The 118,523-nt window shown below is 33.5% G+C and overlaps 8 protein-coding genes and 1 long non-coding RNA gene across 14 annotated transcripts in view; 4 read left to right on the top strand and 5 right to left on the bottom strand.

Annotated features, from left to right (window-relative positions):
* Window positions 1-14,102: 14,102 nt before the first annotated feature.
* On the bottom strand, window positions 14,103-17,275 carry LOC100260649 (caffeic acid 3-O-methyltransferase). Its single transcript, XM_019216266.2, has 4 exons — window positions 16,252-17,275; window positions 15,793-16,103; window positions 14,650-14,714; window positions 14,103-14,543 (listed from the first exon to the last, which is right to left on the bottom strand). The coding sequence occupies exons 1-4, from the start codon at window positions 16,665-16,667 to the stop codon at window positions 14,244-14,246; spliced, it is 1,092 nt and encodes a 363-aa protein (XP_019071811.1). The 5' UTR covers window positions 16,668-17,275; the 3' UTR covers window positions 14,103-14,243.
* A 563-nt stretch (window positions 17,276-17,838) lies between these two features.
* On the bottom strand, window positions 17,839-18,724 carry LOC132253142 (caffeic acid 3-O-methyltransferase-like). Its single transcript, XM_059734550.1, has 2 exons — window positions 18,309-18,724; window positions 17,839-18,160 (listed from the first exon to the last, which is right to left on the bottom strand). Exons 1-2 carry the CDS (start codon window positions 18,722-18,724, stop codon window positions 17,839-17,841), a joined length of 738 nt encoding a protein of 245 aa, XP_059590533.1.
* Window positions 18,725-31,264: 12,540 nt separating this feature from the next.
* Window positions 31,265-63,620, top strand: LOC100250377 (uncharacterized). Its single transcript, XM_002267200.5, has 6 exons — window positions 31,265-31,694; window positions 42,921-43,088; window positions 44,012-44,246; window positions 52,679-52,901; window positions 53,025-53,180; window positions 62,981-63,620. The coding sequence occupies exons 1-5, from the start codon at window positions 31,323-31,325 to the stop codon at window positions 53,167-53,169; spliced, it is 1,143 nt and encodes a 380-aa protein (XP_002267236.2). The 5' UTR covers window positions 31,265-31,322; the 3' UTR covers window positions 53,170-53,180; window positions 62,981-63,620.
* Window positions 38,230-41,107, bottom strand: LOC132253083 (uncharacterized). The gene is made up of 2 exons (XM_059734366.1): window positions 41,005-41,107; window positions 38,230-40,956 (listed from the first exon to the last, which is right to left on the bottom strand). Exon 2 carries the CDS (start codon window positions 40,533-40,535, stop codon window positions 39,258-39,260), a length of 1,278 nt encoding a protein of 425 aa, XP_059590349.1. The 5' UTR covers window positions 40,536-40,956; window positions 41,005-41,107; the 3' UTR covers window positions 38,230-39,257.
* Window positions 63,621-63,998: 378 nt separating the features above from the next.
* On the bottom strand, window positions 63,999-66,256 carry LOC100255560 (LRR receptor-like serine/threonine-protein kinase GSO2). Its single transcript, XM_002267147.4, has one exon. The coding sequence runs from the start codon at window positions 66,241-66,243 to the stop codon at window positions 64,288-64,290; it is 1,956 nt and encodes a 651-aa protein (XP_002267183.1). The 5' UTR covers window positions 66,244-66,256; the 3' UTR covers window positions 63,999-64,287.
* A 2,460-nt stretch (window positions 66,257-68,716) lies between these two features.
* Window positions 68,717-75,319, bottom strand: LOC100265860 (exosome complex component RRP45A). 4 transcript variants are annotated; one of them, XM_002270428.4, is made up of 10 exons: window positions 75,184-75,319; window positions 74,886-75,030; window positions 74,571-74,780; window positions 73,487-73,582; window positions 73,274-73,388; window positions 72,957-73,037; window positions 72,661-72,849; window positions 70,309-70,604; window positions 69,687-69,745; window positions 68,717-69,204 (listed from the first exon to the last, which is right to left on the bottom strand). In XM_002270428.4, the coding sequence occupies exons 2-10, from the start codon at window positions 75,020-75,022 to the stop codon at window positions 68,984-68,986; spliced, it is 1,404 nt and encodes a 467-aa protein (XP_002270464.1). In that variant the 5' UTR covers window positions 75,023-75,030; window positions 75,184-75,319; the 3' UTR covers window positions 68,717-68,983. The 4 variants fall into 4 exon arrangements, with proteins under 4 accessions (XP_002270464.1, XP_010665118.1, XP_010665119.1 ...); XM_010666816.2 differs by having other exon boundaries at window positions 74,886-75,051; window positions 75,184-75,314; XM_010666817.3 differs by lacking the exon at window positions 69,687-69,745.
* Window positions 75,320-94,603: 19,284 nt separating this feature from the next.
* LOC100243534 (tetratricopeptide repeat domain-containing protein PYG7, chloroplastic) lies at window positions 94,604-105,161 on the top strand. Of its 2 annotated transcripts, XM_002270311.4 has the most exons (6): window positions 94,604-94,862; window positions 98,261-98,347; window positions 99,005-99,056; window positions 101,288-101,580; window positions 103,392-103,538; window positions 104,685-105,161. In XM_002270311.4, exons 1-6 carry the CDS (start codon window positions 94,701-94,703, stop codon window positions 104,967-104,969), a joined length of 1,026 nt encoding a protein of 341 aa, XP_002270347.1. In that variant the 5' UTR covers window positions 94,604-94,700; the 3' UTR covers window positions 104,970-105,161. The 2 variants fall into 2 exon arrangements, with proteins under 2 accessions (XP_002270347.1, XP_010665120.1); XM_010666818.3 differs by lacking the exon at window positions 94,604-94,862 and having other exon boundaries at window positions 99,001-99,056.
* On the top strand, window positions 99,068-100,922 carry LOC132253207 (uncharacterized). Its single transcript, XR_009465001.1, has 2 exons — window positions 99,068-100,661; window positions 100,710-100,922. It is a non-coding gene; the product is annotated as an uncharacterized LOC132253207 (long non-coding RNA).
* A 13,348-nt stretch (window positions 105,162-118,509) lies between the features above and the next one.
* LOC100248677 (protein SENSITIVE TO PROTON RHIZOTOXICITY 1-like) overlaps window positions 118,510-118,523 on the top strand; it is a 2,962-nt gene continuing 2,948 nt past the window's right edge. The window contains exon 1 of one of the 2 annotated variants that reach the window (XM_019216722.2): window positions 118,510-118,523. This exon is cut by the window's right edge and continues 404 nt beyond it. The gene's annotated coding sequence lies outside the window, so the exon portion shown is untranslated. The other variant, XM_059734462.1, reaches the window with a different exon arrangement.

The following is a 118,523-nucleotide window of genomic DNA, read 5'->3' as shown; positions in this document are numbered from 1 at the left end:
TTTGGTGACTGGAGGATGAGCCCTTTTCGCCCATCCTTTGTTTCTTTGATGAGGGCCCGACTTCAATGACCTCGTTTAACCATTTCTGTTGCTGCTTGCGGAATCCGACTTTCAGATTGGCAGCCATCTCTTTTTCTTCAACTTTTTCAATTATAGGTGGCATGACCTACTTGATGGTCTCGCACCATTTAGCCATATTTGCTCCGAATGTCTTGTCTGACTTGGTCATAGTCTCTTGAGCTTAAGGCTGGACGATAGTCTTCTTCTTTGTTGGTCGAGCGGCAGGGTTTGAAGTTACCTGGGAAGTTGAACCAGGGCTTGGTGCAGAGTCCTCTCTTGGCATTTTTTCTCCCGAGCGTCTAGACGAGCCTATCTTGCCTCCGTGTCAGCGAGACAAGCAACCTCATAGAAGGGCAAGTCCTTTAGCATTGCCCGACATAAGAGTCGGTGGTGCTATCCTTGGAAGAAAAGGGATTACAAATGGCTTGGCTTGAGCAAGAACAACCCTCAAATTCTTCTTGGTGAGCAACACACTATGACTCCTCTTAGACTAGTCAGTCTCAAACAATTTGTTGAGACGGACAAATGACGACTTTTTTACCCACTCAACCAAGTGACACCGTCTATATTTGCTTGCGCGGACAAAACACATATTAGTGGAAGTCACAAGAAGATGAGAGTAAGAAATATACAAGTCATAAAATCATTCAATACTTGGTATCTTCAAAGATTGTGTGGGTTTTAAAAACTTGTCTGGACCCTCAGTTGATTCACTCCACAGACTGGACATTAATACATGTCCTTTGGCCCAACCCTTATTGGAGTTTGATAGTTCGATTACGAACTGTAAGGAAGAAATGTGAGCTGACAGACTGAAGCGTTCCTTAGGGCTCATCTTTATGGTGTAGACGAATAACACCTCTAACAAAGATAAATCCAATTGGTAGAGGGTGTTTAACACACTGCATCCCATCAAAATCTGGATGACATTGGGATGAATGAAGGCAGGAGGGATTTGAGAAAAATGCAAGAATTGCTTCACTAGGAGGGAATGGGCAGATGGAGTCTTGCTGCAAACTGTTCTTTGGTGAAGTAGATCTTGTTGTTAGGAAACCCCTCTGTAGATGAAACCTCTCTGTCTGATAGCTAGATAGAAATAGAGTCCGGGATGTAGAAGCGAGCACGGAACTCCTTCTCAGACAACTCATCAATTGGACGCCTTATTAGGGAACGACTAGATCGGGATGACTTAGCCATGCCGCGCTGAGTTCTACCGTTTGTAGATGTGACCCCACTTTTGTCCATATTTGCAAATGGAAAAAAGGGCCAAATGAACACTTGTATGGTAGAAACACTAACTAGTCAGCACAGGGATGCCCTACAAAGACACCTAACTAGACGTTACGTTCATCACATAGATCCTACCCTAAACAACTTGACACAAAGCTTGCTAAGCAAGTCATGTCCAAACAGCGTCAATGGCCTTAGACCATGGTCTAAGCTGAGCTAAAAAATGCTACATAACTCTCCAGAATGCTAGAAAGAAGTAAAAACAGACTCTAACATCACAACCACATTGACACAAGAACAAATTTTGCTAAAGATTCATGGAAAACACAAGCAAAAATAGTAGGGAAAGTGTATTCACCAATGAAGAAAAAGCCATGAAAATAGAGATCGAAGAGAAACTCAATACTTGGTGAACTACATTGTCGTTGAATCGAAGTTGCCTTATTGAGAATGGACCGTTGATGATGGAGACTTTGAAGGCCTGAAGCGTCGTCGGTGGAGGAAAAAAAAAAAAACTACCAAAAACAATAGTAGAGAATAAATTAACGATTTGTCTAAAAGCAGCCAACCTATATAAGGTATGGTTGTAGAAATAAAGGCATTCGAATAGGTGTGCTGCCTGACACAATGCCTCAATTGATGTGATCCCTCGATGAGTGAGCATGCGACACGTGGATTTTGGCACCTTGATTTCAAAATCTCTAAAAGTCACAACTCTTGCATTTGGTAGTCTGACGTCTACCTGGGCCCAACTGCAAGACTTATGGGACATTGTGGGACCCTCTATGCAAAGTCATCTTAAAGTCCACCACTCTCTCATGGCCGTTTGGCTAAAGGAGTCATTTGGGAGATCGCCCTCAGCTGAATGACCTAACTACCCTTAGGCCAAGTGATTGACCCGTCTCAAAGTATGTCAGATGGATCAATCCTACATGAATACAACATGACTAAGGCTTGACCATCTATCATGCATTTACACACCCATTAATGCGTAGATTGTGCGCTAGGCATGCTCCATATTAATCACAACTATTATGAAAAATATTCCATTCTCAACACTCATCATGGCAAGGCAACCGTTATGCATTGACAATCAATACCATAATATCGCGCAATCAAGCACAATTAAGGTGCTATTAAGACACTTGGGAAGACGTTACACCCCAAAATGTATAAATAACCATGCGAACTCTACAAATGGTAATAGAACTTTCTTTCTGAAAAATTCCTTTACTTGCTTAAGCTACTTACTAACTTTAGTATCGAAGGGGCGTGCCCGGACAAACCATTTGGACAACCTTTTGTGCAGGGATATAGTCGTTTGCATATTGAGAGACTCAAACGAAAGTGTTGGCTATTGCCTTAATCCGATTTGTGATAGCTAGACGAGACTACTCACTCGAGTCGTGTAACAACATACACTGTTAATCATCAATGAAGTAATGAATAAACCTAAAATGTCTATTGAGGTATCAATTGAGCAATTGGAGAAGTATTATAAAGTCATTAATAAAAGGTAGGAGCGTCTATTGTATAAATACTTGCACATTGCACATAATGAAAGACTCCTTATTTTGTTATCATTATCTTTTTTCTCAAGTACAAAATCCCATAAATTGAGTATTATTTAAATTATTTTGTAAGATATATTTATGACTGTTATACCAATACAAAGTATTTCTTTAAGCATGTAGAGATGATAATAACTTATGACATTTGCATAGTGTATATGTATATTCATTGTATATCCACATAAAATAAACATTAGGAAAAAATGGGTTTTGATTAAAAAAATATAGAAAAAAGAATCTCAACTTTTATAAATCAGTTTTATCTTCACACATTTAAAAATATTTTAAAATAAATGCATTTTTTTTTTCATAATTCAAATAATTATTTCTTAAAATAACTTTTTTACTTGTGTGTTAATAATACCAATTAACAATTTTTTTTACTGTAAGAATTGATTTGAGATTAATAAAATAAAAATTAAAAATAAAAAACTTTAAAGCTAAAATATCAAAATAAAATATTAACTTTCACTTAGTTAAAACCCTTTAGTAGAAAATATAGATATCGAGAAAGAGTTGTGTGGACCCCGCACTTCGGCTCATGCGTTTTTCACTCGATGGCGAGCTTGATTTTTATTTGAAAAATGATTTTATTGATTAAGAAAAATGACTTGGAGTCGCCACTTATTTTTGTTTTATTTTAAAAGGGTAAACAAAATAAGAAAGAAAAACTCTAAGTGTGACTCCTTATTTTGGAAAAGGTGATCTACGAAAAAAAGCCGGATAGGGTTCAGGGGTCCGGTTACTTGTCGGGAAGGTACGACAAAAACTGTAGCATCCCTCTAAGTCCCTAAGTCGAGTCTCTACTAATAAAATTAAAGCAATCATGACAATGGATGAGTAAATCAATGAATACCCAGGATAAATCGTGCACATGTGAGAATCGGGACATGCATAGACAATGATTAGAGGAAAAATGGGTACATACCTGGGCAACGAGCCACCATGCGCTATCAATAGAGAGGGTTAATGCACAATTTAGAAATAATCTCATGCATGTCAGAGAGTAGGATAAATAAATCATGTATGATAATCGAATCAATCAATCAATCAATCAATCATAAAGTCACCCATGTTGGGCCTCTACAGAAAGCTCGTTTATTTTGCATGGCTTAATGTCGTAAATTTCATTATTTTGGAATTACGAAAAATTTATTCATGCTTATTGAAATCAAGAGGAGCAGAAGATCGTTTGAAAACCAGAGCGGAATTAAAATTATTCGAGAGAAAATTGGAATCTTGAAGATTACTGGAAAATTGGAGTTCTAGAGTTTATTTGAAGATTAGACTTTTAGAGGTTGAATGTGAAAATGAGAATTTTAGAAATTGAATTTGAACGAGATCGGAATTTTAAAAACGATTTGAGAGTTCGGGATTTTAAACGAGTGGATAAGTGGATGAGTAAGTAAGCAAATGAATGGAATAACAACGATGGTGAAATAATAAAGATTAGGTAAATAATTGCGAAAGATGGAATTTTAGATATTGAAGATGTGAATTTAGAGGTTGAAAACGTAAGAATTTATTTAGAGATGAGATCTTTGGCATATGAATAACCGAATAAGTAAATGGATGGGATAACATTAATAACAAGAATAATCATTAAATGGCGATATACAAACGGCAGAGCTTTTGAGATTGGAAATTAGATTTGGAAGTCAGGTTCTAAAGAATTAAACTTTAACGATTAGGATAAATAAATAAATATGGAATAATAATGCTATTTGACGGAAACAATATTTTAAACGAATAGAAAATGAGTAGTTGAATTTTTAAGATTGAAAATTAAATTAGGACGTTGAATTTTTGAAGAATTGAACCTTAAATAAATAAATAGATATGTGGTAAGAATTTTAATTAACGAAAATAACATTTAAACGAATTATTGAAAAATTAAATTAAGACATTGGATTTTTGAAGGACTAGACTTTAAATAACTAGATAAACATGAGATAATGATTCTATTTGATGAAAATAAGATTTAAACAAATTATTGAAAAATTAAATTAAGACATTAGATTTTTGAAGGGTCAGACTTTAAATAACTAGATAAATGAGGGATAATGATTCTATTTGATGAAAATAAGATTTAAACGAATTATTGAAAAATTAAATTAATACATTAGATTTTTGGAGGATCAAACTTTAAATAACTAGATAAATAAGGGATAATGATTCTATTTGATGAAAATAAGATTTAAATGAATTACTAAAAAATTAAATTAAGACATGGGATTTTTGAAGGATTGGACTTTAAATAAATAGATAGATATGAGATAATGATTCTAATTGATGAAAATAAGACTTAAACGAATTATTGAAAAATTAAATTAACACATGGGATTTTTGAAGGATTGCTTAAGGACCTAGGTTTTGAAAATGAGATTTTAAAGTTTAGAATGCAATAAATTCATCGAGACCAACATAAGTTAATTATAAAGAATTTTCATATATGGTGATTAGACATAACTAAAGAAAGAGAGATAAGTTACGAATTATTTTAAGTTTTGAAAAAGAAATTCAACCTTAATGATTTGTCTTTTAATTGTCTTTAAGTTGAGCTAACTAAATTGGTGAAGATAAAATAAGATAAAAAATAAAAATAAAAATGCATGAATAAGTTAATAATTTACTAAGATTAGAGATTTAAAACTTGTTTAGAAATGAAGTAGCCAAATGGGCTAACTCAACATGGACTTGGGCCATGAGGGTGACTAGCATAAGGAGCATGAGGCCCTCCACCAACATGCTTGGACCCGGGCTCTTACTCAAGCCCAAAGTCCATACCCTAGGCAAGCCCAAGGCATCCATCTTCATCACCAACTTGGGCCTGGTGTTCCAACTTAAGCCCAAATCCAATAGCATCATGGGCAAGCCCAAAACCCAAACTCCATCACAAACTTGGGCCTGGTGTTCCAACTTAAGCCCAAATCCCTTTCCATCATGGACAAGCCCAAGGCACCCATTCCCCTCACAACCCACTTATTTGAGATGACATGGCTCCATCAACATGCTTGGGCTGGGCTTCCTCTCAAGCCTAATATCCGTCATGATGGGCAAGCCCAAGACTTCATCTCTTTCACAGCTTGCCTCTTCGCCTGGGTATCATCCTCAAAGGAAGCTTCCACCACCGGCAGCACCATGGAGAAAGGAGCAGCGGCGGCAGTCTGACGACATCCAGAAGACGTTGCCACCATGGTGGCTGATGCAAGTGCCCGCATGGCTGAAGTGGGTGATGGTGTTTGGTGAGGTGAGCAGGTGCCTTGTCGACGCGGCGCATGCAGCGAAAAGGTGAGGGGTGGGGTGGCTTGCATGCATGGATCTCGGTGTTAGGGAGATAGTCGACTGGAATGACGCGAAGTGGGGACTTCTGGCGCCGGAACAGTGGCGGAAATTGTAATGACCGGGTATTTTATGCCACGTTAGCAATTTTAGTTTGAAAATTCTTATTTTGTGTGATGGTTGAAAAGTCAAAAAGAAAAGTGTTTGGAGAACACGTGTCAATTTCGGATTGGTGAATTTCGTTTTATTGTGTCGGTCAATTAAACGAGTTGAAATTTTATGTCATGTCAGCCTTAGGGTAGAAAATTTCTTAGGATTTTAGAAATTGAAATTTTCCAGAAAAAAAAAGAATTAATAAAAAAAATAGAATTAATTAAGAAAAATTTAATTAAATTGATGAATAATAATATTGAGAAAATTAGTTTTTAATTGGTGTTAATAAATAAAATTGTGTGTTAAAAAAAAAAAAAGAATTGGAAATCAAATAAAACAATTAGAATAAACAAAAGAAAAGAAAATAAAAGAAATAAAATAAAAATATTCATTGGGCTTTGAATATTGGCCGTTTGTAATGGGTTGTAAAAGAAAAATAATAATAATAATAATGGATTGGGCTTAGATATTGAGTTGGGCTTGGCTTAAGTGGGCTGGTGGCTTTTTTAAAAGCCATGTGAAGTGGGCTGTTAAAAAAAAAGAAAAAAAAAAAAAAAGGGAAAATGAGGAGAATTGCACCAAATTCAGAGGAAGTACTCTATTCGACTAGAGGAACAAGTCTGCGGTGGCTGATTTCGTTTTTAACGACCAAATTTTCAGATATGAGGTAGGGGACCCTAACCCTAAAACTTAAATTTTTATGTTTTTCCCTTGAAAAAAAAATTGTAGATATTGTCATTATGAGTTAATTAGGAATTATGGGTGTTGTATGAATTTTTCTAGAATATTGGGAATTTGTTTGGAATTTTTGGAATTTCGGGAAATTGATTTTGATTGATAATTAATTGTTTTGAATTGTAAAAAAATTATTGGAAGGGTTGAAAAATTCCAAAATTAGGGTTAAATTTCAAATATAGTGATTTGTAAATTTTTGGGCATTAGTTAGAAAATTTTTGGAATTTTTATGATAGAAAGTTGATTTCGAATATTAGAAATTATTATAATGGTTGAAAAATTCCGTAAGTGTGGTAAAATTTCAAGATTTTTGATATGCAAATTTTTGAATATTTATTTGGGATATTATCAGAAATTTTAATGTGTGAAATTATTTTATTGGAATTATTGGGGAATGTTGGAATTGTTGAAATTATTGAGGAATGTTGGAGTTTGTGGCATTCATTTGCATGCATCATGGTTGTATGAAATTTTTTTTTTTGTGAAAAGTGTATGAAATGGAAAAAAATAAAATAGTGATGAAAAGTGAAAGCCTGTGTGAGGCGAATTAAGAAGGGAGAGAGATCCCTAGGGTGAAAGACCCAAAAGTTTACCCTGGAAAGACTCCGAATGGGGAGTGTATTTGGGTGCGGATGCGTATCCTTCGGTGAAAGCCTGAGAACAATAGTACATTGTATGACTGTGTGTCACACGTTCATGTGCATTCATGTAATTGTTGAATATTGTGAAATTGTGTATAAAATTATATATTAAACTATGTGGTTTGATTGACATTGTTGAATTGTTCCTGTGGTGTTGAAGTGTTCTTTTCGTATTCTTTGAAACTTAGTAATCCCTTTAACCCCTTGGGTGTTAGGCACCCTACTGAGCAATGTAGAAATGTTCACCCCTTCCTTGTTACACCTTTTTAAATGCAGATATCTCTCCTGAGGATCCATAGGTGGGGTAGGGAGGACTTCAGAATGCTCCTGGAGCGGCCTAGTGGAGCGTGACATTTTCTGTTATTGTGTTTTTTTTGTTTGGATTTTGGGATTTGTTTTAGTGATTATGACTCATGGATTTGTTATGAAGCTTTATTTTGATTAAGTTGTTAATTGTGAACTTTTATTTTGGGCTATAATGAATATTTATTTAATCTTGTTGATTTGAGTAGTTCTGGGATATTGTGGTTTATGAGAATTCTAGTGGGATGTATAAAAAAAAAAAAAAAAATCTAGAGTGTTTTGGTTGACTGCCAACATGGAATAGGAGGAACCCTTAGGGTCAAACCTTTGACCTGGGGTCACGGGTCAAATTTTGGGTCGCCCGGAATTTGGGTCGTAACAGAAATAGTGGCGTCGACTTTGGCGGAGAGACCACCCCTGCAGCTCATGTCTTTGAGAACGCCCGTCTGTAGAAACTCACCGAGTACGAGGCGGCCAGAGAGGGAGCTCCAAGAGGGAAAGAGAGAAAGAGAGATGGGCTTGAAGATGGCGTGGATATGGGTAAGAGGTGGCCATGCATGGCTATGCTAAGACGAGAAGGCTTGAGGTGCATGTTGTGGTGTAGAGAGAGAAAGGTAGAGGAGGGTGTGCGGGGATGACAATCATGCATGGAACGTGGAATGGTGATGAAATGGAGCTGGGCATATTAGAGCATGATGGATGGGGATGCTAAAACGGAGCTTCATTGCTCTCAAAACAACCCAAAAATATGAAAGAGATAGCAATAATCAACCCCTAACTCAAACGTGAACCATGAAACTAAAACATATGATCAGGTGATCTATTGGAACTATTAAAAAAATGTGAGAAGATTATATACATAGAATGAATCTAGAGGATCATGGTAACCATACCTCTCCTTTCTCCTCCTTCGAGCTTCCCATTTTTCTCTGGATTCACCTCCACTTCTCCCAGACGTCTGCCCCCCCTCCTTGCTTCCCTTTTCCTTTTTTCTCTTTTCCTCTAAATCTCTGTTTCCTTTCCTTCCTTGGTAAGCCACTACTTGCCCTGCTGTTCACCCATCAGCAAGCATGGCCAGCCATCCCCCCTGCTGCTACACGTCCCATGTAGCCGGGATCCATGCCTAGAGAGGGGGTCCCCCCACACTTAAAAAAGAATGCAATGAAAAATGAAAAAAGAAACATCAACTCTCCCCAGGTCCTCACCCCAATAGGGGTCTACAAGTTGGAAATACAATGAGAGTAGATATTTTATTTTTTATTTTTTAAGTTTTTTTTTTGTTTTTAATTATATTTAGTTTTTTTTGTATTTTAGGTTTAATTGTATTTTTAATTTTTAAAATTTCTAATTTTATTGTTGACATCTGATTACTACTCAAAAAGTGCTATTTCATAGCTTGTAATTAATTCTTTTAAACACTTTTGAGTAGTAGTTATTGTCTTTTAACCCAATTAACATATTAAGGACATTTGCAATCAATTCTAATCAAATTGTGTTAAGTTTTGGTGTTTTGATAGCTTTTTGATCACCAAAGCAATCCGAGATTGAGGAGAGTTATGTGGAATCTTTGGCAAAGCAATTTGAAGCTCAGAAACGTGAAGAACTAAAGTTGTGAAGTCCTTTGCTGCCATGAGTAAATTCGGAATGTAAGGAGAAGAAGCAAAGAGAAATCTGTCATGAAGCATATTCTTGATGACAGTCATGTTAACCACTTTTGGAGCACTTCTTGAAGTCCAATTTATGCATGCTATATGTCGTTTCGAAGCTCAGGAAGTCAACAATCCAATGCTTCAAACGGTGTGCAATTTGGAGTTGAAATGAAGGAGTTACAGCCATTGCAAGCTGATCACTCCAAGTTGAAGGAAGAATTTTGCACAGCGCTGCAAAATCACCCTTTTGTTGCAAGATGATTTCGCAGCCTTTTTGTACAGTGTTGTGTTTTCCCCTTGAAGTTTCCCGTCACGATGGACGCCGAATACCACAAGATGAAAAATCACTTCGCAGCGTTGCGAAATTAGCCGGTTGCTGCGAAGTGATTTCGCAGTCCTTCTTGTGCCTCTGCGAAATCTCGCAGACCTCGTTTGCACTTGCGAAATGATCCTTAGTGCGTCCCGATATTTGCTACCGACATTGGGAGATATTTTTTATCAGATTTTTGTTGTCTAAATCCCAAAATTCTCCTTGAAGGCCACCAATTATAAGATTTCTTAGCTTTTAAGTTAGTAAAAAGAGTAAATAGCCATGTAATAATTAGTATTTGTTTTTGTTGATATAAATAGCTCTCGAGAGCCTGTTCTCAGGGAGAGGAATCCTTTTGTAAAAGTTTGAAAGCAAGTAAAATTCAGGACCTTTGTTTTGCCTTATCTTCTCACTTTGTATTTTTCATTTTTTCTAAGTTATGCACTCTCTCAGGAAGTTTCCCCAGAGAATGAGTAACTAAACCTTTAGTTCCTTGGAGCTAAGGTTGCCGGGAAAGGTTCCAAGTGCAAGAATGCAAAGCTTTGTGGTTTCAGCCATGAATGAAGAGGAAGTGAAATCCTTTAGTGATTTCTATGTTTTTAGTTAAATTAAAACACCTTAGAGTCACCTGGGCCAACACTTGGTAAGGCAAGTGATCTCCAACCATAGAGATGCACTAGCTTACCCCTTGTGAGCCTCTGGGAGGTGACTTGAAGGTAGGATTTTCTGGAATTGTCAACACTTGGTAAGCTTTTGGACTCCAAGGAGACATCCATTAGTTATCTCTTGCGAGCTTGAGAAGGGAAGTCCAAGGTTAAAGATCACCTTGAATGGTTAAGGCTTAGTGAGAGGCTCGAACCGTTGCAAGTTGCATCAGTGAGAGAATTAAAGCTGAAATCTAATTAAAGGATGTATCTGTACAACACCGGTTAGAGAATTGACTATATGTTGATTCTCTAACGCGAGGAAATGAACCAACTAACCGGAGCTATGTCTGTTGCATGAGGAACCTCCCCTGTGAACCTAAATCGCCAAGGAATGTTTTTCTTCATAAGTAATTTCCATCACTTGCTTTGTAGTCATTTTAAATCTAAATCTTTACCAATCAAAGTTTTTGTTTTATTTCTTGAGCTAACCTTGAAATGAAAAAGTATCAATTCACTTTGAATTGGTATCATTTGTAATTTGGAAACCCTTCCCAGTGAACGATCCTAGAGCCGCTATACTATAGTAGCTTTTTCTTTGCTACCCTAGTATATGGTGTAATAGGTTATAAATTTTGTTGATTACTCCCTCAATCAAGGAGCACCAGCTGAACACGAATCAGCTGAGACACCAATTGGGCATGAATCAACATCAACTAACAAAATTTTTATTTAATTATTAAAAAAAATGGAGAAGATGAGGGGATTTATATAATAGAGGATATAAAATCATTATTTACTAGAGGATTATAAAGATTTTATTTATCACTTGATGATTTTGGAGAATTTTTTTACAATGATTTGCATCTCATTATATAATAAAAAATTTATAATATATTTTTATAAAACACTTTTATCAAATTAAAATGATATAATAGCTTTAGATAATTTTATTTAATATTATCAAGTAAAAGGATATTTCATGAAATAATTATTTGACTTATAAAAAAATGCATGTATTTTAAAATAGATAAAGATAAAACTAATTTATAAAAGTTAAGATTTTTTTTATTTATTCAAATTAATGAGTAAAAGCCCACTTTCCTTCCCTAAGCATTAAGTATATATATATATGATGGAAATAATATCTCATATAAACTCATGGTATATAACGAAAATAATATCTCAGGGTATTGTATCCAGGGGATATATTATATCATATAAATTCATTTTGGTTTATAAAAAATATGCTATGAGATATGTTATAGGATGCTCATGTTTGATTTCTAGAAAGAATAAAAAATGAAATGAAAAACATATTGTATTTTGATATTTGATATTTTTTAAAATACAAATATATTGCATCTTAGTATTTTATATTAAAAATTATGAAATGTCTTGCATGTTTAACATTATTTGGAAATTATTTTGCAATTTAAAGTTCTATAAGTAATTTTTTGTCTTTATTAAAAATATTAATGATTAAAATATTTGATATTTATAACTAAAAAAATATTAAGTTATGTTGAATATATAAAGGATATATAAAATACTATTATATATTATTATTATTTTAGGTTGTATTATACATTTTTTTTAATTCTCCAATTTTTTGAACTGAAACCCCTTTTTTTGTGCTCAATTTGTTTTGTTTTGTAAAATGAGTGACATGATAAAATTTAAAAATAAATGAAGGAAATGAATAAATTTATATTCGATCGGGATATCATGTATATCTAATGTCTCAACTTAGGACTAAACATGGAATAAAATATTTTATTTTATCTCTTATCATAACTCATATTATATCCAACCAATTGAACATGGTCTAAGGATATAGGTGAAATTATTGGCTAAAAGATACGAAGAGTTGGGAAGCGCACTTACTATATAAGGAGTAAATTAGGGCATGTTTGGTTGCTGTTTCCAAAAACCATTTTTTGTGTTTGAGAATAGAAAACACTCAAAAACATGTTTGACAATTGTTCCCTGTGTTTTCAATTTGTTCTCCATGTTCTCAATTTGGTATTTTTGGAAAACAATCTCAAGTTGTTTTCCCCATTTTCTACACTATGAATTGAACAAAAAAAAAGAAGAAAAAATAGAAAAAAAAAAACCACATGTAGAGAACAAATTACAAACCCTCTAAAAATGCATCATACAACAAATTGAACCAAATCCCAAATCCACACACAAAGAACAAACCTACAAACCCTAAAATTTGTGTTCTCAATTTTTTTTCCCCTAATTTCCTTCTCCAAATGAAAAATCGGTGGCAGTGTTGATGATGATGACAATGCTACAATTTGAACTTTACATTGGGCAATGGAGGTGGATAAATATGCGTGTGTGAGAGAGATATGAGAAGGAGTGGGAAAATGAAGGTGAGGAGATGAATGAGGAAAAAAGGAGCATGGATTCAATGGAAGCACCAGCCATGAGAAGAGAGAGCGGGAGATCATGATAAAGATCTTAGAGGATGAAGAAGAAGGTGGAGAGGAAAAAATAATTTGTGGGTAAGGGGTTGTCATGCAAAAGGTCTAAAAAAATGATTAAAAAATAATTTTTATATTAAAAAATGGATACAATTTATTTAATTTTAAAATTATAAAAATTAATTTAAAAATGGATATATATATTTTTTTATCTAAAATTATTTATATTTAAAATATTAAGTTGATTAAAGAAAATATAATTTTTTTAAAAAAATTATTTTACAAAAAAAAAAAACATGTTGAAAAGGCTTTACATTTATAGATTAATTTAATTGTTAAATTATTTTTATGTTTAAACCATATTTATTATTTTTATTTTAAAATTTAGAATAATTGGAAAGGATGCTAGAGGGATAAGGTTTGGAAGACAATAGGAGAAAAAAGGACAAATAGAGGAGAAAATTTGAAATAAATACAGCTTTATAGATCATAAATTCTTGAATTAATAATATTTTTCACCCATATTTAAAATAATAAAATATGTTTGATTTGACATAACTATCAATATTTTTTTTAAATATTTGCGTGCAATGTTTATACAAATTATTTAGGGTGCTAAAAAAAGGTTTTAAATTTAAATTATAATATTTTATCTTTTTTTTTTCTTTTTTTTTTATTTAAAAATCTAACCATTTATTAAAGGGGATCATCTTATTGTTAATCCTCATTTAGTATGATATTTGACTGTTTATTATTAAAATATTTCATCTTCTTATTAATTATAAATAAAATAAAATAAAAAACAAAATCAAATTTTAAGATAAAATAAAAAACTAAAAATGTAATTTGATTTCCCATCACCTTATTATTATTATCTTTTGTTGAATTTCCTTTTATTTATATATTTTTTCATAAATTGAGAGAAGTTACGAAGTAAACATTAAATAAAAAAATAAAAATAAAAAATAAAAAATAAAATTCAAACTTCCAAACATGTTTTTTTGTTTTACTTATTCTAAAAAAACTTCTTTTTTTTTTTTATTAACTCAAATCAAACATACCTAAAAGAGTTGTCTATTTTGGACCCAATACAAATAAAGGCGCCTCTATCTTTATTTCTTCATAGCATCTTATTCTAATTGATGACCATTCATGTAATCAAGACATCCACTCCACTTAGATGACAGAAGCACAAAACACTCAGAAGCACGCAAATTGAAAGATGGAGGATTATTTCTGAAATTCCATGACCGCAGAAAGGCAACTGTAAACACAACAAGCCACTCGGAAGTCTGAAAACCCAGAACCCTTGCACAAGGCCTCGAACTCTCTGGCAGTCCTCTCTTTGCCTCCGTGTAGCAGTAACATGACATTGTCGAGCCGAGCAACATACTGAGAGCCAATGCTTGGCTCTGGTGCTTCTGGCATTATTATGTCTATCACTATCACCTTCCCATTTTTCGGTAACGATTCATAACAATTGCGTAAAAATTTTAAGCAATGTTCATCACTCCAGTTATGGCATGTATCCTGAAACATCAAATTCTCATCACTTGTCTCCCAATTTCGGTTAAGTATGAGTTTACCACACATAATATGAATTTTCAAGTCCCAATATTAAAGAGTCTGACTTCACCTTAATCATAATTGCGTCTGCTTTTGGAATGCTAACTAGCATGCTTCCTCCTACATGCTCAATACCTGCAGCATAGAATTTGACATTAATTTCATTTTTAACAAGCAAGTTTACATAAGGGAAAATGTGAGAAAGTAGGGGTTGTGAGTGAAGAAAACGATAAAATTTTGACCAAATGTATGTATTTCATAGACGTAGTATCATGCTGGACTATTCTTTGAATGGGAAAAAGAGGTTCAAAAATTGGGACGGAGAAGAAAATTTTTAGATAGGATATATTCTAAGTTGTCGACTAGGCAGGCAGCATCTAGGTCTTCCAACTGTGATCTAATTAGCAATCAATTGCATAATTTGTGAATAATCAACCGAGGACCGACCATTTGAAAAGCCTTGTTAACCAGATGAACAAATGAACCAACCAACTTGTTATTGGGATTGCCTCTAGCTAGAATTGATGGTGTGGAAAATAGCGAGAAGCAAAAGTTTATTTAGGCCTTATTTGGTAACTGTTTTTGTAAACAATTTTGAAAAAAATAGTTTTTAATAACAGTTTTTGAAAACTGTTATTTGATGTTTTGTAGAACAAAAATATGTTTGAGAACCTAAAATTATTTTAAACCTATTTTTAATATTTTTAAATATGTTTTAAAAATAATTTTTATGTTCATAACTTTATTTTTAATCATTATATATGTTTATATAATTATTCTTTAAAAAAACTCTACAAAAAAATAGAAAACGGCTAAAAGAAGCAATCTAAAAAAAATAAAAATAGAAAACAGTTTTTCATTATCAAATATGTTTTTCTGTTTTTTTTATTCTAAAAAGCAAAAAACTGTTATTGAAAACAGTTGTCAAATAAGGCCTTAGAGTTCGTTTGACAGTGATTCTAATAAATCTTTTTAGTTTAAAAAATGTTTTAAAAAAAATATTAGGCATTTAGTAAAATTTGTGAACATTTTTAAAATTTTGAGAAATTAATTATAGTGTTGAAAAATCATGTATAGTGTTTTTTGGAAAAAGACTTGATAAGTGATCCTTATAAAAACATTTAGGAAGAAAACACTTCTATTAAAAATACTATGATTATAAATACTCTCAAACACACTTAGTAAGAGATGGGAAAAAATAATTAATTATTACCCGGATAAGTTGGTGCAGTTTGCACAACATGTGGCAAATCAAAGTTGATGCCTTTGATGGAAGGATACTTGGAAATGATCATGTTAAGGGTTGCACCGGTTCCACCGCCCACGTCCACAAGTGATGCTAATCCCTCAAACCCCTGGTAGGTCTCCACGACTTTCTTCATGATTATGGTGGAGCGACCAACCATTGCCTCATTGAAGGCCTTGTTTAGTGTCGGGTCCTTGTCCATGTACTCAAACATACTCATCCCGTGGACTTTCTGGAATTGATCACCTCCTTCAAGAATGGCGTCCTTCAAGGATGGCCTACACATTACATGATGATAATTAGCATACTGTAGGAGATCATGGAGATATTGTGCAGAACATGCTATTGTAAACTGTAGGAAATATTTTGCAGATCAAATTTGAAAGAAATATGCCTGAAAGATAAAATTAGGGTGAAAGTGCAGACCAAACTTCCCTCAAAGCTCGGTGGGAACCCACGGTTGATAAGGAAGCCAAACAACTCCCATCATCACTCCTAAGAAAGAATTTACAAACGGGAGTGAGACCATAAAGCCTATCAACTCTGCCATCTTCGAGTGTGCGCAGGCTGTAAGATAGAAGCCCGTGACTAGCAAATAGACGCAGCATCCGATCCATAAAACAAGGTGCATTGGGGTTTTGGGTGGGAAGCTGGGATGCGATCTCAGAGGGTGAGACATAAGCACCAGGGCCTGCTCGAGCGATGATCTCAAACAGATTTAGCTCAACCGCAGTGTTCAAGATCGTGGGGAACACATGTGAGCTAGCAAAAAGCATAGCTTGGATACATGATTCATCCTCTTCGCTCATCCAACGATATGCCTCATCTTTTTTGAGACTCATACTTTGTTGCTCTAATATTCCTCTCTCTATTAATTTACTATGTTTTGGCCTCTACATCTTCTATATATAAGCCAAATGACAACTAATATTCAATATTCTTACCTAGAAAAATTGATATCTAACTTATGCAACAAAAAGTCAAATTTCATGATTCATCCTCATCCAATGATTTGCCTCATCTTTTTTAAGACTCTTACTTTATTACTCTCTCTCTCTCTCTATCTATCTATCTATCTTCTATATATAAGCCAAATGACAACTAATATTCAATATTCTTACCTAGAAAAATTGGTATCTAACTTATGCAACAAAAAGTCAAATTTCATGATCATCCAACCATTTGCCTCATTTTTTTTAGACTCATACTTTGTTGCTCTCTCTCTCTCTCTATTAATTTACTATGTTTTGGCCTCTATATCTTTACCTATAAATTTGGTACCTAACTTATACAACTAAAAATCAAATTTCAATCCTTCACATTATGGTATTGATCAATTTTTTTCCAATATGGTTATGTTCTCTTTCTTTGATCATGTTGAGCACCACATCCTCGAAAAAGACCATGAGTGTGTGGTTGAAATTAAGGAGTCTTTATATTGTTATTAAAACAGTAAGCATAATTACTATGGATCTTTTATATTTTTATCACTTATTAAAATTGTTTTAAACATATTTTTAATATTTTTAAATATGTTTTAAAAATAATTTTTATGTTCATAACTTTATTTTTAATCATTATATATGTTTATATAATTATTCTTTAAAACAACTTTAAAAAAAATAGAAAACAGCTAAAAGAAGTAATCTAAAAAAAAAAAAATAGAAAACAGTTTTTAATTGTCAAACGTATTTTTCTGTTTTTTTTATTTTAAAAAGCAAGAAACTGTTATTAAAAACAGTTGTCAAATAGAGCCTTAGAGTTCGTTTGATAGTGATTCTAATAAATCTTTTTAGTCTAAAAAATATTTTTAAAAAAATATTAGGTATTTAGTAAAATTTATGAACATTTTTAAAATTTTGAGAAATTAATTATAGTGTTGAAAAATCATGTATAGTGTTTTTTGGAAAAAGACTTGATAGGTGATCCTTATAAAAACATTTACAAAAAAAAAACATTTCTATTAATTATAAATACTCTCAAACACACTTAGTAAGAGATGAGAAAAAATAATTAATTATTACCCGGATAAGTTGGTGCAGTTTGCACAACATGTGGCAAATCAAAGTTGATGCCTTTGATGGAAGGATACTTGGAAATGATCATGTTAAGGTTTGCACCGGTTCCACCGCCCACGTCCACAAGTGATGCTAATCCCTCAAACCCCTGGTAGGTCTCCACGATTTTCTTCATGATTATGGTGGAGCGACCAACCATTGCCTCATTGAAGGCCTTGTTTAGTGTCGGGTCCTTGTCCATGTACTCAAACATACTCATCCCGTGGACTTTCTGGAATTGATTACCACCTTTAAGAATGGCGTCCTTCAAGTGTGGCCTACACATTACATGATGATGATTAGCATACTGTAGGAGATCATGGAGATATTGTGCAGAACATGCTATTGTAAACTGTAGGAAATATTTTGCAGATCAAATTTGAAAGAAATATGCCTGAAAAACAAAATTAGGGTGAAAGTGCAGACCAAACTTCCCTCATAGCTCGGTGGGAACCCAGGGTCGATAAGGAAGCCAAACAACTCCCATCATCACTCCTAAGAAAGAATTTACAAACGGGAGTGAGACCATAAAGCCTATCAACTCTGCCATCTTCGAGTGTGCGCAGGCTGTAAGATAGAAGCCCGTGACTAGCAAATAGACGCAGCATCCGATCCATAAAACAAGGTGCATTGGGGTTTTGGGTGGGAAGCTGGGATGCGATCTCAGAGGGTGAGACATAAGCACCAGGGCCTGCTCGAGCGATGATCTCAAACAGGTTTAGCTCAACCGCAGTGTTCAAGATCGTGGGGAACACATGTGAGCTAGCAAAAAGCATAGCTTGGATACATGATTCATCCTCTTCGCTCATCCAACGATATGCCTCATCTTTTTTGAGACTCATACTTTATCGCTCTCTCTCTCTATTAATTTACTATGTTTTGGCCTCTACATCTTCTATATATAAGCCAAATGACAACTAATATTCAACATTCTTACCTCGAAAAATTGGTATCTAACTTATGCAACTAAAAATCAAATTTCATGATTCATCCTCTTCACTCATCCAACGATTTGTCTCATCTTTTTTAAGACTCATATTTTATTACTCTCTCTCTCTCTCTCTTAATATTCATTATTCTTACCTAGAAAAATTGGTACCTAACTTATGCAACTAAAAATCAAATTTCATGATTCATCCTATTCGATCATCCAACCATTTGCCTCATTTTTTTTAGACTCATACTTTATTGCTCTCTCTCTCTCTCTCTATTAATTTACTATGTTTTGGCCTCTCTATCTTTTACCTATAAAATTTGGTACCTAACTTATACAACTAAAAATCAAATTTCAATCCTTCACATTATGGTATTGATCAATTTTTTTCCAATATGGTTATGTTCTCTTTCTTTGATCATGTTGAGCACCACATCCTCGAAAAAGACCATGAGTGTGTGGTTGAAATTAAGGAGTCTTTATATTGTTAGGAAAACAGTAAGCATAATTACTATGGATCTTTTATATTTTTATCACTTATTAAAATTAGTTATAAAAATAATTTAAGATTTAATTTATAATAATTGAAAATATTTCTAAACATATAGTAATTTAAAAAACAATATTAAAAAGTTGTTTTCTGAAAAAATAACTTCAATATAAATTTTAAATTAATTTTTTAAAAGTCAATTTTAAATTCAAATATTTAAACTTAATTTATTTCTTTAAAAGATAACTTTTAATTTAATTATTTACAAATATCATCATATATTTAAAAAAATATTACCATATTTTAAAAAATAATAATTTTTTTTTTTAAATCCCCATGATGGCATTTATATTTTTCCACTCTTATAACCCTGTGTCGTTTTCTATTATTTATAGTTAGAGCTTGTTTGATAATGATTTTAAAAGACATTTCTTATCTTTTTAGTGTTTAAAAATATCTTTTTTAACCAAAAAAATTTCATGTATTTTGGATGTTTGCTTTCTAAAATTACTATCAAACCAATTCTTAATAGATGAGAGTTATCACCTTGAAGTCATCCTCTCATGATATCACCTATCAAATATTATTATTTACAAGAATGGTTTGTGTCAACTCTTGGTTTGGGCTACTTTTGTTGGCTAAGGCAAGAAGAGTTAGTGTTGGCTCTTGGTCTAGGCTATTTTGTTAGTTAGGCTGGCACATATCTATCTAAATTGGCACGATGAGTCAAATTTAACTATGTCTGAATTTAACAATCAATTTTTCTTTATCTACAAGCCATTTAGATAAATTTTTATTTTGATCTCTTTAAATCACTTCTATTTTTTTCTTTTAATTTAAATTCATGGACTCCAATAATTACATTGACAATACATCTAATTTTGTAGGATATTTAAATGTTTTAAATACAAAAATTATTAAAAATAAATAAATGAGATGTTAAATATGATTTATAATGATATTAGAAGGATGACACCTAAAATAAAATAGGAGTTTAGTGATAAATGAAAAATAAAAAAGAAGTAAATATATATGAAACATATGTTAAGATGGAATTTAATTTTTCCTTATTTTTAATTATAGATATAGCTACTTAAGAGAGGTTATTTTAAATTATAATAGTAAGATAAAATGATATGAAACTATGAGTGTTTGATAAAACTCGATGTTTATTACTTAATGACTTAAGTTGACTTTAAATTAAATTGTTGACTTAAAACTTATTACTTATTTTTACTTTAACTATTAAAGTTATTTGATAAGGTTAAATTATCATTTTTTTTAAATTATCAAATTGGCATATTTAGCGTTATTAATTCTAACTAACATTTATCCTCATTAATATTAAGTAATAAATTTATTTTTTAAACATCTATTATAAAAGTATTATAAACATATAAAATTCTATACAATAAAAGATGAAATAATACTTTACCACTAAGTAAATATACAACATAATATATCAAAATTAACATTAAAAAAATCAAACAATATGTTTAATTTATCAACCATTGAAATTATAAAATAAAAAAAAAGTGCAAAAAATACATTTATCAATTATTTGATTTTTTATTTTCAAGACATTTATTTTCTTTTACTTTTTTCTCTTTATATCAAAATTTTCAAAAATTAAACATAACTCTAGCATCTAAATAGTGAAATTGAGCTTTATATTTAAAAAACACTTAGAATTATTTTGAAATAGAAATCACAGGCCATCCATCTAACACTTCTATAGCCTAACTCTCACTATCTTTATTCAAATTATTAGTCTTATTTAACATGTTGAAAACTCCACAATAGGACAAATATGTTGGTTGAAGTATCTTACCTCTTTATGTTTCTGTGTCCATTGTTCTCTATAAATACCTTTTACCATTTATATTTTTTAGTTTTCTCTAAGGGAGAATTACCTAATAGGGTGGGCTAAGGGTGAAAATGACCTGAAAAGGGTCACCCCTTTAATATGTTGATTAATGTCATATTTTGTATAAAAATAAGGGCAATAATTACATCTTTAGCTTGATTTTATCATTAAAAACACCCTTCAACTAAGCAATTATATGTCATCTTGTGTATGTTGGGTTTTCTCATATTTTCTTTGAGTTTTTTATATTTACAACCATATCTCTTAAATAATGGGATCTTGATATCCTCATGGGACATCCAGGGTGTGAGAACGGAGGGTGAATTTAGCTAAAAAATCGAAATTGCAAGGAATATTTTGGGTGTTGATCATGACCAACCAGTAAAATATTTTGAGGTGGTTGAAGAGGCTAGACATGTTCAATCGAGGGAAAACAAATTTTTCTGGATTCCTCACTTTTTGAACTTAAATTTGACCAATTTTCATAATTTTTGGAGGTTGTTTGTTTGAGGAATAAATTTGAGAAACACGGGTAATGTTTCAACACATGAAGGCACCACCAAGGGCCTCACCACTTGCAGCCGCCCTTTTGGCCTCTAAAATCACATGATTGCATCACATGAGAGGCCTTTTAATTGTTTTAAAAATGGGGAATGGGTTGGGCCAAAGTGGGGAACCAATTCTAGCCCTTTCTTAAACTCTTGACTTGCATGGGAAATGCTCTCACATGAGAGAACTTTGGGCTTATTTGGGGAATGATATAAAAAGACCATGGACAACCATTGAAAGAAGGAGGTTCATATTTGGTTTAAAGGCTGATTGTAAGGAGAATCGAAGATCCAAAGGAGGAGTTCTTGGAAATCTTGATTCCACTTAGGTTCTTTAATTTTGCTTGTCATTATTTTCATATTGTTTCTCTTATTTTTAGTCTTATCTATCTATCTATCTATCTATCTATATATATATATATATATATATATATATATATATATATATTAAGTTTTGTTATTTGAATGCATTTTTATATTTGATTTAAATATTTAAATGTTCAATTCTTTGTTTTGTTCATCATTATTTCAATTTGATATGATTTCAATGAATTAGGAGTAGTCATCTAGGTTGAGGAAGGAGAACCCTAAGGCTTCCCATTCTTCCATTGGAATGTATCCTTTCATTAATAATTGTATTAAATTTGAAGTAACTTGTAAGAAAATCTCATTCATTCAATATAAATCACTATATTTGATTTACCATCAAGTGCTTGGGATGGCCTTGATTAGCCCTAAATACCCCAATTAGGCAAATAGTTGTGATATTGAGCTCATGAAACCACTAAATTTTTATACCTAATTAGAGATTGAAGTCTAGGGTCCTTAAGGTATTCCAACCACTCAATGGGAAAGGCCATTTTGACTTGGAACCACCCTATGTAAGCTCAAGACAACAATTTTCAAATCATTAATGTTTTAAATATTTGAGACAATTGTGTTTTGGACCTAATTGGGCTCAAAAATTAAGCTTTGGTCCATATAAGTTTACTATTTAAGCCCAAGATCTAGAGGAAGTGTGAAAATTGAGAAGAAATATATGAATTTTTTATCTTTACAAAAATGACTTTTATTGACTATGAAAAAAAAAAAGTAAAAAAACATTAATTTAAATTTTATTCTTTTCGTAAATCTCAATAAAATTTAATTTAATTTAGTGATTTGGAAAAAAAATACACCATTTTCCAAAAAAAAATAAAAATAAATTATTATTATTATTTAAAAATCAAACATATTGGAAAATATATATTTTTAAAATTATGTATGTAAAAAATAACTAAAAATATGTCAAAATTATTTTTTTTAAATGATATATTATTAGAATATATATATATTTCAAATTAGTTTTCTAAAAATAATAAATTTTCAAAATAATTATTAAAAAAAATTAAGATAAAAAAGTTTGTCAAATATTGTGGTAGAAAATACTCAAAATAGTTTTGAAGAGTATATTGGTCTTTTCACCTTTTATATCATTCTCATCAATTATGCAATTTTTATGGACCAAATCTTAATTTTTGGGCCCAACTGGGTCCTAAACACAATTGTCCCTAGATATTTTGGTGAAACTTAGGGTTATATAATGGAATTCAAATGATGAGTAAGTACTTTTGGATGGGATATTAATGACAAGGATCATTTCAAGATGAGGAAGGGACCTAGGGATTCCTCTTTCCTCAATTGTTAGTTACAAGTTAATTAAGGTTTTTAACCAATTATTGTTTTTCCTTTAACAACTTTCCAACCACTTCTTTCCCCAAAGAAAGAATCCCTTCTTTGAGGTTCGATACTCGACTCATCAGGTTTTTAAAGCTACAACTGCAGCTTGCACTTGAAGAACTACCATAGTATATATTTATACAAATTTTAGTGTGGTCATAAGTCCTCTGAAGGATAGGATAAAATTGTGAAAATACCTCCAAAGACCAAATTTTGTAAAAATACCAAAGCTACCCCTAACAACTCCTCCCTTCCCTCCAAAGAACAAAAACAAAAAGAGCAAGACATGTGAGTTGCTACTTGTGTGTACCAAGGAAGGAAGAATAATAATAAAAATAAATTAAAATAAATTAAAATTACTTCAATGCCTCAATTCCGTGAACTAAAACCACCTCTAAAAAGCTTGTTTTTTTTCTGCATAAATCTAACAAGAAATCCATCAAAGGTAAGAAGAAATATTTTTTTTAAAATATCAAAAAACCACAAAAATACCTTAGTCTATGTAGATTTTCTTTTCCTTTTTTTTTTTAAATGTTAAAATTTGTATTAAGAAACAAAATTTTAATGACTAACACTGTAGATCTGAGATATTAGATCTAATAGATTGAAAGAGGTTTTGAGAAAAAAAAAAGTCATTTTTTTGTGTAAAATGTTGTCAAATATTTTTTTCTAATTATTTGATATGATTTTGGTCATTTTGAGTGTAATGGTTGGAGGGATTTTTATTTTTTTTTCTCTTGATTGTTTGATATGATTATTATTGATTCTCATTGAAAAGGTTTCTACTTTGGCTTTGTTGCTAAAGCCAGTTTGAAATGGCACAAAAAAAAAAGCTCATTTGTTTCATGCTTGTTTAGGACAACTTTATTTGTGTATTTATGAACATCTTCAGATTGACATTGAAAAGTGAAATCACTTTGTATGGACTCAACCAATATGAGTGGACCGTATAAGGGCTCCTTATTGTCTATGACAACTTATAATGCTAATGATGGTATGTTCCCAATTGCATTTGGTGTTGTAAGTTTAGAAAACTTTAAGGATTGACTATAGTTTTTACATAAATTAAAGGACTTACTTCAAGATAAGGAGGTAGTCATAATATCTTATAGGCATCAAGCAATCCTTCATAATGTTTCTACAATTTTTGGAGTTGAAAATCATGTATATTGTTAATGCCATGTGAAGGAAAATTTTAGTAGCTATGTGATGAAACATAATATGAAGAGAAAGAAAGGTAAAAGGGATGCATTGTTGCTATTTTATAGTGTTGTCTATGCTAGGTTGGATGATGATTATGTTGTAGTCATAGAAAAAATTGAAGACATATAATAGTGACCTAGCAAAATGGGTTGAGGAGAACAATACACAACATTGGGCAATGTCAAAGTTTGTTAAAAAATGTTGGGATAAGATGACAACTAATTTTGTTGAATCATTCAATGTTTGGCTAAAGGAGGAACATCATTACACAATTTTTCAACTTAGTAATGACACACATGGATAAGTTTGCTCATCTAGTATGTGATCATATGGCTATAACATAAAATTGGAAAGCTCCGATTGGCTCAAAGACTAAGGAAAAGTTATTGGAAAATATTATAAAGAGTGGGTCATTTCTTGTATATCCTTATGTTGGTGATGTGTTTAAGGTATTCAATATAAAGACATATGTAAATGTGAACTTGAGATAATGCACATGTACTTGTAAGACTTGGCAAATGTGGGGAATACCTTGTAAGCATGCATATGCAACAACATGTGAGATGAAGTAGGATTTTATGAATATGTTGACTCATGTTACAAGTTTCTAATGCAAGAATTGATATATTACAAGCACTTCAATTCACTTTCAAATCACAATATCCCTACAATTGATGCTAATGGATGTGTTTGTGATGCTCAATGGTCGCTTATACCCTTCGCTTAAACCTCCATGCTCAAAATGATCACCCAGAAGGCCTTGACACCATTGAATAGAATCTCAATTTTGTTTGAAAAGATTTATCGTCTATTTGTGATGTAAAGTTGTAGACCATAATTGAGCTTCATCCAAAATCCATTACATATTCCCTGATTTTAATGTTATGATTGTATGGTGGCTTGATACTTCTTATCTTATTTTGACTATAATTATATGTGTGGTTTACAAAATTATTATTATTAAGAATTTGTTTTGGAACTAAGTTGTGTACTTGAATGTCATAATGAAGATGTTTTTATTACATTTGCCACTATTTTGGACTTGTAATCTTATCATTATTTATGGTGGTTTATATTCAAGTTTTTAATATATTTTATAGGATCATTGTTAACTTTACATGTTCATTACCTTTGTTTAACTCATATGGTGTTGAAATACAGGTTACATCATGACTATTTTTTCTTAAATGCCAATGACAGTGGACAGAACACTTACCTAAACATATTATAAAATTATAAATATGGACATTTGTAAAAGATAAACAAAACAGTTCACTTAACTAATGGGATTAAAGGTATATTTACCAATTTTTCTATGAAGGCATCCATCTATTTGTTCCTTCCATCCATCATGACTTTAACAACTCGATTCTTTTTTCATGAACATTCAAAATATTCAAATACTAGTGATTTTTTTTTGTATACTGGCATGAACAACTAATAAAAGAAAGGTAACAATCTCATCAAATTAATTGTGTTCAAGTATTTCATGCACAATACTTAACAAACTAGAAATTGTAGAATATTATTATTAAATTAAATAATACTTGTTGATATGTGTAAAACCATGTATTTTTTAAGTATGTCCATAAATTATCGCATATATATTTTGGAGTTAATTTACCCCTTTCATTTTTCACATCAAATTGTAATGAAAAATACAAAACATGAATTAAATTAAAACAATCAACTTAAAATATCAACAAATGTATAATTCTTATAACATATCTTACCACAAAGTTCAGGGATAAGAAATGTTTCATATTTTATTTATTATTGGCATTCAAAATTCAACAAATCATTCTTACAACCTTCATGTAAATAAATGAAAATAAAAAAATAATTATAGAGTAATTTTATCCTATGTAAATTCTAAATATGTATACCTTATTGTCGATTAATATGTCAGGTCTTAAGCATTTTAAGTCAAACCTTATGAAGAAGAAACCATACATGGAGGATAATATTTCACTACATTGAAAAAATTATGATGTTAAAAATTAAAACTAGTTATTTCTATTACCCATTAATTGTACTTGCTTATAATGAATGAAGTTGCACCTTACCTCCCATCACTTGTATCATCTAGTGCATACGTCAAAACTTACTTCACTAAAGATCAAGACACTAAAAGTTTGATTGATGGCCTTACCACATATGGAGATTGTAGGGTGCTAGCATATCAACATAATTGATATGCTCGTAATGGAAGAGGTCCACTTTGGCACGGAATAACAACATTCAATTGAACTTATCCTCAACTATATCTAAGGAAAATTGAAAAAAAAAATCATTAAAGAAAACACACACACATGGAAGGTTGCCCATTATTATGTACTAAAGCATATTTTGATTTTAAAAATGACTATTAAATAAATAAAAATGTAGAAAGTATACTCTTATGTTGTGTTATTGGCTTTGAGGTTGATGAGACTACATTGTCTTCACTATGAGTCGAGTGGTCATTCAATGGTGATCTATAGGCTAATTTCAGAATGCATACAAACAAAAAAATTAACCAAAAAAAAAAGAAGAACATTTGTAATTAAAAGTAATGAAAAATTGCGTCAACTAGTATTATAGAAACATCATTGTCATGTGGTAATGATGGGACAACTTCATTGAGATAAGGTTCAATAGGTTGGTTATGAAATACACTTTGATGAGAGGGTGATGAGGTTGTGTTTTTATTATGCCTCTTTGCTAGTTTATCAATTGTCCATCTCATCGTTCATAGTAATTGGTGAGCTTGTTTCTCGGCTGTATTATACTATGCTACAATTTCTTACAAAATGTTACGAAGTGTGAAAGATGTATATTACTATGCATAACTCATGTTTACTCATTAAATAAAAGAACACATATATAAAATACTCACAATACTAGTCTTTTCTTCAACTTCATAGGCGCATTTTGTCTCCTCTCATCTTTCTTAACCAACGATGATAAAAAGAATATGTAATGTTTTTAAAATAATTTTCCAATTATGAAAATAAAAAAAAATTAGAAAGGAAATTACATCACTTACATCTATTAATCCAAAATCCCCATAATCGTGCAGCTCTATGTGCACCCTTTTTTTCATTAGGTGCCACTCCATGCTACACATATGGGAATGGTAGATGACATCATAACACCTGGGATGTAGAATTTATTTACATAAAAATGTTGAGACACAAATATTCCACACATCAATACATTATTTAGAAAAGACTTGTTAAAACATAGAAAATGAGATAGAAGCATACAACATGTTATAAAAAAAAAAGTATTTACCTACGAAAAAAATAAAATAACCTATAAACCATGACCCATTATCCAATCGAAAGTGTCTAATTCTAGAAACCAATGAGTCAAGTATAAATTAGGCTCAATTAACATTGATGTTAAAATCTCCAACAAGCAAAGTACACTGTAACTTATGGCTACCATCCAACTTTGATGTTGGAGCAAGCAGTGTAGCACATGAGAAAAAAATAATTTTTTTTTGAACAAGTCATGTCTTCTATTGAGATAAGCCTACTTCTAAAGCACTAATAGGTTCTCTATCCTATTATTCCTATTACTAAGTGAAAGTAGTAGCCTCCTACTAACATGTGGAATTCCTAGAATTTCACCTACATCATTGCAAGTTATTAGAAAGTGTCATTCATGTCCTAGATCTAACCTGTAGTTGGCAATATTAAAATGATTTATCACCCATCTACACAGGTTATGCCTCAACTCTTTGCATGAAAGTTGAAGTAATCCACCAAAGCCAATCTCTTCAATAATAATCTTCTTTCAATCACATAAATCATTAGATGTCTAAGTTTTTTATGCAAAGCACCGAGTATTTACCTTCACCTCCTATAGAAGTAAATAAATAAAATTATATAATGAAAATTAATGCAGTAAGATTAAACAATAATGTCAAACATTAATACAATGAAAATAAAATAGTACTAATTAAAAGAATGTTCAAACTTTGTGGTATCACTTTTTTTTTCCTAGTATCCATGTGTCATGCAATAGTTGTATTATAGAATTTAAAACAAATTATCAATGCTCATCATGGGCAAGTTTGTCAAAAATAAATAATTTGTAAAAACTAGGTATGAAATTTAAATTTGGTTGGAACTTGATTTAACCTCATTCAAAAATTTCAAAAGTACAATACATAAAGTATTGTTGTAATTTGTTGTACTTATAGTGTAACTGTATTGTAAATATAGGACATATATGTTGTACTTTTATTTATTTTGTATATCTACTGTTAGTGATCTCTATTGGAATTTCATTCAAGTCACTGTAAACGTATTAAGCTAGTGTACTATTGAAGAACAAGTTTAGGGTGTTTGATGGTAACCTAATGACATACACATTGTTAATGCTTATTATGAGTAACCTTCTCAACCATATATAATTTATAAAAACTAGATATGAAATTTAAATTAAGTGAAAACTTGATTTGACCTTATTCAAAAATTTCAAAAGTACAATACATCAAATATTATTATAACATATTGTATTTCTAATATAACTATATTGTAAATGTATGACATTTGTGTTGTATTCTTATTTATTTCAAAGAAGAATTAAGTAATAAGTTTTAAGTTAACAACTTAGAGAGTGTTTGATAAAATTTAATACTTATTACTTAATGGTTTAAGTTAACTTTAAGTTAAATTATAATTAAGTTATTAACTTAAAACTTATTACTTAATTCTCACTTTAAGTATTAAGATTGTTTGATAAAATTAACTAAAAACATATTTTAAATCATCAAATTGACTAATGTATCTTCATAAATTATAACTAGGGTGAAGGAGATTGAGTAACATTGGAGGTTGTAGAGTAGCAAAAGAGATTATAGAAGTAATTATGGCAAATGGGGGTAAAAAGGTAAAATGAAAATATGGATTTAAGAACAAATTAATTATTTGTACTTATTACTTAAAATTGTTTTTGACTTTATGTTATACGATTAAGTTATTTTACCAAATATACTTAATTTACTTAATAACTTAAATTAAATTATTAAGCCACTTTAAGTCATTAAATTAGTTTATCAAACACCCATTTAAATATAATTTAACTTAAAATCAACTTCAATAATTAAGTAATGAGGAATAAATTTTGTCAAATATCCTCGAAGTCGCAAGAAAGCACGAACTCTAAACAGGCAAGAAGAGAATTTGCTATGATACTAATTTGATGTTGTACTAAAGATAAAATATAGGACATTTGGATGTATAGTAAAATTTATATAATTGGATGAAATGAAATTAAGATATTAAAAAATTGAATAAGAGTTAAATAGAAAATAATTGAAGTATCTACAAAAGAATGAGATTTTTTTTTTTAACACATGGCACATATGGGGCTTGTTAGGGAAAATGCCCATTCTGCACAAATAGCCTGAGCTTTTTTAACTTCTACAGCAACTATAAAAAATAATTCTTAAAAAATGGTAGCTGAAAAAATATTGATAGATTTACATAACTTTTTGCCACGTCAAAGGCGTCTTTTGAATAAACATCTTCTACAATTTTTAAATCTATGATATATGCTTAAAAAATTGAATTTAAACTAAGACACTTTTTTAAATTGGATTTATATTAAATGTGTCTTTTGAAAAGTCACTTTCCACAATTCCATAAAATCCAATATATACTAAAGGTGTCTCTTCAAGTGACATCTTCCATAATTTTTAAATTCATGATATATGCTTAAAAGAATTAAATTTAAACTAAATGTGTCTCTTCAAAAAAACACCTTCTACAATTTCAAAAAATTGGATTTATACTAAAGGTGTATCTTAAAAAGACTTTTTCCTCAATTCCACAAAATCCAATATATATTAAAAGTGTCTCTTGAAGATACACATTCCATAATTTCACAAATTTTAATTTATACTATAAGTATCTCTTGAATTTGATTTTATATTGAAAGTGTCTTTTCAAGAGACACCTTCTACAATTCTAAAAAAATTATACTAAAGGTGTCTCTTCAAGAGACACCTTCCACAATTTCACAAATTTTAATTTATATTATAAGTGTCTCTTGAATTTAATTTTATAAGAGACACTTTCTACACTTCAAAAAAAAATTGAATTTCTTTTGAAGAGACATTTTTCATAATTTCACAAATTTCACTATATAATACTAACGGTGTCTTGAATTTTAATTTCCACCTTTCATAATTTCACATATTTTGATTTATAAAAATTTAATTTTATATAGGTGTCTCTTGAAGGGATATTTCGAGACACCTTTAGTATAAATCCAATTTTTTTAGAATGGTAGAAGGTGTATCTTGAAAAGATATCTTCTATATAAAATCAAATTCAAGAGACACTTGTAATATAAATTAAGATTTGTAAAAGGTATCTGTTCAAGATACATCTTTAGTATAATTTTTTTTTTTTAAATTATAGAATGTGTTTGTTTAAAAGACGTGTTTAATGTAAAATCTAATTTAAGAGATGGGAAATGGGTTTGCATCTTCAAATATAAAACATTTTTTTTCCACGTTTGCATCTTGTGTGTATAATTAGAATTATTTTCCGATGGTATTTTTAAAAAATAATTCTTTAAAAATCCGTACATTTATAAAAAAAACCCCGAAAAGCACTTACGATTAACAGCGGATGAGACCGTGCCAGACGCGCAAAGCCACCGAGTACCAGAGCTTGTGATGTCAAAGTGTGGCTGTGACGCAGTAGGCGGCCATGTTCTCATGACGCCTCGTCTCCACCCCACTCCGAGACCTTCTTCACTTTCTCTTCCATGGAAGAAACTAAGAAGCAAAACAAGACTAAAAATAACTGTAGCAGATGCGACAGGGAATAGCAGAGGTTCTTTTACTTGGGCATTGAATCAAACAGTAGGTGGGTTGTTGTTGCCACGAAGGGAAAGCTGTGAAGAGAAAGTAAGAAGCAAGAAAAGGGTGTTCTTCTTGGATGTTAATCCTCTCTGTTATACTGGAAGCACCCCCAGCTTGCACTCCTTTGGTCATTGGGTTTCTCTCTTTTTCCAACAAGTCAGCCTCAGTGACCCTGTTATTGCTGTAAGCTCTTTCTATCCATCTATGTTTCTCTCTTTTTTTTATTGACTGGAAACATGAGATTGGCAAATCCCTTTAGTTGTTAATAGCCGAAGAAATTTGTGCTCTACCTGGACCTCAAAATTGAAGTCGACTGTAGCAAAATATTTTGGAGAATTGGCAATGGGCATTCCAATAATTTTGTTGAATTTGCAGAAATTTGAATGAGTTGGTTAGAAAATTGGTGAATTTGAATGGTTTATTAAAACAAAAGAAAGAAAGAAGAAAGAAATTCAGTGGTCCGAAGTGGATAGAAAAATTTGGTGGTTCGTGAAATTATGATTCGGGCCATAGTTTGTGACTTAACTGGCATTTCCTAGATGCATACATCCGGTGCTCATAACCACAATTTTGTAAATGAATACAAGTTTCTATCTTAAGAAATTAGGTTGAACTAGAGTGCAGATTACTTCATTTGATTGTTGACCTCTTTTCACTCTACACAAATTTTCTTACACCATTTTGTTCTATATAGGACCATATTCTTTGGGTTAGATCCTGAGGAGCGACCCTTTACACCTTGTTCAATGTGACATTGTGATGTGACCATCATTTCTAAGAAAAAAGGGGAAAAAGAAAACCCTACCACAATTCCCTTTCTAGGTGTCCTATTGCTGCATTAGTTGGCAAGTGCAGAAAAAAATTGTATGCTCCAACTTTTCTAACACTTTTTGTCATGTTTTCCCTTCCTCATCCTTGCATTGCCTGTTGCTGGAATCATGGAATTTTTTTGATGTAGTGAGTAATAGGCTCTAGTTGTTTGCTGTTCAAGAATTCTTGTTTAGGCAGTTTATACCATCCATAGTGTTTTGATCTAAGATTTCAACTCTTCCATGTTTCAGCAGTAGCATATTGTTCCATGGAGCTCAGGTCCAAAATATGGAAGAAACAAGTGTTTTCACAACTCTACCACACAATCAATTATGTTCCACATAATCCCTATTTCATGGCCACATATCTTTCTAGCTAAGGAATGAAAAATCTTTCTCCCGTTACATGAATCCAATTTTCATTTCATCTGGGAAAAACCATCTTTTTATCAACAATGTCTTTGTCATTTGATCCAATAGCCTTGTGTTAGATAGATGTTACTTCATTGGACACAACAAATTTTCCTATTTTGTTATCTATTGGGTGCACACTTTGGTAATGCAAGTGCACTAAATGTCTAATTCTATTATTACTTGTATGTCTATATATCCTTTTCAGCATCCTTACTGATGCAACATGTTGTTTTAATTGCATAACATTTTGCACTACAAGATACAGAAAGTCTTATAGCCAGCTTATAGCAATTTCCTTATACAAGAGACTTCATTTTTATCTTGATGAAAAGAAGTAGTGCTTTTCACTAAGAACTAGCGTCAAGGGTTCAAGAGTTGCTTCTATATAGTACATCCTCTAAATTGGAGTGTAATGGAGTCCAAGTAGGGTTTGAATAAAGTTACTTTAATAGTCATCGCATGTAATTAGTTCTAATGCCTATTGTTGGGTCTCAACCAACTACTTTATCATGATTTAATCTCATTTCTTGTGTTGTTTTAGTTGCTATAATACCTTCTTTTTCTAAAGTAATAGGTTTTTTGTTCTGAAGAAGCGCAAGAACCAGAAACCCCAGGAAAATGGTAACTACAATAAGAATTAACATCTTGTAGACATGACAAGTGTTGAGTACAATGAGAACAACCATCAGGAACTCGTTTTCTGTTGCACTGAGGTTGAAGGTCCATGCTGTGGATACTTTAGTGGGCAGATGTAGTTTGGTGGTTGAGTGAGCTAGCTTTCTAAATAGTAGGAGTACAAGGATGTGTTTCAATCACCATTTAAAGGTTGTTTAATCAGTAGAACTTTACAAGCTACTATTGATCATAGTTGTTAACTTGTAAAACATATCGTCTATTGTTTCCTAATTTTTGTATTATGTATCATAAGTTTATATATATATATATATATATATATATATATAGTGAAAATAAATAGAAAAATATGCAGTGGCTATATATTGGAAGCATGAAGTGTAGAGTAATTTATGATTCTATAACCAATTTTATGAAATATAGTCAGGTTTAAAAAGTTAAACTATATCATACCATATAGAAACATTAAATGGTAGTGTTTTGAAAAGTTCAATTTTAAAAAATATGAGTTTATGTATAGGCTTATCACAAAATCCAAAAAAAAAAAAAAAAAACTTTAGAAAATTTTAGATATGACTTTTAGTCCTAAACTCTAATAAGCATATGTTCTTATATGAGTTGATTTATGTCTTTATGTTTCATTTTTAAAGTTCCAACTTTTCATGGTCATCATCTTTCCTTTCCCATTGAAAAATAAATCCAATGTATATATATATAATTTTTATTCATTATCGCCATCATTTTTAGTGTCAACATTCAAACTATGTAAATGAAAATTCTCCAATATTCATTGTAAAAATAAATTTACTTAACTTTCTGTATGGTCCTTAGTATAACTTTTATATAAGATTATTTTACCTCTCTCTTGCTTACATGATCAATTTTTATTTATTTATTTATTTTTGTACATTTAACCAATTAATACAATAATTCTTTTAACAATAAAAAAAAAAGAATTTTTTTCCTAAAAATTATGAGAAATGGTTATGTATCATTGTTTTTTGTTTTTTTTTTTTTTTTCATAGGTAAGAAAAGATCTATTAAAAAGAGGCATCAAAAGAGCAACTCAAGGTATACAATACCTATATACCCATCGTCAAACCGACCAAAAAAGTACAAATAAACAAGCACCTAGTTGGGCAAAAAAACAACCTTAGCTAGAGGCTAACCAATCAATAAAACTAACTAAAGTTAGAGGGCGATCAGTTATAAACAACTTGGCCTCTGACCAAAGGGAAAAAACAAAAAAGTATTTGAGTCTCTGGATTGACAACACATCATCATTGAAGGCCAATCTATTTCTCACCTTCCAAACCGTCCAAAATATGTAAAGAGGAGCTGCTCTCCATACCTTTTTGCGCCTTTTGCCCACGAATGAACCATGCCAACTAAGGAGAGTATCTCTAACTGAGGAAGGCAGCACCCATGACACCCTAAACAAAGTAAAGAGCAAATCCCATATGACCCTTGTTTTTGTACAATGAAGAAGAAGACGGTCTATAGTCTCTTCCTTCTCATGGCAGAAAAAACATCTATTTGCGAAGGTCCATCCTCTTTTTTGAATTAAATTCAATGTTGAAGAAGGTGTATGTATCATCGTATTGTACACATATCATAATATACATTTAAGATAAGATACAAATTGCGATATGTATTGATTTCCATAAAAAATTATATTGTATTGTTGTACAGTATCGTTTTGTATATCATAAGTTTTTAACAACTATGTGACTAATAATAAGAATCAATAAAGCTTTACTAGAAACTACTAGTGGTAAGAATTTAGTGCTTCTATTCTCCTTTCTGATCCATAGAGTTCTTGATTTCTGCTTCCACAAGATCTCTTCCAAAATGGCCCAATGAGAATACTTTAGTAAACAAGCTGAACCAGAAGCTACCTCCTTTTGAAGAGCCTCCTTTTCTTTGGTATCCTATTGGCAAATATCATCCAATGCACAAGTGATGTAGGACAACCCTAGGATGGTTGTCTACACTCAAGGGTAGGTGGGCTAGGGTTTTATTTTTAGGGTGTAAGGAGAGGAAAAAGGAATAAACTTTATGGTAGAGAAAATTATAAGATAAGAAATAGAGAGAAAGAAGAAACAATGAAGAAAAGATGGAAAACCTTAGAGTCTCACTAAGACCTTCTAGGAGTCTCACCTAGAAGAAAATCAATGGAGTCTCACCATTGAGGGTTGCAACCTTGCAATGAAAGAAAGTATAATATTATTCATCAAAATTCCTTCCTTTGATTTACATTGATTAGCCTATTTATAGACTTCTCTAAGAAATCCAAAGTCTACTAGGACTCTAATAACCTATTCTACTAAGACTCTAATAACCTAGTCTACTAAGACTCTAATAACCTATTCTACTAGGACTTTAATAACCTATCATGACTCAAATTCTAATTATATTAATCCTACTTAAAGTTTACTTAGGTCTTCCCTTTCTTCCTTGAATAAACTTTAAAAGGCTTTTCCCCATCAATTCTCCCCGGCTTGAAAGAACTCGGCTCCGACGAGTTAGATGCTTGATACAATTCATAGAGATCGGGGTTAATCTTCTGAAAATCCGTTGTCGTAATCCATGTATTCTCGGAATGTGGTTTGCCTCGCCATTTCACCAAATATTTTTGGTATCCACCTTGTCGAGTAGACACAAGTTGATCATCAAGAACATACTCGATCTCAGGACGTGGGCTAAGAGTAGGTGGTAATTGAAGATCCAACTCTTCACTTACATCGTTGTGATGGCCATGGTAGATATGTAAATCTTCCACATTAAATATTGGACTAAAATGCAAGTTTGAAGGGAGCTCTAACAAATAAGCATTCTCACCCAACCGCTTTAGTACCCGAAATGGACCCGCTTTCTTAGCTTGAAGCTTTTGATATGTGCTCGGATGAAATCTTTCTGGTCGTAAACGAACCATCACTAAATCACCTTCTTGAAACTGAATATATCTTCGATGTGCATCTGCTGCCTCTTTATAGTTCTCATTGCTGATTTTGATTTTTTCTCGTACCTTTTCATGTATATCTCGTATATGACGTGCAAATGCATCACCATCTTGGCTGGTGCGGACAGAAGTAGGTAATGGTATAAGATCAACAGGTTGCTTAGGTTTTAGCCCATATGCCACTTCAAAAGGTGAGTACCCAGTAGTACGATTAGTGGAGCTATTGAAAGCAAATTCGGCTTGTGGTAAGACATTATCCCACTTTCTCAACTGATCTCTCACAATGCATCTCAACAGATTACCAAGACTGCGATTGACAACTTCTGTTTGTCCATCAGTTTGAGGATGGAAAGAACTTAAAAATTTTAATCGAGTACCTAGCTTGGCCCACAAGGTTTTCCAAAAATAGCTCATAAACTTGACATCGCGATCAGAGACAATGGATTGTGGTAATCCATGCAATCGAACTACTTCTTTAAAGAATAAGGCAGCAACATAAGAAGCATCCGAAGCCTTCTTACATGGGATAAAATGTGCCATTTTGGAAAATCTATCAACCACAACAAATATAGAATCAAAGCCCCGTTGTGTCCTTGGTAATCCAAGTACAAAATCCATGCTCAAGTCTTCCTAAGGTTTGGAAGGAATTGGTAATGGCGTATATAACCCTGTATTTTGCTTTGAACCTTTTCCTACTTGACATGCTCGACATTGTTTGATAACCTTCCAAACATCCTTCTTTAAACTAGGCCAAAAGAAGCGATCTTCCACCAAAGCAATGGTCTTATCTCGTCCAAAATGTCCGCCCATTCCGCCTCCATGAAGTTCCCATATGACATGATCACGTAGAGAAGTCCTTGGTAAGCATAAACGATTTTTATAAAACAAGTACCCTTCTAAAATCTGGAAATCAATACATGTTACTTTTGAACCACTCAAAAGAGAGGAATAAACATCTCCAAAATCAGCATCATTGTCATAGCAATGCTTTAATTCTTCAAATCCATTTGTAGTGGTTGACATGTTTACTAAGAGAAGGGTCTTCCTGCTAAGGGCATCAGCTACTTTATTTTCAATCCCTGCACAATGCCTTAAATTAAAGGTAAATAGTTGAAGAAAACTACTCCATTTTGCATGTCGAGAGTTAAGCTTCTTTTGAGAATTAAGATATCACAAGGCTTCATGATCTGAATACAAAACAAATTCCTTGTAACTGAGATAATGTTGCCAATGCCTAATTGTTTGCACTACTGCATAGAATTCAAGATCATATGTGGAGTATTTTTTCTTTGCCCCATTGAGCTTCTCACTAAAGAAAGCCACAGGATGTCCCTCTTGGCTAAGGACTGCTCCAATTCCCACATGGGAAGCATCACAGGCCACCTCAAATACTTTCTCAAAGTCTGGTAGGCGTAGGATAGGAGGGTTCACCATCTTGGATTTGATTTCTTCAAATGCCTTGTTGGCCGCCTTGGTCCAAATAAATAAACCAGGTTTCATGCATTCAGTAATTGGGGCCATAATAGAGCTGAAATTTCGAATAAATCGTCGATAGAATGTAGCCATTCCATGGAAGCTTCGCACCTCATGGATATTTGTTGGTACTGGCCAATCAACAATAGCTTTGATCTTCTCCGGATCTGTTTCGACACCCTTAGAAGACACAACAAAGCCAAGAAATACAACACTAGGGCTCATGAAAGTACATTTTTTCAAATTAATGTAAAACTTTTCAGCCCTAAGAGTGCGCATTACTTGCTTCAAGTGTTCCTCATGATCTTCACAAGATCGACTATAGATAAGAATATCATCAAAATAGACAACAACAAACCGTCCAATAAAAGGTTTTAATACCTGCGTCATAATCCGCATGAAGGTACTTGGAGCATTGCTTAGTCCAAACGGCATGACTAACCACTCATACAATCCATCCTTAGTTTTGAAAGATGTCTTCCATTCATCCCCTGGTCTAATACGTATTTGATGATATCCACTTCTTAGATCAATCTTTGAGAAGATTACTAATCCAACCATCATATCTAGCATGTCATCAAGTCTTGGAATTGGAAATCGATACTTGATTGTGATTTTGTTGATTGCACGACTATCCACACACATCCGCCATGATCCATCCTTCTTTGGTGTTAGTAGGGCAGGAACTCCACAAGGACTTAGGCTTTCACGAATAAAGCCTTTAGTAAGTAATTCATCAACTTGCCTTTTCAATTCAGCATGCTCTGTTGGATTCATTCTGTAGGCTGGTAAATTTGGTAATGATGCACCGGGAATCAAATCAATGGCATGTTGTATGTCACGCATAGGAGGGAGTTCATTAGGTAACTCTGCAGGCCATAAGTCAGAAAAGTCATCAAGGATTTTACGTGCGTTTGCTGGATATTCCTTATCTTGTTCTTTAAATTCTTCCACTTTCCAAGCCATTAAAGCAAAAATAACTTTAGTTTCCTTGCTCTCATTTTCAAATTGACACATAGTAAGTACCTTTTTTGGTTGTGCATTCTCATCCGACTTCTTAATTGGAGGGACTTCTTTCATTGGACGAAGGATCTTCTTACGTCCGTTGTGTATGAGAGCATATGTATTTTCATAGCCGTCATGTTGAACTTTTCTATCAAAGAGCCAAGGTCTTCCAAGTAAAATATGACTTACTTTAATGGGTAAGACCTCACACCATACAGACTCTTCAAAGTCCTTACCAAAAAGGAATGTTACTAAACAACGAAAACTTACCGGGATAGAGGTGTCATTAACCCATGCTACTCTGAATGGATTTGGATGTCTCTCTGTTTTAAGGTTTAGCTTCTCAACAAGTTCTTGTGAAGCTATGTTCAAACTGCTACCTCCATCAATGATCATGGTGCATAATCTCCCTTGGCAAGAAATACGTGTTTGGAAAATGCTAGTACGTCGTCAATCTTCTTCTCCTTTTACTTTTGGAACGGTTAATAAAGGTCGTACTACAAGACTATATCCTTCCGTCATACCATCATAGTAGTCACATTCTTCACTAACTTCATCTTCATTGTAGGTCTCTTCTTCCTTTGGGTAACTTTCCAATTCAGATTCTGGTTCTTCAACACAAAAGTGTAAACTTTTGGTTGGGCATACAACAGCATAATGACCATGCCCACCACACTTAAAGCATAAAGGAGTCACATCTACTTTTCTATCTCCATTACTCATTGAATTTTTACCCTTATTACCATTCTTATAAGTCACATTCGAAGTTTGTTGAGTGTTGCCCCCACCATTCACATGATTAGGAGTTCTGAAGTTTGACGTGCTTAAAGGTTTGCTTGCTGTCCTGTTGGAGAAAGTGCTCCCAATTTGTGAACTTGGACGCCTGAAAACCCAGAATTTGAGGCCTTCTTCTATTTTGAGGGCTAGTTGATAAACGTCATCTACGGTATAAGTGTGTGCAGCTATCATCTCAAGTTGAATCTCCATTCGAAGTCCAGCTTTGTAGCGGGCTGCAAGTTGAGCATCACTTTCCCGCACTTGATTTCGAATGCTCAATAATTCATGGAATTCTTCTGTATATTCTTCAACGGACTTGGTGCCTTGTTTAAGGGAAAACAATTTTGTATACATAAGTTGTTCATAATCAGTTGGAAGAAAGTGCTCCTTCATCTTCAACTTCATCTCGTCCCATGTGTCAATAGGCGGTTGGCCAGTTCTATGAGCTTGATTCTCGATATTATGCCACCATAGACGTGCTGCTCCTTTCAACTTTGCCTTCACAAAACGAACTTTTCTATTTTCGGGCATTGCATACCAATCAAAGTAATCTTCCATTGACATAATCCAATCAAGAAAAGCTGTTGGATTTAGTTTTCCATAAAATTCAGCAACTTCAAGACGTACCTTTTTTGTCACATCATCATCTAGCTCAAAAAGTTTGGCCCTTCTTTGATTCCCCATCATAAAATTGTCTTGTTCTTCGCGTGATCGATTTGGCGATTGTCTAAATTGATGACTTGCGATCTCCTCTTCAATTGGTCGTTTTTCTTGGCTCTTTTCTAATAACTTCATGATCTCATCAAGTTTGCTATTTAGTTGTACTATAGCATCTTGATGGGATTGTTGTGTGGCTGAAATTTCCTCCAAGCGTATTGTAGCGGCATCTTGATTGCTAGAAGTTTTTTTGGAACTCATACTTGCATAAGTTGCTCCGCTCCTTAATTGCATATGCCTTCAAGCCAAGAATTTTGGCTCTGATGCCAAAATTGATGTAGGACAACCCTAGGATGGTTGTCTACACTCAAGGGTAGGTGGGCTAGGGTTTTATTTTTAGGGTGTAAGGAGAGGAAAAAGGAATAAACTTTATGGTAGAGAAAATTATAAGATAAGAAATAGAGAGAAAGAAGAAACAATGAAGAAAAGATGGAAAACCTTAGAGTCTCACTAAGGCCTTCTAGGAGTCTCACCTAGAAGAAAATCAATGGAGTCTCACCATTGAGGGTTGCAACCTTGCAATGAAAGAAAGTATAATATTATTCATCAAAATTCCTTCCTTTGATTTACATTGATTAGCCTATTTATAGGCTTCTCTAAGAAATCCAAAGTCTACTAGGACTCTAATAACCTATTCTACTAGGACTCTAATAACCTAGTCTACTAAGACTCTAATAACCTATTCTACTAGGACTTTAATAACCTATCATGACTCAAATTCTAATTATATTAATCCTACTTAAAGTTTACTTAGGTCTTCCCTTTCTTCCTTGAATAAACTTTAAAAGGCTTTTCCCCATCAACAAGGCTTGTTGATGACCATATTACCAAACACTTCTCTATTCCACCTTTTTAAATCTTCCTCAGGGGTTGGTCAGGATGAAACTAAAAGAACCCTAAACTAATAGCTAAACATCAACTTTCCAATACTACCTACTTTGAACCACATGTTCTTAACATGAAAAGACAACTAGTACTCATCACCCCCCACAATCAAGAAGGGTAGGGGAATTATCAGAGATAGGCCTAGGACTAGGAACAATATTTTGAGAAACACTAGGGAAATGCTAAATGCTCCTTCCTATCTGGGGAAACTAAGAATGATCTAGATGTGACAATGATTAACTGTCTTGACCACCACACTATGTAAAAGACCTTTCCACCCATGGAAGACCCACCAAACTACCAAAACCCACCCCCTCATTGTTGAAGTCCTGAGGCAAAAACGATGCTCTCAAGGGAAAGGAATCAAATTAAATTCTCTATCAATATGCCATGGGTCTTCCGATGGTCTTCTGACTGCACCCTACTTGTTCTAGAAGTCTCTATGCTTGGGCCTAACCTCTGGACTGTACACCTCAAAAGAATTCATATGAAGGCAATGGGTCATGAAATTCTGTTCTTACATATGATTTCTTAATTTATTAAGAAGTAATTTGTGGGATAATGGACCTTTCTTTTGTTGTTATAAAAGAAACAAATTACAGAAAGTTGGAAAATCCTCACAGTTTATAAACTGACATGACAATTTGAAGGAACCCTCCTCCATTTCTAACTATTCTACAACACAATTGTCCCAAAACATTATCAAGCCACCAGCCCTGTACTGAGCATTAACAGCTTGTTATTCCAGAAACTGACTTACCTCCACAATCCTCACCGCTTTCAGAGACATTGACTCCAGTTTAAATTCTTTGAGGCAAACCAGGTCAGCCTTATGATCCTTTAAAAAGGATTTAACAGTTTTCACATTTTTCCAAGTCATTTAGCCCTCTGACATGTCAGATAATATTTCTGAGCTGCATTAGTCCACTTTAATAAGAGATCAATCCTTCACACTGCTGACTCTTCTACCCTTGTTATCGTAAGTAGCCAAAAACTCCAGCTTGCACAATTGCCATCCAGTGCATGTATTCCCCCTGCTCCTGTTCTTAACCGAACAGCCAGAACCTTGTATCCACCTTGCTTACATTTTCATCTCCAAATCCAGTTATTTCTTCTTCAAAACCATCCATCGCCACACCTGCTCATTTACAGATTCCACAATTGTATTTTGTTTTTTCGCTCCCTTAGAAGACAGACTCTTCCCTTCTAAAGGGAATATTGACTGAGCATGCTCAAGGTTGGCAGGTGTCAACAAATGTCACTGGCTCCAGGACCACAGGAGAATCAAAGACCGAAAGGATCCCAAGCACTCCACAAAGAAGGCCCAGCTGGAGATCTCACTAAATTCAGGGGAACTCAACCAACCTCCCCCCCCTTAAAAATAATGAGCTGGGTGGCCTATTATACAGATAAAAAAATCCATGACATGAGTATAGAATCCTCTGTATCCCACTTAAAATAAGACAGATTTGAAACATACACGCACAAATAACTATGTGTCTGCCTTCTAAACAGTAATGCTTGTATTCATATTTATTCAGTAGGGATAAAACTGTCATGTTGTCATAAGATTCAGATCAAACTATTTATTTCTGAGGTGATTTTTTCTTTTCCAGCTTCTTAATGTGGTTGAAGTTGCTGCATCTGTCTTTTCATGTACTGAATTGGTTCTGTTTTTGATTTCGATGAAGACTTATGCTTTTGTTTATTTTTGGACTGAAATGCTGGGCGCAGGTTATTGATGGAGAAAGATGTAACGAGTATCGCCAAAAGTTATTACCTTCATATAAAGCTCATAGGAGGAAATTCTCAAAGCAATTACCTTCACAAAGATTTTCATCAGTTTCTGCTGGAAGGTCACGTCAAGTTGTCAGAGACGTCCTCAGGAAATGCAATGTGCCAGTGGGTGAACCTGCTTGCTCATTATTCATGTGGTTCTTCCTTTATTTTAATTGATAATAGTCATGTTTTCACTTTTGCACATATATGCTTTTGGATTAAGAAAAAAAATTACCAATAATTAGAATTCACTACAAAAATCATGTACAAGTGAACCAAATCTGTAAATTTTGAGAACCAATTAACAGGAAAAAACAAATATGAATCCACTAGCTGGTGTTTGAAAACATGTCTAGATATAAATATGTATCTTTTAGTACATGCAGTGAACTGACAAAAAGGAATTGATTACTAACAAATTCCAGTAAGCATGGAATCTTAAATATGTTATCATATTCAAATTGAAACTGAATATGCAAAACTAACAAATAAACATGGAAGCTATCATGCAGAAAGAGTCAATAATCTGGATTTGGAATTTATATTTTTTTTTCCTTAAGCCAAGGAACTACATGCTGTTTTTAATACTTACACTGTAAGAGATTACTTATGTCAATAAAAAGATAAAGTCCTCAGTCTATATTACTAATTTTACATTTTAATAATTCTACAACTGAAATTAATTAATGAAATATGAGGGCATTTTCTGTTCCTCTAAATGAAGAAAGATTGTACTTACATCTTCTCTATTAGTCAAATGAGGCATTTTCACCTTGGTGTACTTATATTTTCTGTACTTAGAAAAGAAAATTAGGGAATGAGTTCTAGTGTACGGTTTATGTCCTTCCTGGATAGTGAGTGTTGAGCAACCGTAAGCATAGCAGAAACATTGGGTCACATTTCCTATGTTACCATGGTCAGTCTTTCTGGCACAACATTCTTTATATCCTTTTCTACTGAAAGGGATTATAGATATTGAGTTCTTAATAAGTTCACTTTTTATTGAGTTTCATTGACTTTATGATTGAGAGAAAAAAGTAATGCAGGTTCTAAAAATTGAAGGCTGTGAAGCAGATGATGTTGTCGCTACACTTGTAGGTCAAGTTTTACAAAGAGGATATCGAGTGGTTATCGCTTCTCCTGATAAAGATTTCAAGCAATTGATATCTGAAGAAGTGCAAATTGTTATGCCTATGCCAGAGTTCGGCAGATGGTCTTTTTACACCCTTAAGCACTACATAGCACAATATAATTGTGATCCATGCTCGGATTTGAGTTTGCGTAAGTGACACCTTGCCATGGTTTAAGTTTTATGATCAGTTATATTACAGCTCTAAATTATTATCTGATTTTAATATGTGGCTTTTAGTGATTGTTGTTAGTAGGGTCACATACATATGTTCATTAATATATTAGAACAACTATTGGAATTACTTTATGTATTATTAGAATTGATTGATTTTTACTCCTTTTCTATTGAGTAACTGGATATTGTTATGGAGATAGAAATTAGGAACATGTTAAATTCAGCTGTGGTTGCAGGCTTAAAATTTGGCAAGCAAATTATGATTGAAATTCATTTGCATTTTATATGCATGCGAATTCTAAAAATTTACAGGGAAATAATCAATAGGCGAATTCTGCAGCTTAACTGTGTAACTAACTACCAAGAATCTAGGGACTAACAAGCACAACTCTAGGACCTAACTATTAGAACATCTAGATATCTGAAACTGAACAGTAAACAGATCAGATTTATTGAAAACAAATAACCAAAAAACATAGCAACAAACTCCTAATAATTCCAAACTCCCCCTTAAGTTGGTGCATAGATATTCATCATGCCCAACTTGCTAACAAGAGTTTCGAACCTAGGCCCAGATAGACTCTTGGTTAAGACATTGAGTATCTGTTGTTCTGTCATGATGAACAACATGCAGATAACTTTACTTTCAAGCTTTTCTTTGATAAATGCCTATCAATTTCAATGTGCTTTGTACAATCATGCTGAACAGGATTGTTTGCAATGTTGATTATTACCTAGTTATCACAAAAGAACTTCATAGGAGGTTCTGAACTCAACTTCAGTTCTTCAAGAATTCTCTTTAAGCATAAAATCTCACATACTCCATCAGCCATAGCATTGAACTCCGCCTTTATGCTATTCCAAGCTACAACGCTTTGTTTCTTGCTCTTCCATGTAACAAAATTGCCCTAAAGGAAATTACAATAACCCAATGTGGATCTTATGTTTGTATTTGAACTAGCCCAATCAACATCTGTGTACATCTCCACATTTCTTTGGTTACCTTTTTTGAACAAAAGTCTTCTTCCTGGTGTACTTTTTAGATATCTTAGAATTCGGTATACAACTTCTAGGTGCTTTTCATATGGTGAATGCATAAACTGGCTCACAACACCAACTACAAATTTGATGTCAAGTCTTGTGTGGGAAAGATAAATTAGCTTCCCTACAAGCTGTTAATACCTTCCTACTTCAACTAACACTCCCTTGGTTTGTTCTCCAAGTTTGTGATTTTACTCCATTAGAGTATCACTTGATTTGCACCTACTCATTCCTATTTCTTCAAGTAGATCTAAAACATACTTTCTTTGTGCAATAAAGATCCCATTTTTAGATCTAGCAACTTCCATTCCCAATAAATACTGTAAAGACCCCAAATCGTTAATCTAAACTCTACTGTAAGGTTCCTCTCTGGTCTAGCTATCTCAGCTTTGTCACTTCCAGTAAGAATGATGTCATCCATATAGATGATCAAAATAGCTATCTTGACCATCTCCAGAATACCTTATGAACAAGGTATGATCCATTTGTCCTTAATTGTAGCCTTGATTCTTAACAAACCTTGTAAACCTTTCAAACTGTGCCCTAAGAGACTGCTTCAAACCATATACAGACTTCTTTAATCTGCACACTTTGGTTCCAAAGATGTCCTTAAATCCTGATGGAGCATCCATAAAGACCTCTTCTTGTAATTCGTTAATGAGAAATGCATTCTTGACATCTAATTGATAAAAGGCCCATTTCAAGTTTACAACCATAGAAAGTAACACAAATCATATTTAGCTTTGCAACTAGAGCAACAGTTTCTTGATAATCAATCCCATTAGTCTGTGTAAAGCCTTTCGCTACCATCCTAGATTTATAATGATCCAAGGACTCATCTGATCTGAACTTTACAGTAAACACCCATTTACACCCCCATCAGTGTCTTTCCTCAAGCAAGTTTACCTTTTCCCATGTGTCATTTTTCTCTAGAGCCTTCATCTCCTTGAGGACAGCCTCCCTCCATTCAGGAACGTTTAGAGCTTCCTGTATATCCTTAGTTACATTTACATTAGATAGTTGTGAGATAAAACCAGAGAAACAAGGTGATAATTTTTTATAGGACACATGATTGGAAATTGGATGATTAGTGCATGTTCTAGTGACTTTTCTAGGAGCAATGGGGATATTGACAAAAAAAATCAGTTTTTTATTCAAAAGAAGTGTGGCACGAATTAGGAGAAGTATATGGACTTGAAGTTTCTATAGCATTTGAATCCGGTCTTGGATTGGACTCTTAGCCTTGTAAAGTTGTAATATCATCCTTACCTTAAGTAGACAATTTCGCATCCTCCTTTTTTCTTAGTTGTTGAATCATTTTCTGTTCTAGTGTCAACTCCACTTATGAGCATTGAAGTAGGCTACCTTACTTCTAAATGTAAAGAATCCAAGTCCATTAAAACATTTGGATTCATTAAAACATTATAATTTATCAATTTTGATTTTTTATTCGAAACCATGTCATTCTCCTCCAGTTCAAACAACAAATCTTCATAACCACCCTCCCTATGAAAATGAGTATAAAAAAACTCATGCTTCAAAAAATGTGACATCCACAGTAACAATTTTTATTTTTTCTTTTTGGATCAAAATAGTGGTAACCCTTTTGTGTTGGAGAATATCCAAGAAAGACACATTTCAATGCTCTTGGGTCTAACTTACTACGATGATGCAACTAGATGGATTCATAGCAAATGGCTAAGACAATATGGTATGCAAGTTGCATAAATCCATTTATGGATTAAAACAAGCATCCCACTCATGGAATAAACGTTTCAATCAGACAATCAAGACCTTTGAATTTGATCAAAATGAAGATGAACCTTCTTTGTACAAGAAGGTGTAGAAAAGCATAGTGGTCTTTATGATCTTGTATGTTGATGATATTCTACTTATTGGTAAAGATGTAGGGCTATTGCCATCATTTAAGATTTGATTATCTACTCAATTCCAAATGAAGGATCTAAGAGAAGCATAGTATATTCGTGAGATTAAGGTCTTATGAGACCACAAGAATAAGAAACTGATGTTATTTCAAGCCACCTACATTGACAAGCTTTTAGTCAAGTATGTGATGTAGGATTCCAAAAAAGGTCTGCTACCCTTTAGGTAGGGAATTTCTCTGTCTCGGGATTAGTATCCTAAGACACTTGAGGAGAAAGAGTGCATGCAAACAATACCTTATGCATTCGTAGTGGGTAGCCTTATGCATGCAATGCTATGTACTAGATCGGATATTTGCTTCACAATAGGCATGGTGAGTGGATATCAATCAAATCTAGAACCAGAACACTGAACAACTATCAAACACAAACTCAAATGTTTTAGGAGAACGATGGATTATATGCTTGTATTACAGAGTGACGAGTTAGTACCTAAAGAGTCTACAGGTTTAGACTGTCAATTTAATCATGATTGTCGTTGATTTACCTCGATTTTGTATTTACCTTTGGTGGTGCGGCTGTTATTTGGAGGAGTGTGAATCAATCTTGCATTGTTGACTCCACTATGGAAGTCGAGTATATTGTAGCTTCTTAAGCAACAAAGGAAGTCATTTGGCTTAGGAAGTTCCTCATGGGACTTGGGGCCATACCTTTTGTTGTACAGCCCATGACACTACTCTGTGACAACAATGGGTTAGTGACATAGTCTAAAGAACCAAGAAACCATTGGAAGGGTTAATCCATTAAGAGGAAGTACCACTTGATTCATGAGATAGTCTAGATGGGTGATGTAGTGGTTGAAAAGATACCTTATGCAAAGAACATGGCGGATCCCTTCACCAAGACATTGACAAGGAGAGCCTTTTATGGTTAAAGGGATAGCATTAGTGTTAGATGTGTCTGCTTTGCTTTAGTAGTATGATGTTTTAAGGGCTAATGGAAGATTGATAGAATAGAGCCCTTAAAAATATGACATGATATAATAAATTTGAAATTTATTATTTATTTAATTATATTCCAATTGCACTTTTATCTATCCTTGTTCCATATATTATTCTTTATAAGCATTTTGACCTACATCTCTTGCATTGTACATGACTTGAATGTATTAGGAGTTACACGGAAGATCCAAATCATAGGTTCCATTTGAGACTTTAATGCACTGCCTTCTAATTATTCTTTAATTATAATATTCTTTATAAGCATATTATTCTTTAATACCTTCCTTACGAGTAGTTTTGTTCATAGCCAGTTTGTGGACTTCAACAATCCATTTGAGACTTTAATGCACTACCTTCTGATTAGAGGGATGACTAGTTTGGCTATTAGGATGTGGTTCCCATAGTGAATGCACTAGTGTATATGGTTACGCATTAGATAGGACCTACAGTAAGTCATGACCTAAAGTTATCAATTAGTCTTGCCTTTGCCTAGCTATTATGTTGTATTTGTCTCTTAACCTTAAAAGAATACTGAGTTTATGCCAAAATTAGCAGTGGTTTTGACCTAGGGGTGAGATTTTAAAGTGATCATATATTCCCTATAGATTGAGTCACTATTGATAGACTTTGGTAGCAACATGTATTATCAATAGAGACATCATGATATCTCATGGATTTTGAGACAGTGTGTCCCCTTGGGTGATCCTAAGGACGTGTGTTCAAATAAACTATGATCATAGTTGTTACTTAAGTGAAACTTGACATAAGCTCTTTGTGAGTTAGGACATGTTAGTTGATCACATAATTGGAGGATTTGTAATTTAAGGATGGTAGAGCTTATCTTGAGAAATTAATAACTCTTACCTTGTTAGATTACGTATAGCAGTTTATGGGGAGACTTTATACAACGAATAAGAAGCCACAAACCCAAGCACTTAGTGTACATTGGGTATTGGGGTGCAGTTGGCTATTTGTAGTGGGATGTTGAATCAGCTTCAAAATTAGATTCTAGGGGAGCCAGTACTGTCTTATTGGTTCCACTAGTCCTCGTTCAAGCGCATATGCCTTGATGACACGGTTTATAAGAGTTGGATTGGTTCTTAATTCACTTATGTGCATAAGGGCTTTTTGGTAATTACGTAAGGCCACACAGGAATCAATGGATGACATCTCTAGAATGGACTAATTGATTAATTGAATGCTTAATGGGTTAATTTATCAATTAGGACCCTTTTTACGCTAGATTAAGTGACCTTAACCCAAAGTGGACTTCATTCACATAAGCCCAATAGAATTCCTATAGACACCCCTTATGAGGTTTTTATTTTTCTTCCATTATTCTCCCTATATCCCAAGGAGAAAGCCCTGACCTCCACCTTTTAGACTTCCACCATCTAAGTGCCAAGCTTCAACGAAGAGTCATTGGACAGAAGATAGGGGCTTATGAGATCTCTCACCTTTGACTACCATGTGATCAAATGATGATCTTCACTACAAGGATTTGATTTGGGAACCATCCAAATTTGAGGTAAGCATTCTAAATATGTAATCTAGATCCTATAAAGTTTTGTATATGCTTTGTTTCCGTTGTGCATAGGATCTAGTGGCCCTAGAAATAGTATCATGCATTTAACAAGTTCCAGGGCTTAGGAATGGTGTAATCCAAAGTTCCCATCAATGGGTGTGGTAGTGTCTTATTTCTTTTTTTTTTTTATGATACTTTGATTTTTTATGACTTAAATGAGGAGCATTTGGAGTTCTTAAGTTGGGCTTTCATGTGGCTTGAAGCATTTTTTGGCTTAAAAATCAATTAAATAAAAGTGAGTTGATTCCAATGGGGGAGGTTTTCGATTTTGAGGATTTGGCTAGGATGTTGGGGTGTAAACTAGGCTCTCTCCTTCTTATTTGTGCCTCCCTTTAAAATCCTCTTTTAAATCTTTATGAGTTTAGGATGTGATGGAAAAAAGATTTTCGAAATGGCTCACTTTGTGGAAAAGGTAGTACTTATCAAAAGGAGGGAGACTAACTTTGGTAAAGAGCACTCTTTCTAGCTCACCAATCTATTACATGTCTTTATTTGTAATCCCTCATAAGGCGAGTTTAAGACTAGAAAATATTCAAAGGGACAACTTCCTTTGGGAGGGAGGAAAGCTCCAAAATAGGCCTCATTTGGTTAAATGGTCATTAGTTTGCATGGATGAAAAGGATGCATCATCCGAAAAAAAAAAAAAAAAAAACTTTGTAAGTTTTAGTACAAATAAAGATATGTAATCATTTAAAATGGGGATTCCTAGCTCAAAGATGTTTGTTTGTACACGTATTATATATATATATCATAAGACTTGGGATAAGAGAAAAGAGGAAAAATTCTACATGGATCCCTTTGTGAAAGAGTAGAGTGAATGATAAACATAACGAATTTTGAGCCACTAATGAAAAGAGAGGATAGGATAAATAGTTAGGGAGTAAGAACGCTTTTTTGGGGATAAAGGGACTTTAACCCTCACGATTTTTAGATGAGGGGTTTAGGTATTAGAAATTTGTTTACACTAAATAAAGGACTGCTTGGAAAATTGTGTTGAGGATTCTCTTTTGAGAATAAGTCTCTCTAGAAACAAGTGATTGTAAGGAAGTATGGAGAGGAAGAGGGGGACTGGTGTTTTAGAGCTTTAAGGGAAGGTTATGGAAGGGTCGTTCGAAGGCTATTAGGGGCAAGTAGAAGGAGTTTAACAAAAGGGTTGATTTTAGGGTAGGGAATGGTAAGAGAGTGAGATTTTGGAAGGATAAGTGGTGTGGTGATGATTCCCTAGTCAAGGCTTTCCTAGAGTTCTCAATAGCTTTTGCTAAAGAAGTTTAGGTAGACTAAATGTGAGAGCAGTATGGGGAAGTGGGCTATTGGAATCTAGTGTTCACAAAACAATATAACGATTGGGAAATGAGAGAGGTGAAAGCTTTTTATAGAAGGTTGCAAGGGTAAGTGATTAGAAGGGCCATTGAGGATGCCATGTCTTGGCGGGTGTCAAAGGGAGGTTTCTTTACAGTAAAATCCTTTTACTCCTCCCTAGCAATTTGCAATCTGAGTGTGTTCCCTTCAGATATTGTGTGGAACCCTTGGATCCTGAGGAGGGTTAGCTTTTTTGCTTAGGAAGCTACATGGGAAGAATTTTAACTTTGGATCAGCTGAAAAAGAGGGGCTGGTGTTTATCATGCAAGTGTTACTTGTGCAAAGGAGAGGAGGAATCAACAAATCATATGCTCCTTCACTGTCCTAAGGCAACCATGCTATAATAGCTTATTTTTTGCTCTATTTGGTGTTTAATGGATGATGCCATCTTTAGTGAAGGATGCCCATTCTTAGTTGGCATAGTGCTTTTGTAGGGAAGTAAAGGAAAATGTAGAGAGCAACTTCTTTATGCTTATTTTGGACCTTATAGAAGGAGAGAAATTGGAGATCCATTGATGATTCTGAATTAGTGGACCAAGCTATTTTATGGTCTTTTATATGTACATATTCTTGGATTGGTTTAGGATGCATATAGGTTTTAGCTTCTTGTATTTATTTGATTTCATTGATTGGATGGGTTGCATGTAAGGCAAGGGTGTTGTTTTTTGTGTATCCCTCTTTTTTTTTCTTTTTCTTTTTTTCTTTTTTTTGGCCTTAGGTGCCTTGCATTGTATACTTTTGGGCACCCTTCTATAGGCGCTTCTGACACAACTGCTTTTATCTATCAAAAAAACTAGGGTGCACCATCCCAAAACTAAGCCAAGAGAGCATATGTGCTATATAGAGAAACATGTATGAAAAGGGCCAGGGGTAGGGATTAAAGGGCCCCTACATTGTAAATGTGTTCCCATTCCCTTTTCTGTACGAGAAAGCAAGGCCCTTCTCTTTTGCTAAATGCATTTTCTGTTCCTGTTCACTATCCCGATTCACATACAAAATGGTCAATGTCCTAGGCAATGTTGCTCCTTAGCATCAGCTCACTTTATAATATGTGATGTATGTGTAGACTAGAAATACCCCACACATTTTTTTTTAACTAGAAAATATACACTTTTGGAGTTGCATCTATTAAAATCAATGGTTTCTATCCCAATTTTTAGTAAGTGAGAATTTTGGACATTGAGACTCATATGGCTATTGGATACACCCAGAAGAGCAAATTTTTAAATCCTTAAATATATATCCAGATCTATATTTCCTTCCTTCAATAAGCTGATTTTCTCTAGCTAACCACCCAACATATAGATGGTGTAAGATATTCCACAAAATAAATAAATAAATCATATAGAACTGGACATTTTTAACCGCTTTTTTTTTTTTTTTAGGTATTTCAAACTATGGTATCTGGTATCGAGGAACCAAATAAAAGATAGTGGTGTGGTGTACTCTATAAGTATTTATTAGGTTCAAAAATCCACTGTATTCACTGTACTTTATATTGCTGTTTGACTAATATAAGTGAGGCTCTAATCATTTAGGATGCATCATGGGTGATGAAGTTGATGGTGTTCCTGGAATTCAACATGTGGCTCCTGGTTTTGGTCGAAAGACTGCCCTAAAGCTCTTAAAAAAACATGGTTCACTGGAAAATTTGTTAAATGCAGCAGCAGTAAGAACTGTAGGTAGACAGTATGCGCAAAATGCCCTTACAAAGTATGCTGATTTTCTGCGAAGGAATTATGAAATTCTTTCCTTGAGGAGGTAATACATTTTCCTCTGGAGCCTTACGTTGCAGAAATGGCTTTTATTTATAGTCTTATTTTAGCTCCTTCATCCTGTTTAATATCCCTGTAGTTGATATTCCTGGATCATACTATCATACAGGGATGTCGATGTGCAGCTTGAAGAGGAGTGGCTGTTTGACAGAGATAGCCGGAATGATTCAGTTGTTTTATCAAACTTTTTCAAACTGTTGGGAGAAACCCAGAAACTCACCAACCAAAATACATCTCATTCTTCAGATGGTTAAGGCTCCAAAGTGTAAGTTCTTTGAACTCGAAGGGTTTAAGGACAAAACCTTTATAGGGAGTTGGTTATATGTTTCCACTACACTTAGATGCTTCTTAATTTTGCTGATTCACCAACCATATGAAACCTTAATTCTTGAATTCTTATTGATATAAGCTGTAGGAACTCACAGTGTTATCCAAGACAATCATTTGGGTTGCCTAGGATATCAGGTCAGGCGGGGTAGATAAGAGTCGCCTCTTGAAGACCCAGGCAAGGCGGCTTTAAAGAAGCAATGCCTAGGTAATCGCCTCGGGATAAGGCACAAGGCATAGAGGCATCGCCTTTGACCGTGAGTTAAGATTAAACATGCTTAGATTATAATTTCATTCAATCTAAAATTGGATTAAACAAAGTATAAGATGAAATATCATATCATCAATCATAAAGATAATAAGATGGAGGGCTATCAATCTAGTCTTGATGGAAGTGATGACAATTTTAATTTCAATTTTGACTATGATGATGATATCCAAAGCTTCTTTAGAATGTTCAATCTCTTTATTTTGTTTTTTATTATGTTTTTTAGATGTTTGAAAAATTAGAATATACCTTTAAATAAGATGAATATTTCTAAACAATATGATGTTTCTTTTTATGTGGAGTATAATATTTAGCACTTTGAATAAATATTACTATTTTTTTAATATAAGACATTATGAGGGATAAAAAATTAATTGTGTTGACTGTTGAAGACAACACTTATATTGGTTGAGTATTGAATAGGTAAATATATGTATTTTTTTTATCACCTTACTATAGTCAAGTTGTCGCCTTGTTTTTTGCCTTTCACCTTAGGCTAAAAGGAATGGTATCACCTTGACATCGCCTTTTGCTTTTAACAACACTAAACTTAGATGATGTTTGCCTCACATGTGGCAGAGAGTAACAAAACAAGTGCTAGATTGCTTTGCCAGTCTACTAGAAATTTCATATTAGTTCTTGCTTGGCCATTTCAGTGTTGCAGGACGTTTGGATCTCTGAAATAAAGAAGTCATTTAAAATATATCTGAGAGTTGTATTTGTAGGAATATTTTGCTGATTTAGTAAAAAATAAAACATAACTTATCTGATTCTAGTTCATCAAACAACTAGTGACAAGAAAAGTTCAGGAACTGTAATAGCTGTTGTGATTACACTTTTATAGCTCAAAAATACTTTTGGTATGACAAGCATTTTCTGCAAGTGGACATTATCAGGGAGCAGAACTACTTGTCAAGTGCAACAGAATATTGACATCATAAAAATAAAGCTGGTTCATTATGTGTAACATTGCATACATCCAGAAACTGGAAATACTCAAAGTAGAGGACTAAGATTAAACATAATGAACTCACTCTCTCAGAACAAATCATTCTAATTGTAAAAATACTGTTGAAAGAGAGAGAGAGAAAGGAGAAAAACCTTAATTCTCATTCATGTAATTTCTACTTACAATTGAGAGATATATATATACAAGGCTAGGAGTCCTAACTACCATACATGTGACCTATATTAACAAGGAAAGATAATATACTATAAATACATTATATTCAACACTCCCCCTCAAGCTGGAGCATATACGTCATATGCACCAAGCTTGTTACAAATATATTTAATCCTAGGACCTCTGAGAGATTTAGTGAAGATGTCTGCTAGTTGATCATTTGAATTGACAAAACTTGTAGCAACACATCCTGATGCGATCTTCTCTCTAATGAAATGATAGTCAACTTCAATATGCTTGGTCCTTTCATGAAAGACTGGATTGGATGCAATATGTAATGCGGCCTGGTTATCACAGATGAGTTTCATCTGTTCATCATTTCCAAATCTCAACTCCTGAAGAAGATGTCTCAACCATATGAGTTCACAAGTTGCCAAAGCCATAGCTCGATACTCGGCTTCAGCGCTAGATCTGGCCACTACATCTTGTTTCTTACTCTTCCAAGATATTAGATTACCTCCAATAAAACCACAGTACCCTGAAGTGGAACGTCTATCTGTGGGTGAGCCAGCCCAATCTGCATCTGTGTAACCAACAACTTGAGTATGACCTCTGTTCTCGTACAATACACCTTGGCCTGGTGTACTTTTGATATATCGAAGAATACGGATTACGGCATCCCGATGGCTATCACATGGTGACTGTAGGAATTGACTAACAACACTCATAGGAAATGAAATGTCTGGACGAGTAATGGTGAGATAGTTCAATTTACCTACGAGCCGTCGATATCTCCCGGGGTCTACTAAAGGCTCCCCCTGTCCTGGTACAAGTTTGACATTCGGATCCATAGGTGTGTCTACCGGTTTACAGTCTAACATACCGGTTTCTTCCAGGATGTCTAAAGCATACTTCCTTTGGGAAAGGACCACACCAGAACTGGATTGAGCTATCTCAATTCCCAAGAAATACTTGAGTTTCCCCAAGTCTTTGGTCTGAAAGTGGGTAAAAAGATGTTGCTTTAGTTTCTGAATACCATCCTGATCACTGCCTGTAATGACGATGTCGTCCACATAAACAACCAGATAAATACACTGCCCCAAGGAGTTATGATGATAAAAAACTGAATGGTCTGCTGTACTGCGAAGCATGCCAAACTCTTGAACAACAGAACTAAAACGGCTAAACCATGCTCGAGGAGATTGTTTCAAGCCATATAGAGAACGACGTAACCTGCACACTAAACCAGACTCCCCCTGAGCAACAAAACCAGGAGGTTGCTCCATATAAACTTCCTCGGCAAGATCACCATGAAGGAAGACATTTTTAATATCCAACTGATAAAGAGGCTAAGAACACATAGCAGCCATGGAGAGAAGCAAGCGGACAGAAGCAATCTTGGCAACAGGTGAGAATGTGTCACCATAATCAGAACCATAAACTTGAGTATAGCCTTTAGCAACTAAGCGGGCCTTAAGGCGATCAACCTGACCATCAGGACCAACCTTAACTGCATAGACCCAACGACAACCAACTGTAGATTTACCAGAGGGTAAAACAACAAGATCCCAAGTGCCATTAGAGTGCAAAGCAGCCATTTCATCCACCATTGCCTGTCGCCAGCCTGGATGGGAAAGAGCTTCATGGGTGCTCTTTGGAAGAGAAACAGAGGATATAGCAGAAACAAAAGCAGAATAGGGTGAAGATAATCGATGATAACTCAAAAAATTGTAAATAGGATGAGGATTACGAGTAGAGCGAGTACCTTTCCGAACAACAATGGGTAAGTCATTAGGAGAAGGCAGAGCCGGGGCAGGTGAAGCCGAAGGGATAGGAAGTGAGTCAGCAGGTGCCTCAGGAAAAGGGAGAGGAGCAACGACACGAGGGCGACGATGATAAACCTGAAGTGGTCGAGGGGGCATAGCATCAGGTGGGGAGACAATGGGAATGGGCAAGACTTCAGAAACAGGAAGAGACTCAGAAGTGGTGGAAAAGAATGGTGAGTCCTCAAAGAAGGAGACATCAGCGGAGATAAAGTATCGATGAGTCTCAAGGGAATAACAACGATAACCCTTCTGAAGTCTGGAATATCCCAAGAAGAGGCACTTCATGGCTTTGGCGGAAAGCTTGTCCTGTCCAGGAGTGAGAATATGAACAAAGCAAGTACAACCAAAGACACGAGGAGGAAGGAAATAAAGTGGTTGGTCAGGGAAAAGAAGGGAGTGAGGAATCTGATCGTGTAAGACAGAGGAGGGCATACGATTAACCAAATAACAAGCGGTAAGAACAGCGTCCCCCCAAAAACGAAAAGGAACGTGACTATGGAGGAGGAGAGTACGAGCTGTCTCAACAAGATGTCGATTCTTGCGTTCAGCTACCCCATTTTGTTGAGGAGTATGAGCACAAGAAGACTGATGAAGAATCCCATGATGAGACATAAACGAAGTAAATTGGGTTGAAAAATATTCCCTGGCATTGTCACTGCGTAACACACGAATAGAAATATTGAACTGGGTTTGGATTTCAGTATAAAATATCTGGAAAATAGAGAATAACTCAGCTCGATTTTTCATTAAAAATAACCAAGTACATCGAGAATAGTCATCAATGAAAGTGACAAAATACTGAAATCCTAAAGTAGACGCAGTCCGACAAGGACCCCAAACATCAGTGTGGACAAGCTCAAAAGGAGACTTTGCCCGATTATTCAAACGCTTTGGGAACGAGACACGAGTATGTTTCCCAAGCTGACATGACTCACACGGAAGCGACGACAAAGTGGAAAAACGAGGAACCATCTTCTGGAACTTGGAGAGACTAGGGTGTCCCAGACGATTGTGAATGAGGAGAGGAGCATCAGTGGAAATGCAAACTGCAGGAGATGAATCTGAGGTGAGGTGATAGAGGCCTTGAGACTCACGTCCTATGCCAATCGTCTTCCCCGTACTCCGGTCCTGCAAGGTCACAAATTTATCAGAAAAGGTAATAGAACAATTAAGAGTACGAGTGATTTTGCTGATGGAAATAAGATTAAAAGGACATTCAGGAGTATAAAGGACAGAAGTGAGAGGTAGAGAAGGCAGAGGAAGGGCCAAACCAATACCTTTAGCCACAGTTTGAGAACCATTAGCTAAGGTAACAGTAGGTAAATCAGAGGTAGTAGTAATAGAGGAGAAAAGATCCTTATTACCAGATAGGTGATCAGATGCTCCAGAATCTAGAATCCAGGGTCCAAGAGAAGATGTGTGGGTAAGGCAGGCAGAGGCATTACCAGGCTGGGCAACAGAGGCAATAGAAGCCTGAGATGTCTGAGATGCGGAGGAGCTCGGAGGCTGAGGCAGCGGAGAATCAGAGGACTGGGCCATATGGGCAGTGCGAGGAGGTCTTCCATGTAACTGATAGCAACAATCGCGAGTGTGGCCAAGTTTATTGCAATAGGTGCAATGAGGACGTTGGCCTCTACCTCGGGTACCACTGCGTCCTCCTCGAGAGGTAGTTTGAGAAACTAACACAGAAGAATCTGAAGCGCTATCAGATGGCAAAGTCTGAGTGGACGAGATACGGAGGAGGCGAGCAAACACATCATCCAAGGACGAAACTGATGAACTACCAAGAATCTGATCACGAATAGGCTCAAGATCCGGACGGAGGCCAATAAGAGTAAGGACCATGAAGAACTTGTCAAGCTGTGTTTGTTGAGCCCCAACATCAGGAGTAAAGAGGCATCACAGTCAAGAACTGCTCCTTAAGAGAGGCAATCTGACCAATATAAGTAGATAGATCCAAGTCCTGTTGGCTGAGATGGACAATAGCAGAAGCCACCTTATAAAGACGCTGGATATCATTCGTGTATAATCCTTTGGCCTGAGTCCAAAATTTAAAACAAGTTTTATAGGCCTGAAGATGAAGAAGAATCCGGGGATCAACCGATTGCCATAATACACTACATAACTGTGCATCTATCTTCCTCCACTGTACGCGGTCAACCTCAGGGATATCTGCCTCTTGGGTAACCAAGTGATCCTCATATCCTTGACCCATAAACCAAAGTTCAATAGAGGCAGACCAGGAAAGATAATTTTCACTGCCAACCAATTTCTCTGAGGTAATCATAGGAGATCCAGAGATAACAGAGGTAAAGATCTGATTTTTGGTGGTCATATTCACGTATTTGGATCGAAGAGAGCCCTAATACGGCTTCAGATTGCGGCGTGGCACCACCGAAAAAGGGAGACGGCCTCAGATCGCGACGTGGTACCACCAGAAAGGTAGAAGAACACTTCCCAAGGCACGTGCAGGGATTGGGGTGGAGAGAAAGTAGCCGGAACTTCGCCGGAAAGGCTGTTTGGAGGGCTGACGGAGACAAAAATCCCCAAAAGAGGTACGTGCAGGGCTCGGATGGGAGAACCAGGTAGGTAGGGATGCTGGTCGGCGGCAGGCGAGGCTGGAGGAGGAGGCGCGTCGCCGGAAAAGGCCTCACGCGCCCTCACGCGCCGGCGCGTGAGATGCAGTCGCCGGCCGGAAAATGGCGCGTGGACCGCGCGTGGATCCTCTTTTGATGCCGGTGCCTTCACAAAAGTTGGAGATCTCCTCCAGGCGCTCCTTCTGGTATGGTCAGTGTCGGAAAAATAGGTCGCCGGAAAAGTTCGCCGGAAAATTTCGCCGGCGGTGAGTGGTTTCTAACGATGATTCGACTGACCGGAAAGTGTTGGGAGATGGGGAGGGTGACCGGAAAGAAACACAGTCACCGGAAGGTTTCCCGGAGTTGATGACACGGGAAACAGGAAAAAATTAGGTTTTCTTCCTTGGCTCTGATACCATGTTGAAAGAGAGAGAGAGAAAGGAGAAAAACCTTAATTCTCATTCATGTAATTTCTACTTACAATTGAGAGATATATATATACAAGGCTAGGAGTCCTAACTACCATACATGTGACCTATATTAACAAGGAAAGATAATATACTATAAATACATTATATTCAACAAATACTTTAGAAGGTAAGGTAATCAATTTTATTTTATTTTCCTTCAATGAGTATTACTAATTGAAATCTTGTTCACACAATTGCTGAGGTGGCATGGTTGGAGTAAGAAAAGGTGAAAAGAATAAGAAACATAGGGCATGTTTGGGAACATTTTCAAAAATAGTTCTCAAGAAACCTTTTTTGAGAATAATTCTCAAAAATAATTCTTAATTGCTTTTTAGGAACAAAATTCTGTTTGGGAACTCTAATATGAAAAATAGTTTTCTTGACTTATTTTCCATGGAAGTACTATGCACTTATGTATAATGCAAAAGTTTTAAAAGTATTCTCTATATTTTCATTTGTTGTTCAAAACACTGTACACAAAACAGCTGAAAACATTTAAAATTTGGTCTTAATAATAGTCTCTTTTCGGAACAAATTCTCAAAAAACTGTTTTTTGTCAAAAGTTTGCCAAACATGTTTTCTTAGTTAGAAAACTATTTTTTGTTCCAAAGAATGGAACTATTTTCAAGAATAATTTCCAAAGACAGCCATACAAATTTTGTTTTCCCCAACCACCACTTACTACCTAATACGATAGTAAAATAGGTGGTAAAGAAGGGAGACCAACTTTGGTTTTAAAATTACTTTGTCAAGTTTGCCAATTTACTACGTATCCTTGTTTGTCATTCCAAGAAAAATGAGTTCAAGACTTGAGAAGATACAAAGAGACTTCTTAGGGTGGTCATCATAAAATAGACCAAATCTTGTTAATTGGTGTAGTGTTTGTATGGAGAAGAAAAGTGAAGGTCTTGGTATTAGAAATCTAGTTGACAAATGCAATTGGGTGGTCACAATGGAATGGTTGAAGCTCTTTGGAAAAGGGTTATAGCAAGGAAGTTTGGGGAAGAAGAAAGGGGATGGAGCTCATTTGTGGCAAGGGAGGCAAGGAGTGGGCTTGTGGAGGGTAATTAGAAAAGGATGGGATGCTGTTAAAAGCAAATCTTTTTTCATAGGGATGGAAGGAGGGTAAAGTTCTGAAAGGATTAGTGTGGTGACTCAACTTTTTCCCTCCCTTTTTGCTATAGCCATTGTAAAGGATTCTTGGGTAGCAGATATGCGAAAGCAGTCAATGGAAAGGTGATGTTAGAGCCATTGTTTTGTAAGACACCTACATGACTAGAGCTCAAAAGGCTTGGAGAATTTTTCTTAAGATTGTAAGTGAAAGTGGTAAGCAAGAATGCTAGGGATAGGGTGGCTTGGCTAGAATTGAAGAGCAGTATGTTTCAATAAAATCCTTGTGCACCTATTGAATGTCGAGAAGACATAACACCCCTCTGAAAGATGTTATTTAGAACCCTTGAGTACGAACAAAAGTGAGATTTTTTACATGGGAAGCAACTTGGGGCAAGATCCTCACCATAGATCATTTGAAAAAGAGTTAGACCATGGTGAACGAATGCTTCTTATGTAAAGATTAGGGAAAATTAATAAACCACCTATTGCTTCATTATTCCAAAACAAGAATCTTGTCGTTGTTCGAGTAGAATGGGTGATGCCAACTCAAGTTAAAGGAGCCCTCTTAAGTGACAGGGGTCCTTTGTGGGAAAGAGAAGAAAGAAAACATGTAGGGTTGCCTCCTTATGTGTTTTTTAGACTATTTGGAAGGAGAGAAATAATAGGTCCTTCAAGGACATGGAGCAAATGAAGCACTGAATCTTTCTTCTGTTTATTTTCTGGGTAGGGATGAAGCCATAATGTCAATGGTAGACTTAGTCGATTGGTTGGGTGTTGTGTAAGTGATAGGGTCATTGTCTTTTTGCATTTTGTTTTAATCTTGCCTTTCAGTGCCCTAGTTTATGACGAGTGTACTCCAGTGCACACTTCTTGATTAGCCTGTTAATGTATCTTTTCTTGTTTACTTATCAAAAAGCTATTTTGTTAAATCTAAATTAACATTTTATTTGAATTTATTCACCCATAACATGTCTATGTATCATATAAACTAGTAATTAGCTGTCATGGATAGAGCATTTGTGTGTTTCTGTTTCCAAAAATTAAAATAAAGATCCTACACTTAGAAACTTCAAAGCTAAAATTTAATAAATATTTTCCTCATTTCATCGAACGATTTTTTGAAATGCTTTAGATTTCAATGTTGAAATATTGTAAGTAAAAAGTATTTTATGAAAAAAAACAGAAAATAGTGTTCATGCTAGTAATTGATTCAACTTAGGAAGTCTTTATAGAAAAGCTGGTTTGGTCTCTGAATTGCAAAAGAAAAAATTCCATAGTTTCTCAGATATGAAGCAAGGAATCCTTAAAAATAGTATTGAGCTAATCTATTCATTATTTAGAGTTGATACATGTCACATTATCCTTTACATTGTAATTGTTGCTCACATATATTGCATTTATGGTCATTTGTATTACATCTAGTATATACTGACTTGATGTATCTTAGCAATTCTTTGTGCACTATATATACTTATTGATCTTGTGTTTGGGGGTCATGGACTGGATTAATTCCAAGTACGCCAACACTTACAACTTCAAGAACCTTCAAGTAGCTCTAGATAAAAGTGCAAATTAGTGACCAGCAAAAGAAGGGAACACTGGAAGAGAGTTAGGGTGACTGCTAGGTGAAATTAACTAGAAATTTATACAATGCTTTATAGATCTCAGTAGGTGTCTTAACCAAACAAGGTTGCCCCTATTTATAATTGGAAGAATCTAGAACATAGTTTCCTAGGTTCTCTGAGAAACCTTCTTCTAGATTTCTAGATTATTCTTACAGGGTTTTTACCATTTTGGGGGGTTTTATACCATTTCAGAAGATTCTCTACAATTCTGGACAATTCTAAAACGGGTAACTGCTTCTATCAAAGTTAAGGTGAACAAGTTGGTAGCAGATTTGAGCAGGCTGTGACATTATAGACAACTAATGAAAGGTCCACTGAATTGAATTAGGTCCATGGATATCAAAAACATGCAGATTCTTGATTTTCATTGGTTCCTTTAAATTGCATTGGTATATCAAAGATTTCATATCAATGGGAATCAATCAAACATTAGAAGGTGAAATCTTGTTCAAGACCATAAACAATTGGAAAAGTTCTTCCATTTCTTTGACAGCTACTTTAAAACATTAAAGTAGCTGGTTTAGGGTTAACAAAGAAAATTTTCCTTTATCTGCAAGTCATCCTAGTCCCTTTTATTTTTCATTTCCCTTTAACTAAATGATCTTTGTAGAAATAGGGGGAAAAGAAGGATTAACTGAGTACAGTTTTTAAACTCTCTCTTCCTAGTATACATACATATTTGTGTGTATCTAGCAGCTATCATGGAACTAATTGGAGTTCAGTTCTTTTATCTCCAGATGGAGCACAATATATCTGAAGACAAGAGGCTTTATAGGGAGCTATTTTTTTGAGCAAGTGCCATGTTCTACAGAAAGTTGTAGTTGGATGCTGCAGACTCACAGAGAAAAGCCAACTGGTTGTAGGACTCTGAGGTTCCTTCTGCAGATTCCATTGTAAGCAAAAGTGCACTTGTTTCATTATCCTTTTATGTATATCTTTGCACTATATTATCAGTTTGTTATCATGCAGCAAGAATGAAGTATGCTTCTCAGTTACTACCCCAGCGCTTGTCAGATATTAGTCTAATCTCTGAAGTGAGGCTACAAAATTGAGGTGGATTGGAAGAGTTGAGATGGAGTCAAGTTTTTTGCTTGTACTTGCAAATCAGAACCATATATTTCTCAGATTTAGTAGCAGTCATTTCATCTTAGACATCTTATGATGATGATGTTGGTAATCTGGTTAGACTCGGATATGAAATACAGTAATTAACTGATTTACACAAAGCCATGTTCTCCCATTTATGAATTGTTGTATGAAATTGAATGTCTTTATGCTTTAACATTAGATTTGTAGAAGATGATGAACCTGGAAACAGGTCACATATGGTAAATTGGTAATGCAGATTCAATAGGCTCCAGAGTGGTTTAAGCTTCATTTGGTATAAGTTTTTTACTTCTTTTTTTTATTCAAAAGCAGAAAGCTGAGCTATCAACTGAGCTACTTTGCAACAGTAAAAAATGGGTGGCTCAACAGGTGATTTTGTTGTTATTAGTCTGAAAAACAGTTTTTGGCTTTCAAAAGCTGTAAGTAAAGCATGGTCTCAACCCTTGCAATCAAAGCTACCGAAGCCAGAGGCTCTCAACTGTTGAATCATAGTCAATTGGTTTTTCGTTTGCTTGTCCTTCTCATTTACCAGCAGCTACTTCTACTTCTCTCCATGTTAAAAATAGCTACCAGCTATTTGATACAAATCCTCATGTAATCATCTAAGACCATTCATTAACTAAAATAAATTCTACAAATGACCGATAATTAAACTTGAAGATGTACTTTCTATTCCGTTTTTCAAACATATGAACATCAACAAATATTCTGGAGGTTCACTGATCAAGTGAGTGCTAATGTGTTTACCTCCAAGAAGGATGCTCTGTGTTCCATTTATTTGTCAAGTTTGATTGTGCTGGCAGTCTTGATATCAAGTGTATCAAAACTTGTTGACAAATGACTACCCCCGGAGATCATGTTAAGTCAGAACTTTAAGTTATAGGATGATGGGGACCAAGTATGTTAATCTTACTTGAGTTAAGGGTGGTGAGAGCTTCTAATTGCTTTTGACCCTGCCATGGCGTCTGGATCTAGACACTGCAATCAGAATCGCCATTGTTATTCCGAGAGCAAGAGAAGCAGTTCCCACTGCAACTGCAACTGCAACTGACGAACCCACTGACTTCATCTTATATTGCGATTTTCGTGTTGAGATAGGGTGTGACGTGGTGTTAACTAGCCTTGGATTTCCACTTGTATCCACAGCAACCCAATGCCCAAACTTGGGAATAACTCCGGAAAGCTGATTATTTGAGAGTAACAACTGTGTCATCGATCTAAACAGCGTCAGAAATATTGGAATCTCACCTGAGAATTTGTTGTTCGACAGATCCCACACTTCTAAACTGCTCAACCGAGAGAGAGTGTTTGGGATAGGTCCTTCAAAGAGGTTGTGGCTGAGATTCAAGGCAATCTGCAAGCTGCTCGGCATCATTGGAATGTGGCCACTCAGTTGATTCCTTCCCAGCTGAAGTTCTAATAGAGAATTGAAGCGACTGATTGATGGAGGTATGGACCCCAAAAGACGGTTCCCTCCTAAGTTCAAGTTGGTAAGGCTCTTCAGCCTCCAAATAGAAGATGGGATTCCGCCACTTAGCAAATTCTCACTGATATTCAGCACCAACAAACTTTGGATTTGGGTTATCTGATCCGGGATCTCGCCAGTCAGTTTGTTGGACTGAAGCTTCAAAACCTGAAGATGATTAAGGCTACCCAACTCCAGGGGCAGACGACCTGCCAAATTATTCATTGCCAGGTTCAGCAGCGCTAAACTCTGGCAGGAACCCAATTCAGGAGGGATGGATCCCGACAAACTATTGTTTTCCAGCTCCAAGTAGGTCAATTTCAGCAGTGTCCCCAGCTTTGCAGATGGGATTACCCCGCTGAGTGAATTGCTTCCCAATCTCAACCTAACCAAGCTTGAAGACATGTTTGCAGGTATCGACCCACCCAACAAATTGTAAGACAGGTCCACTCTCTGTAGTTTCGGCTGCATCATCAGGTCAGATGGGATCGACCCACTTAACTTATTATAACTAAGATCCAAAATCTTGAGAAACCTTGAAATTCCATTGGGAATGTTGCCATTGAAATTGTTTTCATTCGCTGCGAATCTTGAAAGAGTTCTGATGTTTGAAAGATTTGTTGGGATTTCTCCACTCAAATTATTGGATGACAGAATCAATATTTTCAGTTTGGAGAGGTCTCCAATCCTTGCAGGTAAAGACCCAGAAAGCTGATTATTACTGAGATCAATCAGAACCAACTTATGATAATCAAAGATTACTTTCGGAATTCCCCCATGAAAAAAATTCTTGGAAAGTAGAAGATGCTCCAATACCCTGGACTTTCCAAGGTGGGTAGGAACATGGCCACTGAACTGGTTAGAGCTCAGATTCAAAGTTCTGAGTTCATTCAATCCATCTAACTGTAAACCAATGTTTCCACTCAAACTATTGTAAGAAAAATCCAAGAACTGCAGCCCAATAAAGCCATTAAAAGTAGGCAAAGCACCAACCAACCTGTTTCTACTGAAACTCAACAGCTTCAACCCACCAATCTTCCCACAAGCAGTGATGAACCCATCTGGGATTGAGCTCAAACGGTTGTTGGAGAGGTCAAGAGCTTCCAAAGACACAATCTCACAAACAAGTGGAAGAAAACCAGATTCAGTAAGAGACAAATCAGAGAGGGAAAGATGGGTTATTGAGGCGTTGTTGGAGGTGCATGAAACTCCCTTCCATCCACATGGGTTTGGCTCTTGTGCAACAATCCACACAGAGGATGTAGCGTCTTTGAGAAGCTCAGAGAGCTTGAACATGGTGGCCCTCTGGTTTGCAGACAGCTGAGATAACCCTAAAGGAAGAAGGCATGAGAGGAAGAAGATGACGCAGGTGGTCTGCTCACACTTGGTCATATTTGTCTGTGCTGGAAACTCTCCTGAATTCCTCATTATACAGGGTTACTTGATTGAAAGGCATGAAATATCATTAAATTCCAAATCTAACCCTCCACTTCTTCTAATTTAAAAATTAATATATAGTTAATAAAAATACTTTTCAACCCATTTTTCCAATTCTTGACTTTTTCTCCCATCACATTTCTTATCTTCATTTCTTTCTTCCCATTTGTCTTCTCTCTCTTGTTCATCACATTTCTTTAAATTTTAAATATCAATTATGTTTATTCTCTTCACTTCCATATATTTTTCTTTCATTTCTTCTTTGTTGAATGTTTTTAAGTTGTTAATGGGATATAATAAATATGTAAATAAGTTTGGAATGTTATTACTTTTTTAAATATCATTTATAGATATGATAAGGGAGTCAAAAAGAGGTAAACAATTAACTTGAAAAGTGTAGAGGAGCATTAGCCCTATGGTAAAGGTCAAAGGATGGTAAGTAATAAAACCTATGAAATTTTACGATAATTTTGATATCGTTTGCGTATTTACTTTTTATACAAATGTAAATATATGATATAATAGGGTTTTGAAATGATAGATAAAATTGCATTTTGTAGTTGTATATCAAACTTTACCGGTGTTAAGTTGAACTTGACGTAGGTTAAGTTTATATTTATTCAATAGTAATACTATGTTATCATTAATTTAAAAAAAAAAATTATACTCAATTGAAGTTGAATCATTTGTAAATTACCCGGGGCATTCATGGCACGAATTACAACATAATAACTAAGAGTTACAATATCTAAAATTATTTAATAACTAAAACATTATATTTTTGTAGCATGGTTGGTAGTATTTGTGATAGTAAATATTATTAATAATCTTCAATATTTTTTATTTCCTAGAATAATAAATATGTTTATTGAAATAAGATGAACTTAACAATGAATAAGATTTTCAAAATGAATATCTACTTAATTGATGATAATGCTCCATTATAGCTCAAAAATGTTCTACTGTTGTGTGTTGGTACCAATAGTTAGGATTATTTTGTTGCTTCAATGGTTGATGAAGAATAATATTTTTATATGAAGGAAGACTAGACCAGGGATAAAAATACTTTTTGTTACGAAGAAAGTAAAGGCAAAGGCATTGATGTCTCAAAGACTATCATATGAAAAATTATTAGGGGTTGTCTATCATATTTCAAGGCTAAATCCAATAGAGTATTTTCTTTCGATGGAGTATATATTTAATGTCAATAAACCAACAACTCCTATACAGCTAACCTATGATGAGGATGTGAAATTTTTTATTTGTTTAAATTGTACAATTGGTAAGCTACCATTTCTATTGTGTAGAGAATGGAGAATCATGATCATATCTCCTCACTCTACAACTTTCATTCTAAATATCATACATCATTCAAGATTGAAAAATGATAGGATTAAGACCCAATGTTGATGCATAAAAGTAGACACATTCATTATGAGTTAGTAAAACCTTTTAAGTGTTGATGGTGAAAATGGAATACGATTTCATAATGAGCCACTTGAAGGGTATAGTAGTAGTAGTCATGATTGGGAAATGAATGAGACTTCTATTAATTAGGATTATAAGATGGATGCTAACCCTTTAATGATGGACACTTTCAAGAGTGGTTTAACTCATAGCACACAAATTTTGACCATCATTAATACAAATGATGGCTTAATGCATTAAGTTATTAACCTTACAATCCTTCTTAAAATGTCTAACTTTTCCACATTTAAAGCACACTGGATTTGAGTGAGATAGAGTTTCTATTTTCTTATGAAGTTTGTTTGTAGAGTAATTGTTGATATCCCTCCAAGTATATGGTTCTAAATACTTGGGACATATTACTTAAGCACTATAATCTTTTGTCTTTGTTTTCTTTCAAGAAGAAAACTTGTTTGAACAACCCCTCATTAATCACAAATTCTTTATCTATTACATCAATCACTTTGAAAAAAAATTCAACAGAAAATTGAAAGCTAAAACATAGGCAGAAGTAAAGGAAGAAAACAAAGTCATGGTCTTTCTATTAAAATATTTCTTTGAAAAAAAAAAAAAAAACCAAAGAACATGACAAGACATGTACATACTTCGTCTTGAAGCGGGGGCATTTGTGGACATTAATTTTTTATGGATTAAATTACCACTAGATTTAGTATCCAAATTGTGACTCTTTAATTCACCCAAAAAAAAGGCTTCACAAGGTAACATTCAACTACAATTAAAATTTTTGCATAATTAGAAAAAAAAATGGAATATCAATCGAGTGAATTGAATTCAGATAAAGAGATGGGAAGTCTATTGAATGCAAGAAAAAAAAAATCAAAATTATTACCCCAAACCATCATTGGTTCCACCACTTGACAAACTCATTCAACTAAAATCTCAAACCAATCAGTATAAAGGCACATTTCCCAAACTCAACACAATTGAAAGCAAAATCATAAGCGGAAGGGACCTCACAACCTCAAAATCAATCCAGTTAATCAAGAATTGAATTTAGATAAAGAAACTCAAACCCCAATACATATGCAAATACAGAAAGAGAGGGAATGGCTTCACACATATGATATGAGATCTCTAACACCAATGTGTTAGCAGTTGGGTTTGACAAAATCCAAAAATGGAATTTTATTACAGGAATTAGGGTAAAAATAATATACATGCTGGGAGAAGATACTTCTTTTGGCAAAGGTCAGTCTACCTCGCAATAGTGTTGGGGGGCGCTTCTTCTTTCTCAAAGGTCAGTCTACCTTGCATTAGTGTTGGGGGATGCCTTCTTCTTTCTCTTGTTCTTAGGCTTTACTGCATCCTTCAATGTCTTCTCTCCATTTGTTTGGGGTGTGGTTCCAACAGTTTTCATTGGACAAAGAGCTGGATCAATATCAGCATTTGGTTCCTCTGACTTTACGTCAGGGGCCTTCATTTCACCTCTTGAATCTTTTTGTTTTGTGTTCTGTTTTATCAATCCTGCACATTTCAAATGCAACAGACATTAGTTTATGCATTTTTCTATCCTGATTACAAGTGAACTATACATCTACATGATGCATATATAATGTACCTACACACCACAAACTCCATATTTATAATCCAAATTCTAAAGGAACTTCAACATTTCTATGAAACCATAGCTAAAAACTTGTACTCTTGCACTCCTGCCTCAATCCTAGGGATGGACTAAAGCAATCAATTGACCAACCTGATTTTCTAACAGCTTACAACTTTCAAAACTACACACCAAACAACTTTTTTCTTTAAGATTAACAAAATACCACCAACCAGATAACAAGCAAATTCAGATTTTGTTACTCAGTACTCTCAATAGTGTTCAACCAAAACAAAAACTACTAGAAAAGTCATCAACATACATTTTAATGTCAGAAAATGCGGAAATTGTAGCATTGAGTAATTTCTTGTACTGTTTAAGAATGACAATATAAATTGAATACCATGTGAAGCTAGAGAAGCTTTCAGGAAATCCGAATCAATGCCCTTCGAGTATGGATCCCTAAAGAAATAAGAAAATATAGTATAAAAAAATGGATCCAACAAAACAAAAGTAAAAAATAAAAAACCCCGAAAATGTTCCTTTCTTCCTAAAAAGGAGAAAAATAGCAATTCCTAAAAGAAAAGGCCTGATAAGATAGCCCATTGTCATTCTTGGACCTTCCAGGTCACATGAATTCCAGAGTCATTCATGAATGTTCATGCAAGAAAACAAATATTAGCAAGTCCTTTCCCCCCATTTTGGATTTGCTATGCAATCCCCACTTGTTCTGCATAGCATTTATGAAAATGAATTCATGTGAAATGTCTTTCACTTCCCATAGACAACCATTTTTATGGACAAATGGTCCTATTTCAGTTTTAAATTCATCCCCTGAGTTAATGTTCTCATTTCAAGGATTATGCCTCCAAATGCTATGAAAAACAAAACTAATCCATCCCATGTTAATATTTTTTTTTCCTATTTAAACACACATGTATATCATGTTCTTCCACAAAGGGAGTTTCAAATGAATGTAAAATAAAATCATTAGTGAGGTCATGATGCATGCAAAGACACCTTACCAACTTGAGGGGCCACCAATGAAACTTCTGGTGTTCTCATCACTCCTGTTAGTTCTTCCTTGTTCAGATAATTGGGTTTTAACTTCCACATCACTGCTCTGAGTGACACAGCTTTCTTCTGATTCCATCTTCAACCTCTCCATGTGATGGCTTGATAACTCATTGACTACCTTCTCATCAACAGATTGATTTTTGTTCTCCCTCATTTTAGCACCTGGTCCACTAACATCCACAGCTATGGAAGAAGAGTGGCGCTTGATCTTCCGCAATGCTCTTTCTGTGTTGAATGCTTCAACCTACAGAAACTTGTAGAAGAAAAATTAGGTTTTGGTCATAGAACGGATACAATGAATCTAAACCTGAGACCCCAAAAACAATCACCATGAGAGTAGAAGTAGAAGGCAGATCAAATCATTAACCATGAAGAACTTCATATAGTTCTTGCTAGGAAGGGAAAAAAGCCACTCAAGGTACTCACAGGTATTCTTTTCTGGCAATCCATTTAAGATGTCTAAAATAGCACCTGTTTCCATTGTCTCAAATGTTTCAGTTGTCTCAACTGTTTCAGTTGAAAAATGTTAATATGGTTTGGATCCTCAGAAGAACTCTCAGTTCAGCAAAATGTAGGAGGTTGATGTGCCCATAATTTTTCTCTAGGAACTTCTATGGATAGAAATTAACTACAGAAAAGTCTGTAACAATGTACATCCCATTAGATTGGCCTACCATGAGTTTGTTTCAAGAGATCAAAGTTCTATTAGGTTCTTCTCATAGCAGAGGAAGCCACATTTCACGATTTGACACCACAACAAGGATCAGAAATTCCAGTGCTTTTGGGTGTAGTTAACAAGGAGATAGAAGAGTACGAAATATTGCTCCTCTATGCTTATTTTTATGCTCATGAAACGAGCAAATACAAGAATTAACCATACCATAATGTAGAAAAAAATTGCAATTGAAAAATGTTTTTAAAAATTCTTCTTTTGGGTGATCAGGCAGATCAATTGGGAACAGGAGATCATTCTTTCATAAAGATGATTGGTGCTTTGGGTTGTCTTTAAGAAGGAGGGCATCCTTCACTTTTCATTTTATTTTATTTGTTTCTCTCTGCGTGTGTTTTCATTTTTCCTTTTTTTTTCTCTTTTGAATTATCCATGTATATAACCCACCCTGCACCCACCTATCAAAAAATAAATAAATAAATAACCCACCCCATACTTAGGTTGCATCTGCTTTAGACAATTTAATTTAAGTTACCTATCAAAAAATACATTCACCGAATAAATCAAGCATAGTACATAACCAAATTCTAAAAGTATATCATTTGAATCAAAATAAGCACCACACAAACAGCAAATATTTTCAAGAAACAATGAAAAAAAATTGTCATCTCATCTTCCAAAAGCCAAAAAATTCAATTTGATTATTTATTATTTAGACCATGGAGTTTTTTTTTCTTTGTTTCATTCTTTTTTTTTTCCCTTCCCTTCTTTCTTTCTTTTTTCCTTTTTAATATGCATTAGCGCATGGAGCTTTGCATACCAGCAAATCTAGCACTCATCAACCAAGGAGCAGTAGTTGGTTGATGTTGCTCACAAATTAGGATGACAATGCAAGCTGATTGAGCAAGGTAGGCTAAAGAATGAGATTAGATACATATTATGCAGGATTTAACATCAGATTTGGATGGAGGTATCAGCCACAAAGGATGGAGCAAAGTATCCAGAAGAATAATAGTAGATGCACATTCCACATATAACATGCAGGATTTTATGAATAATACACTTTTTTGCCATAGTCCCAGATGCTGCCAATCTTATATTTGGCTAGAAACAACATTTAGTAATTTGGGTCCTTATAAGACGATGAAAAATCTCAAAAATGGGAATTTAGGACCTCTATCAGCCATAGAACAGCCTTCTGATTTCAATTTGGATCAGCAGAAATTTAGAAATGCACTGCTAAATTTAACATCCTTAAACAGAATAGTACTTTATTTTAGTTCATGTAATCAGATCACAGATCACTTGGGTACTAGGATTTTATAATATAATTGGTTGAGACTTCCCTCAGTCACAAATCTCGAGCCCAAAGTTACAAGCCAAAGACTTTGTCTCATGCATAACAAGGATAAAAGGGATGGCCAAGCAAAATTGACAAGGAAAGGAGCTCATAAGTCTTGATAATTCCTCCTACCCATCAACAATTCTAGACACCAATTCATGGATTAAATTTTACCATGTAGTACAAAAACTAGTATTTAGCAAGCCAGATATGTAAATAGAGAAAAATAGAACCGTCACAAAGGACAACATAAGATTGAAAAGATAACACCATATAGGAGAAACTCACTGCATTTTTTATCTTGCTTGTTATATCAGCAGCCTTCACTGAAGCAATTCGCAAGCACTGCATGATAACACTCTGAATGATACCCTCTCCTCCAGCTTTTTGAATAGCACAGACATCACCATTTGTATTAAGTGTAGCAGTCATTCTTCCACCCATAACAGCCTCTTCACTGTGGGTTGGATCTATCACCTGGCAGGCACCTCAGCATTTAAGGAAAAGAAACCTAACAAGGGGAGCTGAGATATCCAGGAGTCTCAATTTACTGAGAGTTGTCTTTAGGACTTAGTTTTACCTACCATAATGTTCTCATTCCCAATAATTGCAAAGGTCACTGCTATTGGGAGATGATGTACAATCAAAGGAAGTGGCTCCCTCACCTGTCAAATTACAAAATGTGAGAAACAGATAAAAGAAGGACAAAGTGAAGAAGCTTAACTATGTATTTTACAGAAGATAAATGCTAATGGCTTCTGCAATGATCTTTGCCTGCTCTGTCTCTTTTTACAATTTTCTTAGTCACCAATCAAAGTACATGTGGCAAATATGATGAATCAAATAAACGGCTTCCATAAGGCTCTATAAATCTGATCTTAAAGAAGATTGAGGAGCTAACCTCAGGTGGATGTACTATCAGTTCCTGACCATCTTCCCCTCCGAATGAACATTCAGGCCTTCGAAATGTCAACAGAGCAGCCAAAGCAGCAATATTAGCGGCATCAATAAGATTTCTGTTTCCACAAAATAAATAAAATGTCTTTTAATATTCAGCTGAAAAACAAGTTATATATAAGAACTTTAAAAAAAAAAAATATGAATTACAGCTTACCCCCCATTATCAATAATGTGGAGATCAATTCGGATAGACCATACCAACTTGCCAGCAAGAACACAAAGTGATTCCATATCCACTGCCCTGCTTTCCCTGCAGAACCACTTTCCAACTTCTATTTACATTCAATGAAATTACAGAAAGTTCTCCATTTCTAGGAGGGCCAACATAAGCACTTGTAAGATTCAAAAACTTGCTAAGCTACTAAGACCACAATGGGCATACAGCACAAATTTATTGCCTAAATCAAGTTTTAGCAGCTTAGTTGCTAATAACTTTAAATGATTCACTGTCATGATTTAACAGAATGCTTCCCACAATGTCTGACAGATTCTCTAACAAGACACATTTCACAAAATGGTCTAGATTTTGCAAAAAAGTTACCAGTCATGATATTATGTCTCTTGGAGAAGCAATTTGGAGAATTTATAATCTTAAGCTCAGAAGCTTAAATTTGTTCCTTAGCATGAACTTGCATAGGTTTTATCAGGATATTGGAACAAATAAAGGAAAGGGGGGAAAGATGTGAGAAAGAGTATCAATTTCTTCAGCTTGGTTGTTATGAAAAATTGGAAGGGAAAGAAAATATGACAGAAAATAGAAAAAAAAAACTATAGATTAGAGCTCTTAATTTTCTGTTTAAAAACACCATAACATTGGGGAAAGGGTGGAGGAAATATTAATTAGGCTCAATTTCTTTTTCATCCCTTTGCTTATTCCCTTCTTACCATTCCCTCACAACATATAAAGGAAGTTGTAGTTTTTTTGGTACTAAATTAAATTAGTTGAAACATTAAAATCTCAATGATTTTGATAAACTTATGCCATGTCACCTGAGAATTCCTCACATGGATTCTCAGACAAAATAAAATACATAGATGCTCTAAATTTTGAAAAACAATTAGTTCCGCTTTTCTGAACCTCAAAATTTGAGAAACATGCCATTCCGGGTAAAATTTTCAGAAATTATGATCTATTTCAACAGAAGCCAACAGCAATTAAAACTTAAAAAATTCTAGAATACTCTGAAACAAAATTTCAAACCACAATCAGAATAGCCAAATGAAAAACAAATTTTCACCTTAAACCGCGGTCTATTACCCGTCCCAACTCCACTGCAGCTTCTCCGGGACGTCCAGCCTCAAAAGAAGGATCAGCCATGGGAGAGAATTCAGTATAAATTGAAAGCGTCCCCTCATTAGGTCTATCCCTATAAGGCTGAATAAGTTGCCCAGTAACAAACCCCATCACATGAGTTTGACCTAACTGCACCTCTGACGACCCATCTTCTCTGCACATTCCACCACAATTTCAAAACCCACCCATTATCATTATCAGTAAAAACACCCGAAAATACACACATACACACGCACAAATTGTTCTGATAAATACTTGCCTACCAAACTTGATGCTTATGCGGCGAAAATCAAAAGGGCGACGACCATCGATTCTGAGGTCGGAAAGCAATGCTTTTTCAATGAATTTCTTCTCATTCACGGTCATTCGAAATGTACTGGCTAATCTTTGCTCCATTCTATGCACTGTGTTGGAAAGAAAAAAGGCTGATTTGTTGCAGAAAACAGTGTAGAATTCAACAACAATGCATTTTTTCAACTTGCTCTCCCAAACTAAATTATAAATGTATGTATATAGGAAGAAAATGAGAAGAACGAGAAGTAGAAGTGGGAGTATACCTGGGATCTGGACTCAAAATTCAAAGTAGAAAGGAGAAGAGATGAGACCGTTGAAGGGTAGTGAGGAGGGAGGGAGGGAGAGAGACAGAGCGAGGGCGATGAGCTTAGGGTTTATTTGGGGTTTGGCTTTATGTTTAAAAAGACTTAATACCCCTTCGCATTTGTTTGGAAAGAGAAATGCTCGATCACAATTTTCTGCTTGTCCTTTGAGAAAATATTTTTTATGCTTATGATAGTATAAAATATATATATATATATATATATATATATATATATATATATATATATATATATATATATATATATATATATATATTATTTATTAAAACTAATTAAAAATATATATATTTTTAAATTATATCTAATATTTATAAAATAAAATAAAATAAAAAATAAATGAAATGAATTTTAAAATATATAAAAATAATAATTAATTTTAAATCAATTTTTATAAGTGAAACTTCAAATGCAAGCCATGCCTTTAAAATCACATTTGAATAATTGTTCATAGTTTTAATTGATTTTTCTTTTAACACAATTAAAAATAAATTTCATATAAATTATAATAATTTAGAACTGCCTCTTCAATTTCAAGTAGAATTTTAATTAAATACAATATAAAAACAAATTTCATGAAGAGCAAATTAAGGTTTGCAGCACATGTGGATTAGATCTAACTTCCATTCCATAGGATTTGGTTGTTATAGGGAGTTTTCATGCACTTAATGTGCATTTGGAATAAGGAACGGAAAAATTTGGAATTCCCTACAATTGTTATCAGAGTCATAGGTTAAGCACAAAGCATGATAGAACCTTTTTAGGGTGTGCTAACTTGGTTATGTAGGATATTTTATTCATCTGACGGTCATAGAGATAAATGTATGTCCATAATATATTACCTTAATAATGATGATTATATACTATGTTTGTTGTGATTATTGAATTTGTTTTTTTTTTTAGATGCGTTGTAAGTCCCATAATGGGGCTAGGATTTTTAGTTCTTTGTAAAAATCTTGTTTATTTATTTATTTTTTATTTTTGATAGAATGGTTTTGTAAACTCCAATCCATTAGGGTATAAGATTTTTGTGTAAAAATCAATTTTTATCATTCTATATAACCTATGGAGACCAAGGAAGCGATTTGGACAATCACAAGGTATTCATGCACATTTCCTTGCTGGAAATATTAGTTTTCATGGAGAAAATGATGATTAGAGAGGTAGAAACTAGTTGTCTAAATCTACAGATTTGCACCAGCACTCGAGCAATGGGATTAGTGCTTTGAGCAGTGGCGTCAAGCTCTCAAGTGTCCGGATTGGCGCTCGTGAGACTTGAGCGCTCAAGCGCTCCTTCCGACGATGGAAGTTACTTCCAATGCCCCTTCAAAAATTTTGGACACTCGAGCATTGATGACGACACACTCACAACAAGGAAATGGGCAGTGAATGAAAAAAGTCTTTTGGGACTTCTCTAATAGTATAGAGTTTTATTGTAATTTGTTTGCTAACCCTATTTTGTGTTGCATGTATTGTTTTGGTAAGTTTAGATGATTATCCAAATGGGTTACCAAATTCATGTAACAAGATCCTTAAGGTCATGAGAACAACTTTTTTTATTTATTTTTATGCTACATTTGATTATTAGCATGTGTTGAATGAATAATAAAATAATAAAAAAGTAATTTTAGATTTTTCTTAAGAAAATAAATTTTTATGAGAACTATTTTTTTTATTGTTATTTTTTCTTTAAATTAGTTGTTGTTAATGATAAAAATATCAGTAATCATGGATATATCGGTGTTTCAATTTTACGGATATATCGGATATATCGGAGATATATCGGAGATATATCGATGGATATTTTAACATAAAATATCGGTAGACCTAAAATTGACTAAAACTTATACAAATATAAAATAAAATTTTAGAAATAAAATTAAAAGTATAATAGACATTTTAAAGTTATTTTGTTGAATAAATTAATGTATATATATAATATTATACGTGTCAATAAAAAAATATAAATTTAATAAGTGTATATTGATTATTAAATTATATTAAATATTATTTGATCATTATATTGTGATATTTGATTATAATATATTTCGGTGGATATTTTGATACAAAATATTCGTAGACCTAAAATTAATCAAAACTTATAAAAATATAAAATAAAACTCTTAGAAATGAAATTAAAAATATAATACACATTTTAAAGTTTTTTTTAATAAATTGATATATATATATATATATATATATATATATATATATATATATATATATATATATAATATTGTACATGTTAATAAAAAATATAAATTTGATAAGTTTATATTGATTATTAAATTATATAAAATATTATTTGATGATAATATTGTGATATGTGATTATAATATGTTTAATTTTAAAATCTATTTAATATAAAAATTATGATATATTATAAAATAAATGATGATAAATGTATAAATTTTTAATATATTAATAATATTAAAAGCAGTATGAATAAAATTATGATATATTTTTACTAATCAATTAAATGAAAAATTTTCATTTAATTATAAAATAGTTATAATTAATTTGTTATTTAAAGTGTTTTTTCAATATTTTATTTATATCCTAAGTTTTGATATATTTCTTAAGTGCATATTATTTATCAAATGACAAGTTTGCCCTAGTGGAGCTGGGGATGCATTTTGAACCTTTTGTTGGGGGGATTCGATCCCCCCAACAGCAGCAAAAAAATAGCTCAGTTTTGCGTGTTGACAGCCACCGAACAATATATCGCCTAGTTTCGACGATATTTTCTTCCCTGGTTGTTGTTGGAAGTCATATTACTACTCCTTTTGTGGACTATCCACTTGGTTTTGAATTGGTAGTTCTCCCCCCCCGCCCCCTTAATGAAGATAACGAGAACAACACCTATAGTGGTTCTTCAGGCTCTCCCACCCTAAGAGAAAGAGGAAACCACCAAGTTTTTTGGGCTCTCCCACCTTGAGAGAAAAAATAAATTTGTGGATATGATAGTTCAAGGTTAAAGTGTAGGGAATTTTGAATCTCTCTGTTCCTTATCCCAAGCTCAAGTTAAGTGCACGAAACTTTTCCTAAGCCTCTAAATCCTAAGCAATGGAAGCAAATATAATAATTTTAATAATCAAAGGATCTTAATTTGTGTATTAGAAAACTTTTAACTTTGATTTAGATATTCCTAAATTAATTCCTTTTAATAAAGATGCAAATAAAGTAATTAGAAGCCTCGTAAACCCATGATCTTTTGCCTAATGACTCAACCTCGATCCTTAGCACTTAAAGAATTGGATGTTTGAGATGATGGAGACTAAAGTCATCTTTACTCTTTGGAGCCGGAAGACAACTCTATTGAACCCTAACCCCTAATAGGGTGCTCATAGGGTTCCCTAACTAGGTTTAAGTGACTTGAGCCCACCAAAGGCTTGAGTCACTTAATCTAGCCCAAAATAAGTCCTAATTGATTAATTAACATCGCACGACCATCTAATTAATCAATTAGCCCAAACCTTACATACTCACCAAAACACTTTAATGCACAAAAGTGAAACTAAAGTCAATCCAACCCTCATAAATTGTGTCATCAAGGTATATGAGTTTAAGCGAGAACAATTGGAATCTAGAGGACATTACTAGCTTCCTTAAAATATAATTCTGAAATTGATTCAACATCTTACTAAAGAATCAACTACACTCTAGTACCCTATGTAAATAATAACAAGATGAAGCTTCGGTCTATGACCTATTATCCATAATTGGTATTCGTAATCTAACAAAGTAGCATTATCACTTATCAAGATTACCTATTTAATCATTGAGTTATGAATCCTCCTTATTATGTGATCAATTAACATATTCTAACTTTAAGGAACATATGTCAAATTTCATTAAGTGAAACGTTATGGTCATAGTCTTCTAGATCACATGTCTTTTAGATCACCCAATGACACATTGTCTCAATACCATGAGATATCATGGTGTATTTATTGAAAATATATGTTACCACTAGTCTCCATCAATAATGACCCAATTTGTGGGGATATATGACTACTTTAGGATCCCACCCAAAGGTCAAAGCTTCATGATGATTTTGACACAAGCTCTACACCCTTTCAAAATTGATAGTTCATGCAATATAGTAGCTTGGTGAATCATGACAATTGATAGCCTTATGTCATGATTCACCATAGATCTTGTCTAGTGTGCATTACATATACTAGTGCTCTTACCATGGGAAAACTGTCCTGATAACCAAGATAAATCATCCCTCAAATTAGAAAGTAGTGCACTACAGTCTCAAATAGATTATCCAATTCCATGAACCGACTATGGAACTCATCACTTTGCAAGGAACCCATAACTTGAATATTTTATACAACTTCTAATGCATCCAAGTCATATACAATGCAAGTGATATGAGAGTGTATGTTCAAATAACCAATTAATGTATACAAGATAATAAAAGGGAAACCAAATAACATAAGTAAATAAATTTATAAATCAATTTATATCTATTACATCATGTCATGCTTTCTAGAGTTCAATCCCAAGATAAGAAATAAGAGAGCAATTCTTTTAGCACAAGAGTCTCAATTTAAGAAATAAATAATGAGTTTGGAAAATCTCTTGTAGAGAGTTTACTTTTAAAAAAAAGTTACCAAAATTATTAAAAATCTTTTTTTTCAAAAGCTTAAGTGGGAGAGGGCCTTAGCAAAGCTCATGAATTTAATTGTCGAGCCTATTTTGAGTTAGGTTCATCACCACCCCACCGATGGGTTAGGCCTTAGGAATCAAGATATATTGGACTCTCTTTATGGATAAGATTAGACATGTATGTAGTGGAAGAAACTACTCCACCGATGGAGTTCCTTACTTAGTGACATCAATAGTATAAGGAGAATGGTTATACATTTAACATTGGATATGAAGTGGTTGAATTGCCCATTGCAATCCCACTTGCATACTCCATGACTAAACTAAAGGTATATTGATCTTGCCTTAGGTACCATTATGGTTGAGGTAGAGAGATTAATCTGAGGGGGTTTTTAACTAGTAATAAAGTTATAACCTACCCATCATAGAATTAATTCTTATGATACTAAAATACCTTGCAAATATATATATAATCTTGACAACTCTACATTTTCATTAATTTTATTATTGTTGTGTATGCTCATTTTATTAATGCATGGTTTAATTTTCTATTACAATTATCATTTTATTGACGAATGGAGTAGATTTTTGCCTATAAATAGGAGAATTGTAAATAGTGAACAAACTACTTCATAAAGGATTAATAAGAGGAAAGAAATAAGTTAGATTTAGTGTTTTTCTTTTTCTTTTATAATGTTTTATTTTACTTTTATAAAGTTTTTAACTTCTAACTTTTCATGTTCTTGTGTTTGTTTCTTTTTACTTGTGTTTGTTCGCTTCACTGGTAGTAAAGGGAGTTGCAATCTTCAATTTCCAAGTCATCTTACCTTTAGTTTAGTTGTTTATCGTTGAACGTGGTTTGTCTAAGGCAAGTGATCATGAGGATCAAAAGGAGTTTCTACTTGACCAAGCTAAGACTACGAGGATAGAAAAGAGTACCCTTGAAGAGAAACAAAGATATGTGTTTGGGTTGTAAGGGTCGTGAACCATGCAACCAAAGCTGTATGTATGCACTTCTCCATTGTTAGCCTAATAAACCATAAACAAGCCTTCTAACATAGGGAATAACCCATATGAATAATCTGATTGCGAGGACCAAAAAAGAGCAATCAAACCAAGTTGATCTATTGTTGAGTTGGTTGACCTTTCTATTAATTAGAACTTGTTTCCATGGGTGTAAACCCTTAGTCTGATCTATTTACAGGTGGGTTGCTTCAAGAGGTTAAACTTTGACTACTTTCCTTTGGTGAACCATGTATTTTTTTAAGTTTCGTTTTTCTTTTAGGTTTTCTCTCGTTCCTTTTTAAAAAATACAAAAAAAGTTATCTTTGTTTTTGTCACTTCTTTCGCTTCACTCACATCACCCCAACCATTCATTTGGCTAAGTTGATGCAAAGTTATCCATATGGAGACAATCTAACGTTATATAGTTGTTAATTCTTTTTACTTTTGGTTTAAAGACTAGGAGTTTCAACGACTACCTTGGTTTAAAGTTTTGAACTGGAAAACTTTATTAAAAACTCTTTCCAAATTTTGTTTAAACCAAGAATTATCCTAAGGGAAAAATTAGTCCTACTGCCACAAAACTTTTTGGACCCAACTTTCATATCTTTGTTCCAAGCAAGCAAAGAGTTGTGGTTGTTTATCTCAGGACAAAAAATTGGCATCATTCTCAGGGGTACTTTAATTGGACTCCCCTCTTTGGGTCAAACCAACATTATACAAGTTAGGATGAGATGTGTTTCCTTTTTGGCACGCTTGACTGGTATGCAACTCAATGAAGGTTCTTTTAATGCACAATAAGAGGTGCACTGTGCAACATGGCTCTTAAATGTGCAATTCAAATCATTTCTCAAGGGTGCACACTTTAAGTGCATTTTTCTAAGTATACAATGTGGATTGATGCATTTAGAGTGCACAACCTACAAAGGGTTCTCTAATGTTGGGTGCACCATTGTTGGAATGCCTAAATAAGGTGCGCTATTTGACCATAGCGCAATTTGAGAAGATTCATTCGAGTGCGAAATACAATGGCTTCCTTAAGCGTGCAATCCACATCACCGCTTAAAGTTACACTATTGAAATGCTTCTCTAAGTACGTAATATGATTTGTTGCCCTCAAGGTGCACTATTCTCATTAAACTAGACCTAGTGCATAATTTAAGGCTCTTACTTAGTGCACTATTAGTGATAGCATCCTTTACTTACATACTCTTTGTTCATGAAATGCTAGAAATGAGCAAAAACGTCATTAATCTTGCAAAATTCTCACAAAACACATTAAAACAAATTTTTCTTAGGCATTAGCAATACACTAAAGTTAGGCTTACTCATGAGTACTTGCTTTATCACACCAAAATAAGCTTTAAACGAGTCATCCTATTGCATGATTTGAGTTCTCATTAGCAGCTTGGTAAAGTCATGACTATTCAATAGCCATACATCATGACAATAGGTCATGTCTAATGTGTAACTATACATACTAGTGCACTCACCATGGAAAACTCATCCCGATGGTTAAGACCATTCATCCCTCCAATTAGGAGGTAGTCCGCTATAGTCTCTAATGGATTGCCTAAGTCCATGAACTAATTGTAAACAAGTCATTTACTTGTAAGGAACTCATAACTTAGATCTTATGTGCAACTCTAAATACATCTAAGTCATGTATAATGTGTAGATACATAAAGTGCATGTAGTGTATAAAATAAGGATAAATTAAAGTGTAAATGAAACTTTATTAAATAAATAATGAATTCTAAATTTATTACATCATGTCATGTTTTTAAGGATTCTATCATAACATTAGGATTTTCAAAAAGTAAGAAGGTTACATGATGGGATCGTACTTACCTTAGCTTCAACTGCAATGTTAGCTATACAAGCTAGTGGGAGGTATTACCTTATCCATTTTATGTTGATTCCATTATCACTTAGTCAAGTAATGAGACTAGTCATATCTCACTAAAGGAATGAAGCTAACATTAATAAAGAAGATACTACAATCCATAAATCATGTATAGATGGTAAAATGACCAAGAGAGCCTTTGTTTTTAAAGAACTAGAGCCATGAAATGTTTGTAGTTAGTTTATATCCACTAGTATGGAACTTTTAGTGTTCATGCATAAGGGAAGTATGGGTATTTTATCATTTTTATTAATGAATACTCTAAGTTTGTTTAGTAGGTTTGATTTGTTCCTAAGGAACAAAAGATTATATCCTAGTTGAATGCACCCATTACTCCATTTTACAAAATGGAGTAATGGAAATAAAAATCAAACTTTGATAGACATGGTGAGATCGATTATAGGTTTTTCATCATTTCTCACTTTTTTTTTGGGAATGTCTTAGAGACTGTCTTACCTTTTTTTTACTAACAAGTATATTAGTTTATAAGATATCTAAGAGGATTTTGGTGTTACTACTTTATAGTTAGGATAATCATAACAAGAACAAGAATATCTAATAAGGCGATGGTTATGAAAAACAAGAGATAAAGTGCATACATAGCAAGACATGTATATCAAAGAAATCAAACAAACAACAAAAGAATGGAGCATATCTCAGTAATACACAAAGTATGGCATCACGCTTACATAAAGAAAGAGGGTTAACTCACAATCAAAATTAAAGATATAATGTAAAAACAAGAGCTAGATATCCAACATATACAATATATATACAACCAAATCCAAGAGTCAAATATGGTTGATTTCAGAGCAAATTAAGCTAATATGCACTAATTATGCAAGAGGGTCAAATCATGAAAAAAAAACATATAATTGAAAAATAAATCTAAATAAAATAGTTGAATGAGAGATATGATACAAAAAAGACTTACCTAACATGCACAAGATGTCTATGATACAAATCAAGAGTCAAAGAAGCATAAAGGCATGCCGAAAGAGGCTAAACTAACAAGTTCATATAAGATATGCAAAAGTTGGACAAAAAACATATAGTCATAAAACAAATCAAAATAAAAATGGTTAAAGATAAGATATATATAACTTTTACAATATGTTCAAAGTGTCTAGAATACAACCCAAAATCCCGAAGTAACAAAACAAGTACCAAGTATCCTAAATTTAACCAAACATCTTATTGCTAAGAAACAAGATAAAACAACAAGTCATACATAAACGAAATTATTTGACAAGTATAGAAGTGAGATAAAACCAAAAGAAAAATTCTACAACAAACTCAGAGTGTCTAGATCACATGAAAATTTTCTGTGAAGTTTAAAACATGCACCAAGTACCCTAGATTTCAAAGAACAATTCATAACTCCATATTCAAGTTAGCACAACAAGCAAAGAAAGATGAAATTAAATCTCAAACTTGGAAAATGATTTTTGAGTGAAACCAAAGCCTCAAGTCTTATATACGAAGTCTATAACACATAATAATATAAAAAATAATTAAAAACCCACAAGCTATTACAGATTTATAAAAACATTTTGAAAGTAAAAAATAGGGCAAAACCTAGACACTTGGAAAAATCGATTTATTTCACAAGCTTGAAGAAGACTTTTTTTTTTTATTTTATAAAACAAAAATTCTTTGATACATTTAAAAAGTTTAAAACATAATCCAAGTCTTAAAAATATTTTATAATAAGCTAAGTAGTCTATATTTTTAAAAACACTTTGGGTTTAAAAAAATAAGGCAATAAGTGAGTGAATTTTAGAAAAAAGAAAAAGAAAAAAAAGTGGGATTTGAAACAATATTCAATTAGTTTTCATGGTTTAATCCACATCCCAATCTTCTAATGTTCATGGAAGGAATCTTATAAGGGTTAGAGATGATCTCATTAAATTGAGATTTGCAAGATTAATCCATATTTCCAAAATCAAGAAAATTTGAAAATCATAAGTTAAAAATGAGTGATGTAGACTAAAAGAATTAACAATTGATTAACAATAGGACAAACACTCCTTCTCAGCTCTCAAATAAGAATGGATTTAAGTTCATATGAGGCATGAAAGGCCAAAGAACACTAACAATTGAAAAAAAAGGCTGAAAAACACACAAAAAAAAATAAAAAAATTCATGGAATAGGATGTTCTTATGTGAAATCATGCAAAATGTACAATAGATCATGACGACCATTAATGACTATAAAAACGACCATAATCTAAAGCCCTAAATGATATGAAAAGGAATAAAAAAGACTGAGAATGGTTCATGAAAAATCAGTTTGAAAAAGGGTTTAAAAAATCAATAAAAACTATAAAAACAACTATCAATTTTATCAAGCATAAAAGTTATACCAAAGCCTATGGTGAGAAGTTTGATACTTGACCATGAAAATAACCCTTAAAAAAATGCTTGAAACTCAGCCAAAGAGGGTTTGAAAAAGGGTTTTTAAAACCAAATTTTAAAGGAAAACCTAAAAGGGCAAAAAAAAAAAAAAAAGACCTCAAAAGGCATTTTCTAAGGAAAATCTCTTTGGAAAACAAACAAACACGTTGTGGCTCTCAAAAATGATTTTAAAATCAATCAAAAAAATCTTTTAAAAACCATTTTTAAAAAAGGGAAAAAAATTAAATCCCTAATAGAGAATACAAAAGAAAAATAAAAAATTGAAAATCAAGTAAGCCACTTATCATGATTTGATCAATGGGTTTGAAGAACGGTGAAAATACCTAAAAGAAATCAAAATCAAAGCAAAATTAAATCTCAAAGCTATTGTACAACAAATTAATCTAAAGATTAAATAATTTCTTAGATGAACAAAGTGAATCAAAGAAAAAGAAACTCATAAATGAAGAATAAAATAAACAACAATCCAATGTGTGACCTCTAATATCTACATACAACATATAAATCAACCCAAAAATCAATAGAAGATGAAAGTGAACTAAGAATGAGAAAGAGAAAATGAAATCCAAAAGAACTTACCAAGAATTCTCCACACAACTGAGCGCTTGCTTTCTAGCTATCCAAATCTCCCTTCAAACCAAACATTTAATAAAACTCTCACTTTTTCTCTCTCCTTCACTGAAAATTAATAGAGTTTCTCTTCCTAAAATGTCAAGAGAATCCTCTTAATCCGAACTCCCAAAGCCTCTTTTTATAGAATAAGGGATGGTGGAGATTAAGGCACTTGTCCTTATCTTCTTCAAAGTTCAAAAACAACCAAAACTCTCTTAAACCAAAATTAAACCCAAGAAGTCTCTAACCTAGGGTTAAAACTCATTAAAACCCACCTAAAACACTCTTAGGAGCCCCATGAAAAAAAATGCTTAAAATAGAGCTGAAACTAGCCCAAAACAACAAAACACGATGAATCGATTGAAGAATTGGTTCAACTAGTAGCCTAAACCGATTGAACTGGTTAGATTGACTAATTCAACTAATTCCCTAAGTTCGATTTGTCCCCAAAAGTATTGAAACTTTAGGATAACCTAGGATGTCACTAAAGTTATGCTACGAATCTAGAACCTCGCTCCAAAAGGTCTCTAAAAGTGGCCCAAAACTCAATGTCAAAGTTGAATAACAGACATACCACCAAGGAACACGATAAACAATAAGTAGAAGAGGATCCTACATGTGTACTATAAGAAGACATAAGGCGGTGGGTAATAAGTGTGATAAAAAAACATGTGCTATGAGGACAAAATGAAGTGTCTACATAGAGACATTATCATCAATCAAGATCTAGTTGTTGACTTAGTTAGAGATGAAAATCTAGAAGGGTTGTAATATATTCTTGGGATTAAAGTCCTTTAGGATTGCAAGAATAGGACAATTGTGTTATATCACCTATATTAATAAGCATTTGGTGAAGTGCATGATGCATGACTCCAAGAAGGGTTTGGTACTCATAAGTTTAGGGTTTCCATTTCTTTGGATAGACGTCCTTAGACATCTATGGAGAGAAATTGCATTTAGATAATAAATTATGCCTGTGTAATAGGTAACCTTATGTATGTACTAGATCGTATATTTGCTTTGTTGTAAGGATGATGAATATATATTAGTCCAATTGTAGAAGCCTTGGCTAGAGTCAAACATATACTTAAATATCTTAGGAGAATGAGGGAATATATGCTTGTGAGTCTTTACAATGAGTTAGTACTCTTTAGATGTCGGGAATTAGACTTTCAATTTGATGAATACTCTTACAAGTCTGCCTTTAGGTATGTGTGTACTCTAAGTGGTATTTGTTGATGCTTCTGAAACAATAGAGAAAGTCTTTTGACTTATGATATTTCTTTGGAACTATGGGTAGTTCTTTTAGTTGTATCGTCTATGATCCTGTTTTGTGATAATAATGGGATTGTGACACATTCTAAAGAACTAAGATACCAATAGAAGAGAAAAATCATAAAGATGAACTACTATTTTTTTTTATGAGATAGTTTGGAGAGGTGATCTAATTGTGGAGCAAATTCTTTCTACGATATCTAGTCCGTTTTTAGGGCTAATAGGAGTTTGTTGAGATAAAACTCTTAAAAGCAAGACATGAAGTAACAAAGTTAGACTTGAGTTTCCATTTGTCTATCTTTTGTATACATTGATATTGATTTAAGCATTCATGACATATTACTTGCATTATACATGACTTGGGTACATTCGGAGTTGCATGGAAGATATAAGTCATAGGTTTCTTGTAAGATGATAAGTAGTTCATAGTCAGTTCACGAATTTGGGTAATCCAATAAAGATTGTATGTAGTGCACTACTTCCTAATTGGAGAGACGACTTGTCTTGGTCGTCAAAAAAATGGTTACCATGGTTAGTGTACTAGAGTGTTTGGTTACATATTAGATAGAACCTACGGTGAATCATGACGTAAGACTATCGAGTTGCCATGATTCACCAAGCTACCATATTGCATGGACTCTCAACCTTGAGAAGATATTGAGTATGTGTTGAAATCAACAGAAGACTTTGACTTATAGGTGAGACCATGCAGTAGTCATATACTCCCTATGAATTGGGTCATTGTTGATGGAGGTTGGTTGCAATAGATATTCTTAATAAAGGCACCATGATATATGATAGAATTAAGATAAAGTATTCTCTTCGGTGATACAAATGATTGGGCCAATTGATTATGTAGACTCTCTATTTTGTCCATTTAACACCTCTTTAAGTGCTCTTTCAGTACTCCATAGTAGTCTCTTGATGGCCCATGGCTACTCATACAACTTACCTTTTTGAGCCATCTCGGAAACTCTAGTTGAGGGATTTATCTAACCCTTTATTGTGACCCTTAGAAATCTTGAGTTAGGCCTAGGATTTTCCTTTCTTTTTTGGACAGCTCATTTAGATACGCTTTTAAACTAGCATATCTAGGCACACTGGGCCCATTTGATGCACTTGGCTCACTTAGGCCCACCTAAGCTCACCTGGGCCCATTTTAGCACACCTTGACCCACTTAGGTTTACTTAGTCTTGCTTAGGTCACCTTTTTGACACATCTTGCATGTCTCACATGGCTTGAATGACTTGCATGACTCATTTTTGTAAAATCATATGACTCGACTTTTTATTATTATATTTTTGTTTATTTTATTTATTATCTTGTCTATTTCCTCATTTATTTTATTTTTCTATTATTTTGTCACTTTTCTGTAATACTTATCATTACTTATTTATTTTAATTAAATAATTTTGTTTAAATGTTTTTTTCTGTATTTTTATTTTTATTTTTATTTTATTATTATTATTATTATTATTATTACTTTTACTCATTTTTATGATTATTATTTTATTTAATCTATTAACTTTGAAATTTTGTAGGGAAGGTATGTATGGTGTGCATGGTCACATTGAGATTGATATTTGGAAGGTGGGATTTCCGTTTTGGGAGAGTTTAAGGGATAGACACAATTTAAAAAAAAAAAAAGTAAAAAAAGAAAGACGAATATTGAGGGGATTCTCAGGAAATGAAGACACGATTTGAAATGGATTTATGAAGACTCACGGCTTTGAGAGGGCTCTTGAGGAAAAATCCATGGTTACATGCGCATATATATATATATATATATAGGAGGATTTGAAGCAGAAAATACTTTAAATGGAAGGTTAAAAAATGGGAAGATTCCAGGTTGTGGGAGAGCAAAAATGAGGCTTCCATAGAGGTAGGACATGGGAGACCATGATTCTCCATTCTACATAGCACACACAATAATGGTTTTTTTTGGAAAAATCACCCACATAACACCATCTCTAACAAAAAATGATTGGCCAACATTCTTTTAAAGGGGAATCACATTTGGGATGACTTTTGGAAGTAGATCATCACCAGATTTTTGGACGGGGCTACATCCATTAGGACTTTGGACATCACTTTGCACAAACTTACACGTTAAACAGAATTAATTTTTGAGGCAATTCACTAAGCATGGATTAGAGGACGCACCATCAAGGACCACTTTGAGAACCCACCATCAGCATCCCCACTCCGAGAACATGCCATTATCTCCTCCACTCCATTGGCACATCAGAAATTTGCATCAACTCCTTTGACTCGCCAATGTGGGTGTCGTTTAGAGGGTCGCATCATCAACAAAGTCTAGATTGGTACATGACCAACAACACCACGACTTAAAGGGCAAATCACCGCTTGCATTTCCAAGGGTACAGGTGTACATGCTGATAAGAAACTTCTCTCCACCGACACACCATTCTGCAGCATACCCATCCCATTGACACATCATTCATTGACGGTACACGAATGGAGTTCATCATCAACCGCTCACCCCTTGAAGGAAAAAGACTCCACTGCCACTTTTAGGACATGACATGCACGTTGATAAACAACCAACTGCACCATAGAATTTCTCCATATGACGCACCATAAGATGAAAGTGGAGGCTGCATCTTGGAATGACCACACACATATAGGTTGGAGACATTGCCATAGTTCGCACACCTATTCGAAAAGGTAAGTGAGTTTCTTTGTTCTTTAGTTTTTTATTTCTCTTTTGTTTATTAGTTTATTAGATTTTTTTTGTTAGATTGAAAGTTAGTGTTTTTTTCATTAGTTTTTCGATTCAATTTAGTTTGTGTGCCTTTAAAATTCTAGTTGATTAATTTATTTGGTTTTATGTCATTATCATCTTGTTTTGATTTAATCTTAGTTTCCGGGTTCATCCTAATTAATTTGTGTGATGCTTTAGGATTTTGGTGGGTTAATTTATTTGATTCTATATCATTATCACTATATTTGTTAATTTTGTTTTTTAGATTGATCATATTTGGTTTACGAGTCTTTAGAATTTTAATTAATTAATTTACCTGACCCATTGTCATCATATTCATGTTTTAAGTGTGTTAAGTTCTAGTTCTTGATTGATCCTCATTTAGTTTAGGGGTTTTAGAATTTCAAGCGCTTATGGTACCATATTTTACATAGGTTTGTGTGTTCGATTGATTTAATTTAATTATTGATCATATCCTCAGTTTATGCACTTGATTAATCCTTATTAGTTCTTGATTGATATCTGATTGACTTTATTTGATCTAAGGTCGTTTGGTTATTTGCTTTCACGTTTGTTCGTCAAATTTAATTCTTGGAGGCCATCGAAAACTCATGAAGGTTGGCTTTTACTCTCACCATATTGGTTTCGTTGGTTGTCAAAAATTTCACTTTGAAATTTTGTCTTCCTCTAGGTTGCCTTTGTTTAATCATTACGTATTGTTGTTTGCGAATAATGTCTTTCCTTTTAAAAAGAAACATTTTCTCAAAATGTTCCTTGTTAAAGTGCATTTCAAAAACTGATTTAGAGTCCTTAAAATCAAAATCTCATTTTCTTAAATAATAGGCAGCCATGTCTTGATCGGTTCGCATCTTTCTCAGTTTTCAATAAAAAATTTGGTTTTGAGTAAGACATGAATCCAAGCTTGTAGTTCCAAATAAATGGGATAATTCTAAGCTAGATTTGTGTATATCAACTAGGGAATTGGTGGAACTCTACAAAAAATCATTTTTTCAAAACTCTTCCTTGCAGCCAGTTTCCATTCAATCATTGACCCTTTCGCTTTAAAATTCGTTTCAGCAACTTCAGAATATTTTTTTGAAAAATTTCCAAAACCTATATGATTTTCCTCACTTCTTGAACTTGAATTTAAAATTTCGTTTGTGTTAGAAAGCAATTTTGGAATAGAAGATATAAATGAGTTTTTAGGAGGGCTTTGTTTTCACCTAGTTCTAGATATCCGAAATATTTTTATAAAAATAAAATAACAGATGACTTTTTAAATTTGATTTTATATTTTTCTTTAATTCTAGACTTCTTGACATTGATTTTAAATATATAAAATATTAAAAAATATGTTTTTTTTAAGGAGATATGATTTTTTAAATTCATACTTACTATACATGATGGATTCTGGATATCTGATTAGCTATAGTGTTTTAAAAATATTTTTGAGTACTACCCTATCCTAAATTTATTTTTTCGTGATATAGACACTTTAAATGATGTGTGTGATTTTTTGTATGATTTTATGTGATCTCTTATTATTTTTTAAAAAATTCATTTATGCATGCCACTATTTTTTACCTAATCTGTACCTTTTGGAACTTTTGGATGTCTTTGCTGCAATCTATCATTTGAATGAGTGTTCGATTTTTGGTATGTTGTTATAGATGTGTAGGTGATGTTTTCTGAATTTTTTTTTAATTAAATTCCATTCCAAGACATTGTTTTAGAAATTGTTTTTTGATGCTCCCTTTTCTAATTGCATGCTAATGATCTTGTACATTGCTTGAATTGGTTATTTATTTTTAGAGTCATTTGACTTATCCCGACTCAATTTTGGCTTTGGTACTGTATATTAGACATAATAAAGATGTTAATAATTTATACTTGTCCTAATCACTCTAGCATTTTTGGAGGAATCTTATAAATTATGCATGTTATCCAAGTACACTCTCTATCACTTACTTTTTGGAATTTTATGAATATGCATGTTGTTGTGAGCTTTGTCTATGTTTGATTCCATCCTTAGGTGCCTAGATGTTTGTTCGATTTGCTCTGATTAAATACATGTTGTGTGCTATATTTCTGTGCTAACTTTAATGTCTTATGATAACGCTTAAGAGGCATTCCAGGTACACATCCTAACCCTCATTTGCGATTCTGATTTGATTTCTTTTTTGGCATGTTAGTTTTGAAATCACTTTAGCCTACCTAGGTACCTTCAATCAATTGATTAATTGCCATTTTTCCCTCGACTTAGTCGATGGAAACCTCTTTAGGGCTTAGAGGGGTGCTACTTCTTAGAGGTACCTTCCCAATAGGTAACCTGATCCCCGGACCAAGACTCGGGTTTTTCAAGATTTGCTTTTCCAAAACTATGGAGTCACTTTTTTAGGGTTTTCTTTTTTGTTTTATTTTCCTTTTTAAAATAAAATAAAATAAGTGGCGACTCCAACTTTTCCAAAACTAATTTTTTACCAATAAAAACGAGTCTCGTCAATTGAGTGGGGACGCACATGAAAAATGTAGGTCCATATATTAATTAAAACCAAATAAGGCTAATTAATTAATTACAATTTAAGTAGAATGGATTAAGTGACACAAATCCAAAATGGGCTCAAGTCACCTAAGCCCACTAAAAGCCTATATAAACTGAATTTTAGGGGTTAGGGCTTCAAGTTTTAGTCTTCCTATTCACTCCAAAGAGAGGAAAACCCTAGCTTTCATCCCTCTACGAGAGGCTTTCACCACCTCAATGCTGATAGAAAATGAAAGAGAGTTATTGGGTAGAAGATTATGAGGTATTCAAGATCCATATCGCTTTCTTCACTAATTGGAATTGATCTGGGAATCTTGATCTTAATTATTTTATTTTGAGCACTTAAATATAAGATTATTTATTTTTGGAATGCTTCTATTGCATAGATTTAATATCCTTAGGATAGTTTTGCATCCACTACATCAATCCAAGACTTAGAATGGAGTAATCCAAAGATTCCAAGGCTATTAACCTCTCAAGTTTACCTCTATCAGCCTTGAGTCTCAAATCCTCTTATTAAATGATTGATTGATGTATTATAACTCTCTAAGAGCATATGCCAATTTCCAATTAAGGAATTAGTACAACCATAAATTCCTTGATTACATATCCTTAGAATCATCTAAGGGAACATGCTATCTCAAATCCATGAAATATCATGGTGTCTGTTTTGAGTATACTTATTGTCACTAACCTTCATCGACAGTAACTTAATTCATAGGAAATATATAATCACCTTAGAGTCTCACTTGTAGGTTAAAGCCAATAAAGACTTCAACATAAGCTCATTATCCTCTCAAGGTTGTGAGCTCATTGCAATATAATAGCTTGGTGAGATCATGACTACCAATAGTCAATGTCATGACTCACCATAGGTTATCTCCAATGTATAATAATACATATTAGTGCACTAACCATGAAACTCATCTCAATGACCAAGAAAAGTCATCCTTTAAATTATAATGTAGTACACTACAACCTCAAATGGATTGCTTAAATCCATGAACTAGTTGTGAACAACTCCTTTACTTATAAGGAACCCATGGCTTGGATCTTTCGTGCAACTCCTAATGCACCTAAGTTATGTATGATGCAAAAGCTATCAAACTTGAATGCTTAGAGAGTATAATGGAGTAGGATAGATCAATTGAGAAAATAAAATCATTTTATAAACAAAAAAAATTAATTATTGTTACATCATGTCATGTTTTTAAGGGTGATATTCTAATATAACTACCTTAGGGTGTCACTCGTAGGTCGTGACCACTGAAGACCTTAACATTAGCTTAATATTCTCTTAAGGGTAAGAACTGATGCAATATAATAGTTTGATGAAGTTATGATTACCCGATAGCCAATGTTATAACTCGCTATAAGTCTTGTCCAATGTACAACCACACATACTAGTGTACTCATCATATGAAACTTATCTCAATGACTAAAACAAATCATCCTTCTAATTAGGAGGTAGTACACTACAACCTCAAAATGGGTTGCCTAAGTTCAATTAATCAATTGTGAACAATTCATCTACTTACAAGAAACTCATAACTTGGATATTTTATTCAACTCCTAATGCACTCAAATCATGTACAATGTAAATACTTTAGGTTTGAATGTTCAACATAGATAGTAAATGGAAAATTAGAATCATGATATAAATAATAATGAAATTTATTTATCATGACATCATGTCATATTTTTAAGGGTTTTATCCCAACACCAACTTGGTCTAGTCTCCCTCTCCATCCTCTTGCATATAGCTTGGGGTTGAAAAGGTCACCTTATAGTAAAAAAAAGTTTGGGGAAGTTAAAACCCAAAATCCTTATCAAAAGTTAGTGCAATTTGAACTATATCAGTTGATATTATTAATGACGTACAATTTGGACTTAGCCATTCACAAATAAATATGGGATTGTGTGAAGCACATAAATTATGAGAAATATAGAACTCAATTATCATTTAAAATCATAATATATCCATAATTGGACCATAAAAAATATTAATACATCTTACAAGGTGCAAGCATGGAAGCTTATAAATTAACATTATCATAATAAGATTGTTAAGATATGGATTTGGTACCATAGTGGACTTACAATTTGGATCATTTAGACATTTGATGAAATCAAATTTGTTCAAAGAATGTGCAAACACATGAAATTATGTGAATGTAAATTGCACGAATAAGCTGAAAAATGTTTTTCCAAATGTGCCCCATGCAAATATTTCTTATTTTATTGTGCATATCTTTAATAGCATGTCACTGCAGGTGAACTTTATCTTCAACGCAACCAACTCTTAAAGCTTCACTTTTCAGATAAAACCACCCATTTTCCCTCTCTTGCAGATCAGTTGATGCTTCCCACTTCACACCACTACTCAGCAAAAACCCTAGTAAAAGACATGCTTCTCCAAATCCAATCCACTATTTCATCTCCACCACCTCTCCAGAACCACCATCCCCGCCATTCTTCATCTGGGTCTCGCAATTGGAGGCCTTACAGACTCGCTCTTGAGGTAAAACCCCTAGTTTGGATTCTTTTTTGTCTTTTTTGTTTTTGTGTTTCCTCCTTTCTGGGCTTCTGGTTCATGTGTTTTTGTTGCTGTTGGGTATGTTTGGTTGGTGGGGAAATGCTGGACTAGAAAGGAAATTAGCTTTTCTGGATTTTGGTTTTTGTTTGTTTAAGATAGAACCCTGCTTGGAGTTCTTCCCTACTAATTGTGTGCTAATTTTGTTTTGGTTTTAATTCTCGGGTTTGGGTGCTGTTAGTCTTGCTTGATTGCTGAGAAAATGAGGGAAAAGAGAATTGAGATTTTGAATCTTGATTTTTTCTATTTCCATCAGAACCCGGCTTTCAATTCTTTACTTCTGCTGCTACTCTTCCAGCCGTTGCTACTATTTGAGTATTTATGTACTAATTATGTTTGTCTTTTAATTCATGGGCTGTGGCACTGTTGGGTGTATTAGGTTGCTGAGAAAATGAGGGAAAAGAAGAGATATAAGGTTTTGAATTTTAATTTTCATTACTTTCATCACAGCCCCACGGTCAAGTCTTGACCACTGCTGCTGCTATTGATGTATTTGTGCACTAATTTTTTTGGCCTTTTAATACCCAGGTGTTGATGCTGTTGTTGGTTTGGTTGTTTTCTGAGAAAATGCAGGAAGAAGTAAAAAAATTTGAGTTTTAATTTCATCACTTGCATCAGTACCCTGCTTTTTACCACTACTGCTACTCCTTTTGCTACTGCTGCTAATTGTGCAAGTCTCTAATTAAACAGTTTCAGTACAGTTGCATTGGTGTGGAAAAGCCACAAAATGAAATAGGAAGGAAGAATTTTAACCTTAATTTTCATAATTTAGGAGCAAAGAGAACGGAAGAACACTTCCTATTAAGCTTAATGTGCCTGTTTGGATTAGCTCAGTTCTTGGGTTTTTAAGAAACAGAATTGACAAAAAACATGAGACTGAAAACTCCAATTTTCTTTTCTTTATCTTTGTTTCCCAGCAGCGAAATGGAGGTTGGTAGAAAATATTATCTTGATCTGTTGGTTTGATATAGTACAATTATATTCTATTTTGTTTAATCTTATTTGAGGTGAATGCTTTAACAAGATAATAGTCAGATTGTTTTTGGTTTAGTCTTGGATTTTACCCAGATTAGTAGGATATGATGGTCCTAGAAAAAGTAGAATGGCTGAAAAAAATGACTTTGGAGTGGTCAATTTCAAGTGATTGGAGGTTAGAATTGTTCTTCAGTGTGTACTGTATTTGGATCTTTTCATCAAGAAGTATTTTGTAAAGGTTATAAATTTAATCCAAATCTATGACTTCAGTTATTTTGGCTATAAACCTTCATTTTGGTTAAACTGGGTTTGTCAAGAAGGGCATTGGAACTTAGATGTTATTAATTAAGGTATTTAAGAGGAGTTTTTTTGGTTCATGAGTTATCCTGATTGTCTTGTTTTCTGAGAGTGTAAATTTTCAAGTGGGTTGTCTTAACAGGGCTAGGACTGACTAGGTTTGTGCCCTAACAAGATGAGTCCCAATGAATTGGATGCAACTTGGCTGTTGGTCTCTGTGTATAGAATTTTTCCCTCAATTGGTGCAACCATAGGATCTTCAGCATATGACTGGGAACTTCATACCATAGGCCAAAGGATGCATGTTACTGGCTCTATATGACAAAAGAGGCTGTATATGTCTTCCAGTGTTAGATTTAAACAATGGATAAACTAATTATATTTTTCACTCTAAGAAGAACATATATTTTTAAGGGTTGATTGGCAAACCATTGGAAGCTTCTTCTTATCATCTGTATGGGGAAAAAAATTCAAAAATTTTACAGTGGGTTCTCTAAAAAAGAATATAGTACATTCTAAACTTCCAAAGAAGAAAGTAAAACCATAGAACAAGCAAGAAGGATTTGGAGACATCTGCTATCTATTACCATAGAACAGCGGTACTCTAGTTTCAGCATTTTGGATTTCATAATTGAAGTGAAAATTTTCCGTTAGAAGGTTAAATTTAGCAACCTAAAAAGATTCATCTTCTTTCACACTTGTGGAAGAAGCTAAAATATGAGTTAGCTTTTTACAAGGTGTATGCATGCTTTCAAGAGAAGTGATGGTATATCACAGCAGATTTGAGATGTAAATACAACGAAAACAGAAAAAGGGAAAATGATTCGTTTTAATTCCTGATGTTCAGTTACCATATTAGACTAGTAACTAGCAACTGATATTTTGGTTCTGTTATTCCATGTAAAAATTAGCAATCTAGAAATGTTCTTTTTCCCCTTTGTAATAAGTTCCTCTCCTAATAAAATCTTTTTCTGAACATTGGTGTGTAATTTCTAACATTTACATTGTACCATTGTAGCATATTCTCTATTTTCCCATCTCTATTTATTTGTTTATTTATTTTGCTTCTGATTTAATTTGGGAAATAATTTCACAATGTCAAATGCAAATAATCAAACCAAATCAAATACTTGTTCTATTCAATAGCGTAAGAATGATGGGCTTTTATGTGTTCTTAATTAGCGTAGCGTTCTTAATTAACTACCAGTACCAGTGAATCTTTCTCTGGAGCTGTCATGAATTGTAAAATTTTAGTTTAAGATCTTATTTGTTTATTTATTTTTGACTGAGGAACAGAATTTATTAATGATAAGATGCAAATTTGCAGGGAAGAATGAGATTGCTTAATGAAAAAAAGAAGAAGGAATAAACACAAAACAAACAAGGGAAACAACAAATCCTAACATTCTCAAGAGTGTGAATAGCTTCCTAAAAAAATCTCTTGCAATCTAGAGTTCTAGACTTCCTCTTTGCCAATTTGTCTACCATCTGATTTATCCAACTTAGGACTCCAATGAAAGATAGGCCAAATTATCCTAGAGATGTCATGAACTCCCCTCATCCTAGCACCTTCAGCAGCATTAACCACCTCTATTTCCCATGGTTGTCGAAGATATAACAACCATAGTCACCTTACTTATCAAAAAAAAAAAAAAACCAACCATAGTCACCTTCAACAATGAGATTTGCAACCCTCAAGAAAGCCACTTCTTTGAGGCCCTCATGCTAGAACTTTGTTTTAGTGACTTGTCTAATCTCACTTCACTTAGATAAGTGGAAGTTATATCACTTCTTGATCTGTAATAGTTTTCTCAGTTATTGAATCTTAACATTTGGTGGCTGTATTTTAGTAACTTAAAAAATATTCCTGTTTGAGATAACATGGCAAAAAGAAAATAAATAATTTGCACATACCTTGAATATGCAACTTTTGCTCATTTTGTATAGGCAGATGAAACCTTTCAGGATATCCAATATTCCTTGTCACCACATTCTTCTGAAATTGAGACTACATCTATCTCTCAACTTCTCTTAATGTTGCTGTTTAAACCCAGGTTACTACTCAGCGTTGTAGTGCACCCACTTCAGCAACCTCTGTGACAGATCATGGGCTGGATGTCACTGAATCTCCTATATTGCAGGTATGTGTGCTAACAGCCTCTATAAACTTCAATAAAGACCTTCAGTCAAGAAACAAGCTTTTACTGAAGAAAGCATGGTGATTAATTGTACAAAACTTGTACATATGTTTGATTCTTCTTTAATTGGTAGCAGAAGAATATATCATATTCCATGTATGTAACTTCTTTAGTTAAAAACTTAGTCAATTCAATGGACAAAAAGAACTGCACTTGTATGATAATCACATCTTTGTATATCGTATCCGGATATTAACACCAAATCAACGTCCATAAGAATTTGGTTAAAGTTTATTTTTCTTTATGAAAAAAGTAACCTTTTATTCCTTTTTTTTATCTTTTTTTGGTTGAGGTTGTTAAATTGGAAGAATTATTTAAACACCTTGGTAGATCAAAGTCATGATCAATCATAGAGACATGACTTCCTAAAGTGTGACATATTATCTTATGTAATTGGATTCTGTATAGAGGGTTGTAGGTAAATCAGAGCATGAAAATCTATTCCTTATCCTTTAGTTTCTATCCATGCATGAAGAACTTGAAAAATCATTTTGTTCATCCTTTCTATGTCCAAATTTTTGTTGACTAGAAACTTCTTTAGAAGCTATGCCATACCTATGCTGTTACTAATTTTTTTTCTCTCCCTGTGGATGAAGGCAGATATTTGGAAGGGAAGTAGCAATAAAATCATTGACTTCAAGAAATCTTAAAGGTAATTCCCTGTTCTGTGTTTTCACAATCTTATTGTCAATTAAGTTTAGACTCTATTTGGGTTGGTTTCTTAAAAGTCAAAAGCTGTTTTTAAAGCTTAAAAAGAGCTTTAATACCTGTTTTAATAATTTTTTCAAAAGAGCTATGATTTATAAGAGAGCTTAATATGGAAGTCAAGAAAAATGTTGCCTCACCTTGAAATTTGATTTTGGCTTATGAAGTAAGTTATTTCATGTTTACTAAAACTTTTACAATGCGAATAATGCCTTGTGAAAATTATAACTTTGTGTTGACTTTAGCTTCTAGTTAAAGCAAAAAACAAAAAACTATCTCAAACGAGGCCTTAGTTGCTTATCTTTTTTGTCTTTGTAATTTATTTCACATGTAGCAATTGTAATACATGGTCCACCGGCATATCCATCTGGATCATTCTAGTCTATAGGCATTTGGAGGCCTCATAGCCCTCAAGCCAGACATCTCTTAATCTGAAACCTACATGTAGTGTACAACACTGTACTTTTGAGAGATCTGAAAGCTTGGTCCATCTCATATTTTTATCATTCCTGTTAGTGTTGTAGCCTATATCAACTAGCTATAAATTGTTAGTCTATTATTACCTAACAACTTAAGCTTTTTGGTCAAATTGATAGGTTAACATAGTATCAGAATTTTGTTATTAGGGGAGGTCATAAGTTTGAACCTCACTGCTTATTTCTTTCTTTCATTTATTGAGTACACATGAAAGCCCAAAAAAGTTGCTCATGAGGACAATTACTTAGCAATTTATGCTTTTGGGTTGATTTGGCTGCTTAACAATTCCCAAGTCCCATTTTAATTTGTGGTAAATGACCTAAAGATCCAGATGCACCAGTCAGTGAGCGGCATTTGCTGATGATAGGAATGGGAGTTGGTTGATTCCCACTTGACATATTATTATACAATTAACCTTCTTTCTCTTCAAGGGGAAAAAGAAATCAAATTTGCTTACTCTGCTGTTTTGCTGCTATATAATTGTTCATGGATACTGCATCATTCCTATGAAGTAATAATGCAATTTGTGCTTCTTTGTCCAATTCTCTGTTGCTTGTGCTTTTTGTCTAATTTTATGTTACTTTCCAAGTTGTAACATGTTCACAAAAGGCGTATGAAAATGTTGATCAGTTTCAGTGAACAATTCAGCATAAGATGAAGGCAAGACCAAGTAATCAGCACAGTTTTTCCATTCTGAACTGGCTAGACATGATAATGTTCCCTGCCAAGCACAAAATCTTTTAATTTTTAAACACCATTTTTTATTGTTGGAACTTGGGATTACATGGATGTCTATTAGTTTCCCGCCTCAGTATTTTATTCTTTAATGTTCCTGAATTGGTGGCCTTAGCGGTTTCAAACCCAGGTTTGGTTGCGATAAAGAGGGGCATAAGCCTGCATGCTAGCAGGTGGATGTGGATGGTAAAGCTAGGGAGTCTGAAGGGCCACATGCTTGGGGTGATGTACAGCATGAAAGGATATGGGTGTCTAATGGAAAGAAATGTGGTCTGTTCCAATCAGGCACACATTGTGCTGTGGGATTTGAAGTTAAATGAGCTGGAGAAAGAAACTTATGGTGGAGGAATGTGCAGAGTGGAACACATGTGAAGCTGGGAAAGAAAAGTTTCTATTCCATGAAATGATGTTATGGATAATTCAACAATTAGGACAGGTGCACTGCTTTCTTGTGATGTAGCATCTTTTGGAGGAGCAGAACCTTTTTCAGAGGCCACAGAGGTAGAGCATTATGACTTCTCAAATGAGATCAGTCAATGCAGAGATTAGGCCAAGCACCGCACCATAACCTCACCCCTATGGAATAGCACCTTTTCCTAATTGAGTACAACATTTAAGAAACGAGGTATAATTACCTCTCAAAAGGGTTCAGGACTGTCCTTTCTCTCCACTTTGAAAATGGTTAAGCTGTCTCTTCTTCCTCTATTTTCTCCTTCCTTTTGTTTTATAGAACTAACCCTTACTCACCACTTTTTGAAAATGATTAAGCTGTCTCTTCTTTCCTTTATTTTCTTCTCGCTTTTAATTTTATAGGACTAACCAAGCAGACTGTAAGCATCTATCTTTTCACAAAATTTCAGACCTGCAGCACTTATATAACATGTTTTTAACCTCTCTTCAGTTTTTGCACATTAGATGTTTTAATTTATAAGAGCAATCATCTTATTAATAAATATACTATTGCAGGATTCTTGACTAACATTTTGGCTTTTGAGGATGCTACAAATGCAAAAAGGCCACTGATTGCTGTATCTGCACTTTCATGTGGAGTAGCCTCGTGGTTGACTTCTGCACAAGTTGCACACTCAAGTGAAGATGTCAAAATGAATGTAGTCTATGAGGTTGGGGAGTTGTTTGAATTGGGGATTCAGCTTTCTTACCTTCTTTTACTGTTAGGTTTGATTGGAGTTGGAACCTTTTTTGTGATTCGTCAAGTCCTTGTTCGTAGAGAACTTGACCTTTCTGCTAAAGAATTGCAAGTAAGATTCTAGTCCTTCTTTATTTATTATTTTCATTTATCCTTTTCCAACCTTTTTTTGAATATTGATGAATCTTTCTTTTAGCATTTATAGTTGATAGTAAACATATTGACTACAAAAAATAAATGGAATGATGTTCAAATGATTTTTGGAATTGAGGATGGTCTTGTAGTAATTGGTGCACTTGCATTTGCAATGTCAAATTTGTCAATCCCTAGAGAAGTACTGTTTTTTTCCCAAAAAAAAAAAAAACAACAAAAATTAAGTCCCTCTCTTTTTGTTATTCCATTTGCTTTTGATAATTGAGTGACAAAAATAGCTTGTTCTCTAGGAAATTTCCACATCCTTGTACCAGAAGAGCTATTTTCCTAGTAGCATTGTTACCTGGGCTAAGGCCTCCTTTTTGTTTGGACAACAAACGGTCGCAACTGCCCAATTGAACCTTCTTAACATCATCAACTGTCAGCATGATTACTCTTTGAATTTCTCAATCCTAGAATTACTCTATCACAAAATTTGAATAGATCCCATCTGTATAAACATTTACTCAACTTTTCAACCACCAGATACCCTGAAATTTCCACCCAGTAGAAGATCTTCTCAGGCCATTTATCTAGATACATGTAAAGGTAAAGCTTAATGCTTTACCAAAATGACTTAACTTGTCTCCCCTTAAGTTGGCTTCAGTTTGAATGCTTTTAATTGTGTTAGTTTTAAGCTCAGAGTGCTGATTTCAGGTCCCTTTTAGTTCATGTCTCTTATGTGTGTGTTTTCACTATCCAATGATTAAAACTGAAACTGATATTGTGGTGTATTGGTGGGTGCTGTTAAATTTTAAAGGACTTCCCACTGTCATTTTCTTGCTGAAATATCTACAATACATTGGTAGGGCTGAGATATTCAATACATTTCCCTTGAAAGCCATTTTCTTTGAAGATATTGTAGAAATGTCTTCAATATCTTGCCAATATTTTGATTTGAAAAAGCTAGCTGTTTGAGATGTCTCCAACAGCTAGCTTTAGACCATCGAAGAATTCTGAAAGACGATCTAAATGAAAGCAAGTAAATAGAAGTAGATATGCTTCAATCAAGGTGAGGGAATGGTTGGGGTTTAAAAATCTGTTGTAAAAACTTGAATGATTTGGCTTCCCTCTACATCAATGCATTGACCACCTGACTGGATGACCTCCAAGACACAGATGACATGAACTTCCTCACTAAATTACTTCAAAATAAACATGGGATTGTTTACATTCAATCTATATGTACTCATCTGCACACATGGGGTTCACACTACAAATCACATACTTTTCAGGGATGCATCTTTTTATTAGTGCTTCTACTTCTAATGATATATTACTGTTTGTATTAACAGTTCCTAAGTTTTGTTTCAAAATTTCATGTGTTCATAGTAGTTTCTTTCTTCTTCTTTTTTTCTATAATTTTTCCAGTATGAATATTTTTTGTACATTTCTATGTATCTTGATGGTCAATATTTTTGTCTTGTCAGAAGTTCAATCACTAACCTCATCTATGCCCTATGAATGAAATTACAATGTTTTGGACTGTGTGCTGGCCTACTAGTTTTTACTAAACCTCAAAATTGACTCACTCCTTTCTTCTGTAATATTTTTTTAAGTGTTTCTTTTCCCACTAATTTAGTGTTTTTTGTTCCCTGTTGATTTGGTTTCCTTTTTTTCTTTTCCTAATGGTTTTTTCTGAAGGAAATTTATTTTTCATTATAATGTATACTAAAGAGTGGCTGGCAGGAATCTGTTTCTTATATTATGCCTCTCTTTTTGGAATTTCAGGAGCAAGTAAGAAGTGGTGATGCCAGTGCAACTGAACTGTTTGAACTTGGAGCAGTGATGTTGCGGAGGAAATTTTATCCAGCTGCTACTAAATTCTTGCTTCAGGCAATTGAGAAATGGGATGGAGATGATCAAGATCTTGCCCAGGTATGCTAGTCTCTTGGACCTTGATATTCTACAAACAGACAGAAGTAATGTGGGACCATTTGCAAATGCACATGCTACTTAATGTGTTGCCTTAATATTAATAGGAAGTGGATGTATTCCTAACCATAGGTCCACAAGTATGATGGTCATGTTTTCAGTAAAATGTGGATGTTGTCTGGATAAATATAGTTGAGAACTCAATTCCAATAAACAAGTTCTGCTCCTTTCTGCACCTTCAACGCCCAATAATGGGCTAGTTGGCAGTTGTCACTAATTTTGTCTATCCTCTTTTAGAAAATTCTACCTCTTGCATTGACTAAAATGCAACAGAATAGAAGCCAGAAGTGTTATTGAATGATAAGTATTCCTAACCATAGGTCCACAAGTATGACGGTCATGTTTTCAGTAAAATGTGGATGTTGTCTGGATAAATATAGTTGAGAACTCAATTCCAATAAACAAGTTCTGCTCCTTTCTGCACCTTCAACTCGCAATAATGGGCTTGTTGGCAGTTGTCACTAATTTTGTCTGTCCTCTTTTAGAAAATTCTACCTCTTGCATTGACTAAAATGCAACAGAATAGAAGCCAGAAGCGTTATTAAATGATAAGTATTCTCCTTTCAGCCCGTCAATTGTAATATCATCACTAAACTTGCATGCATGGAATTATCATCTGCAAGTACATTCACTGTTCTTTTCTGGATAAACTGGAAGAAATTGAATTTTGTTAAAATGGAAAACAAAATTAATGTATTATGGCTTTAAAAGTGTGTTAAGTACATGGACCTGGCCGCAGCTTGATTGGATTTGAGTTTTCCCCCCAAATATTACATTTTCAATTCTGTTTTATAATTTTTATTACATGTATTGATTTCTCCAAGTGTCATTATTCTTCTTCCATAGGCTAAAAGTTTGTTTTGGCCATGTAGATGATCTCAGTCCAACTGAAGACTGTTGCTGTTATAGTCATTGTGGTTGCCATCTAGCTTCCATGTTTATTGTGAACTAAAGCAAACTAGATATAAGTTGTGTAGGGAGATGAGGGGTAAACAATAAAGAAAATTAGGAGAATAAGAGTGCCTTGTATTTTTTGCTGCATCATGATGTGTGGTTTGATATATTTACCTTCTCTTAAATATTTACCAGGTTTACAACGCACTTGGTGTCAGTTATGTTCGTGATGGGAAGCTTGAAAAGGGAATCACTCAGTTTGAGAATGCCGTGAAACTTCAACCAGGCTATGTCACAGCCTGGAACAACCTTGGTGATGCTTATGAGAAGAAGAAAGACTTAAAGTCTGCTCTTAAGGCATTTGAAGAAGTGCTTCTTTTCGATCCTAACAATAAGGTGGCACGACCTCGGAGAGATGCGTTGAAGGATCGTGTTCAATTGTACAAAGGAGTAGTTCCCACTCAACCAAAGGAGAGATGATTTATGATTTGCACAGCATTATGTGTTAGCTCTCACACAGTGATCTAGAATTTTGACAATTTATTTCTGATTGCATTTTTGTTATTTTTTTTTTCTTTCTCGTGAGAGCACTAACTAACAACCTTGAGAACTTGGCTCAGTTTGGCTTGACAGGGGCTCTGGATGGCAAATAAATTCTAGATGTTCTATGTGTTTTCTGAGGCTTTCATTGGATGCTGCACTGAGTCTGCTTCACCCAACACTAGACACCCTAAGGTGCCTGATAAAATGCTGAATCCTTGCCTTATCTTTCTAAACTCCTAACTCCTCTCCTCTGTTGTGCTGCCCTTAGTAAATATACCCTTGTTTCTACTGCTTCAATTCTGATATCCTTTGATTGGCTATGTCATGGTTAACTTGAACAAGAAGTGATGATTTTTCATGGTCTAAATCTTTCAAAATTTCTGTATTCTGCCTTTTGAACCGGGTTCTTCTTAATCTCCTGCATTGCAGGTTTCAGGTCTGAGCTAGGATTAAATCTTCTTTTGCATTTCATTCTTTATGAGTAAGGAAGCCTTAGGTGGTTTATGGTTAACAAAACTTTTGTCCGTCCGGCCATCCTCAACATTCTGGGCTGCCTCATTTCCATCCTCACCATCGGTTGCTTATTATGTTTTTCAGTTACATATAGATGATTGAATGGTTTTAGATGTGATTACTCATCCTCTGGCTCTCAAGGTGTTGAGGATAGCAGGGATAAAATGGTGGTGGTGGTCCTGACAAGTGTTGCTGATAGAGTCAAGGACATGAAAGAATATGATTGAAGACTATTACTACTTATTCCCTTTTTTCTTCTTTGTTTGAAAATTAATCCCCAGATGTCTAAATAGTAGAAGATCATTAGAGGTAGTGAGACACCAAAAGAGCATTTGATTCTATAGACGTTTCCCGAAAATCAAATGAAGAGAAGAAAGTGGAAAACTCATCAAGCAGTTTGAAATATTCGACAGCAAAAATGGGCGCAGACACGATTAAGAAGGTAGGTGGATGGGTTGAACTCAAAAGGCATGAGTCAAGGAGTAGGGATGGCATTTGCCGGTTGGAGACAGGTCATCCAGTCCCAATCCTACTCTGTTTCTTTAAAAGAATTTTCATCCTTATCTCATTCAAAAAATTAAACGAGAGATGTTACTTTTTTTAAAAAATTATTTCTAAAATTTTTAATTATATTAAAATAAATATATTTTTAAAATAATTAAAATAATATAATTTTTATAACTTGTTTTATTGAAAAATATTTTATTATTATTATTATTGTTATATATTAAAAATAAAAAAATAAAAATTAAATTAATTTTTAAATTTAATTTTATATATAATCAAGCTAGGTGGATGGAACAAAGTATACCTCGAATCCATCCTGGATTTAAAAAAAAAAAATCGTCCCATTAGGTATAGGATGGAAGAGGTACTTGAATATCTCAATCCATTGTCATCCTTATCCAGGAGTGATATATATAGGATAAAAAAACAGAAAAAGGAAGAAAAGAAGCCCATACCCACCTCTACTTTTAACAGGGGAAAAGCCAAGAACAGCCTCAAATGTAGACGATATTTGGTATACGTTACTGTTATATATGTTTTGAATTATTGAATGGATTCTTGTATGAGGAAAAAAAAAAGTTGGGTATGTTTAGAATGGACTATTCACAAAGTTTGGGAGAGGAATACACTAAAGCAAAAGAAAAGTACAAATCTAAGTATCTCATTTCAACGTAAGAGAAGTCATACCACACGCTTTGATAATGACCAAACTTACGCAGACGTGTTCTTTTGACTTCCGGAGCGTGTAGAAGGGACTCCGCGGCATTCGATTCCAGTCTCCAAGGTAGAGCATGGCATGAGTCCTCTTTTATGTCAACATGTCGCAAATGATTCATTTAGAATGTTTTCTTATTTCCTCTGGGAGAGTTGCAGGTTGAAATCAAAATCCAATGATTAAGCAGTGGAATATTTTCTCCCACAGACAGTGAAAATGACTTTTCATAAAGATCATGGTATGCTCTCGCCCGAGTCGGCTATGGCCTCTTGCAAATTAGCCCATGGGGCATCCCAACAAGTGGTTTTACTTGGGCTAAGCATGGTGAGTAAATGTGTTCGACATCATCTAGGGCATCGCTTGCTTGGTTCGATATATGGATTTTTGGCTTGACCAAACGCAGACACGACACTAAGATGGAATAGGCCTGCTAATATGCCCAATGCACTCGCTGCAAGATGATGAGAAACTATTCCTCCTAGAACAAAAGGATCAAAGCCTGTAAGGGTCACATCCAGATTTCAAAAATTCGTCTAATTTAGGGGATGAGTGGGTTGACTCAATGAGTCGACTCACTGAGTTTCAAAACTTTAAATTTATAAAAGAAACTTGGGGGAAAAGCTACCTTGGACATGACTGACCCTCTTTTTAGAGAGGACCGACACTAAAAGGCCAACAAAAAGAAGACTTGGTTTTGCCTTCTTCCACAGCCCCTGAACAAGACAAGAAAACAAAGTCTCAATTATTCAAAAGGAAACCACCTAACTAAGCATTGAGTATATATATTTTATAGACACACGCAAGATATTTGTATGTCTACCAAGATATCACAGCAGAACCTATCCAACTTATGAGGAATCTTTAGTTTGTGTAGTGAAGAAGGACGGTCTGCTTCAGTGTTTTTCAAAAACATTTTGTAATGTTCGTATTTTTTTACGATACGTATACTTTTAGAGAAAAACTCGAATAGAAACACTGTTGAATGCGATCAAAATCAACCCATATGTAAATGAGATAGAGGGTTTTTTTACAATAATTTTAATTTAAAAAGTGTTTTTTTTTAAAAAAAAATATAGGTATTTAATAAAAGTTAGAAAATACTTTTAAAATTTTGAAAAATTATTTGTAGTATTGAAAAATCATTATAGTATGTTTTGGAAAAACACTTTATTGATATTTTTTTTTAAAAAAAAAACACTTTAATTAAAAATATTTTGAATAAAAACACTATCAAACATACTCATAAAGTGCATTTAGTAGTGATTTTAGGAAGTGTTAAGTATTTTTAACACTTAAAATTTTTTATTTTTTTAAGCGTTAAAAATGTTAAAAACATTTTCTAAAATTACTACCAAATGAGCTTTTAAAGTATGTTAGACAATATTTCTCCTCGAAATATTTTTAATGGAAGTGTTTTCATAGGAAAATCACTAGTGTTTCTTCAAAAAACTCTATTAAGTGATTTTTTTCAATACTATTGGTGAATTTTTAGATTTTTAAAGGTGTTTATTAAAATTTGTCAAACACTTAATTTTTTTTAAAATAAAAAATTAAATAAAATCAAAGTGCATTTAATAGTGTTTATACCCAAAGCGCTTTTAATAGAAGTATTTTTTCTAAAAGTATTTCTCTAAAAAACACTACAAGTGATTTTCTAATGCTACAAATGATTTTTCAAAATTTTAGAAGTGTTTCCTCAAATTTGTCTAACGCCTAATTTTTTTCAAAAACATTTTTTAAACTAAAAACGATTTCTAAAATCATAGTTTGAAAATAAACTTTAAAGACACTTCTTAAAATCACTATCAAACAAATTGTTCGTACACAAGGATACTGTAAAGTGACTATGGCTCTTGTATAAGAGTTCGAAAAAAGTAGGGATTAGTTTTTCAAACTTAGAGTGTTTAGGAGTGATTTTAGAAAATATTTTTAGTATTTTTAACACTCCAATGATGAAAAATTTAAAATATTTAAAATATTAAAAGTATTTTTTAAAATTATAGTCAAAAGGCCTCTTATATTATTATTATTAAGATTATTAACTTGCTCATACAATTGCGTCGTGAGTCATTTCATGGACTTTAGCTTGGAAGGAGCGATTCGGTGATCAACATCTAATTCTCGTCATTGCATATGTCATAGTTGAATGGGCGCCATAAATGAAGAGGGCTCGGGTGAATGCACGCATCACCCACACCCTTGGCCCACTCATCGCATCCTGCCAAAACCTGATCAATAACAATAGTGTTTGATTCAAGCATTCAACACTTGTGAACCATATATATTCGGTACATGGATGGTGGGGAAGGCCTGCGGGTGCAATCCCTATGACCATGTTTGATGCTGCGATTAAACAATTTTTTTTTTTTAATTTTTAAAATTTTAAAAATATTTTTAAAAATTCATAATATTATTCAATCGTTTTTCTCTATTTCTAATTTTTTAAAAATAAAAGAAAATAAAAAATAATTTTTAAACAATATATAAAAGTTATTTTCATCGGTTTTTAAAATAAAAAGAAAATATAAATGAACTTTAATTCTAGCAACACTTTATATTACATTCATTAATATGTTTAATAATTTTTAAAAATATTTTGGAACTCAAAAATAGATCTAATTAATCACTACAAAAAATAATATACTAAAATTGATATATATTATGAGTCATAATTTTATTTTTTATTTTGTACAAATAAAGGTATTTTTAAAAATTTTCTCACTAAGTAAATAGATTTTAAATTAAGTGAAGCATATTTAATAAATATTTTAATTTTTAAAAATAATTTGGAATTCAAAAAACTAAATCAATTAATTATAGATCAAATCAAAGCATTACACAATACTGTATTTGTAATTAAATATTAAATGTGTGCATGTAATGAAAAAAATGAGTTCATTTACATATTAAAAAACTAAATTTTATTCGGTTTTAAATTTATTTTAAACAAAATATCATTAAAATTATTGTTTTTAAATTATGATTATTATAATTAAATTTTTTATAAAAAAAAATTAATTATACTTTTACAAAGATGTTAATATCATATTTTCTAACATATACTAGAGTAGTATATTTTTTTAATATATATATATAATTTATGATTTTATTATAATATTAATATTCATATTTTACTAAAAACTATTTATTTTTAATTTATTTATAATTAAAAAATTGTTTTCATTTGTAATAAAACTTGAATTAAATTTAATTAATATTATATAAATTGAATTTATATTGTTTTCATAAAATCAAATCCAAAAAATACTTTTAAAAACAATTTATCCAAACAATTTTTTTATTATTATTATTATTAAACCATTTTTCGAAGTATTTTTTGTGAAATCAAGGTTTGGTTTGAAACTAATTATTATATTTCAAGTGTGTTTAGGTAAGAAGATTTCCAAAGTGACAATCATAAAAACAAAATCAAGGTAAAGGGAAATTCATAAGAAGAAAAGACTTCAAAGAGAAGTATTTTTCAAGACCTTAATTTTATAAGGATCTCTTTGTAAGGTTGTTGGTGCACTATGTGAAACCAAGGTTTGGTTAATCTTGATTTTGATAATAACAAAACAAGGTTTAGAACTAATGACTACATTTTAAGTGTGATTAGGCAAGATGACTTCTAAAGTGGCAATCCAAAGACAAATCAAGCCAAGGAGAAATCATGAAGAAGAAGACCACCTCAAAGAGAAGAGTTTTTTCAAGACCAAAGCTTCTTAAGTCTCTTTGTAAGGTTGTTGGTGCACTAGGATTTCCATGCATTATTTTCCTTACTTATGCACCTAAATCATCCAAGAGTTATTTAGTTTTAAATATTTTTAAAATTGGATGATTTCATGTTTTCAACTAAAACCTTGTGTTAAATGTTGTTTCAAACTTGTTTAAAAGGTTATAAGTTGAAAAAGTTTGTTGTTGAGCAAAAAACGACTCAATTGGCTAAATCGGGTGAACCGGATGAACAGTAACCGGTCGACCCCTAGCTCAACCGGTTGAGGGTATGAACAGTAACCGGTTGACCCATGAACGGTAACCGGTCGACCGGTACAAAATTTTCTCTCTCTTCCAGAATGCTTGTTCAACCGGTCAAGGTTGAACCTCGTCCGGTTGAGGTCCGGTCGAGGCCTAACGGTCACCTGCCAAGCATTTAATGCTAACGGCTAGTCAACCGGTCAACCCCCAACTCGACCGGTCGAACCCCAAACGGCTAGTTTGGCTTTTTTCTTCTATAAAAAGGCTTCAATCTTCATTGTTTTAAGAGCTTAACCTTCCCAAATCATTCTTGATTATATTTGAGCCTTGGAAGTGTGTTTTTGAGTGCACCATTATTTCATAACTTGCATATCTTTAGTGCACCATTCAATCCTAGCTTTTCTTGTATCATTTGAGCTTAAAGTTCTTGTGCTAGGATTTTTGTAAACCTTTGAGATCATTATTTGTAAACCTTGAGAGGAAGTTTCAAGAGAGGGATATCTCTTGAGAATTGTAAAGGGTGCTTGGAGCCAAAAGTCCAAGAGGGTGAATTGGAACCATAATCCAATTGTAAGAAGATTGGAAGCTTGGTTGAAGCTTCAAGCTAGTGGAACCCTCACTCGGTTAGGAGGTTGAGGAGAGTGGATGTAGGCCGGGTTGCGCCGAACCACTATAACTCTTGTGTTTGCACTCTCTCTTCCCTAACTCTTTTAAATTATATGCAATTGTCTTTATTTTGCTTATCATATACTTGCATATAAATTGTCTCTTATTTTTACTTAGTTTAAAATTTGAAAAAGAGACTATCACCCTATTCACCCCCCCTCTACGGTGATTATCATAGGTTGGATTAGCCTCAAATTCCTAACAATTGGTATCAGAGCAAGGCTTCTTGTTAAGACTTAACCGTCTAAGAAGTAATGGCTATTCCATCAACCTCATCCCAAGTTGAAAGTTTTTCAACCGCCCGACCTCCAATTTTCATGGGAACCGACTATCCCTATTGGAAAACTAAAATGACTTGGTTTATCCAATCTACTAGTCTTGATTTATGGGATGTCATTGAAGATGGTCCCCACATTCCTTCAAAATTAGAAAATGGAGTGATGGTTCCAAAACTTAAGCATGAATGGGATGAACTTGATAGAAAGAAAATTCAATTAAATGCCAAAGCCGTTTTTATCTTACATTGTGCTATTGATAGAAATGAATTTAATCGTATTTGGCATTGTAAGTCGGCCAAAGAAATTTGGAAACTATTAGAAGTCACTTATGAGGGAAATGACCAAGTTAAAGAGTCTAAAATCAATATCCTTATGCATGATTATGAATTATTTTCTATAAAGGATTTTGAATCTATTGTTGAGATGTTTTCTAGGTTTCTTGTGATTGTGAATAAACTTGAAGCCTTGGGAAAGACCTTCACCGAAGTAGAGAAAGTCATGAAGATCTTAAGGTCTCTTCCAAGGAAATGGGAAACAAAAGTGACGACTATTCAAGAAGCGAAGGATCTCACCAAGCTCTCACTTGAAGAACTCATTGGGTCACTCATGACTTATGAGATAGAGTTGTACAATCATCAAAGAGTTGAAGAAAATGAGAAAAGTATAGCCTTTATGGCTATAACAAATGATGATGAAGAGGAAGAGAGTGAAAGTGAAAGTGATGAGGTAAACTCCAACTCTAACCATTTTGATTTTCAAGATGAGCTTCAAAAATTATATTTTAATCTTGAAAAACTTGGTTCCAAAAATATCCCTCTTAAGAAAAAGATTTCTTGTCTTCTAAATGAGCTCAATGAGGATAATGAAAATTTTGAAAATATTGAGAAGACAAAAATCCTTTTTGAAAAGGAAAATGAGGAGTTAAAAATTCTCAAATGGCCAAAAGACTTTTGATATGATTTTGGAAAATCAAAAAAATGCATTTTTGATAAAAAGAGGTTAGCCTACAAGTCTTTTAAAAATCAATTTTTTTAAGGAAGCCTCTAGGTTTTTCACCTTCAATTATTTGCAATTTTTGTGAAAAATGAGGTCACATTAGTAATATTTGTCCCTTAAGAAAATCTCCTCATGTTCTTCAAAACTCTAAATTATTTTGGATTCCAAAGGGAAGAAAGACTAACCCTCTAGGACCCAAAAGGATATGGGTACCAAAGGTTACTAAATTTGTTTTGTAGGGATCCATGCAAAAATGAGGATATGCTTACCTTGGAAGAAATACATTGATAATATTGGTAATGGTATCCCTTCTAAAGCTAAATTTGCAATTGGTATCCCTTTGCTAATACTTGGTATATCTTTTGATAATATAACTTTTGGTACACTTTGATAAAATTGGCATATTTGTTAAACCAAGGTTTTGGATTTAAAAAGAATATTTTGTTATTTACCGATGTAAAATTGAATGATCATATGCTTGTGTGCACTAAAAGTTTTATTTAATTCATGTAATGCATATGCTCTCCCATATATATTTCCAAATCATGCTTTAAATTGGGAATGCTCTAAGGATGAACAATTTTTTATTTGGAAACTATTCTCAAATGAAAAAGGGGGAGAATCATTTTATGAGAAATTATATTTTTTTATATATAATGTGATTCCCCTTATATACTTTATTGAAACTTTTTGTTGATGACAAAAAGGGGGAGAAGTAATGGTAGGTTGCTAACTTGGGAGATATTTCAATATTGTTTTAGCAATCCTATTCATATTGATGCTATGTGTTTTATTGATTATATTTGTATGCATCATATTTAACAATAATAATGTCTTGCCAAATTGCTAAATGCTCTTTATGCTATTTATGTTTAAATTATATCATTTTGAGCATCCTTAATATACTCCTTGAAGTTTCTAAACTCGAAAATTTTCTAAATTCAAAGGAGCATATATTGAGGGGGAACTTTTTAGCAACCTTGGTTTTGTCATCATCAAAAAGGGGGAGATTGTGAAACCAAGGTTTGGTTAATCTTGATTTTGATGATAACAAAACAAGGTTTAGAACTAATGACTACATTTTAAGTGTGATTAGGCAAGATGACTTCTAAAGTGGCAATCCAAAGACAAATCAAGCCAAGGAGAAATCATGAAGAAGAAGACCACCTCAAAGAGAAGAGTTTTTTCAAGACCAAAGCTTCTTAAGTCTCTTTGTAAGGTTGTTGGTGCACTAGGATTTCCATGCATTATTTTCCTTACTTATGCACCTAAATCATCCAAGAGTTATTTAGTTTTAAATATTTTTAAAATTGGATGATTTCATGTTTTCAACTAAAACCTTGTGTTAAATGTTGTTTCAAACTTGTTTAAAAGGTTATAAGTTGAAAAAGTTTGTTGTTGAGCAAAAAACGATTCAATTGGCTAAATCGGGTGAACCGGATGAACAGTAACCGGTCGACCCCTAGCTCAACCGGTTGAGGGTATGAACAGTAACCGGTTGACCCATGAACGGTAACCGGTCGACCGATACAAAATTTTCTCTCTCTTCCAGAATGCTTGTTCAACCGGTCAAGATTGAACCTCGTCCGGTTGAGGTCCGGTCGAGGTCCGGTCGAGGCCTAACGGTCACCTGCCAAGCATTTAATGCTAACGGCTAGTCAACCGGTCGACCCCCAACTCGACCGGTCGAACCCCAAACGGCTAGTTTGGCTTTTTTCTTCTATAAAAAGGCTTCAATCTTCATTGTTTTAAGAGCTTAACCTTCCCAAATCATTCTTGATTATATTTGAGCCTTGGAAGTGTGTTTTTGAGTGCACCATTATTTCATAACTTGCATATCTTTAGTGCACCATTCAATCCTAGCTTTTCTTGTATCATTTGAGCTTAAAGTTCTTGTGCTAGGATTTTTGTAAACCTTTGAGATCATTATTTGTAAACCTTGAGAGGAAGTTTCAAGAGAGGGATATCTCTTGAGAATTGTAAAGGGTGCTTGGAGCCAAAAGTCCAAGAGGGTGAATTGGAACCATAATCCAATTGTAAGAAGATTGGAAGCTTGGTTGAAGCTTCAAGCTAGTGGAACCCTCACTCGGTTAGGAGGTTGAGGAGAGTGGATGTAGGTCGGGTTGCGCCGAACCACTATAACTCTTGTGTTTGCACTCTCTCTTCCCTAACTCTTTTAATTTATATGCAATTGTCTTTATTTTGCTTATCATATACTTGCATATAAATTGTCTCTTATTTTTACTTAGTTTAAAATTTGAAAAAGAGACTATCACCCTATTCACCCCCCCTCTACGGTGATTATCATAGGTTGGATTAGCCTCAAATTCCTAACACACTAGATTTTTCATTCATTACTTTATTCATTTAGGCACCAAAATCATCCAGGAATTATTTTGTTTTAAATCTTTTAAAATTAGATCATTTCATATTTTTAACTAAAATCTTGTGTTAAATGCTTTTCAATCTTGTTTAAAAGGTTTTAAGTTGAAAAGGATGGTTGTTGAGCCAAAAATGGCTCATTCGATTGAATCGGATGAGGAATCGGTTGATTTGTTTTAGTTCAATCAGTCAAGATGTGTAAAAACATTTTCTCTCTTCCAGAATGCTTGTTCAACCAGTCGAGGGGTGGTCAAGTGGTGGTCGAGATCCAACAGTTACATGTCAAATTTTAAATGCTAACGACTAGTTAATTGGTCAAACCAAAACTTGACTAGACGAACCCTCAATAGCTAGTTTGGTCTTTTTTTTTTCTTTATAAAAAAGCTTTAATCTTTATTATTTCAAAAGCTTAACATTCTTGAACATTTCTTGAATATATTTGAGTCTAAGGAGAGTTTTTTAGTACACCATTGTTCTAAAACTTGCATATCATTAGTGCACAATTCAATCATAATTTTCTTGTATCATTCAAACATAAAGTTTTGTACTGGGATTTTGTGAAATTATTTGTAAATTTTTGAGAAAAATAATCTAAGTAAGGATTCTCAAGTGTGGGTATCACTTGAGGGATTGTTCAAGAGCCAGATATCTCTTAAATATTGTAAAGGGTGTCTAGAGTCAAAAGTCTAAGAGGGTGGATTGAAATTATAATCTAAGTGTATTGTTTGAAGGCTTGATTTGAAAGTTTTGAAATAATAGAACCTCAAACTTGGGATTGGAGTTAGAGGTAGAGGAAAGTGGACGTAGGTCGGGTTACGCTGAACCACTATAAAAATCTTCTGCTCACATTCTCAGTTCTCTATTCTTTTACTTTATGTGTAATTATTTTTATATTATTTTATTATATATTTGTATATAATTGTCTCTTACATTCATATAAATTAAATTTATAAAAAGAGACCATCATCCTATTCACCCCTCTCTCTAAGGTGATTACCTTAAATTAGATTAATCTAATTTTTTTTAACGCTTTTTATTTTTATAAAATATTAAAAAAAAAATACCTTATGATCAAAAGGACCTTATGTTTCTCAATTTGGATTGAGTTTAGATTAACTTTATGATGTGATGGATATGTGGGAATAGGAATGGAAATAGAATTTGATTGTAGATGCCCATTGAGAAACTATAATTAGGCTTAGTTGGTAATCTAAGTATACTATGGTCTCAGACTTAGATTTTGCTTGACTTAGGCTCAATTTAATTATTTTTTAAAGATTTAAGCTTTTTGTTAACTATTTTTCGAAAACAATTCTAAAAAATAGTTTTTGAAAATAGTTTTTTAAAATTGTTCTCCAATATTTTGTAAAACAAAAGTTTGTTTGAAAATCGAAATGTTTTTTTTAATATATTTAAATACGTTTTACAAATAATTTTTATATTAGGTATTTTATTTTTAACCATTTTGTATGTTTATATAATTATTTTTTAAAACAATCCTAAAATAACAAATAAAAAATAATTGAAAACAAACAAAAAGATGTTTTATAAAAATATTATACTTTCTATTTTTAAAAATAGAAAACAGAAAGCAGTTTTCTATTATCAAACATGTTTTTTTGTCTTTTTATTTAAAACTATTTTTGAAAATAGTTATCAAATAAGTCCAATTTTAGTATTATTTATTTTTTAAATGTTTATTTTCAAGCATTTTATTAGAAGGAAAGTACAAAATTTTAGAAGGAAGTAGAGGTTTAAATAATATATTTACTTTGTTTTCTATTCAAATTTCAAACAAATTCAAATTTATTTAGATTTTATATAAAAAATTGCAAATATTGATCTTTCTCTTCTCCAAACTTCGGTTATATTTGGTGCCATTTTTTTTTTAAATAAAATTTTTTATTCATGTGATGCAAAACCTATAGATTTACTTTATATCTTTAAATTTTTTTTTTTAAATTTTAGAATTTGAGGTAATAAAAGTTTTTTAATACCTTAATTTTTTAAAAAGATTTTAAAACATTATTATTTTAATATAAATATATCAAATTTCTTTTTTATCAAATCTTTAATATTCTTTGTGAGGACCCAAACCTCATAGTGTTGAGGGCCCACAACAATCATTATCGAGTAAATTCAAGGTATTATCATTGACAGAATTCGAATCCATGATCATGTACCATTTGATGGGACTACATTTCCAAATATTAACCTTGACCAATTGTACTAGCTCGAGTCTCAAATTCTTATCATTACACTATTAAAATGATATATATAAAAAATAAAAAATAAAATAAAAGTGAATGGGTGAGAGTTTGGGTATGCTTGAAAATTTCCATTTAAAAATGTTTTTGTGTTATTTAAAATAGAAAACATTTTAAAAAATTTAAAAATATGTATGATAATTATTTGACAAATAAATATTTTTTGAATTTTTTTTAAAAAATAAGTTATTTTTAGGAATAAATTTTAATTTTTTAAGTATATTTTTATAATATTTGGGAAACAACAAAAAATATGAAGAATATTTTAATTTTTTTTGCATTATAGATAAGTATATAATATTTAAGAGAATAAGCTAAAAAAACTAATTTTAATTTTTTTATTTTTCAAATAAAATTTTATTTTTAAAAATAATCAAACTGTCGTTAAAACTTATTTTGTAGAATTGTTTTGTAAAATTACCAAATTACCCTTCCTCCCCACCTTCCTTTGTATTTCCAATCCTATTTGATATTAAAAAGAAATTATAAATAGTTTTTGATAGTAAAGTCACATGCTGGTCAACCGACCACGTCATCAAATCCCTATTCTCCCCGCGTTAAAAATGATCCATGGAAGACAGATAATTTTATTGTTATTTAAAAAAAAACACTATTAAAAAATAAATATAAAATTACTACTCTTTTCGAAAGAGGTGGTGAATTCTAATATTTAACTTAATTTTTTAAGAGACGAATTCATTTTTTATACTGAATTCTTTTTTTGAAAAGACAAGCTAACGGGTTTTTACCTAAAATTGAAATGTGTCATAATTTTAGAATAGAATTATTTTTTATGTTACGTTTTTTTTTAATATTTCCAAAAAATAATGTGTTCGTGCAGATCTTTGATTTGAATTGATTTAATGAAATTAGAAGATGAATATTGATTAAGTATGGAAGTAGAAGTTGGGTAGTGGAGAGGAGAGAACAATTTTCCTTTGGCCTCTAAGAATGGTGGGAAGAGGCTTGGAACTTAGAAGGAGTGACGTAGAGTGGGAGAGCAGCGGTGAGTCCAGCAACATTGGGTTTGGTTGGCGTCCTGGTGACTGGGTGGTGGTGGTGGTGGTGGCGGTTGCGTAGCTTCTTGGCAACACCCCAGCTCCTCTCACTCTCTCCAAGGCGGAGACCATTTCAATAAACTTCAATAAATAGGGTCAAATGTGTGAGATATATACGATTGTTATGGTGGGCC

The sequence above is a fragment of the Vitis vinifera genome, chromosome 18 (assembly GCF_030704535.1).
Source record: "Vitis vinifera cultivar Pinot Noir 40024 chromosome 18, ASM3070453v1".
Taxonomy (NCBI): Eukaryota; Viridiplantae; Streptophyta; class Magnoliopsida; order Vitales; family Vitaceae; genus Vitis; species Vitis vinifera.
The sequence above is the reverse complement of the archived record's forward strand: the minus strand, read 5'-3'. Positions and strand labels throughout refer to the sequence as shown.

Bases quoted from the DNA above. Each gene is read 5' to 3' on its own strand.
- LOC100260649 (XM_019216266.2), bottom strand. From the start codon at position 16,667: ATGAGTCTCAAAAAAGATGAGGCATATCGTTGGATGAGCGAAGAGGAT. The intron at 14,715-15,792 runs GTAATAATTAAT...TCTATGCTGCAG, and splicing joins AACTGCACCAACTTATCCGG to GTATTGAGCATGTAGGAGGA. The intron at 14,544-14,649 runs GTGAAGTCAGAC...TTGATGTTTCAG, and splicing joins CAGACGCAATTATGATTAAG to GATACATGCCATAACTGGAG.
- LOC132253142 (XM_059734550.1), bottom strand. From the start codon at position 18,724: ATGAGTCTCAAAAAAGATGAGGCATATCGTTGGATGAGCGAAGAGGAT. The intron at 18,161-18,308 runs GTCTGCACTTTC...TGTAATGTGTAG, and splicing joins CGAGCTATGAGGGAAGTTTG to GCCACACTTGAAGGACGCCA.
- LOC100250377 (XM_002267200.5), top strand. From the start codon at position 31,323: ATGTCAAAGTGTGGCTGTGACGCAGTAGGCGGCCATGTTCTCATGACG. The intron at 31,695-42,920 runs GTAAGCTCTTTC...TGCTGGGCGCAG, and splicing joins TCAGTGACCCTGTTATTGCT to GTTATTGATGGAGAAAGATG. The intron at 43,089-44,011 runs GTGGGTGAACCT...AAAGTAATGCAG, and splicing joins TCAGGAAATGCAATGTGCCA to GTTCTAAAAATTGAAGGCTG.
- LOC132253083 (XM_059734366.1), bottom strand. From the start codon at position 40,535: ATGCAATTAAGGAGCGGAGCAACTTATGCAAGTATGAGTTCCAAAAAA.
- LOC100255560 (XM_002267147.4), bottom strand. From the start codon at position 66,243: ATGAGGAATTCAGGAGAGTTTCCAGCACAGACAAATATGACCAAGTGT.
- LOC100265860 (XM_002270428.4), bottom strand. From the start codon at position 75,022: ATGGAGCAAAGATTAGCCAGTACATTTCGAATGACCGTGAATGAGAAG. The intron at 74,781-74,885 runs GCAAGTATTTAT...TGGAATGTGCAG, and splicing joins ATAAGCATCAAGTTTGGTAG to AGAAGATGGGTCGTCAGAGG. The intron at 73,583-74,570 runs GTGAAAATTTGT...GTGGTTCTGCAG, and splicing joins GTAATAGACCGCGGTTTAAG to GGAAAGCAGGGCAGTGGATA.
- LOC100243534 (XM_002270311.4), top strand. From the start codon at position 94,701: ATGCTTCCCACTTCACACCACTACTCAGCAAAAACCCTAGTAAAAGAC. The intron at 98,348-99,004 runs GTATGTGTGCTA...GGATGAAGGCAG, and splicing joins CTGAATCTCCTATATTGCAG to ATATTTGGAAGGGAAGTAGC. The intron at 99,057-101,287 runs GTAATTCCCTGT...ATACTATTGCAG, and splicing joins GACTTCAAGAAATCTTAAAG to GATTCTTGACTAACATTTTG.